Genomic DNA, 143864 nt, shown 5'->3' on the forward strand with positions numbered 1-143864 from the left:
CAGCCATTCTATTCTTTTTTGGTCTAATAAAAAGCCATTCTGTTCTTCTCATCCTGGGGATGGAACCCAGGAAGCCACTATGCTGCTTATTCTGTGCCTCTGTAATAAATCTCAGATTAGTCAGTATCTTTGTCTATAAAAATCAACCGCTTTTGCTTAACTCAACAGAACACATTCATAAAATGAGATGTCTCCCAAGCTTAGAATTGCACATGAAAGTCAGTTTTTATTTTTTTTTTTATTATTTTTTTTTTTTTTTTTGGTTTTTCGAGACAGGGTTTCTCTGTGTAGCTTTGCGCCTTTCCTGGAACTCACTTGGTAGTCCAGTCTGGCCTCGAACTCACAGAGATCCGCCTGGCTCTGCCTCCCGAGTGCTGGGATTAAAGGCGTGCGCCACCACCGCCCGGCGAAAGTCAGTTTTTAAATCTGCTGCTACTTTGTCTTTGATACTGTCTTCACTTTGTAGATGAGAAGGTCAACTATAGAGAAATGAAGCTATTTCTCTGTGTCCCGTGGCTCAATGTGGGGATCCAGGACTCAGGTACTCTTAAATGTTATGCTCTTCCCTTTGGCCATGAAGAGACTATCAGGTTTAGCACTCAGGTACTCTTAAATGTTATGTTCTTCCCTTTGGCCATGAAGAGATTATCAGGTTTTTGACAAACTGTTGTAGAGGCTCTTTCCCTGGGGGGACACAAAGAAACAGCTACCTCCTTTGGAGAACCAATGACAAATTTCCAGAAGAGTCCATGGAAGTTCACTTTGGGCAACCATTGAGGGTACTTACAGTGCAGGGTGAGGAGATTACCTACAGCAGCCACATCACCAAGACTTGTCACCCCAGCATAGATGACTTCATAGCGGTGTAGGTGGAGTGGCCATTTCAGTTAACCTTCCACACATACACATTTTAGTGCCTTCCAAGACTATAGAATTGCTACAGAGATTGGGAGGTGCAGTAGGAGGGACTGGAGCTCAGGTGAGGGGCCTGGACTCTCTGCATGTACTAGATCCTTCTAGGAAGGAGCATTGTCAGTCAAGAAATCTGATGTCAACAATTTTTTACAAGTAGTCACAGCTACTGTGATGAAAATAATGAAATGACTGTTATGCTGGAGGACAGCTTCTATAACACACTAGGAAAAGAAGGCCCACTTCCAATAAGTAAGTTGGCTTCAGAAGGTCAACTTTGGCAGGTGCACAGAATGGCCTTAGAATATTAAGAAAGCATTAACAACAAAACATTCCTCTCCCAACTAACTACAAGAGAGTTACAGAGACAACCAACAGACAAACATCTAACAAACGCCTGGGGTAACAGTCCATCTGCATTCTAAGTTACATCAAGGCTAACAGGCGAAAGACACAACTTTCATATAGTTTAGCATTAGTGTCAACAGCTGGGAATGGTTCCCAGGTAGGCGTCAAGGAGGCTCCCACAGTGCAGTGTTTTCAGACCTGTATTTTTGCATCTACGAAATGAGAGAATTCTTCTTTTTTTTTTTTTTTTTTTTTTGGTTTTTCGAGACAGGGTTTCTCTGTGTAGCTTTGCGCCTTTCCTGGGACTCACTTGGTAGCCCAGGCTGGCCTCGAACTCACAGAGATCCGCCTGGTTCTGCCTCCCGAGTGCTGGGATTAAAGGCGTGAGCCACCACCGCCCGGCGAGAATTCTTCTTGAAACACCGGCATGGATATAATTTTTTTGGTTCATTGAATTAATTTAATGTTTAATTTTTGAGAATTTCATGCATGAGTGCTGCGCGCATGCGCGCACACACACACACACACACACACACACACACACACACACACACACGTTTTTTAAGCTAGGTTTCCCGTTGGCCTTTAAATTTCCTTAGTGTTATTTATCTCTTCTGCCTTTCCATCTTTATTACCTCCCCTCTCTTCTCCCAATTAACCCACCCCCTGCCCCATCTCCCACTCCATATCACCTGTCCTTTTATCCCCCCCTCCCAGTTCCTTCTTCCCACAACAGTCCCTTTCGATTTTCCTCGCTCCTAAGGTTACCCCAAGTTGTATACTCAAACCTAAAGTCTGGTGGCTAGGAGCCACAAATGGGAGCAAGTGAACATGTGGCACTTTCTGAGTCTGGGCTACCTCACTCAGTATAACAATCTCCAGTTTGGGATATAACCTCAACAATTTTAAAATTATTTTTATTTTATTACTATTTGTGTTTGTATAACACAAACACAATGGTGTACACATTCTGCATGGGGCATGTGGAGGTCAGAGGACAATTTTGGAGAGTCAGTTCTCTCTTTTCACTGTGGGCTCTGGGGTATGAACTCAGGTAATTAAGCCTCCATGGCAAACACTCTACCTGCTAGGCCATCTTGCCAGCCCAATAGGACTTTTACAAATTTCATGACATATGGTCAAATGATGACTTCCTAGAAAATTAGTAACATATGATCCCATTAAAAAATTAAAAATAAAAAGTAAAAAAAAGGGGCTAGTAGAGTGTTTGTCCAACATGCATCAGACCCTAGACTCAATTTCCATAAACAAAACAAAATAAACAAAAATAAATAAATGAATAGATAAAAGCTATGTTTTTTTAATCTTATTGATCATAAGTGATAATGTGCTCAGATCTCTAGAAATGAGATGATCAGGTAAATTACAGTTCACGTTCTCATGTATCATTGTACTCAACAATTATAATGTGACTATTCTCACAGATATATCTGTGTTAGTTAGGGTATCTTTTGCTGTTATAAAGCCATGATTAAAGCAACTTGAGGAGGAAAGGTTTATTTCAGTTTACAGTTCTCTATCACAGTCCACCACAAGGACAAGAACTCGGCAGGGCAGGATCCTGGAGGCGGGAACTCAGCAGGGCAGGATCCTGGAGGCGGGAACTCAGCAGGACAGGAACCTGGAGGCGGGAACTCGGCAGGGCAGGAACCTGGAGGCGGGAACTCAGCAGGGCAGGATCCTGGAGGCGGGAACTCAGCAGGGCAGGATCCTGGAGGCGGGAACTCAGCAGGGCAGGATCCTGGAGGCGGGAACTCAAGTAGGATAGGATCCTGGAGGTGGGAACTCAGCAGGACAGGATCCTGGAGGCGGGAACTCGGCAGGGCAGGAACCTGGAGGCGGGAACTCAGCAGGGCAGGATCCTGGAGGTGGGAACTCAGCAGGACAGGATCCTGGAGGCGGGAACTCAGCAGGGCAGGATCCTGGAGGCGGGAACTCAGCAGGGCAGGATCCTGGAGGCGGGAACTCAGCAGGACAGGAACCTGGAGGCGGGAACTCAGCAGGGCAGGATCCTGGAGGCAGGAGCTGACACAGAGGCCATGGAGGGGTGCTGCTTACTGGCTTGCTCCTAGTGACTTGCTCAGCCTGCTTTCTCATAGAATCCAGGACCACTTGCCCAAGGGTCCTGGGCCTGCCTTCATCAATAGTCAATCAAGAAAATGCCCCACAGGTTTTCCCACAGGTCAATCTGGTGCGGACATTTTCTCAACTGAGGTTCCTGCTCCCAGATGAATGTAGCTTGTATGACGTTGACACAGAACTAGCAGCACAGTATCTCAGCACTGAAGGCTGAGGTAGGAGGATCACTGGTTCAAGGTTAGTCTGATTCTGTCTCAAAAAACCAAGAGTTGGGCATATAGCTAAGTCCCAGAAGGCTCACATAACACCCTAACATGCACCACATCTTATACAGTCTGATTTACCATACCATTTTGTATTTTAATTAAATCCTAAACAATACAATTTATAGAATGTTATTAAATTGCCTGTTTGCATACAAATTTTTGACAATATGTATAGAGAATTGTCATCTAGAATATTTAAATGAGTCAGCATGAATGACGGGAGGTCAAATATCAAACACCAGCTTGAACTGAAACACTACTGTTCGACATGGGAGGAGAAAGCCGAATGAGGCAGAGAATGGAACTTTATTTATTTCCCACGGTGTAATGAAAATGTACTACTATTTAATCTTTGTTTTTCCTAACCTTGGGCAAAAATACTGCTATTTGTGGATCAAAACCATGAACAACAAGTGATCTGAGTTAAAGACTAAGAAAATGCCATTACAGCTTGTTTCTCTTCATATTTTTGCATAAACTATACAAACTGGGATATACCAAATAAATCAACTTGATGACATATAAACCATGAAGGAAAATAAAAAGGCAAGGGCGGCTAGTCAATGAGATGCTAATTTATGAAAAGGTTAGTTTCATTGTGTAATTACAGCTGTTTCTGTCTCTAGGAGACTGCAGGTGGGAGAGAGCTGACTGTGGAGGTAACTGTCGTGGGGTAGTGTCTTTGGGGTATTTTATATCTGGATGCAGAGAGAGAAATAAACACACTTTCACTTCGAACCTCCCGCAGAGTTAAAAGGAGTCATTCTCACCACTGACAAAAGGGACATATGGCTCCTCTCTTAGCCTCTGCCTGTGGTGCTATTCGCATATCAAGGTCTACTCTAGCCTCTAGGCTCCCCCAATCCCTACTCACAGGTGCCTGTCACAGAGTCGTTCTGATTCTCCACCCCCACCCTAAACCTCTTCAGCCCCTGAGCTTCCCTTCCCTTCCCCCAGCTTCTCTGGTTCCTATATAACCTGGCCATTTTGGCTACACACTTGTGGCCTGTTGGTTCTCCTCTTGACTCTGCTCCTGGGCCTCTCTTCACTGTCTGTTTGTCCTCTCTCCTCTTCCTTTTCTCTCTCTTCCTGTCTCATTTCCCCCTCCTTTCTCCTCTCATGACCTGGTTCAGCCTAGACCCTTCCAGATGCCTGTGGCTGGGCTCTCCCTCATATCTACCATAAACCTTCTCCTCAACCACACCTGGGAGCAGTCACGTCCTCATTCTCATTCACTAGCTGGTGTTTAAACATGCTTAGGGTACTAGCATCCATGCTAATTAGCTCCATGCACATTTACTATGCCTCTGGTTTAAGGTTATGGATTACCCAGCAGTTGTGGTTATCTCCCTTTAGGGGGCATCTCTGTTCTGCCCTCTGGTGTTCTTTAGCCTTCATTGAGAATTATGTATCTGAGCTTCACGGGATCTCAGCTGTTTGTGGCATGGGCAGCTTCACTTATATACTACATACAGTGCATCTCCTCTTGGGCAAACTCTTTGAGAACTATGTTCTCTCTCTGGCAGGTCTGATGAAAACTCCTCACTGTATTTGTCCTCACGCCCTATCATGCCTTAGCTCCAGGTGTGCTGACAAGGTAAGGGAAGGTGCCCACAGGCCACACCTTTCCCTTCACCATCAGCTGCTTCACTGCAATTTATAGCATAAATTATTAAGGGAGTATATTCAACTTGTTTGTGTATGTGAGCATGTGTGTATGCTCATCGGTGCACTGGTGCATGCATGTGTGCAAGCACACAAACATATGTGCACTGGTGTGAAGGCCCAGAGGTCAATCAACCTTAGATGCTGTTCCTCAGGACAGGTGTCCATCTTGGTTTTGAGATGGGGTCTCTTCTCTGGGACTCACCCATTAGGCGAGGCCAGCCCCAGGATTCTTCCTGTCCTGGCCTCTCCAGCACTGGGATTCAAGCATGTACCACCATGCCCAATTTTTTATGTCGACTCTGGGAACTGACCTCTGCTCCTCATGCTAATGTGGCAAGCACTTGGAAGACTGAGCTGTCTCCTCAATCCTTAACTGTATTACTATTAATTATTTATTTTTCTAAGACAGGGCCTCTCTGTGTAGTCCTGGCTGCCCTGGATCTAGCTCTGTAGCCCAGGCTGGCATCAAACTCACAGAGATCTGCCTGCCTCTCTGCCTCCTGAGTGCTAGGTTTAGAGGAATGTGCCACCACTGCCTGGCTGTATTTCTTAATAATGAGGCAACGAATAACTTGAGGCAATGAATAACTTGTGGGTAGCACTTTGGAGTATAGCTGAAGTGCCATTCCTCAGGATCTTTTAAAATATAGTACATTGTCACTGACCCAATAATCTGTGTTTTAAAGATGGAATCAGAGAAACAGTGATCACATAAGCATACATATTCACCATTTTGAAGACTAATTTAGCCACAGAATGATTTCAGAAAACTATGATCTATCAGGCCCTAAGTATGGAAATACTTCCCAAGGACATGCATTGAGAAAAGTAAATTAAATTCCTGGCTGATATTCTATAGCCATGAGGCCAGAAGTGAACTAGTTATATAAAGATCAAGTGTGACATGAATTTAAATATGGACATCTTATGTAAGACTTTCACTCCACCAGCTGTCCAAACTGTACCTTTTTATTATTTTGTAGTACTGGTACTGGGGTCAAACTACAGACTTGAGCGTGCCAGGGAAGCACTCTAGCACTAAGTGGGAGTCCTTGTCCAGTGTTTCCGCTCTGCACCAGCACTCACTGCCTCTCTGTAATTGATCCAGTTTCTGTGACTGCTGACCCCAGGAAAAGCTCTGCATGAGGAGGAGGAGGAGGTTCCAACCTTCTCCATGGTCTCCACTTGTTATCTTGGGCTTCCCCTCAAGATGACTACGGATATTCATTATAACTTACTCCAAAGGAGAGCATTTCCACTCAGGGAGGCATAAAGGAAAGGCAAGGGGCTCAATGGCCTCACCTTGTTGCCTGGGGCATTAGTCAACGTTCTTAACACAATTCCTCTTTCCTGCTCTGGACCTTACCTTTCACGGCACTGAAATCACCCGACACTCAGGAGCCCTTTTCCTTTTTTTTTTTTTTTTTTTTTTTTTTTTTGGTTTTTCGAGACAGGGTTTCTCTGTGTAGCTTTGCGCCTTTCCTGGAACTCGCTTTGGAGACCAGGCTGGCCTCGAACTCACAGAGATCCGCCTGGCTCTGCCTCCCGAGTGCTGGGATAAAGATCACCTTTGTTATTTGTAGCCTTCCAGGCCCCTAAAGACTTATCTGCTTGATTTCCTGAGGGCTTTAGAGAATTGCCAACCCTCTGTCTTTGCCCTTTTTATCTCCACATTAAATAAGGTGACTTACTGGTGTTAACTCTCTGCCTTTTACTGATGACCTGTAATAACCTTTCCAAGTTCATTGCTCTTTGATACATGTGGGGAAGGTGAAGCTCTGTCTCTGAGCTCTCTCTGTTACACGACCATGAAAACATTGTACAATATTATGCATTAGAGGCCCATCTATGCAGGGGAGTATGAATAAGGCAAAAAATTATAGTGGACCTCCTTTTTATCTGATTGTATCATTTATGCTTCTATTCATGACCTTGAGCTTTCCCAGCTATTGTACTGCTTGCTCTCCAGTTTCAGCTTGGAGCCCCCACCTCCACCCACCCACCCTCGCTCAGCACCCCACGTCCTCTAGCTCACCCGCTTGAATGAGCTTACTAGAGTCTCTGCTTGACTGGCTTTCTCTAATAAAGAGTCACTTCCATGTCCCATCCCCAGACTCCTTCCCTGCTCTCCCAAGCGGACCCAGGCTGGTCCTCCTAAGTGTTTGTGAGGCCCCCTGCCATTCTCTCCTATGATCTGCTGTGGCAAGCTGAACACTCCCCAGACCAACTCACCCCCTCAATCACTACGGAGGGAGGAGACCCCAGGCTCCTGGAGGAACTGCTGCCATTCTTCAAACTCCCTGTACTGCCTTTCCCACCCTCCACCCTCTGATGACATCATGGCCTCTGACAAAGATAGAACTGATCACAAGAAGTCTCCTCATCCCAGCACCAAACCCACCTGATCCCGGGAGCTGTCTCTTCCATTGCTGCCACTGAGAGGCTATATGGCTTTGTGTACACACACACACACACACACACACACACAGAGAGACAGAGAGAAAGAGAGAGAGAGACAGAGAGAGAGAGAGAGAGAGACAGAGAGAGAGAGAGAGAGAGAGAGAGACAGAGAGAGAGAGAGAGAGAGAGAGAGAGAGAGAGAGAGAGAGAGAGAGAAGAGAGCAGGCACCTTTCATTCGTTGTTTCAGCCTTCTGCAAATGTTCCCTCTTCTTGGTGGAGTTGGTTTTTTTTTTTTTGAGACAGGGTTTCTCTGTGTAGTTTTGGTGCCTGTCCTGGATCTTGCTCTTTAGAACAGGCTGGCCTTGAACTCAGAGAGATCCACCTGGCTCTGCCTCCTGAGTGCTGGGATTAAAGGCGTGCGCCACCACCTCCCGGCTGGAGTTGGTTTTTAAACAGCAAGTGATTTTTTTTTGTCCTGGAAAGAATCTTCCTTCAGAGCCCAAAGGCTTGGCTGTCAGAGAGGAAACACTTTACTCTCTAGTGTCCAATATTTGGGGGCCTGTGAATTGAACTGATAAAAGATTACTGGGAGAATTTTTTTTTATCAGAAGCATGTGATCAGAGAGGCAGGATTAAGGGCACATGGGCATTGTAAGGGGAGGGGAGGAACTATTTGCTTTTCTACTGCTGTAACAAGACATTAACCAAAAAGCACCTTGGGGGAGGAAAGACTTATCATCTTACAGAATTTGGAAGAACATTTGTAGTTTCCTTAGGCATTAAATGTTTTTAATAACATGTTGGTCATTGTCACTTGAGTTCCCCTGGTTGAGGACTGGTAGTCTACTAGGGCTGTGTAATAGACCTACAGCTGATTTCCAAATAGCAAATATTTCTGTACCATAAAATTCAGAGTTCTGCTCCACAGCGACAGGGCCTTCTGCTCTTGACTGTCCACTGGAAGATACCATACAATCTCTTATCTCCCACAGATAACTCCTGGGCCAAGAACACATCCTTCAGCACAGGCTGGCTTGACCTAGAACACTGTGTTCCTCTGGGTTTTACTCAAAAGTGGACGTGTAAAAATGGCCAAAGTTGCCGGGCGGTGGTGGCGCACGCCTTTAATCCCAGCACTCGGGAGGCAGAGCCAGGCGGATCTCTGTGAGTTCGAGGCCAGCCTGGTCTCCAAAGCGAGTTCCAGGAAAGGCGCAAAGCTACACAGAGAAACCCTGTCTCGAAAAACCAAAAAAAAAAAAAAAAAAAAAAAAAAAAAAAATGGCCAAACTCATTTACCCAATGTTTATCTATATTCATGATATTGAAATCCAAAGAGGCCTCAATGTCACCTATTCTCAGTAGAACATGATAGAAAGAGCAACATTGTGCATCTACCTTCAAGGGATGCCTCAGATAGTTGGCCCTCTATACATTTCATAGAAGCAACAGGTGTTCAGATTCCAATGGAGTTTAATCTCCATTTTCTGGTACTTGTATGTCTCATTAGTGCATCCGGATTACAAGCTGTTTGCTGACCACAGAGTCCATGAAAATTGATGTTATAAACATGAGCCAGAATAGTACTCTGCAGAATGTCATTTTACGTAAGGCCCTTATGAGCTCTATTTGTGGAAGACAGCTGAAAGGTTTACAAAGACCTAGAATGTGTCTGCCCTTTGTGAAAGGAAACTACTTCCCACTTCTTTTTTTTTTTTTTTTTTGTTTTTCGAGACAGGGTTTCTCTGTGTAGCTTTGCGCCTCTCCTGGAACTCACTTGGTAGCCCAGGCTGGCCTCGAACTCACAGAGATCCGCCTGGCTCTGCCTCCCGAGTGCTGGGATTAAAGGCGTGCGCCACCACCGCCCGGCTACTTCCCACTTCTTAAAATGACCAGTAGTGGAAAGAAAACATGCACCAGGTCATTAGTGCCATTAGGACACAGATGGAGTAAGATTGGTACCACAGTGGAAGAGCTCTTAAGACTGGAGCTTCTGTATGATTAACTGTCTGAGAGTCTACCAGCATTCACCACATGCATCTGATTTGGAAAATGGGACTGAGGAGTGTGAGATTCTGATGGAGATGATCACCCCTATACTATAGAATCTCCTGATAGTGGTGCTGATCTTTGCTCTACCGAATGAGATTACCTCTGACTCACTTGGCCTTTCTTTTCCCAATGCCCCTTCCATAGATCAGGTATGGAAGTATTCCTATGCCAATTTCTATTGGTGATCAAGGGAATAACTATAGGGTGGGCTCAGAGAGCCAAAAGATCTGCTGTGCCTTGAATGTAGGTCAAGATTCCATTTATCACTTAGTGTTGGTGAGTGTCTAGCAGAGAGGCCATGAGAGCATTCCAGCTTCCTTGATGGAAATATTACAAAGTCAGCGCAAATATTACAAAGTCTGGACGTTACCTTTTGCCTAGTCTACAATTGCTCTGTTGAACAGTCATAAACCTATTTGGAAAAGTAATGGAGGAATATGTTATCTGTATTTTTGTGGTGTCAGTATAGCACTACCCTTTGGTTAGTGACTCTTGATCAAAGGACAGGTTCATGTTGACAAACTGGGTGAGAGGTCATGATTATCTACTAGGGCTTGTCCACCCAGCTTTATGTGGGAACTGGGGACCTGAACTCCTGTCCTCAGCTTGTGCAGTAAGCCACCTGCCCATCCTCCCTTTCTGGACTCCTTTCCTTGTTTTTGTGCTGGCCCCCACTTACTGCTCTTCACCCCCCCCCCCCCATGGAAACACCCGGGTCCTCTAGATCTTTTTTCTCTGCTAGCTGAAACAAGCTAAGCCTCATTAAGGGAGAACACAGCTAAGTTACACGAGGAAAAAATGAATTCCTGATCCTGACTTCTTTCCCTCGGGTTCCCAAAGCCCATGCACCTCTACTGCACCTGTTTCCTGCAGGGCACAGCAGCCGGTCACCAGAAACTAGAACATTCACTGTCAACCCTAGGGGAGAACTACCCACTGAACAGACTTTTCTGGCAGCCTACATGGTCTACTCTCCACAAGACTCAGGGGGTAACCTCCAGACGTTTCTGTAGGTGGACAAAGATGGATAACTTATCTGTTTTTCAGTAAACCACAGTCACACCCTCTTCAACAAGACCTCCATCTTTTCCTTGGGCATTCTGTCCCTGCTGTATTGGATCTTGCACATTCCTGCTGTACATCCTTTCTTAGAGACCCCCATCTCTCAGTAGCCAATCCTGTATCATACTGGTCCCCTCTTAGAATTAGTTCATTTTGTTGGATTTGACCTGTCCTGGAAGTTCTAGGTTCTTTCTTTTACCCTAAACACCCTCATCTCAGCCCTTGTGATCTTGCTCTTTTTCTACTAGGACCCAAGTTTTGGCCTCAGACACCTAGCAAAACTGCGTTCATCTTTAAATTTCTACTACCTTTATAACTAAATCTGAGGCCTGCACTTTAGTTCAAAGTACTACATGGTTCAGTGATATAAGGTGTTCTTTAAATGGTGATATAAGACTCCTGAGTTTGATATCCTATAATGGATAGATGACTGATTGGTTTGTTCTTCTGACTTTTCTTTTTCAAGACATCTAAAACCATTTCTAAACCAGCCAACTTTATTCCTTAGCCTAATGATTTCTCCTATCATTGGAGAATCAATGCCTCCCACATGAGGCAATGCTTGCCTTATGTCTCCACGAATGAAGTCTTGGTATGCGTTTTACTGTTGCATTCTGTCAGTTATCTCTCAATTTAACCATTTGCCATGAAGTCCTCATACTGAATCAGAATCCTACCCTCAACGTCTCACTGCCAGACTACTTCTCTTATCAACTGTCACAGCTTAGATGCCAGAAAAGCAGAGCCCAAGACACACACGGAGAGCTTTTTAAGTGATTCTAGGGAAATGAATTCGAAACCTGTGAAACAGTGGGAAAACAAAAAACTAATGAATACAAGGGTATGTTACTGATGTGTGATGCTTTAGGAGTTTGAGACTTGTGATTCTGATGAGTCATATGGTACTCAGAATTTTCCATCCAAAGGATGAGAGAGAACTCATCTATAGGTTCTTGCTCTCCACTGTTCAATGGGTTGTCTGTGGAATGTCAATTTGTACTTCCCAGGAGGGCAGGTGGCCTTCAGTACAGCCATATGGGATCCTTATGGGTTTATCTCGCAAACTTGGCATCAGAAAAGCCCCATGGCAGATAGAGATGTTGTACAGGTGTTTACACATGAGCAAAACTGATAGTGGCAGTAATAAGTGGTTAAAAAATGTGGTGAGTAGATGGCTGACACAGTGATCAAGGAGGAGACTGTTGTCAAGTTCCAAAGCTAAGCAGAAGCTATGGTAATTTGAATTTAATTTTAAAAAATTATTGTGTGTGTGTGTGTGTGTGTGTGTGTGTGTATACACCATGGTGCATATGTGGAAGACAACTTTGTGGAGCTGATTCTCTCCTTCCACCTTTATTTACACAGGTTCTGGAGACTGAACTCAGGTTATCAGGCTTGTGCGCCAAGCACTTTACTCACCAAGCCACCTCATGGGCCACTCACTATTTGAACTCACAGTGCACCGGAAAATCACTGACCAGGGGACTGGAAAGATGGCTTAGCTGGCTCTCAGAACCCTTATGGTGGCTTACAAAAACTCATGTTCCAGGGGATTTGCTGTCCTCTTCTGGCTTCCATGGGCACTGCATGCATATGGTGCACTCACATACACGCAGGCAAAACACCTACCATATACATGAAACATTTAAAGTGGAGAGACAGAACCACTGAAAAGGTTCTAAATAATACAGTCATGTGCTCTGACTTCAGAGTTTAAAAAGACCCACTCTGTGGTCAGTGTGGGAAATTGGCTTCTAAAAAGACCCACTCTGTGGTCAGTGTGGGAAATTGGCTTCTAAAAAGACCCACTCTGTGGTCAGTGTGGGAAATTGGCTTCTGGAAGAGAAGGTATAAAAGACAAACGGAAGTGATCATAGAGTACAGATGGTGGGTTTAAACAGGGTGCCTGAGGTAGGTAGAGTGGAAACAAACCAGAGTAAGGACTGCTAAGGGCCTACATGTGGAATAGGAGCACTCAAGGATAATTCTCGGGGATGGCCTATGGCTCCATTTAACTGTATATACTCAAAATAAATGAAGTGATTCCAGTTTTTTGAGACACGCCTTTTTGTACAGACTGGCTTTCCTCAGGATCATGATCCTCTTGCTTCAGACTCCTGAGTGCTGTAATAATAGGCGCATATCGCACGTTTGGCTTCACAAGGTAGTTTTCTATGTGATGTGGAAACTCCTCTAGTTTTATAAATACTAATGTATTGATGGGAGTTTACTTATAGGACACAATAGAGGGAACAAAATTATTAAAAACATCAAATTCATGCATATTTGTTTTCAACTAGCTGCTTAAATACACTTATTTCTTTCATGTAATAAATGTTGATAAAAACATTGAAAAATACTTTCAACTCAAAAGTACTTTTTCTGAACTCTCTCTCGTAACACATAGCAACACATTTGTGAAAACTGTCCTTGAATGAGTTTGTCTTGCTTGACAACTTATCTGAGAATCAAGACTTATTTTTTCTCAAATGGCAGTGAGTTTGTCAGGCCTTTTGAACATCCTTCATCATGTCACATCTTAGAACGCTGAGTAACTGAGTAAATGCTTGTCTCTTGGCACAGTAGACTGTTTCCTTTTTGTTTTCTGCCTCGCTTGAGCAACATATAGTACAGGTTTATTAAAATCTACTCAATTATGACCCCTGGAGACAACGTTGTGTGGCCTGCTGCAGTGCAAGTTAAAAAGACTCTTAGGGAAGGGGCATTCCACAGCCACACTGTATTGCCAATGTATTGATCAAAACAACCCTGTAGCTGCCCTAGTAATTTTATTTACATGTGTAGGAGTGGTTTTGCCTGTTTGTATGTGTGTACTATGTGCCTGCTTGGTGTCCTAAGAGACCTTTGGATCCCTTGGGACTGGAGTTACAGATAGCTGTTTACTACCATGGGAGGTGCCTGGGAATTGAACCCAGGTCCTCTGGAAGAGGAGCCAGTTCTCTTAACCCCTGAGGCATCTCCCCAAGCCTGCCCTAGTGGATTCCTTAAGGAACAGAGGGAAAGAGGGAACTTGATTTTCTGAGTATGTAACATGCTGCATCTTCTGCAGTAGAGGTATTTTAAGGCTTGCTTATTCTCTATGTCCAGTGACTCTTACTCTTCCTTAAGATCTCATATCAAGTGTTGCTTCTTAGGGGGACTTTCCCAGCCCTGACCAGGTCTCCCATCATCCCTCTGCAGAACAACCTGACCCTCCAGTCAGAACACAAATGCAGCTTGACATTTATTTGTGTGATTATTTTCTTTTTAAACCACTACCTCCTCAGCTAACCCACAGATTTGTAAGGGCAGCCTGATAACTAATGGTGGTTGTTTCATTCACTTCACATCCACAGTATCTGCCACTGTGCTTAAATAATTCAGGCATTTAATAGTGAACACATACATGTTTGGTTAGGAAGTGGAGCTCATAGTCATTCAGTTCTAAATTTAAATCATGATAAAGTAAGCTGAAACATTATCCCCAAAGGTACCTATAAATAGTAACTAATGGAAATAAGGCTTTTACAGATGTCATTAAGGGTGTGGAGATGCAGTTCTTATCCTGGGTTGTCTGGACTGGCACTAAATTATATCAAAGAGTGAGGCCAAAACAGAAAAGGTGGAAGGCAATATGACTACAGCAGCAGAGACTGGAGTGATGTGACCACAAGCCATGGGATGCTAGGAGTCACAAGGACCTAGAAGGCAGAGAAGGCGAAGAACAGACTCTTGTAGAGCCCTCCGATAGTGTGGTCCTGCTGCCATTTTGACTTTGGAACTGTGAAACTAGTTTCCGACTTTTAGAACCATGAGATTAAAAAATTTCTAGTTCAAACTATTGATCTGTTGCGGCAATGAAAGAACATGGACACAATGGGCTGCACAAACTATTAGATATGTCGTATGAACCTGGACAAGTTACCTAATTTGCAACCTGGTGCTGAGTCTGTACCCCACCCCAGGGAAAACCACAGCAGATGCCCTAGAGGACATGGTAACATGTATAACATAGGACAATTTGTAGAGATTATGCTGAAAACATAGTTATTATGATGTTTCTTAGGCATTTTATAAACTGTTTTGCTTAGTTCTCATGGCTCCATGTTGACTATCACATCTCCTCATTTCACAGTTGAGGAAACAGAGAAGTTAAACAGTCTGCTCAAATTGCATGATCAAAATGAAAAATACCATGGGAATAATTTTTTGAAATATTTTAGATGTGTTTTTAAAATATTCTCATATCTTATTGCCAGATGCACTCCATCCACTGAAATAATAGTTCCAGTGTTTCAGAGGGAAGAAAAGATATGGTCAGAACAAAGGCGTGACTGTCAGGGGGACTTTCAGTCTCTAGCACAGGATTAATCTTGAAAGCCAAGCTTTGTTGAGTGAGAGTTTTAAAAATTCTTTCATTGCCCCTTAACTCATCAAAAAGCAGAACCTGTGGGGGTGAAGCTAAAGACATAGGAGGCATGAAGAAAACCCTTACGTTTGGGAATGGGGAGGGAAGCTATGCTTGACCCAGTAGATTGTGAGAACGAAAGGAGAAATGAGAGTAAGTGATACATCAAGAAACCAGCCACCCACTTTTCACTCTGCTAGAGTTTGGGTTTCTGAATGTCTCCAGGAGGCCCATGTGTTCAAGCCTGGTTTCCAGACTTTAGCACTACTGGGAGATGATGGTGGAACCTCTGGGAGGTGGGGCCTATCAGGAAGAAGCTGGGCCACTGGTGACCAACTCAAGGGGTATTGGAACCCCGGCCCCAGTTCCTTCTTCTCTCACATTCTGCCCACAAAGTGAACAGCTTGATTGTGCTCTGTGCACAATGTGCTGCCTGGGCATAAGTCCGAGAGCAACAGGGCCAACCAGCCCTGGGAAACCATGAGCCAAACAAAACCTCAGAAGTTCATGTATCTTACGGAGATAATGGAAAGCTGATGACTGTGTACTCACGCCACCATAACTCATGATCTCACCATGGTAACTCATAATAAACTTCTGTTTATCCACTTTCAACTTGGGTAACTTCTTCTTCCTTCTCTTCTTTGACTGAATCTCACTATGTAGCCCTCACTGGCCTGGACTTTGCTGTGTAATCCCAGCTGTCCTTGAACTCAGGTCTGCCTGCCTCTGCCTCTGCTGGGATTAAAAGCAGCACTGCTAATTCCAGCCATGTCTCTATTCTGGGAAGACTAAATCCGTGAGTTTGAATGGCTTTTTATAGCGTGAGATCTAGAAAAAACACAGCAAAGGTTTCACTGTCATGTCAGATTAAAAAAACAAACCCAACCATGACTTAGCCAATTAGAAATTTGTCTTCCAGCCGGGCAGTGGTGGGGCACACCTTTAATCCCACCACTCAGAAGGCAGAGGCAGGAGGATCTCTGTGAGTTCCAGGACAGCAAGAGCTCAACAGTGAAACCTTGTCTCAAAAAACCAAAAAAAAGAAAAGGAAAGGAAAGAAACTTGTTTTCCTCCATTCCGAAGCAGCTTGTCCAGGCTTGATGCAAATATTCAGGACCCACTGGAGCTTCAGCTTCCTTCTTGTGCTCTACTTGGCACAGCTTCCGACAGGGCAGTCTCCATTTTCAGGAGAGTTGCCCTCCTTCCCGGCAGGGACAAAATGTGGAGGTGGAATGGACATGTGGAGCAAGTCAGACCCGTTCACCAGGGAGACGGCATGTTCTCACAAGACCCACACAGCAAACTTACACCTTACTCTCACTGACCACAGAGGACCACGTGGCTCCTCAGCTGCAGGAGTGCAGAGAAGGTTCCATGTTAGCAGGTGTTTTCCACAGGAACCACGAGGGAAGAAGGCCAAGCCTCACTGCTCACAGTGCTTCAGTGTGCTGGCCTTCTGTTGTTAGTTTCCAGTCTTGTTAGACGGACTGTTCTTCTCTTGTGCCGTGGCTAGCAGTTTCCTACCGTCCATCTCTGCTCAACTGGGACCGGCTCAGGAAAGCCTACTGCAATGCAAAGTGACTCCTTTCTCAAGCAGCGACTCTCCCACAGGAGACTGTTTACTCCCCCACCCCACCCCTTTTCTCCTCCTCCTGCCCTTCCTACCTTTTCCCTTCTCCTCTCTTGAGGCAGCATAGCCTCTGAACCTTGCTATGTGCCAAGGATGACCTTGAAGTTCTGATTCTCCTGCCTCCTGAGTGCCAGGATTACAAGATCAGCACCACAAGTCCTCAGTGCTTTGGGCACGGTAAGTGCACACTCTAATAACTTAGCTACATCCCCAGTCACTGAGCACTCCCTTATCAGATGTCACTAGCTTCTTATTACTCATTTCCCTCTACAAGAAAGCAGCCCTTTGGGAGACAGGGTCTCTCTCTATAGCCCAGGCTATCCTAGAACTCTCTATGTAGACCAGGCTAGTCTCAAATTGCAGAGATACATCTGCCTCTGCTTCTTGAGTGCTGGAATTAAAGGTGTGCACCACCATGCCCTATTTGATATTTATTTTTTAAATACTCATTCTTTTTTGAGACGAGATTTTACTATAAAGCCCAGGCTGGCTCTGAACTTCTGATCCTTGTGCCCCAGCTTCCCGAGAGCTGGAATTTACACTTACAAGCTATTAAGATCTGCTTTCAAATGTACATTGAACTGAAGTTCCTAGAAAAAAAAAAGCCACAACTACATCAATATTCTACAAGGTTGGCTAACTGATGAGGGGTCAATGATTGAAGAGTTGGAATGTTGCAGGTCCAGAGCCAAATTATTTTGGGCTATCTATCTAAATAGCTATTTATTGTCCTCACTGTGACTATTACATAAATCCTGTTTTAATACATAAACAGACCCCATCCCAAAGAAGATCACATAACATCTGAGGCCCATATTAGAGATTTCACTGATGTGCTGTAACTGGGGCCTACTTGATGTTTCTACTAATGTATCTAAAGTGTCTTGATTTGGGATTTTCTTTGTTCTATTGCTATAGGAACTTAATGAAATTGTTACCACCTTGGAACATGATATTTGGGGTAATCTAAATCTCTGTTCCTGAGGCCATAGGCATTCACATTTTGCTCCAGAAGAAACTCTGAGACCCTTTGAATTGAGAGCTATGCTTTTTCTATCAACAATATTTTAAGAAAAATGCTACTTGAAAGGAGCTGTCAAAGATAAATAATGCCTGAGCTATAGCGATGGCTCAGAGATTAAGAGCACTGGCTGCTCTTCCTGAGGACTTGGGTTCAATTCCTACCACCTACACAGTGGCTTACAACTTTAATTCCAGTCTTGAGGGATCCAAAGCCCTTTTCTGGCCTATGTCGGCACTACACACTTGGGATGCCCAGACCTTCAGGCAAAACTCCTATACACACAAAAGTAAATAAATCTTAAAAAGATAAGCCTATATGAGGACATTAGTTAAAGACACAAGGAAAGATTTTACTGATGACAGCTGCCATGAGAAAGACTGCACTATGAACTGGATTCTATTTTCATGAAACAAAAGGGTGGAGATTTTTAGAGGCTGGGGAATGTTGCTGAAAGATCTAGAGTGCTGGTGAGTGTTGATGGCTGTGACCGGGCCACTTGTCCAGTAGAGAAATAAACTTCTCTGATGACAGGAGGCAATGGAACAAGTTGAAGTAAGACAACCATCTCTCAGAGGAAGTGGAGCCCAAGGTGAATTATCTTCCTTGAATGCTGGCACCTCCGACAGATGGCTATCAGCTCCAGGAAAAATTAGGTTGCACTCCAAAGTGCAGAGAAGGAATATATAGTTATAATCTTTACTTCAGGACCTACCTATATGGAACCGGATTTGGGCTGGGAGAATAAAAAAAGGAAATTTCCCATACCTCGAGGGATTTTAAGGGGTGTAGTATAATCACAAAGACAACACCCTAAACTGCTGTAATCTGTGTTACAGCAGAGTCAGGTTCCTTACTGCTGTTCCATCCCGACAGTCCTGCAGTTTCCAGGATATAGCTAAAATCTGATTGATCTGGCTTTAAAAACTGCCAACACCTTATGGTATGTTTCAAAAGTGCAGAGGCCAAAGCTGACTATATGCTTAAAACTTACCAACTTGTCTCATTAACAAATAAAAATAGGAATGCCAGGACGCAAGCTGCTCTCCACACCTGGCTGTACCACTTTAAACCTAACTTTTGCCCTCCGTTAATTAGTTTATTATCCCGACTGTGTGCTTGTTTAGGAGGGGTTTGGGATCAAGTGGGACAGAGGCTGGCTGTCCTTTTGGACGGAGAGGCTTATGGGAAATACTGACACCATGGAAGGCGGCACACAGGGAGCTCTAGGAGGCTCAGACCGGGGGCTCCAGGCTTCGGATCCCTTCCTATAGGTCAAAAAACAGCGGGGAGCAGGTCACCTGACTGAGCGGATCACGTGACTGGCGGTTACCGCTCACAGGCGGTCGCTGAGTCAGCTCCGAGGGCACGGTCCGAAAAGCGAGTTGGTTTACTTCTGGAAACCAGCCCGCTGTCGTTTCGGGAACCGTCCCTGAGTCATTATTCCACGCCTCCTCCTAACCTCGAATCGCTCATGTGACTCTGCACGGCCTTCCTCTCCCGGTCCCTTCCCTTCCGCTTTGGCCTCCGGGTTCCTCCCTCCGCGCCCCGCCGCTCACCTCCGTGCGCCTGCGCAGACGGGGGGTCAGGCGGGCAGGCCGCGGGGTTGGTTTGCGGCATCGTCGTAAAGCGCCGTCGTGCGGCCGGTGCGTCGTGGGGCTGCGGGCGCCGCGGGCTGCGGACAGCCGGCTTGGGTGGGGGGGACGTCGGCGTCCCGCTAGGGGCGAGCGCGGCCGGGTCCTAGTGCCCGCTGGCTGCCCGGCGCGGGGCTCCTCGCTGCGGGGCTCCTCGCTGCGGGGCTCGAGCGAGGCCCGGCGGCTTGCAGACCCCTCGCCGGTCGCGCGCCGGGCGCCCATGGCCGGCCGCTCCCTGGGGCAGGCGGTAGCCACCGTGTCGCTCTCAGTGGCCCTCGCGTCCCTGACTGTGCGGTCCTCAGGCTGCCGCGGCGTCCCCGCGTCCAGGTACCCCGTTTCTGGGACGGGCTGCGGCTCCCTCCGCCGACCTCGGGTGGACTGCGACCCCCACTTGCCCTTCCTGAAGGTTCTGTGTAGGCTTTGCCCGAGTGCTGGATTTTGGGGAAAAAAAACCTATCAGCAAGGACCTCTCTCGATCTCTGATGTCTAAATTTGCCATCATAGATGAGCCGCCAGTGTTAATTCATAGACCACCGGAGAGTTTAAAGAGCGCTTTTTGGGTTGCTCTGCGTGAGGGGTAATGCTGGATACCTGTAATGGAAACATATATACTGTTACTGTGAGTTGCAGATATTGCTTGCTGTGCGCAGGAAGGCGATTGACTATTGGCTTTTGGTTCCATCGATAGACTGGAAATCGAAGTGTAAACTCGCTCTTTCTCTTTGTGCTGGACAAGGTGGCCGCGACTTTACTAGTGACTTGGAAAGTTTCTGTTAAGTTCTCGGACACCATTGTCTGTAGCAGTGGTCCTAACCCTCACCTCCTTAAAACACATACACCCACACCTCAAACTTGACTGTATCCAGGAGGTAGACTATCACCAAGCTTCAGTTTCACAGAGGAAAAGAGGTTAGTTCTGTGGCCGGCTTATAAGACCAAATTTGAAATTTCTGAGGGCTCCGCTTACAGAAGTGACACCTTCCTTCACCTTTTGGAAAACAGAAACCACTTCTACTGTGATTTGTAGGTCCCATGGTTTCATCTGTTTTCTGTCTTCCTGACAGGTTAAAACCCCTCAGTCAGAGTGTCCTCTGTTTGCTGGTGTGAATGAACTTCCTTTTATACATCTGGTCTTCTTCAGTGGGGTTTGCAGAGGGAAAAACTCAGCTCCCTGGAAGTCACTAATGCCACTTTTGTTGATTGTTACCAGAACAGTGTCAAGCTGCTTGGTGTTTATTCTTTGTTTTAGTAAAATGGGGAAGGGAACTCTGAAAGTGGTGTATCCAGAACTGAAACTGCATGTTCAGAAGTGAAGTCCAAAGCTGAGTCAGCAAGAATGTGTTGCATGCCTGCTAATCTAATACTGTAAACCCTGTGGGGACAGGCAAGAGCAGTGTGCCATCAAGAGTTTGTGACTGTAGTTTTCTTTAGGGGTGTGGCCCAGCTTAGAGCCTGGATCTGGATTCTGACTCAGCTGAGAATATATGACCTCAGCTAACCTATTAAGGTTCCTGAGTCTTTATTAGACTTATTTCCAAAATAAGGATTTTTGAGAGTCACATGAGTGGGCAGAATTCCGTTGCTTAGAGCAGGGCCTTGCAAGTGCATGGGTATCTCTCATAAATTATAACATCGAGATTTTCTTCAGTTCAAAGCAACATGCCGCTATTGAATTTCTTTTATTGCCAGTCTTAGGAACTGGTCTCTTCTTTGTAAGATGCATTTTGTTAGTTTCCTAATTCCTATTTGTTAGGGCAAAAATTTCTTGCACAGATCTGTTATTCAATAAAGAAAGACTTAGGCTCTGTATATGTATGTAGTAAGTGTTCTTGTATGTATGTAGTAAGTGTTCTTGTTCTAGTGGTCGTCCCTGCCTTACATCGGAGAGCAGATGTAAATGGGGATCACACTTCTCTGCAGGGAAGATGCATAGTCTGATTTCATTTTGCTATTTGTTTTAAAAATATTTATGGGTGTTCTCTCTCTCTCTCTCTGTTATGTGTGTGCTCGTTTGTGTGTGTGTGTGTGTGTGTGTGTGCATGTGTCTGTGCAGTTATGAGTGCCTGTGTACCTGTGTGGAGCCCAGCAGATGATATTGGGTGTCTCAGCACTCACTGTTTGCCTGTTCATTTGAGGAAGATTCTCTCCCTGAACACATAAAAAAAATTGTGTGTTTTTTTCGGCTGGGCTGGATCCTGAATCCCCCCCCCCCCCCCCTTAAGTCACAGGTGTGTGTGGACTACCTGGCTTTTTAGATGAGTCCTGGGACCTGAAGGCCTGAACTCTCGCACTCAGTGATTGGGTAGTTGCTGTTCTTGGTGGAAGTGCTGTCTCTCCAGCTCCATTCTTTTTCTGACGGAATTCAGTTGACTTAGGAAAGTAAGCAGTCAGGCGTGTAAGTCTGAGACCAGAGAGCATGTTGACACAGTTCTGCTTGCTTAGTCTAAATTGGGGAACAGAGAACCTCAGATTACTTAAATATTTTTGGTACGTGTGGTTGGGATAGAATAATGAATTTTTTTTCTTTTTTTTTCCTATTCCCATCCATGTAACTTATCTCTCATTTCAAAAGAGAGAGCAGGACTCTGTTAACTTTTTAAAAACATAGACCTGGAGTCTGGTTAGATAAATACACATGTCTTACACTTATGTATTTTTGAGTATGAGCTTTGAATGGTCTTTATTTTTCAGAGAATTCATATCTTGGATTTCCAGATTTTTAGTGGCTGAAGGTAGCATGTCATCAGATAGGAAAATAATGAAAACCCACCAGTTTTATTGGTTTGTGAGGCAGTCTGCTGAGCAGCCTGGCTGGCTCTGATCAGGTGACCTTCCTAGCTGTCCCCACTCCTTGGGAATCATACTTGTACATTGCACAAAGTGAGTCAGGTTATATATTCTCCTGCTTTTCACTGGAGCCCAGCTCTGTAGCTAGAGTTTTCCTGCCTGGCCCACAGTCAGTACAAATCTTTGTTACCCACCAGTCCCACAGCAGCTCAGACCCGACCAAGTAAACACAGAGACTTACATTGCTTACAAACTGTATGGCCGTGGCAAGCTTCTTGCTAACTGTTCTTATAGCTTAAATTAATCCATTTCTATAAATCTATACCTTGCCACGTGGCTTGTGGCTTACCAGCGTCTTCACATGCTGCTTGTCATGGTGGCAGCTGGCAGTGACTCCTTCTGCCTTCCTGATCTTTCTTTTCTCCTCTCTGTTAGTCCCGCCTATACTTCCTGCCTAGCCACTGGCCAATCAGTGTTTTATTTATTGACCAATCAGAGCAATTTGACATACAGACCATCCCACAGCCCAGCTCCCTGGGGTGGGAACCGCCTCGTTAGTTGGGCATGCCCTGCAGGTTGGGAGTTTGACAGTACCTCATGGAGGCAGAGTGCATGCAAAATGAAGTGGTAGTGTTTTGAAAGTCTCTAAATGGGTGACAGAAAACAGCTTGCATTACACTCACAGCTATAGACACAGACAGCAGGGTGGAATTGGAGCTACTAAAGTCAGGCAGAACAGACAGTCTGTAACTTTTTTACAAAACAGTCATTCTGTGTTGGTGTGACTGCTGAGGTAACTCATGCCCACATAAAAACTTGCACATACCTTTTTATTAATAAACTCCTGTTTGTAATTTTGCCCATGGCTGATTTCTCATAACACTCCCGCCCCTTTCCTAAGAGGAAGCAAAACGAAATTTCCGCCTTCTGTTTCCTCAGCTAAAATAATTGCAGTCAATAGGCAACAGTTATGAGATGAACTAGTTTGTGTGTGCATGCTGGTGCATGTCAGTGTGTGTGTGTGTGTGTGTGTGTGTGTGTGTCCATGTGTCCATATGGAGGCCAGAGGTTGATCCTGGATGTCTTCCTTGGCCCCTGAGACGGGGTCTCTCTCACTGACCCTGGAGCTCACCGGTAGGCTGGCTGGCTGTTGAGCTTTCCCGGTGAGCATCCTTCACCTCCGATGTTGTGGTGACAGTACTGAGGTACTCACTTTTTGTGTCGGTGCTAGGGCTCTGACCTGAGGTCCTTGTGCAAGCATTCTGCTAACTGAGTTATCTCTCCAGTCCAGATTTAGCTAATTTTCAAAAGCTCGATATTTGGAAAAACCCCTTGTGGATGCTACGTGTTCTTAACTTGAATTTTTTTGATTTAAAAGTGTTTATTTTGCGTGTGCATGTGTATGCACAGATGAGTGCAGGTGCCCTCAGAGGTCAGAGGCCTTGGATACTCTGGAGCTGGAGTTGTAGGTGGTTGTGCGTTGTCTGACTTAGGTGTTAGGAATCAAGCTTGGGTCCTCTGGAAGAGCAATATATGCTTTTAACTGCCCAGTCATCAATCTCTTCAGCCCCAATTTTCTAATTTTTAAGTATTTGAAATTGAAAAATGTTTTGGGAAACTTTGAACTAGGTTATTTAATTCATATTTTAGAATGTTCATAAGATGCTTTTCTTTTTTCTCCTTAGGAACTCATTTCCATACTGTGGATTTCACCTTAACGCCAACATCATGTCTGGTTCTAATGATGCCAAAGACAATTCCCACAACAAGGCTCGGACATCTCCTTACCCAGGTTCGAAAGTTGAACGGAGTCAGGTTCCTAATGAGAAGGTGGGCTGGCTTGTTGAGTGGCAAGACTATAACCCAGTGGAGTACACTGCAGTCTCTGTCTTGGCTGGCCCCAGGTGGGCGGATCCTCAGATCAGGTGAGAGGTGGGTGTTAGCTGGGTGTAAGATATCTACAGGTCATGTGTTTTCAGTTATCGTTTGTCCCTAGAGAAATCATTTTTATCCATTCTGGGCATTGTTACAAGTCAGTTTCTTCCCAAACCAAATAATCCATGTTTGTTTACTCTTTGCTAAGTTTTGCGAGGATCTCTCCTAATAGGCATATCTATTTTGCTTTGAAATACCTGCTGTTTGTGTTGAAATGATAACAGTGGATGGTGTCTGTGGACAGAAGTTTTCCTGTGTTCCACCCGGCCCGCAGCAGCTTATAAAATAATCAGAGGCTTAATATTAATTACAAACTCTTTGGTCTATGGCTCAGGCTTCTTGCTAGCTCTTTCATCTTAAATTAACCCATTTCTATTAATCTATACTTTGCCTCGTGGTCGTGGTATTACCAGTCTGCTGGCATCCTGTTCCTCCTTGGGCAGCTGGATCCTGTCTCCCTGACCCCGCCCTCTTCTCCCTGTGTCTCTCTTGGATTTCCCACCTGGCCCTTACCCTGCCTTACCATAGGCCAAAGCAGCTTCTTTGTTAACCAATGGTAAGCACCACATGTTCACAGGATACAGGAAGACCATCCCACAGCAGGTGTCTGTTTTTGCGCGTCCCAGTTGGGTTAACAGTTGTACACCTCTGTTGTTTCCAGCAGAGCTGGGCTGGTATTTGAGGTTGTGAAAATGTTTGTCAGACATTTTTCCAGATTGTCAAAAACAGATGATGCGCATGATAAAATAGGAAAGGGAGAGAGCAGAGTGGGGAAGGAGGAGAGGGGAGGCAGAGTGCTTTGTGTTCCTGGAAGTGCTGGGTTGGTTCATATTTCATGATCATGTTCTCTTTCCAGCTTTGCCATGCTACACAAAAATTATGTGTATTTAAGATGTGCAGCTCAGTGGTTGGTTTCACACGTACATTGTGAAGCGGTTACCATAGTAACACCAGTTAACACCCTCACTGCTGTCCCGTATACTTCTTTTTGTGGTGTGGTGAGAACACTGGAGATCTGTCTCCAGCACAGTGTGGGCTGTGCTCACTGAGCTGGACAGAAGAGCCCCAGAATTGATCCTCATACGAAACCAAAACCTCCAGTCCTTGCCGCATTATCTTCCCCGTGTGCCTGCTGTTTATGTTTCCTTTAATGGTGAATCTAATACAGTAGTAGGACTGTTTGCTTTGTAAAAAGCTTTCAGGAGCTGGACAGAGGGCTCAGTAGTTAAGAGCACTTGTTGCTCTTATGGAGGACCCGGGTTTGGTTTCCAGCACTTACATGGTAGTGCACAGCCTTCATAACTCCAGTTTCAGGGGCTTTCTTATCTCCAGGGGCAGCCTGGAGATATATGTAATAAATACAGGCAAAACACTCATACATGTGAAATAAAGTCAATCTAAAAATTATTTTTAAAAGTTACTCATTCATTGGATTTATTTTAATTATTTTATTTTACTTCTTTGTTGCTGGTCATTGCTAAGTATCCAAGTGGTCTACCACTAAGGAACATTCTCAGCCTAAGCTTGTATTTTAACTCGTGTATAAAAACATAAGGCTGCACTGATGTTTGGATACATGTATATATTTGAATCAGGTTAAACATAGCTATCTCCTCAAACCTCCTTCTTTAAGTTGAAAACATTCCAAATCATTTCTTCTAGCCCTTTGAAATGGTCTGTAATCACTCTGAAGTCACCATAGTGTACAATAGCACCAGAACCCGTAATCCTATGTAAGTATTCCTCAGTGCCCGTTGAGTAGGTTGTTCTCCAACCCCTTTGCAGCAGTGCTTTCCTGTCGGGGCCGCCAGCTCAAAATCACTACACAGAGACTTAGTATCAATTATGAAAGCTTGGTCATTAGCTTAGGCTTGTCTCAGCCAGCTCTGATAACTTAAATTAACCCATTTATATGAATCTACGTTTTGCCACTTGGTGTTACCTTTTCCATCTTGTATCTCCTGATTCTCTCCGTGTCTGAGTGGCGACTCTGCCTTTCTTCTTCCCAGAATTCTCTCTCTGCTTGGAATTTCCACCTATATCTCCTGCCTAGCTATTGGCCATTCAGCTTTTTATTATAACAGTCACAGCAAATGCATCTATCTTCACACAGTGTACAAATACCCCACAACATTTCCCTCTTTTGTTGAAATAAAAGGGAAAAGTTTTAACTCTGATACAGTAAAAATATATACAATAGGAACAATTATCAAGTAAGAATTACATTTGCAATGTCCAGTCCATTTGTATTTGGCAAATTTGGAGAATTTGTGACCGTATGTTGGTCTGACATTTACGTCTGAGCTGAGCAAAATGACTTTAGCTGAAGAGATTGGTAAGTGGTTAAAGTGCTTGCTGTAAGAGCGTTTGGACCTGAGTTTGGTCCCTAGAACCAATGTAAAGAGGCAGGAGTAGGGGGGAGGTGGGAGTGTGTGGGGGCAGGTGTAGCATGCGCTTGTAACCCCAGTGCTGGAGAGGCTGGGATCATGGGATCCCTGGAGCCTGCTGGCCAGCAGCCCAGGATATTTGGCCAGTTTCAGACCAGTAAGAGGTTCTGTCTAAGAAACAATGAGTGGATGGCTGCTGAGAATTGATCCCCGAGGTTGACCTCCGGTCTCCACACACACAAACATGCACACGTGCATCCCCACCCTGCACTTCTAACAACAAAAATTAAACAAGTTGATTGAGGTAGATATTAGGAGAGGGTAACTACAGGGAAGGAAGTGTAAGCGGGTGATTGGGTAGTCAGCAGCTGCCCACACACAGTTCCTTAGGGAGTGAGTGCTGCCATCTAATGGCTCAGCGGGGGTTACCATTCACAATACTATATTTTATATCATATAATTTGTATATATAAGAACTAGAAAAGAGGATTTCAAAGTTCCCCATGTAAGGAAGTGGTAAATGTGTAAGATGATGTAAACGCTAATGACTTAAATTAGGTCATCACGTTTTTATAAATGTACCAGATGGTCACTGTACCCCATAATATGTACAGCGATTATGCATCAATTAAAAAGACAAAAAAAGCCAGGTGGCAGTGGTGCACGCCTTTAATCCCAGCACTCGGGAGGCAGAGGCAGGCCTGGTCTACAGAGTGAGTTCCAGGACAGGTACCAAAACTACACCGAGAAACCCTGTCTCAAAATCAAAAAAAAAGAAAGGAAAGCACCAATCTTTGCTCTGCTGGTGGCTGTGGTTTATAACGTGTACTTTAACTCAGTTGCCTCCTGAGTTTATTCTCTTACACTCTGCTAAACTGCCATCACAGAGCCTCAGAAGGAAAAGAGCCCCAGGCCTCCCTCATCCAGAATCTAGCAAGTAATATATGCACATATGTAAACAGTGGACACGTGGGTGCAGCGTCATATGAAGAGGACAAGAAAGGCTGCATATAAGGGGCGAGGAAGGGCTGAGTGCAGGTGCTGGACATGAGTTACGAAAGAGGACATACAGCTAATTGCCATTCTAGTTCTAACTGATGCATTCTTTGGTTTTGGTAGTGGATAAGTGCAAGGGAATATGTTTGATACAGAAAGTGTAACATGTAATGCAGAACTTCTCGGCCTCTGTTCTGAATGCCCACGTTAACTGTATAGAAGGCCATTGAGTTGTATGGGTTCTAGGTCTGGTTCATCTTGGTCTTGTTTTAATTTATTTGCAAGATTTTACATACTGTTTATTATAAAATCTTTCTGTTGAGGCATGACATAAATGCAGTATATGTGCATTTCCAAAGTGTGCAGTTTAGTAAATGTGCAATTCAGGTCAACATCTCCAGCATTTCCAGAGGACTATGGCTATTTTTGATATGTGTCATATTTACTGTATAGTTGAGGAGATGAATTCACCCTTTGCGAATTTTGATGATATGTGGATATTTGACAGCATTAACCAATATGCATTAGATTAAGGTAAAGTCACTTGGAGGCAGTAGGGATGTCACGCTGTTCAGAAGGAACCTTTGGTTGGGAACCCCGTGGGAGCTGGCTTTTGCCGCAGCGTTCCCACAGATGGTTCTGGGTTGCTGGTATGATGTGGACATTTTGCTCATGTAGGAGGGGCTCCCTTCCTTCTTTCAAAAGGGTTTATAGGCCTAATAATATGACATCTTTTTCTGCTTTGGCTAAGAGGGTTTTTGCCCACCCCTAGAGCCTGTTTTGATCGAATAAGATGATTTATAAATCAGAACTTACTCTTAAAATTTTTCAAAGATACTGTTTATTATGAATAGCAGTGAGTTAGGTTGTTAAGCTGTAGGTGGTGTTTAATCATCGTTTTATTTTGCATTGTCATTCTCATTGCAGTGAAAGCAACTTTTCTCCCAAATTCAATGAAAAGGATGGGCACGTGGAGAGAAAGAGCCAGAACGGCCTGTACGAGATTGAGAATGGAAGACCCAGGTGGGTGCTGGCGTGGAGTGACTTAGCCTAAGATCTCAAGGGAGAGGAGGTGTTAGCAGTCTACAGTGTAACTGTAAGAGCCAGGCACGATCATTTTCACAGAACTCCTCGTGCATTCACAGGTGGTGTGAGTGCAGATGCGGTGATGATTCATAGCAGTTTGCACACAGCTAGTAAGTGCTGGAGACAGGATTTGAGTGTATTGTTTCATTATTTTATCTTGAAGGTTGAAATAATTGAATAAGTATAAAAAGGACTAAAATTTATATTTTCAATGGATATTTATTAAATGAGCTAATGGCTTATAGTAAGAATTTATTCAAATATGTAAGACATGAAAGATAGTAAAACTCTTTGCTGGGTAAAATTGCTCAGTGTATAAAGTCTCTACTACAAGGCTGACCATCTGCCCCAGGGGACCCATGTTGGAAGGAGAGATTGAGTCCTGTAGCTTGTTCTCTGACACACACACACACACACACACACACACACACACACACACACCCCACACACTAAATAGAATGCAATTTAAAAGACAAGTAAAACCCAGTAATTTAAACATCAAGGCTCTTTTTGCCCATCTCCTGTTCCTGTCCTTCTGTGAATTTGAAAAAAAAATTATTGTCAGTTGTCCAGGTGACTTAAAAAAAGTGAGTTTAGTGCAAAACAATATAAAAATACACTCAGTTTCAACAGCAGTGATGCAGATGGGCCTGAGTGCGGATGCGGTGATGTCATGGGGTGTGAGTGCGGATGTGGTGATGATCATGGGGCCTGAGTGCGGATGTGGTGATGTCATGGGGCCTAAGTGCAGATGTGGTGATGTCATGGGGCCTGAGTGCGGATGTGGTGATGTCATGGGGCCTGAGTGCAGATGTGGTGATGTCATGGGGCCTGAGTGCAGATGTGGTGATGTCATGGGGCCTGAGTGCAGATGTGGTGATGTCATGGGGCCTGAGTGCAGATGTGGTGATGTCATGGGGCCTGAGTGCAGATGTGGTGATGTCATGGGGCCTGAGTGCGGATGTGGTGATGATCATGGGGCCTGAGTGCGGATGTGGTGATGATCATGGGGCCTGAGTGCAGATGTGGTGATGATCATGGGGCCTGAGTGCGGATGTGGTGATGTCATGGGGTGTGAGTGCAGATGTGGTGATGTCATGGGGCCTGAGTGCAGATGTGGTGATGTGGTGATGATCATGGGGCCTGAGTGCGGATGTGGTGATGTCATGGGGTGTGAGTGCAGATGTGGTGATGTCATGGGGCCTGAGTGCAGATGTGGTGATGTCATGGGGTATGAGTGCGGATGTGGTGATGTCATGGGGCCTGAGTGCGGATGCGGTGATGTCATGGGGCCTGAGTGCGGATGTGGTGATGTCATGGGGCCTGAGTGCGGATGTGGTGATGTCATGGGGTGTGAGTGTGGATGTGGTGATGATCATGGGGCCTGAGTGCAGATGTGGTGATGTCATGGGGCCTAAGTGCAGATGTGGTGATGTCATGGGGTATGAGTGCGGATGTGGTGATGTCATAGGGCCTGAGTGCAGATGTGGTGATGTCATGGGGCCTGAGTGCAGATGTGGTGATATCATGGGGCGTGAGTGCGGATGTGGTGATGTCATGGGGCCTGAGTGCAGATGTGGTGATGTCATGGGGTGTGAGTGCAGATGTGGTGATGATCATGGGGCGTGAGTGCAGATGTGGTGATGTCATGGGGTGTGAGTGCAGATGTGGTGATGTCATGGGGCGTGAGTGCGGATGTGGTGATGTCATGGGGCCTGAGTGCAGATGTGGTGATTGTCATGGGGTGTGAGTGCGGATGTGGTGATGTCATGGGGTGTGAGTGCAGATGTGGTGATGTCATGGGGCGTGAGTGCAGATGTGGTGATGATCATGGGGCCTGAGTGCGGATGTGGTGATGTCATGGGGCGTGAGTGCGGATGTGGTGATGTCATGGGGCCTGAGTGCGGATGTGGTGATGTCATGGGGCCTGAGTGCAGATGTGGTGATGTCATGGGGTGTGAGTGCGGATGTGGTGATGTCATGGGGCCTGAGTGCAGATGCGGTGATGATCATGGGGCCTGAGTGCAGATGTGGTGATGTCATGGGGCCTGAGTGCGGATGTGGTGATGTCATGGGGTGTGAGTGCAGATGTGGTGATGTCATGGGGTGTGAGTGCGGATGTGGTGATGTCATGGGGCCTGAGTGCAGATGTGGTGATGTCATGGGGTGTGATTGCAGATGTGGTGATGTCATGGGGCCTGAGTGCAGATGTGGTGATGTCATGGGGCCTGAGTGCAGATGCGGTGATGATCATGGGGCCTGAGTGCAGATGTGGTGATGTCATGGGGCCTGAGTGCGGATGTGGTGATGTCATGGGGCCTGAGTGCGGATGCGGTGATGTCATGGGGTGTGAGTGCGGATGTGGTGATGTCATGGGGTGTGAGTGCAGATGTGGTGATGTCATGGGGTGTGAGTGCAGATGTGGTGATGTCATGGGGTGTGAGTGTGGGTGCGTGTAACTGACATTTTATTCTGGGCTATGGATTAGATTAAAACGTTAGTTGGGGGTGGTGGTAGCACACACCTTTAATCCCAGCACTCGGGAGGCAGAGGCAGGCAGATCTCTGTGAGTTCAAGGCCAGCCTGGGCTACAGAGTGAGTTCCAGGATAGCCATGGCTACACAGAGAAACTCTGTCTCAGAAAAACAAACAAAAAGTTGGTTGAGGGCTGGGAAGATGGCTTTGGATGAAGCTCTTGTTGTATAGCCATACAGACAGGAGTTTGACTCTCCAGAGCCCACACAAAAGCCAAGCAGACAGGGAGGCTGCCTGTAATCTCAGGACTCAAGGAAGGGACTGAGCAGGATATCGCAGGGGTAACTGGCCAGCTAGGCTATCTCAGACTAGCTGATTGGCCCTTCCTTGATAAACTGGAGCACTGTTGATGAAGACACCTCAGGTCGGCTGTCTACTTCATGCCTCCACACATGTACATGCATACCACCTGCACACATTCAAACGTGTGTACACACATGCATGCTGTATCAAGCCAGACTTTAAATAATGAGTGCATTTAATTGATTGTGTGTTGTTTGTGATCTTTTGTTCTTTTCCCCATAGAAATCCTGCAGGAAGGACAGGACTGGTCGGCCGGGGTCTTTTGGGGAGATGGGGCCCAAATCACGCTGCAGATCCCATTATAACCAGGTAAGGACTGAGTAAGGTGTTTGAGTAGCAGAGAGCTAAGTGATCAGAAAAACACAAATGTCAGCTCTGTGTCTGTGTTTTATGTGTAGGTATAGAACTGTGTTTGTACGTACACAGGACCTTAGGTGACATTGTGGTGTGCGGTGGAAGAACAAAGCTGTGGTTTTAGCGAGGTGTTGTCGCTTATGCTTATAATCCCTGTACTTGGGAGATTGAAGCAGGAGGATTGCCATGGACTTGAGGCCCGTCTCAAAGCCTCAAAATCAGTCAGTCAGTTGATTAAGCTGCGGTTTTATGTGGTAGGTGTACATCAAGCATTATCTACGAGGCATGTCCAACTTACTGCCCGAGAGCTGTGTTCTGTGCCCAGTGATGGCTGTGAATGTAGCCCAGCACATGAGATGATTTTTTTTCGCTCGAGAGCCTGTTTTCTCCAGCATGAGCTTTGTAAATGACAAAGTCATGTTTTACATTGTCAAAAGTTTGCATATACCTGGCAGATATTTATTGAACATCTGTTGTTTTTTTTTTTTTTTCAGCATTGAGTATGAACTTTGGAGCATATAAAAAAGTATAAGAATTAAGGTTTTGGTCATTGAAAAGCTGTAGCTTCATTTGCGAGGTGGGAAATTTAAAATAAAAAGCATGAAATATGACCAAGTGCAGTTATGGATTGCTCAGCATTGGAGACACATCCTATGAAACATGTTATTAGGCAATTTCCTCATTGTGTGCCTGTCACACAGTGTACTTGTTTGTCCATAAAAACACTGAGGAAGACGTGATCGTTAAAGAACTTGATGCCATTAAAAAGAATCCAGGAGCTTTCAGTGGAATGGTATAGGAAAGACCTTGAGGGTATCTCAGGAATGGACAAGTCACTCCTACCCCTTGGCTTCCAACGTCTAAAAGGGTAAACTTACTTATAGTCTTACCTTAGAAGGGAGCCGTGGAGCACCCTGCCTGCACAAGGATGCTGCCCTTTCCAGAGGATGATATCTATGAAAGCCACACTTTCAGTTTCAAATGAATGAGTTTATTAAGTGTAGCAGGTAAAAGTAAAAGAAAGAAATAGCAAGTAGCAGAAGGTAACAGATTTTATCTGGTCTTTGAGTCATTTTGTTTCCCTTGAGTGATCTTCGTGCCTCTGTGGAGGTAAGTGAGCTCTCTAAAATGCTAACAGACTGTGGCATTACCCTGTTGAGCAATATTCTCTGGCTCTCTTAAGAACACAGACTTGAGAATTCTGCTGTATAAACATTCGCTGGCTTCTTGAGCTTCACACTCTACCCTCCCTCTCACTTGCTTAGATGTTCATTTTCCTGGACCAATATTTTGTTGCTTTGTTTCTTTCTTATGTTGTGTTTGGGTCTGCACTAACAATTCTTTTACTTCTGTTTACTGTACTCCTCAGTCTGAAACCTTTTCTTGTGATGTGTCACTTTGGGGTTTAGCCCTGCTCCAGACCTTTCATGAGGACTTGTGGGTCAGATGAAACTTGGAGACCCATCCAACACTAGTGTGCTCTCACACTTCCTCTGGGGTGAGAATCGCATCATAGGCTTTCCTACCCACTTGTTATTGGAAGTACAAAGTTCGTACCTTTGTCTAGAAGACCAGTTTTAGAAAAAGCCTTGCAATTGAAGCAGTGGATCAGGAAAGGGAGGGGAGGCTTGTCTTTGAGAAAGAGGATGTGGTTAGAAAAACGTTTTCTGAACTATTCTCTAACCACATAATTTAATTCAAGACATAAAATTAAAGTATAGGATGGAGGTTTTTTCCCCTCGTAGTCTACAGATGGTATAAAGATTACACTCAGCTGAAACTACTTGGTAGCCTGCTTTTCTGATATCCCAGGGTGAGGTGCTCAGTCCAAGAAATATTGCCAGGCCTGTTTATCACTTCAATTTCTAAAAGGGGTCCTTGGTGGAAAAATACCTTGCAACACTTTGAGAACCTTCCTTCAAATTATGTTCCGCTTTTAAATGTTTTTTGTTAAGGAGTAAAAATTGTATGTGATCTAAATTTTCCTTACTAAGAATACAGCATCCTTGTGTGATGTAAACTTCCTTCTGGTTTATAACAGGGCTAAACAGATCGTTTTTCTAATGAAAACAGTCTTAAACCGGCTGATTTTGGGTAAAGAAGTACTTTGGTGTAGAGAAAGCACCTTTTAGTCACAGATGTAAGCTGGAATCTTGTCTTCTGTCCTCGCTTGCAGGTGGAAAAGGGATGACAGTGGTAATAAAATCACACATCCTGTCTCCGGGAAATGCATCTTACAGTTCGTTGCAATAAAAAGGAAAGATTGTGGAGAGTGGGCAATCCCGGGGGTAAGTATGGCCCCGCCCTCCGCTGATGCTGTCACTGTCCATTGCTTGGCTCACTGTGAAGCTCCTGTGTGAGGAGGCTGCTCCTCACTCCCCATCAGTCTCTATTACCGTCATGGAGGAGGCTGCTCCTCACTCCCCATCACAGTCTCTATCACCGCCATGGAGGAGGCTGCTCCTCACTCCCCATCAGTCTCTATCACCACCATGGAGGAGGCTGCTCCTCACTCCCCATCAGTCTCTATCACCACCATGGAGGAGGCTGCTCCTCACTCCCCATCACAGTCTCTATCACCGCCATGGAGGAGGCTGCTCCTCACTCCCCATCAGTCTCTATCACCACCATGGAGGAGGCTGCTCCTCACTCCGCATCAGTCTCTATCACCACCATGGAGGAGGCTGCTCGTTCACTTCCCATCAGTCTCTATCACCGCCATGGAGGAGGCTGCTCCTCACTCCCCATCAGTCTCTATCACCGTCATGGAGGAGGCTGCTCCTCACTCCCCATCACAGTCTCTATCACCGCCATGGAGGAGGCTGCTCCTCACTCCCCATCAGTCTCTATCACCGCCATGGAGGAGGCTGCTCCTCACTCCCCATCACAGTCTCTATCACCACCATGGAGGAGGCTGCTCCTCACTCCCCATCAGTCTCTATCACCGTCATGGAGGAGGCTGCTCCTCATTCCCCATCACAGTCTCTATCACCGCCATGGAGGAGGCTGCTCCTCACTCCCCATCAGTCTCTATCACCACCATGGAGGAGGCTGCTCGTTCACTTCCCATCAGTCTCTATCACCACCATGGAGGAGGCTGCTCCTCACTCCCCCCCATCACAGTCTCTATCACCGCCATGGAGGAGGCTGCTCCTCACTCCCCATCAGTCTCTATCACCACCATGGAGGAGGCTGCTCCTCACTCCCCATCACAGTCTCTATCACCACCATGGAGGAGGCTGCTCCTCACTCCCCATCACAGTCTCTATCACCGCCATGGAGGAGGCTGCTCCTCACTCCCCATCACAGTCTCTATCACCACCATGGAGGAGGCTGCTCGTTCACTTCCCATCAGTCTCTATCACCACCATGGAGGAGGCTGCTCCTCACTCCCCATCACAGTCTCTATCACCACCATGGAGGAGGCTGCTCCTCACTCCCCATCAGTCTCTATCACCACCATGGAGGAGGCTGCTCGTTCACTTCCCATCAGTCTCTATCACCACCATGGAGGAGGCTGCTCCTCACTCCCCATCAGTCTCTATCACCGTCATGGAGGAAGCTGCTCCTCACTCCCCATCAGTCTCTATCACCGTCATGGAGGAAGCTGCTCCTCACTTCCCATCACAGTCTTTATCACCACCATGGAGGAGGCTGCTCCTCACTCCCCATCACAGTCTCTATCACCACCATGGAGGAGGCTGCTCCTCACTCCCCATCAGTCTCTATCACCGTCATGGAGGAAGCTGCTCCTCACTTCCCATCACAGTCTTTATCACCACCATGGAGGAGGCTGCTCCTCACTCCCCATCACAGTCTCTATCACCGCCATGGAGGAGGCTGCTCCTCATTCCCCATCAGTGTTCACCACCGTGGAGGAGGCTGCTCCTCATTCCCCATCACAGTCTCTATCACCACCATGGTTTAGAATGATGTAAGCTTTTAGGATCATGTACAGTTGTAGCATCTTTGGAAGAACATGAACTTCCGGCTAGACCGAGGCTCATGCTCTGCCCTGTGCACTTGCTGTGGGTGATGGAGTCCAGGCCCTCGTTGTTAAATGAAGGTAGCCCTATTGACCTCAGAGAATTGCCAATGAATGTTTGACATATGGTTGGGACTCCTTATGTAAGGTCCATCTCAGTCCCCTACTCTAAACTCAGTTATATATTTTTAGCATTATTGATTGAATTCTTATTTTTAATCATAATACCACTGGTTACAAACTTTTCCTGAAGTTCCATATCACCATCAGGAAGGGTGTACTTGTAGCCCATATTGACTTTGTGCCATTGATGTATTTGAATACATTAAAATTGTATCCTATGTGTGGGAGAGGCCTTGTAGTTTATGTCTTACTGTGAGATGGCGGTAGCTTGAGTGAAGATGGGTTTTTATGAATATACTGCTGTCGGTAAGAATATGTTTTTCTTTGTAGTGTAAGAATGGAGTGGAATTACAGCCTGTAGCTGACTGATCCAAGCTCAGGCTGATGCCGTGAACCAGTTCACTCATGCTAAGTGCAGTAACACAAGAGTGGTTTTATCGTAGGGCGTTACATTTTTATCGTTATTTGGAATTCTGATCGGGAAGCAGCTGTTGTCACTGATACATTTCTGAATACATTGATACAGTTTTCATCTCCTTAATTGACGACTCCCTGCCTTTTCAGTTAATATTGTAGACACTGAGACAGAACAGAGCTAAATGAACAGATATCCCTGTCTTCTGTTACATTTCAGTGGGAAAGGTAGCTCATGTAATAAGATGGATCAGTTAAATCTAAGTTTTATGTCAGAACAAGAAAATCTAGACCAGGACTGGAAGTAAAAAGTGATTGAGAAATTGAAATTGTAGTTACAGCTGGAGAAGGCCTGTGGGGAAGGTGACATTTAAATGACATTACGGAGGAAGCGAATGGGTAGTGTCTGTGGAGAGACATTTGGGGTTCTGTGGAGAGAACTAGCAGGCTCATCCGCTCTCGGATGGAGTGCTGCTGGTGCAGTCTGCAGATGCTGAGGAAGCCATTGTGGCTGGAATGGACTAGTCAGTGTGGGAAGAGTCACTGTGCTGTTTTCTTGCCTCTGGGCCTTGTAGTTTGAGTTTGGAAAGTATGAAGAAATGAGTTTGCCTGGAACAGTTTGCCATAGCCTAACCTTGGACCAGTTACTGTGGCTCAGTGTATGCGTTGCCTTTCTTGGCTGCTGCTTCTGGAAACGAATGGTTTAAGAAGCTCTTCTCACAGAGGGGTGGGGATAACTATGGTGGGGAAACACAGAAATACGCGTTTATTGTACCAGTCAGTAAACGAGTCGAATAAGCCAAAGCTTAACTTCTTAAACAATGTGACTGCAGGGGATGGTAGACCCTGGGGAGAAGATCAGTGCCACACTGAAGCGGGAGTTTGGAGAGGAAGCCCTGAACTCCTTACAGAAGTCCAGTGCTGAGAAGAGAGAGATCGAGGAGAAGCTGCACGCGCTCTTCAGCCAGGAGCATCTCGTGGTGAGGGCTCCCGGGAGGCTCCGGCCCCAGTGCCGCAGCCTGTCAGCGGGGCCGTGGGATCTGCTCACAGAGCAGACTGTGCTTAACCTTTATATCCAGGCTTTAGCCCATCTGATCATTCATTACTTTCTTCCCTCTGACTTTTCTTCAGCTGAGGACTGAACTCGTGTGACAAATGAGCTATTTTCTTACACATTGAGCAGATCTCTCTCTCTCTCTCTCTCTCTCTCTCTCTCTCTCTCTATCAGTTTTTAGATTTCTGTTTCCTAGGTTTGTCAAGAATAATATACCCTCCAATCTATGAAATTGTAATCACAGAAATTATTAAAACAGAAAAATACTTACACTTATACATATATGGCCCAAATTGACTCCCATGGTGCTGTTGAACTTGGGGGTCCAGCATACTAATCATATTCCATCACTGAGTTACACCTCCAGCCCTTCTCAGATTCTGTGGTGCTGAGGATTTTGTGAATTTTAAGTCTGCCTCAAAAGAGAGTATTGTACCCTGAGAAACATAAGATAAGTCTATGAAGCTATGCTAAAGGTTGTATGCTGTTTACATTTCTTTGTAAGCATTTTTTTAGGGGGGAAGTAAAGCCATGTAATATAACATACAACTATAACTATTTTAAAATGTCCAGTTCAGTAGTGTTCAGTGTGCATCAGGATATTTCCATATATTAACTGAGTCTCTCCTGCTCACTCCCGTCTCACCCTAGACACTGTTTTTCTGTCCCCCTTGACAACAGATATATAAGGGGTATGTTGACGATCCTCGGAACACTGATAATGCGTGGATGGAGACCGAGGCTGTGAACTACCACGATGAGACAGGTGACTTTAGTCTTAAACATGTTCCGTTGGCTAGAGCTGAGGACCAGCTAAAGCCAGGATGTCTACTAGGACATCAATCAGTACACCTAGAGTGTCTTAGCTCTTAAACCAATTAACTATTGAGTTTAGGGCTGTGCTTATCTGCAAGTGAAGTTGTTAGTATTAAAAGAATACTTAGAACAAAATCTGCAAAATTCTATCAGTGACTAAAATGCCCTTAATCTGTTGATGGCACATGAAGTTGGATTTATAGGCTAAAATAATGCGGTTGAGAGCCATCAATTATTTAGTACAGTTATTAAACTGTAATTAAATTTGTGTAAACAAAAGCAAAAGCAAGTGGGAATTCGGGTGGGGCAGTTTGTTGGTGAGGGAAGAGATGACATTTATATTAACCTTGTTGTGTGATGTGTTGCCATCCCGGTGCTGCGGCCTTGGGATTGCCGGGTCTGTAGTAAGTGTGTGGTACTGAGCGAGGGCATTTCCTCACCTGGGGGTCTTAGGACTCTGGGAGAGACCGTCTGTTGTTACAGAAGAGAAGGGAACCTGCTGTCTTCAGAATGACCTAGGATCTCTATGCATCAGCTTGCTCCTCAGAACACCCTTTCTTGCTAAGCTGAGTGGTGTTTTAAGCGTTTGGCATTCATTTGAGGAGTGATGAAATGACCATGTTCAGAGAACTCCCTGTTCTTCTGGCTCTTTGCTGAGCCACCTGATCTTATGCTAATCACTTGTCCTTGGACGGCAGCTTAGATGTGGGAGGTCTCCTTTCACTCTGCCTTTGCTTGGCCTCGGGGAAACTCCAGTACCAATTAATTCCCTTCACAATTCATTACTTATTTGTCATGTGCAAATGGAGTTTAGAACGGGTTTCTTGTTTAACTGCACACAATGCATTACTTATTTGTGAGGCTAAAAACAAATGGCCTTTTTTCCAAAGATTGAAGGTAGATTATATACCTGATGGGTGGTTAATCTCAATTTCTCTGTAAAAAAAAAACAAACCCAAAACCTCTTTGCTTAAATTCCAAGTCTTTGGCCTGTATAGATTGGCATGGCTTACCTAACAAAAGGAATTAAGGCAGACAGGCCTGTAGCACTAGGCTCTGTCCTGGTCTTACTGATTTGTCTTCCTCACACCTTTGGGCATCTCTAAGAGACTCCTTGGTAAGGTCTGAGGTGTGCCCTTCTCTCAGCTGATCCCTTGTTGGTAAAACAATTGTACCCGAGGGCAGTAAACGGTGTGTTCAGGCTGGTTGCTGTGCCCCTCTCTCTGCTGTGACGGGATTTTCTACCCGAGCATGTGGCAGTGTGGATCTGAGAACTGTTTTTGTTCAGCTTTCTTCTAGTGAGAGAGGGAGAGGGAGCTGCTGAGCCCTGTATGTGTTTAAATATCAGTGATCAGAGCAGTAAAAGAAAGTCTAGATATTATTAGTTCAGATAAAACACAGCATGCTAGAGGACTGTACTGAGGTAACAGGACACTTTAAATCAGTGGTTCTCAACTTTCCCAGGGCTGTGGCCCTTTAATACACTTCCTTATGTTGTGGTGATCCCCAACCATAAGATTATTTTCGTTGCTACTTCAAAACTGTAATTTTGCTACTGTTATGAATTATAGTGTAAATATCTGTGTTTTCTGATGGTCTTAGGTGACCCCTCTGAAAGGGGTCATGACCCACAGGTTGAGAACCACTGCTTTAGCTTCGCACCAGCTGTGCGTCTCTCAGTCAGTGAAGGTGTTGGTCGCTGGAGTATGGACAGATGTGAGATGGGATGCCAGCACTAGCGCTTTGAGCCTGTGGCCAACCATTGTCCTCTTCAAGAAGGACTTCTGCTGGCTTACTGTAATGGTGATTTTGACGTAGGTGAAATACTTGGAACTTAGAGAATAGTTGATGTAAAGAGGAAAATATAAACCACCACCCTCAATTGCCAGCTTGCCTTAGCTTCTTCCAAACTTTGGGTAGCTTCACAAATAAATAGGGAAAAGGTGCTCGGGCTGTGTGTTCTGTTTCGTTGCCTGACGTTTCACTTAAAAGCATATTATGGCCACTTGATGGCCACAGATGTGGGCAGGCCTCAGTTACGGTTCTTTGTTTTTAGTTTTTTTGAGATAGGGTCTTGCCACATAGCCCAGGCTGCCCTGAGCTCACTCTATAGCCCAGGCTGTCCTGAGCTTACTGTATAGCCCAGGCTGTCCTGAGCTCACTCTATAGCCCAGGCTGTCCTGAGCTCACTCTATAGCCCAGGCTGTCCTGAGCTTACTGTATAGCCCAGGCTGTCCTGAGCTCACTCTATAGCCCAGGCTGTCCTGAGCTCACTCTATAGCCTAGACTGTCCTAAGGTCACTCTATAGCCCAGGCTGTCCTGAGCTCACTCTATAGCCCAGGCTGTCCTGAGGTCACTCTATAGCCCAGGCTGTCCTGAGCTTACTGTATGGCTTAGTCTGGTCATGAACTTGTGGGCAGTCTTCCTGCCTTTGACTCCCAGATACTGGGATTGCAGTATGGACTACCATTTCAGGCCCCATCACCTGCCTGTTTAATGACGCGACACTCCACTGTGTATCTCTATCATGTCTAATGACGCTCCACTGTGTATCTCTATCATGTCTAATGACGCTCCACTGTGTGTCTCTATCATGTTTAATGACGCTCCACTGTGTGTCTCTATCATGTTTAATGACGCTCCACTGTGTGTCTCTATCGTGTCTAATGACGCAACGCTCCACTGTGTGTCTCTATCGTGTTTAATGACATGACGCTCCACTGTGTGTCTCTATCATGTTTAATGACGCTCCACTGTGTATCTCTATTGTGTTTAATGACATGACGCTCCACTGTGTGTCTCTATCGTGTTTAATGATGCGACGCTCCACTATGTGTCTCTATCATGTTTAATGACTCTACACTGTGTATCTCTATCGTGTTTAATGACATGACGCTCCACTGTGTGTCTCTATCGTGTTTAATGATGCGACGCTCCACTGTGTATCTCTATCGTGTTTAATGACGTGACGCTCCACTGTGTCTCTCTATCATGTTTAATGACGTGACGCTCCACTGTGTGTCTCTATCATGTTTAATGACGTGACGCTCCACTGTGTGTCTCTATCATGTTTAATGACATGACGCTCCACTGTGTGTCTCTATCGTGTTTAATGACGTGACGCTCCACTGTGTGTCTCTATCATGTTTAATGACGCTCCACTGTGTGTCTCTATCGTGTTTAATGACACTCCACTGTGTGTCTCTATCGTGTTTAACCTGTGTCACAAGGCGATAAGTCTGATTCTGCCCATTTTTAAGACTGAGAGCTGATGCAAGGGCTCAGCGGTGGAGAGCACGCCCGCTCTTCCAGCCAGCCTAGGTTCAACTCCCAGCACCTCCCGTGACCCAGGAGAGCCCGTAACTGCAGTCCAGGGATCCAGTGCCTCTTCTGGCCTCTTCCAGCACCCAACACACACGTGGGGCACAGACATTCATGCTGGTAAAACACCCATGCACATTAGAGATAAATAAGGAATGTAGTATATGATACTAAATGCTTATATATGCACATAAAACACACACATATGTTGCACATAGTTTACTCTATTTCCTTTGAATAATTTTTTTTTTTTTTTTTTGGTTTTTTGAGACAGGGTTTCTCTGTGTAGCTTTGCGCCTTTCCTGGAACTCACTTGGTAGTCCAGGGAATAATTTTTTTTTGAGACAGAATCTCTCATTATGTAGCCCAGGCTGGCTCTTAACTGATGGCAATGCCCCTGCCTCAGTTCTCGTGGGTGCTGGAATTGGAGCAGTAAGCCATCACACCTAGTTTAATGTAACTTTTGTTTTCAGCGTTTGGGATTTTACCGGGAGATTCGTGTACACTAGGCAGGCACTGACCACTGTGCTGAATTCCAGCTCTCTAAACTCCTTGTACTTCCACCTGGAGCAGAGTCTGATACAGGCATTCCGAAAGTTATTGATGACATGCTCATCAGGGAGAATTCATTTCTTTTTTTTTTTTTGGTTTTTTTCGAGACAGGGTTTCTCTGTGTAGCTTTGCGCCTCTCCTAGAACTCACTTGGTAGCCCAGGCTGGCCTCGAACTCACAGAGATCCGCCTGGCTCTGCCTCCCAAGTGCTGGGATTAAAGGCGTGCGCCACCACCGCCCGGCTCGAGAATTCATTTCTTAGAGTCCTGGGTAAACACTGACAGTTTGTCCTATAGGAAGAGCCATTTGCATTTATACATGTATAAATGTAATTATGAATATATTATATTATGGTTTCTGGTTTGGCATTCAATTATATAGCTTAAACTACATGAGTTATAAATTTGTTTTTTAGGTTTTTTTTTATATTTAACTCAGTAATCCTTCTGGAATTTATTTTTGTAAAGGGTTTCATATAGCGTGGTATCTCTCTCTCAAGGAGAATAGTCTTTAAAGAGAAAAGTTTTCATCTAATATTTAATCAGTTAGAATTCAGGCATTTTGGAATATTATGGTTTTTAATTCTTTGGCCACCTAATAACAATGATTTAATCTTATTTTTAGTAAGACGGTTTGAAAATACAGGATTACAGTGATAAAAACCGGAATAAACGAATTCCCCTTTCTTTGGTGCGTTTCTTTGGCTCTAGGGGAAACCATGGACAGCCTCACCCTGGAGGCCGGGGACGACGCTGGAAAGGTGAGGTGGGTTGACATCAGTGATCAGCTCAAGCTTTATGCCAGCCACTCCCAGTTCATCAAACTCGTGGCCGAGAAGAGGGATGCGCACTGGAGTGAGGACCCTGCCGCGGACAGCCGTGGGCTGTAGCTCGTCCCCGTAAGCCAGGGCCACCTGGGAGTGCTGCAGCCAGCAGGGACGCAGAACTGACTCCACAGAGGACACTCGGGAAGGTCTGCAACCAGGTAAAACGAGCGAGTCCGATGAAGAACACTGAACTTTCAGCTTTCTTCTCAAAGGATTAGATTGCCAGATTTTGTATGTACTTAAGCATGGCTGAACAAAATTTAAATAACAAGTGGTCTTTAGAGAATTGTAGTTACAATAAAAATTAAAAAACCCAACTGGTGGTGATTCGTGTTTCTAGTTCTTACTGTTAACTCCTCACTGCCCTTGGAGCTGAGTGGTGTCCTGCTGAGCTAAACTTCCTCTGGAGGTGCCACCTCACATGTGCAGTAATGCCTGACCCGATTGCCTTTCAACTGGTTGCTTTCTGTTGTTTCCTGTGCACGCAGTGCCCGAGGAGGGCAGAAGAGGGCGTTGGATCCCCCGGAACTAGGTTTACAGGTGATTGTGAGCCTCTGTGTGTGTGCTAGGAATTAAACCCCTGTCCTGGAAGAGCAAGCAATGATCTTAACTGCTCAGCCATCTCTCCAACCCGAGTTACCAATTTTACAATGGAGTTTCAGTTGGTGCATTTATTTATTTATTCATTTTGAGGCAGAGTCTCACTGTATCTCAGTTTTTCTTGTGGTCAAAGATCAAAGTCAATGAATAGAAGTTCTCATTTTTAGAATATTTAAATTTTAAAAATATGCCCGGGTAAATTAGTAGTTTATAGAGATGTCACTTTACTGTGACTACTGCATGACAAAGAATAGATATAGAAAGGAATTAATTAGTCAGGATCAGCAGGGAGCTTTTGTGAGTTCAAGTGGCTTTTGATGGGAGGATAATATTAAGGATTGAAGTAGTTTTTCTGAGAGATGTGGGGTTAATATTATAAATCCCAGATGGAGAGAATGTGTTGGTGGGGTGTCCCCGAAAGAAGAAAGGGAAGTAATGCTGTCTCACCCCAGTGAACCCAGGTGACATGCTGGCCAGGGCTGGCTGTCCTTTGGCAAGTTGAGGATCACTTGAGCTAGAGGGTAAGACAAAGGGGGTGGGGTATATGTTGTCAGGACCCTGTTGGGGTAGATGGGAGTTGAGCTGAGCTGGTTGGAGCCTAGGTAGTATGACAGAGTCTGCTGGGAAACTCTGAGATGTTTGATGTCAAGGTGAACTCTCTTGACATGTTATTTTTAAAAGCCCAGATGTGCCTGGCCCTCGGGTATGTCATGGGCACTTGGACTTGATGAGGATAACTGCTCAGGAGGCGCTGTGTGAGCCTGGAGAGAATGCCACTTCCCAGCACTGAGACCAAACTGTTTTCAAAGGCTTTCAAGAAACTTTGAACAGTCACTAGAACACTTGAACTGAAACCCATACATGTTTTAGTGAGAAGTTTATTTAGAGCAGATGGTCTGTAGATAGTAGCCTTCCCTGTATTGTCTGAAGTTTCACAGAACTTTTTACAGAGAATACAAGATGGTAACCCAGTTCCGAGCTGCAGATAATAGAGCAGGTAACCAGCACCACCTGCAGTAGAGAAAACAGTTAAACCTTTAGCTTCTGGTCTTCCTGTCAGGAGTGTCTGCTCCAGGTCACTGGTGGTCCCCCTGTTCCTGCTCATGTCTGCCCATGGTCACTGGTGGTTCCCCTGTTCTTGTCATGTCTGCTCATGGGCACTGGTGGTCCCCCCATACTTGCTCGTGTTTGGTATGAGGAGTGCTTTCTTCTCTTAGAGACCTTAGAATCAGTAGATGTACAAACCTTAGATGTAGAATCAGTAGGAATACTAGATAATTCACTGCATATCCTCCATCCTCAGGTATTTTACAAATGAAGCAGTTGGCGTTTGGAAAGATTGCTCAAGAGCTTCTCCCCCCAAGGGACGGAGCTAGGATTTGATCCCAGTCTCCCTAGTCCCAGAGTGTGCTCTCTGTCTGCTGTCTTCTCTACCAAGGTTCTGACTCGGACTTGCTCCTGAAGGAGGCAGTTATGTAGACTATGTGTAGTGATGTAAATTCTGTTACAGCCGGACTTACGTGAGCCATGGCAGTGCGTGGGACTTAGGCTCTGTCTGATTGGCTAGTGCTGTTGACACTGTGCGTAATTTTGGGCCAAACATAGTCTATTTCATAATTTCTTAGTCTGAGGATAATGGCCATAGTCAGTATTTGTCTGATGCAAGCACTCTTGAGTTTTTGAAAACATTTCAGACATAAATATTTATCCTAATTTTACTTAATGTCATAGTTATCTTAAAAGTTAAAAGTATAGTAGATAAGGAGAGAACTTGAAAATTCCAGCTATTTTGCAAGACTATCCAGGTTTAAAATGATAAGTTTGAGTGTATTCAGAACTTTGTGATACATTTTCTAAGATATTTCTGGAGTTTTACTAAGTACATTTATATTTGATTACATTGTGGTGCTGTGGGTGGGATACAGGGCCTTACACATGCTGGGCAATCACTCTGCCCCTGAGCCACACTCCAGCCCAGGGCCTTACACATGCTGGGCAATCACTCTGCCCCTGAGCCACACTCCAGCCCAGGGCCTTACACATGCTGGGCAATCACTCTGCCCCTGAGCCATAATCTAGCCCACTGAAGAAGCAGTTAGGATCTATCCATTGAGAATCATACCCTCTGTAGTTAAATTGGCCTTCTGTATTCTTGCTTTTATCATGGCATTAATGTACTAACACAGACACTGTGGTGATAAAACTCTTAAAAAAATACATACTAGTTCATGGGAGAGTTCTGGGGATTTTACTCACCGTGTGTGACTTCTGATGTAACAGTGAAAATTATTTCTGTTGAAATAGCCAATACAGTTACAGTTAGTATGTGAGGTATCTTCAGAGTTCCTCCGCCACCTCCACCAGCCTCTCCCATTTCATGGTTATTTTGTTGTTGATGTGTTAATATTGGTGTGATTGGGGGAATGGCATAGAGAATCCCGTGCTTTGGTTATATGTAAATGCTGAAAAACTGAATCCTTCATTATCTTGTCTATAACATAGAAGCTTATTTCTTCCACATGGTATGTGGTGGCCTGGTGGAGGGAAGTTGTTGCAGCGATTAAAAAAAAAATTCTGGCCGGGCGGTGGTGGCGCACGCCTTTAATCCCAGCACTCGGGAGGCAGAGCCAGGCGGATCTCTGTGAGTTCGAGGCCAGCCTGGGCTACCAAGTGAGTTCCAGGACAGGCGCAAAGCTACACAGAGAAACCCTGTCTCGAAAAACCAAAAAAAAAAAAAAAAAAAAAAAAAAAAAAAAAAAAAAAAAATTCTGTCATGACAGTTAGGGTGTTTGGCCATCCGATCCCCAGAGCAGGTCAGCTCAGGCACTCTCTTCACCATTGCCAGTAGTCTATAGTGGAGGTATCTTTGTGGATTTCTGGGGGGGGGGGGACTGGGGGGTAGGAGGAAGGAGGACAGGGGAATCCGTGGCTGATATGTAAAATTAAATTAATTATAAAATTAAAAAAAGTGCTAGTAATATTCCAGGGCAGGGAAACTTATTACAAGGAAGGCTAGTAGGTGAAAACCCAATTTTTTTTTTCTTTCTCAAAATTGGGGTTGAAAATTGCCTTGAGGTCAGGACATAGCTACATTTGGTAATTTTACAAAAGGCTTTTCTCATTCTGTTACCATGACTTGTCCATTAGACAGAAGCAAGTCCAAGGTAAAGTACAATTACTTGAAAGTTTGTGACCTAATGTGTCGGTTTCTATAACCTTAAATTTTGTAAAACCCCCTTGGGAAAGGATACTCACTGTTAGAGATGCAGAAACTTTGATCTAAAGGTCTGGGAACTGAACTCATGAAGCCATGGCTTGTAATTGGCCTAATCCGTTGGGTTGATTCTGTCTTATGCTTCTATAGTTTAGAAGAGTTACTCTTACCTCCCCTGACATTGGATGTCACTTTTATCAGTACAATCAGAAATAAAATCTTACCCCAAGGAAGCCCTAAAAATAAGGAAAGAAAAAAGTTAAATACTAACTCCCTTTACTAGTGAGTTTGTAGTTTATGAGAAAAAGATTTACCTGCAGTTGGTTCAGAATGGAAGTGATTAGCTGTGAAAGAAGAAAGGGTAAGTACTATGAGTGGGTCAGACTTATTTACCATAGTACATGTGTCCGGTAAAACGTTTTGTACATAAATGCTTCATTGAAAATTATATTTTGTTTATATAAGATTTTAAAATGAAGATATTTAACTGTCTTTAATTTACAAACCAATACTTTCTCTGCCTTCTAACTGCATTTCCTGTATGTGAAAGTTAGAAAGTTGAGGAAACTCTGGGCCACTCGAAGCAAGTGGCGTTTCGGTCATGGATGTGAACGTCCTGTTGAATGGTTTCTTTCAGCACAGCTGTGAATGCGTGCTTTGTCCTGAGGATCTGGCTGCACAGGTGTGTCACTGGAAGTGTGTTGCTCTGTAGCTTCCTTAAAAACTTAGCAGCTCATTCAAGAAATTGACTTGGTCTAAGCGGTGAACCCATCTGTGTGTAAAGTCCTAGAACGCGCAGGCATGCTGAAGCTGACTGAACCCTGGCCAGCCTCAGCAGTTCTGGTGGATAAGCAGGCTCTGGGTGGTGAGTGTTGGAGGGGGCAAGAAAGGGGGAGAAGAGAGACAGGGGGGTCAGGGAGAGGGAGAGAGGAGAAGCGTCTGGTGCTCTCTGGCTATGTAGGACAGTTCTGTAAGTATTGTTTGGATTTTTTAAGGAGGCCTCCGGTAACTTGAATGAGTCAGATTCTCTGAAGAGAGAATATTCTCGGGGTCTGGCAGGGTCTGTATTTTCCATGCTGGGGGACTCGGCAAAGGCACAAAGCCTGTTCAACTCTGCAGGTGAGACCAGGACCCAGCTTCCTTCCACTGGCTTCTCCGTGCGCCTGCAGCCAGGCTGGGATGGAATGGTGTCTGGCTGATTTTGTAATCACTGGCACTCAGTCCGAAGGGGTCCCTGAGGCACGTTTAGTAAAAGTGTGCTTGGAATATTATAGATTTGATCTTTGGGAATGCACTCTAAGGTTTAAACAGGGTGCGCTGTAGGAAGAGCACCAGTCGCTTGAACTGAAATTGACTGTAGGCTTCCTGGTACATTTGAACAGTCTTCAGGATGTCTTGAACCAGTTTTTATTTTAAAATCCTCGGAAAATTTTTCTCACACACATAAACTATTATGGCCCAACTTTCTGACCTTTAAAAGAATACTGCATGCCCATGTTTCTAAGACACTGTTAGCTATAAAAATGTTTTATCAATAGCTTTTAAAAGGATAACATGCATTTTGTTCATTGTGAAATATGTTCCTATTTCAGAAATGTTTGTGTTTTAGACAGAGAAATGGAACTTTTTAGTTTTATCTTTTGTAATTATATTCAAAGTGTTCCTCCAATATTTTCTCAAACTGATATTCTAAGGTACTTACTAATCAATAAACAGTTAATTAAACAGTTGAATTATGTGCAGTTGATTTAAAAACATCTTTTGGGCCAGACATGACCTTTGATCCCAGCACTGCGGAGGCAGAGGCAGAGGTAGGTGGTTTGCTATGAATTTGAGGCCAGCCTGGTCTACATAGTGAGTTCCAGGCCACCAAGGACTATAAAGAGAGACCCTGTCTCAAAAACAAACAAGCAGGCCTCTTCGGGGTTTCGGTGTGGTAATGTTTCACGTGTCTGTTTGTGGCAACTCATTAGTAATAGAATCTGTCTTAGCTCCCTAAAGCGCTTTATCTGTTCCTCTGTTCTGACTCCTCACTCACGCCACTCACCTGCATCAGTGGTCGAAGACATTGTCTTGATACTTTATAGCTCAATGAATGGAGTCAAAGGAAAGAACTCTTCTCATATGCTGGGTTGGTTTTGCCTTTGGGTTTAACAGGTGCCTTTACTCTGTCAGGGTGAACTGAGTGAGTGCAGCGGTTTTCAGAATGAGCTGAGTGAGTGCAGCACTTTTCAGAATGAACTGAGTGAGTGCAGTGGTTTTCAGAATGAGCTGAGTGAGTGCAGTGGTTTTCAGAATGAACTGAGTGAGTACAGTGGTTTTCAGAATGAGCTGAGTGCAGTGGTTTTCAGAATGAGCTGAGTGAGTGCAGTGGTTTTCAGAATGAGCTGAGTGAGTGCAGCACTTTTCAGAATGAGCTGAGTGAGTGCAGCGGTTTTCAGAATGAACTGAGTGAGTGCAGCGGTTTTCAGAATGAACTGAGTGAGTGCAGTGGTTTTCAGAATGAGCTGAGTGAGTGCAGTGGTTTTCAGAATGAGCTGAGTGAGTGCAGTGGTTTTCAGAATGAGCTGAGTGAGTGCAGTGGTTTTCAGAATGAGCTGAGTGAGTGCAGTGGTTTTCAGAATGAACTGAGTGAGTGCAGTGGTTTTCAGAATGAGCTGAGTGAGTGCAGTGGTTTTCAGAATGAGCTGAGTGAGTGCAGTGGTTTTCAGAATGAACTGAGTGCAGTGGTTTTCAGAATGAACTGAGTGAGTGCAGCGGTTTTCAGAATGAGCTGACTCTTTTTTCATGGTATTACGTGTTCTATTCTTAGAGTCCTATAGATCAACAGAACAAAATATATTTACCGCTAAAAGTTGAGTAGGTGTCAGAACCTTGAATAAAAGAAACAAAATAATCCAAGAGTTATAATTTAGCATTTTAACTTGGAGTTACAATTCTGACTTAGCCTGGTAAATGGAAACATACGTTTAAGGCCCTTAGCATTCCTAAAATTTCATCATTAAACCCGTACCACTGATAGTTTACAAACCCTCCTGCACGCCTTTTCAAACCACGTCTGGAAATGTGCTCTCCACAGTTTGCTTTGTGGGCTCGGCACAGGAGGGACGTCTTGTGAAGATCACTCACACAGGCTCACCACATTGTACTTAGGAGAAGCTCATCATGAAGAAGAGCCAATGGTTATTTCTCACAATTTCAGTAGTATTTAAAAATTGAACTACTGTGGTATAATAAACACACAGCTTTGTTTTTGGGTTCTTAACTTAATGAATGTATCATCTTGCAAATCATTATCACCTACTTCAAGAAAACCTTGTTAAAAACTACGAGGTAAATACACCTTTTGTGCTCTGACCATAACCTTAAGTAGAGCTTCTAAGACAAATTACATCTCAATGAAGTCATATCCCTGTAAATGTAAGCGCAACAGCCTACAGGTAAGATGAACGTTAGGAGCCCCCACCACAGGCTTAAAGAGCAGGCTGCATCTGCCTCCTCAGGCGGTTCTCCAGTTAGTGCTGGGCCCTTGCTCCCTCCATGCCATCACAGATTGGCTTAGGCGCTTCAGCTTTTAGAGATAGGTGGGATTGTACATTACATCTTTAAATCAAACAAAACAAGTTTTAATTTTTAGTCAAATATCTTCTTAAAGGAAGTTTTAAATATATTTACCTGATTTGGATCAAAAGGGAAGGGAAAAGGAATTGGAATCTACAAAAAAGAAAAAAAAAAGATGAATTGTGAGTGAAGCAAGCCATGCCTGTTTTCCTTTGTGGTTTTCTTTATTCACTGACCATTTTAGCCTTTCAGTGCATGCCTCTGGGATGGGGTGGCAATAAACAAGGCTACTGCCCTTACGCAGCTCTGGATTTGATACACTATTTTCCTTTAGGAGTTTTAATTATTTTGATTAATTAGTTAAACATAATGTCCAAGGTTCTGTTGGCCGTTCTTGCAAACCCACCGATTTCTCTACTGCAGATACTGGCGCCCTCTCCTGGTGGAGAGCTTCCACGCCCACACTAAGGATTTCTTTCTGTTGCTCAGGACCTGTCTTCTTTGGGGAGTGTTTGACTCACAGCCTCGCTGGCTCCTCTGGGAGCATGTCTCAACAAGACCCTGTCATCCACTTAATATTTGTCCAGCCCTCCCCGAGACTATTATAAAACTCCAACTATTAGGAGACACTGAGGTTGTCAGCAAGAAGGGCAACTAACTTTGCTTTGACTTTTGAGGAAAAGTTGTAGAAACCCGAGGAAACCTTTCTTTTAAAGAAAAGAAAGCATCAGAGTGATTTAGTAACAGCAAAAGAAGGCTATCACAGGCTACTGTTCGCTTCACGGAGCTAAGGTTCCTCATGGTCAACGTCAGCAGCACCAGCACCCGTGGACTAGGTGTGGCAGAACGTGGGAAGAGGCCACAGTGCCGGAGGCACGTTTCCCAGGCCGTGGCCACTCCACCACAAGCTGTGCTGGGAGAGGACTGTCAACAGCCAACAGCTTTCTTTTTAACATGTCGTCGTATTTCTGGGTCAAAATTTGGAAAGTGTGATAGCCATCACCCAACTGATGATACACTTGCGACTTCCCACCCCCTGCTTACCAGAGGCGCCTGGGGGAAGGGAAACTGAGGAAAGAAGGGCAGGATTTGTGGTGGGTAAAAGCTGAATCTCTGTAAAAGGAAGCACAGTGTGAGTCGTTCTGATTATAAAAGACAGCTTTGAAGTGAAGAATGTGCTATTTGAATGTACACGTGTACCTGTTCACTGGAACTTCCTCCAGATTGTCCAAGCTTAAAAAAAAAAGAAGAAGAAAAGCACCAAGGTGAAGCATCTGGCGACAGCACCTTATCCAGCAAGACGTTTCACTTCATATGAGAACAGCTAAAAAGCCTTGAGCATTATGCCTGTCAGTCATGTAGCTTCACCTCTGAGATAAATTACATGTTTAACAGGGAAGTGATGCGTTGATTTTGTCCAGTGACTTAGAAGGCCAAGCACTTTTTGGCTTTTACGTTATATCTAAACCATGTACTTATTTACTCTCTTAAGATTATACTCTGCATTTCTTGTATTGGTATATTTAGCACCAGGGCTGCTCTAGATTAGTTTTCAGTAGGTAGATGTTCAAAGGGAGCATGAGTATCAACTTAAATTTTGTAATCTCCCCACAATCTCTGAATGGTCTCTCATTCCCTTGAAAGCCCCCCTGTGGCCAAATGTGCATGGAGAGGGTGTCATGCTTCCCTGGTGCTAGGCACTGTCCACAGTAAACATAACTTGTTCCTACAGGTCTCACTTGCTACAAATGTGGGGAGCGTGGTTAGTCAGTGCACAGCAAAAGGTTAAGCTGCTGCTGGTGGTGGGGTGTCGCTGTGCTTTACGTATTCTGAGGTGGTGCCATAAAATGCATCATTATTTCGCAGATCACCTGCAGAGCAAATGCTCCCGTCAAATGGACACAGTGCATTACCACCCCACGGCTGAAACACATGAGTGTTTCAGAGACGCTAACTAAAATTTGGGAGATGTGTGTGCTGCAGCAGCTTCTTCAGCACGGTGTTCCTATAGAGATGGGCGGTGCATCTCGTTTGGAACTTTAGACAGTCGTGTGTGTCTGGGCTGGGCATGTAACTGGATGGAAGAGCATTTGCCTTGCATGTGCAACTCCTTGGGTTTGAGCCCAGCACTACCAAGAACACATCATAGCAACAGTTCTTGTTAATGTCGCAAGAAGAGACTATGACCCAATACAACAGACTGGCTTATTATTCAGGCATGCTGCACATGGGCAGAGGTTACTATTCAAACCTTGTTTTCCAAAATAAAGACATCCATGTATAATACTTCAATGATCTGTCACACTCCCGAACTGCATATTTCAGACATAAGTTTTTAATATTAGCTTAGAACTAGAGTGGGTAGTCTTAAATCTTCCTCCCTGTAAAACCAAGTTTATCAGGCATCAGTCTTGGTGTCAGAGCATCTTTGAGAGGAGCCTTTTAAGAAAACTCCAGGTGATGTAGGGCACTGTTATAAACGAAGCTCAAGTCAACTGCTCACTTTTGACCTGGGTCCTTGTAGAGGGCTTGGTTTATATTGCTGCTAAGTTTGCTAAGAGCTCTCTGTTGCAAGTAGGACGGTAAGTGTTTTAGAACCATTTCTAGTCATTTTTACACTCCGCACTTGATCTTACTCAGTTGACAGGGAGAGCATGAGTTAGTTCTTTGCCCAAGGTCACCCTCTGGCTAAGATCTTCAGAAGCAGCTTTGTGACACACAGAGCCTGAGACCCAGGAAGATTCCTGATCCCATTGCACTCCTGGACTCCACTTTCCTCATCTGTGAAGATGTGAGATGCTTTCTAGCCCCGAAACATGAAGACTCCCAGTGGTGACTGACAGAGCAGCTGAGGAAGTACTCACAGGGATGGGCAGAGCGGTGGTGGTGCTCAGCAGGGCGGCCAGGAGGAAAACCGTCATTCTGCAGAGAGAGTCTGGAGTGAAGGATGATGTGATCGATCTCCACATCCTGTTTCCATGGTGAACAGACGGTTGAAGCAGACATGCTGACAGGGGCTAGGCTAAATCTTGCCTCTAGATTCACATTTTCTTTTTAAAGCTTGGAAAACCTTTAAAAAGCGTTAAATGCCCCTAGACCAGTCATTCTCTGACTTGGTACGTTGCCTGCCACCCCCACTCTTCCTTAGTGACTTGAGATTGTGATCTCTGTGCATAGATCTCTTGTCTGCATTGTTACAATGGGGGAGTGACTATCGCCAGCTAATGTAGAGAAAAGCTTTTACAGAATGTACAGATAAAGCTTGTGCCGCATGAGGCTGACCAGTCCATATGCCCTGGATGCAGCTGTTGAGAATTACAGTTCCTTAGAAAGGAAATTACATGAGAAAAAATTTCAAGGCATCATGGGTTGATAAGAATAAGCACAATGTGAATAAATTCAGGAAAGCAACTCAGCAAGGTCTGCTCTGCTCTGTTGGTTCTGAAGTAAGTAAACCTTCATTTGTAAAATCACATTCACTTAGAACTGACTTACCCTCTGCATTTTAAACTACACCATTGTACTATGGAGTCTGGCTGTGAGAGAACAGCCTCACCATATTTTCAGGAACACTTGTGCCCAACATTTGAGGCAGATTCTGTCTATCTATGAATCATCTGCCAGCTACTTTATACTTAAACTCCACACTGCTTGAGTTTGTATCACATTGCTTGAACAGAGACTTCTTTTCATAGTTTTCCTTTCTATATTTTCTGGATTCAAACTCTAAAAATTCTTTCTTATTTTGATAAGTGGACCTAGTAGGAATCATTGAACTACCCAACCCAAGAATGTTCCACATCCTTTGAGAAGTATAAATTATATCGTGTTAATTACCTGTGCTTCAAATGGTCCTCGGAGCAACAGCTTCAGGAAGCAGTGTGGACGGACATCCCTACACCTGGCTAGTATTTAAGCTGTGTTACTAATGTCTACATGGTCATAGGCAATATGACTCACAAATTCATGGCTATACTGAGCAATTGGCTTGAGACCAGGAACTCCCATTTTTAGGAGATCACAATTATCAAGACTGGCTTAAAGACTGATTCTGAAAAGACAACTTCATTGCCTTGACTGGGATTAGAGTGATCTTTATCACAACCAACTGGTCATTAAGCACTAACCATCAAGAACATGAAAGTGCTTCTGTGATCTCTTTCCCAGGGGCCTTAGACCTGCAGTAAGATTTGAATACCTCCATTCTTAGTATTTTTATTTCAAAATGAAAATGATTTTCAAATAAAAATTCTTAGTAAATGTTTAGATGGCATCCTTAATATTAAAATCAGTTTTCCTTATTATAAAGCATTTTTATGAAGTTCCCTGAGAGTAAAATAAAATTTTAGGCCTAATTGACACCTGCTAGTATAATTATAAAACATGGTTTCTAAAACCTAACTTCTAAAAATTGGCTTCTAATTAAGACAGTTGTGGTGTACATAAACATATTCTGAAGTTTAGAATAATTTCTAAAATTAATTTCCTATTTGATAAAAATAAATAATTATATTTTGTTTGGTCAAATTTAACCTAATTATCTAGAGAGGATATGATTTACTGTGGTTTTAATTAAAGAAAAAGGGACTTACTTACCTCACAAAAGATAAAAACAATTGAAGGTAATTGTGTCAATAGTGCTACTTCAATAGAAAACTACATAACCTCCCATTTTTTCAAATACTATAAAATTGGAATAAAATGGATGCCAGAAACTTTTGGTGCCTCACTTCAGACATTGGAAAACTGTGTGCTGTCCTTTATACTTTTATGCCCCAGTTTTTAGCATTGCAGAAAAGCCCAACTGGAAACACAAATTTTCTGGGACACAATCAGGCCACAGGAGTAGGGCTGATCTCTCACAGCATTGGTCATCATGACACTCCATGGCTCATCATCTGCCCCTTTCACTTTATGTTGAGAAATGAAACACACAGAGATCTTTCAGACCTCTTTCTCTCCGATACACAAGGGCTGCTGTACAGAAGTTTGGATAAAGCAATGTAGAATCACCCACATTTTAAACTTCACTTGGCTAAAAAGCAATTGAATTCAACCTCCCCTCTTCCATTGAAACTTACATAATGATGAAGGATGCTGGAGATTAGCTTGTTACAATTTTTTTACTGTAGAACAGATCTCAATCTTTTCTTTAAGTGCACTTTTTATTTTGAGCAGTAAGCAAGCACAATTCCATTTTGATCTCTAATGTAAGCCCTGGGTTGGTTTTTTACATTTAATTTTTAAAATAAATAACTGGAAATAAACTTGAGCAGGTATTTGATACTTTATTGGCTCTTTATTAGACATTAAGATAATGAAAATGAGGCACATTAACCTCAAAATGCAATATCTCACTTCCTTAACATGCATAAGGTGTTAGTCACAATACAAAGACATTTTTCATGTTTTATAATTATCAATTATAAAATTAGATGCAGAGTAACATTATTATGAGTTAAAGTGTTCCCAGACAGTACAGTCTTTTGTAGACATTGAGTCTACTTAATTTTAAAGTTTTATTTCCTAAGGGAATGTTAAAGCCTAGCACGTATGTATATCACCATCAGGCAGTTACTATCATTGTCTTCTCTTACATGCAAACAAACATTTTGCTAAATATGAATCTACAGTGTCATGGCTGCATGTATTCAGAAGTGGTTAACGCAGAAGGAGCCGATGGGAAGTTTCGATTCTTTCACATCTTAATTCAAAACAGGAGGTTTTCATCTATGTCTTCTGCAAAAATAAATGAATGAATGAATAAATAAATACATAAATAGATACACTCTTAGAAAGTCACCTGGAAAGCCACACAACCAAGGAAGGTTAGAGCTGTGGATGTGCAAAACCATCTAAAAAGGCAGCATGGAAGTGACTCTCGACATAGTTTGAACTTTTGAAAATGTCTTCAGGCTTCACCTCTGGAATCAGAATCCCTGGTGGTGGACAGCTATCACGTGGACACCTAGGCAGTTCTTTTGGAATTCTTTGTACAGTTTGAGAAACACCAAAGGAGGACCAGGGCAAGAAGTGCCAAGTATGAAGGAAGGCTGAAGTGTCATAGGAAGGGCAAACGTCTAGGCACAGCTCATTTAGCTTTGGACTGAGTCATCTGCAGACATGCCTGTTGCTGCTGGGATGGCAGACAACATGGCCTCCTCTGATGGACATAGACCACTTTGGACCAGGGTAGCCTTGCCAGGACTGCCTGGACATCCCTATTTCCACATCAATGGACCTGTGAACCTTTTCTGCCTTCGATTGTCCTTGCAGTCAGCATAGTCCCTTCCCCTTGGGACACCTTCTTCGACACGGAACTTGCCTTCATCCTTTCCCTATTTAGGGGCACTGCTTATTCCCTCTCTACACCCTTATCCAGTATATGTTGTCTACATGTGTGATTCCATGGTGTTCAATCCTAGACCTTTGCCCTATAACTTGATAAAGTTTCTTTGGCATAATAATTCCCTTCCTTAGTGTTGATTATTCCCCATAAGCCCAATCTCTCTCTTTCTCTTGCTGTGGATAAACTCAGGTCCATGCATATTTGAGGTAATAATTCTACCACTGAATTATATCCGTAACTCTCCAAATGTATATTTCAATGTCCAAACTCTATTGAACTTATGACTCCTATATTGAGCCATGGATCATATTTGTCTTGTAAGTAATTAAAAATTCAGCTTGTCCCAATGAATTTGTCATTGCCCCCAATCTGCTCCTGTCATTGTGTTTCCTACCTCAGAGGAAAAGTGCCTCTAACTATTGCCTGGCCCAAGGCAGGAATGGGGACATGACATGCTTTCTCTAGATTCTCTCAGTTGTCTGCTCCCTGCCTAGTATTTCCTCCCAGCCATTGCCTCCTTATACCCCAAACCTGCACCGTGTGGGTATGCTTCTATTTTAAGATGTCTTGACTGCATCACTTATTTCCCACAATCACTTCTGAGTCAGGTTCTTATCAACTCTTGGACTTACCACAGCATCCTCAACCATTCGTAACTCACTCCACAGTGTAACCACAGGACTCTTGTTGGATGACACACCGACACTCCTAAAGTCTTGAAAGGGCTCAGGAGACCCTGTGTGGTCTGACTTATCCCAGTAGTTTCACTTGGAAAGTTTTTTTCTAAGAGTCATGTGAATAGATGCAAGAGGTGGTGTATTGGTTGGGTTTTCATCAGCCCAACACAGGCTGGAGTTACATGAGAAGAAGGAACCTCAGTTGAGAAAATAGTCCCATCAGATTAGCCTGAAGACAAACCTGTGGGGCATTTTCTGGATTGATAATTGATGTAAAAGGACCACGCCCACTGTGAGTGATGGTCCCCACCCCTGGGCAGGTGGTCCTGGGTTCTATAAGAAAGCCGGCTGAGGAAACCATGGGGAGCAAACAGGGAGCAGCATTCCCCCACGGTTTCAGCTTCCGTTTCTGCCTCCAGGTTCCTGTCCTGACTTCCCTCAGTGATGACTGTGACCTGATAGTTGTAAGGTAAAATAAACCCTTTTCTCTCCATGTTGCTTTTGGTCGTGATGTTGATCATATTAATAGAAACCCTGACTGAGACAGACTGTGTGTCATCATCACGAAGACCCTCCCTCCGCTTGTCTGAGCTTTGTAGCTACAACTAAAGATGAGATTGAGATGAGTGGCATGCCCAGAGCTGGCTAATGGCGGGGCTCTGCCATTTGAACATAGCTAGTTTAGATCACGGCAGTTGAAATTCAGGAAAATGCTGGCTAAAGTTTATTTTCTCCTGTGCTCTTATTAGTGTTCTCAGGGAAGAAAGTGCATTTATAAAGAGGTGTCATTCTTTCTTTGCCTTGCCCTGCTGTTTCCCAAAGTGATAACTTGTTTACTTATTCTAACTGAACATTTAATGACTGCCTTATTGGCTTAGTATGCGATAAATCTTTCCCAACCTCAAAATAGCGCAAGGCCAGCCAGACCACAGTGACAAACAAGACCATTAGTAGCTTTGCAAATCACCGGGCTTGGACCTTTCTGGCTCTTCCAGTCAGAGCCTGGACAGGCTGACTGTGGAAGAACTGCCAGACGTTTTGTAAAGGAAACAGAAGAAAAACTCCTTTTCCTTAAGTAAATGGCCTTTATTCAAATTTGCCTTTTTATCAGGTCTTTAACATCCCAACCAAGTCCTGTGAGAGGACGTAAATGAAAATGTTCTGGCCCAGCTGAGCTCCTCATATTGATCATAGTGGGCTTCAGCTGCACTTGGGGATGCGCTCTCTTTTCAGCAGGGAGTTGGAAAGACAGGTTTAACCGTTTGTGGGGATATATGTGAACTTGAATAAATACTCTGCTTGGAGAATAGGTGTTAGGAAGGAAATTGATCCTTTTGTATCAGTCTGGGTCTACTAGCTTGTTCATTTCTTTTGAGTAGAATGAAGTCCGTTTCCGGTGATCCCCCCTTGGCCCATGCTCCCCGCAGGGTTGTCCTGTGTGACCACCAGAACATGCAGAGTGATGTGGACTTCAACTTTGGTTGCAGTTGCTAAGGGTAGGTGGCTACCACACGGTGGGGTCCTGAAGCCACCTGCACACAACCAGGTGACTAGAAGCAGATCCTGCAGGTAACCTCTGCACTAGCTAATAGATTGGTCATGTGACACTAAGCCAGACCCGCCCGGGAAAGTGACTCCCAGACTCCTGACCCTGACAAACAGTCTGGGGGTGATTTGTTATGAAGTATAGCGACTAATGCAGAAGAGGAGGTGTTCACAGAACAGGCTCTCACTGGAACAGGCTCTCACTGGTGTTTATTCGCAGAGTACCATTGAGAGCAGCAGGGTCATTCTTCTGCTGAACGTTAAATGACTCAGTGCCAACACTCTCAGGTCTTGCTAATTCCAAGCCATTGTACACTGGCATGAAGAATTTTAAGGTGAGGGTCACACATATAACCTCTGAGGGAAATTCTGACTTTTGATGGCCTGTCTTTTCTTTCTGCTTGACTGTATGTTCATGTGTATATATTTTTAGATATATCCATAAAGCATCTGGTGTGTGTGTGTGTGTGTGTGTGTGTGTGTGTGTGTGTGTGTGTGTACACCTGCATAGTGTGCCTGGAGGCAAGAAGACAACTCAGCATTGTTACTCAGGCTTCTCCTACATTGTTATTATTATTGTTGTTGTTGTTGTCATTGTTTTGAGACAAGGTTTTTCTATGTAGCCCTGGCTGTCCTGGAATTCATTATGTACATCAGGCTGGCCTGAAACACATAGAGATCTACCTGTCTATGCCTCCTGAGATTAAAGGACTGTGCATGCATGGGTACACACACACACACACACACACACACACACACACACACACACACACACACACACCCCTAATAGCAATCTTGCTATTAGGCCATAGGACGCAGCATTTCTCTGAAGAAGTAGACATTGTTCTTTGATAACGAATTTACCTTCTTTAATCCCAAAGCAGTGGCCCCATTCCTTCAAGGTGATGTGCTTGTCCTTGTTGGGGTCACACTCCTCAAAGAAGCGCGTTATGCAGTGCTCCATGGGCACCAGGGAAGCTCGCAGAGGAGCAAGTTCGGAATGTGTCAAGATTCTGCAAGAGAACAATGACCACCTGTTAACGGCATGGCTTGTGCATGAGGACTTAAGTCTCGATCACCAAGGGCATTTCCTTCCACAAGGTCACTGTGCATGCCAAGTGAATTGTACACAGTGAAAAGCTGCAGGCACGAATGGGTCGTGGTGCCCAAAGCTTGCCTCTTGCTGAGAATTGTGCACCCACCAATCCCAGCCTCTAGATGTGCGCCCCACGTTGGGTTGTGTGAGCTGGCGCTCACTCCCTGGCCAGGCTGGGATTGTCCCAGAGGTGACCCGAGTTGAGCCAATTAGATCACCTTGTGGATTTAGTTCAAGAATGAGAATAGAAGGCATCTTTGTGGGAAACACAGAGATTTAATAAGTAAACTCAGTACGGTAATTCAGAAGCTGTGCTGTTGATATCTTCCATTATTTCCTCACTGATTTTTAATTAGATTCCTAACCACGATGGTTTGTACTCAGTGTTTGAAAATGAAGCTGGAAGTATTCCCAGTGGTGTCTGGAGTTCTGTTTCACATAGATATCATTACCAGGGAGTGTCCCGGGGTGGGAGGTAGTCTCTACCTGTCGGCAGGATGTTGGTCCAGTTCGTTAAACTGCCAGTGCACAGGATACACATACATGTGGTAGTTTTTCTTGAAGTCCCTCAGGAGAAGTTCAATGGAGTGGTCTCCAGCCAGGAGTCTCTTCTCATCCAGGTAGATTTTCTTGACCTGAGATTAAGAAGATAGAAGAGTGTCAGGGGACCAGGAACACGTCTCAGAATTGTTAAACCTTGATGGAAGGGTAACAGTGTGACAGATGAAAACCTGCCCGGGATGTGAGCCTGACCCAGGTGGGATGGATTCTAATCAATGCAGCCAGCCTCTGCTTTCCTTTCCTTTCCTTTCCTTTCCTTTCCTTTCCTTTCCTTTCCTTTCCTTTCCTTTCCTTTCCTTTCCCTTCCCCTCCCTCCCTCCCTCCCTCCCTCCCTCCCTCCCTCCCTCCCTCCCTCCCTCCTGCCTCCCTTTCTCGTTCTTTTTGTTTTAAAACAACTCAGCAAAATAACATTTCAGTTTATTGCCAGGAATTTCACACACATGAATTTACTTCTGTATAGTAATCTGTCTTCTTGCCTTGAATGTAAACTTTTTAAGGTGGAAGTTTTATGTGTCCGCTGCTGTATCTCTAGAATGTAGGTCAATTATGGCACGTGGAATACATTCAATAACTACCTGATGAAAGAATCTTCTCTTAAAACTTCTGGGATCAGTGTTCTGCACATCTTAATGTGTGCTGGCATAATGAGCAAGTTCCCTTATAGCAGAACCTGTGCCTGGCCTGTGAGGCCAAAAATGTTAGATTTAGGTGCGTTGGGTCTGCTTTATCACAGATACAGCGTCCTCTAAAGGCCTGTGAGTTGGAGGCTTGGTCCCTAGCCCACAGCACTGATGGGAGACCGTGCAACTGTTCAGAGGTAGGGCTTAGTTGGAAGTTTCCTGTCATACAGGGCATGTCCTTGAGCATGCCCTTGAAGGGAATTTGAGGAGCCCCACACCTCCTCTTTTGTCTTTGTTCCTTGGTCCACTGTGAAGTGAATATTCCCTGCCACAATGTGCTACCTCAGCATAGGCCCAAAGCAACACAGTCAACATTGGTCACCGACTAGAACCTTCAAAACTGTGAGCCGAACCTTTCTTCTCTAAGTCGTGTTATCTGAGGTATTTCTTACAGTCAGGGAAAGCTGACCAGAAAGCTGAGTTTGTTAACTTTGCTTGGTCATAGACACTTAAGGAACACTTTACAGGCTACAGCCCCGTGAACAGAAGGCGGGCAGTTTGGCTGTGTTACGGAAGTTGCGGCATGGATGGGGACCGTGATAGAATGTTAATGCACGCAGGCTAAGCAGATGCAGAAAAGGGGGCAGACTCTGCTGCTGTGTAAGGCAGTAAGCTCTCACCACACACACACCCCTCGGGTCCTGCAGACATCAAGGCAGTGAGCGCTCACCTCCCCTGCCCCCTGCCCCCCATCCCCTCCCCGCCCCCTCCCCCTTCCTGGGGTCCCGCAGATAGACACTCAGGTATCAGAGCATGGAGCTTACTTTGCTTCTCTGCTTTTCATTTAAATAACCATCGTGTTTGGGATTCGGTTCGTAAAGCTGCATCAGGATATTTTTGAGCCAATCTCTCATCCGCAGGGGAAACTGAGCCACTTCAAAGTCGGTACAAGCAGGAATAGCTGGGGGAAGCAGAAAACAGGAGATGACCATGCTCCAAACAACAAGTCCTCATCACCGGAAGCTCCACACCTGCTTCCTCCTGACTGGTGGCGCAACAGAACCTCCTGGGATGTCTTAAAAACATCCTAATCAAATGCCCAAGTTGTTGGATATTTTTTTGTGATCCTCCTGCCTCAGTCTCCCAGGTGCCAAATGATAGACTCACATTACTATGCCTAGTAGGTGACAGTTACTATGGAAAGAAGATCTTGATGATTTTATGATGGGACCTGGGCATCATGATGCCTTAGGAGACCCCCCCCCCAAATAATTCTGACATGCAGTAAAGACTGAGAACTAGTGCTGTAGAACCAGGGACCAGGTATCTGGAAGTGGAGGGCATTCGGGCTGTTGGTTAGCAGCAGAGGAAAAAGCCGACAGGAGCTCTCTCTGCAGCAGCAAATCATGCATCTCCGCACTTAGAGAAGCCCACACTTGTTTCCAGGCGGCCCCACATTGGACACGAGCTGCCAAGAGGGCTCAGTTCATCACCGTCTCCCTGGATCTCAAGGCTGTGGCTACTGCCTCAGTGCAAAGCTTCAGAGTGTGGGGACAGGCTGAGAGAACACAGTAACGTCCCAGCCTTCCTTGGGGACAAGATAAGAAAACAGAGTAACGTCCCGGCCTTCGTCGGGGACAAGCCGAGGGATCACAGTAACGTCCCAGCCTTCTGCCCAGAGTGCACATGGATGATTTTGTCCACCTCAGTGGACAGAGCAAGTCAAACCATAACACTTCATACCTTGTGTGTGTAGAAACTGAGAAGCAGAAACATACCTGGGCTGTACTAGTGTGGGACTACTGATGTGCCAAACACAACTGAGGACACCCTGGGGCAGGAAGACGGTGCTAAACAACCTCTGGAAGAATCTACTGCAAAAAAATTCCTGACAAAGACTTAAGTGAAATTGGAGGGGAGGTACGAAATTCAGAAAATCCCAGTCTTTCAAGTCTTTAAGTGCATCTCACAATGGTGCCTCTGAACTCAGTGGGGGAGAATTGGAATTGTCTAGGTTTCTTGAAAACCAAGCAGTAAAACAAAATTCTGGTTCCGACACAACCCCATGGATTCAGAATCTCCCATGATGAAGGCCTGGGAATTCCTGAGTTGGTGTTAGTTTCAGACTGATTTCATAACTATATCAACTCTTTTGTTTGTATAGACAGAATTTAGAGAGGCACAAAAATCACCCGGAAATGATGTTTGGCAGTAGTGGTCTGTGTCTTACATTTGCAAGCTCCAAAATAATCCAGCTGCAGTTGGTGTCCCTTTTTGGTCCCTTCCAGCCTGCACTTGGTGGCAAAGAGGTGACAGGAGCTGGTATAGGTCTGGTTGTCAGTGCCACAAACCTAGGAAAGGGAAACAAGAAGTGATGGAACCCATTACCCCCGGAGAACACTTCCCTGATGTCTGGCAAACATGTCTGGCCAAAGATGTGCTTTGGTAGAGTCTATTAAAATAACAATTTTCTGATCTGGCACCAAGAAAGAAAAATCTACTAAGTTAAACCCATGATGATAATTTAGCTCCAGATAGATCTCCATAGAACTGAAATTGTGAATGTCCCCAGGAGAGAATGAATTAAAAGTTTGCTATCTTTTAAATTTTAAATGTAAATATTTTATGTGCTATGGGTGTAGTGTACACACTACAGTCCGTGTTTTGTGTGTGTGCACCCATATGCATGTACATGTATGTGTGTGTGTATGGGGGGGCACTGACGCCAGGTCATCTCTGACCTCGCCCCTCCTTATTGTTGAGGTGGTATCTCCCAGTTGAACCCAGAGCTCATCTACACCACTGGTCTTGCTAGTCAGCTTGTTCCAGCAGTCCCCACCTCTGCCTTCTGAGTGTCCTGGGTTACAAGGATACCGCCACTCTCACCTACCATTTATGTGGGTGCTGGATCCGAATTCCCGTCCTTAGACCTGCACAGACCTGCTGAGCCATCTCCTCAGCCCCATAACTAATTTGTTATGCCCTAACTGAAACACTTGAATTTCTCTGGTATCTGCTCCCACTCGATCATACTTCAAATATTAGATCATATAAGATGTACCCACTTAAAAAATAGATTAAATTGCAAACTATTTCCACTCAGGAAACCAGAGTTTTGGTGTATGTTGAGGACTATTGTGCAGAATACTTACTTGGTCAAGGATTTTTGCAGGGGGACAAGTCTCTGGATCTTGGCAAACGCAGTGGGGTTTCCCCTGCTGATCTGCTTCGCAAGTGTGCCCCCTCTTACACGGGAAGTTCGTGCACGAGCCTAACAGGAGAGAGTGAAAAGGGAACACAGACACAGAGAAGTCGTGCATTAGCATGACGCCATCCAGATGGTTCGCTTCTCTTTCACGCATCAGACAGGAAAACCAGATTCTGAAACCGTGAAAGCAGGGAGATGCCGGAAAGCACCTTAACGATGTGCTCGTCTGCAGATGGACTCTGGCCTCAGACGTGTGCCTAGGACTTCAGCTGTCTCCTTACAGCAGACTGCAGGGTGCTGGAGGAGGACAGCAGTCCTCTCTGACCTGCCTGAGACAGAATCTGAAGTGCACACAATGATGTGCACAGAAGCTGGAAGCTAAGCCAGGGGAATTTAATTTTGTTGAAATTAAAGATGTTTGTGGTTGGGGTAGGATGGATTTGAGAGTAAGCAACAGAGTCAGCCCTTCTCAGAACTGAAAGCAGTGTTGGGGCTCTGGGGAGGATAAAGATAGCTTTGTGTAACATCTCAACAGGGCTTTCAGTGTGTTAAGCACATTGACCCACAGCCTATCAAACACACACAAGAAATACCAACACTTTATGGAATATTTCCTCAGGGAGGCCGGGGACGTGGCTTTCTGGATCAGAATGGAAGGGGGTGCTAGCCCAAATGTCAGAGTCCATCCCTCCCTGGACCTGTTGCGGCTTGCATGGCATCCACTCACCAGCACTGCGCCCCCTCAAATTGCCTTCCTCTGAAGGTTCAACATTCAGTGAGCTCTCGGCTTTCTTGGCCTTTGAAAACAAGAGCAGAATTTCAGTGAGATAAAGAGATCAGTGATTTGCTTTCTGTCTTGCTGTGCATACTGCCACTGAGCTGTGCATACTGCCACTGAGCTGTGCATGCTAAGATCTCAACAGGGAAACCCCTGCAACTGCGGAGGGAGACAGTAACTCTTTTTTTTTTTTTTTTTTTTTTTTTTTTTTTTTTTGGTTTTTCGAGACAGGGTTTCTCTGTGTAGCTTTGCGCCTTTCCTGGAACTCGCTTTGGAGACTAGGCTGGCCTCGAACTCACAGAGATCCGCCTGGCTCTGCCTCCCGAGTACTGGGATTAAAGGCGTGCGCCACCACCGCCCGGCCTGACAGTAACTCTTGGAGAGTAAGAATCGTTCCGTGTGAGGAGGATCACCCCTTTGGAGTTGGGTCCAAAGCACTGTCCCCATACATTGTCTTGGGATTCTGTCATGAGGATGAAAGTCCATCAGTGACCTCTGTGGAGGTGTTGGTAAAACTTTCTTAGCAGGGTTTGAGGTGTAAGAAACTTCCTATCTCAGAATGGCAGGAGAAGTCCTGGGACTTGAGATTACCTGCCACCCCAAACGGGGTCAGTTCCTCTTGTTTGGGGGGGCAGATGGGGTCAATTCCTCCTGGGGGGGGGCAGGCAGTGTGCTGGGAATTTGCCTGAAAGTCCCAGGTGATTAAGCAGCCAGATCAAAACAGAATTCCTTCTTTCTCCCAACTGCAATTTCCATATGGGCATGTGTTTGTATTTTAAAGGAGTACTTTAATTTTTATGGTTAATTCAACGAACATGCTGGCTCTGATCATGTTGGAGGCATTCTGACAGACACCATGGTTCGGCTGGACCAACGTAACGCCAGCTTTGAAGACAGCAAAATTGCAGCTGCCGCTGTCTCCCATTCTTCAGGTCTGTCAGAATTTTCCAGCCAGCTGCAGGGAAATTCAGCTCCCCTCTCTGCATTTCTAAGCCCCTGAGCCATAGAAATCTACTTGGCTTATTCAAAGGACAGACTGGATGTATTGGGGGAATTGTTACCTCTCTAGCAAGTCCCAGGCAAAATAAATGTCCCAGGTCCCTTACTCCCAAATGGAATAATCCTTGGGAGTTTTTTTTTCCCTAATAAATTTAATTTTAATGAATTTAATTTTTTTAGCTTCTTTTTCTTCCCTATGTATTTTTTTATTTTTTTTATTGTTTCTTGTACTCCTATAATAACTGTCACTCAAATTGAAGGTCTGCTTCTAATAGGAGCCCAAATAAAACATGCTCTCAGTCTAATGATGGAGACAGGCAGACAAATACATAATTGAACAAGGTGAGCATCCATAATCTGAACACTTGAAATATGAAATTCTCCAAAATCCAAATACTGTTTAAGCACTGACCCAGCCCCAAAAGTAGAGATTTAACACACGAACTCACGTGACAGGTCACAGTTAAAATACAGACACATTAAAAATATTGTATATAAAATTATGCTTAAGCTGTAAACACACACAGAGAGTGCTTGTGAAATTAATGAATTTTGTGCTTAAACATGGATTGTATTTTCAAGATATCTCATTATGTATGAGCACAGAGTCTGAAACAAAATTGCAATGCTTTTGGTCTGTCATTTCAAATGAGGGAAATTCAGCATGCCCTGTATTTTAGGGACGTACTGCCAGAAGCACACACAACAGAGTGTGACTGTTTCTTGGCTGATTGATTGGACAGGTATCATTGTAAATGCTCTCACCCCTTGGTCATCTCCAGCCTCACTCTTGTCTATGTTCTCATCCTCATCTGTTGCTTTCTCAACATGTTTAACATGATGGTCAAGGGAAGCCGTGTCTCCAGCCTCTAGGAACTCCCGGCTCGGGATGAAATAGTCGTCACTTGTACCGTGCTTGGAGTCATCACTGCCCCCATTGTCACTGGCTCCATGATCCCTGGTCATGATGACACCGTCATCCGTGGGTTCTGTGGAAACCGTCTTTTCATCCATGTCCTTTTGGTTACCAATAGCTTCAAGGCCAGCCTTTCCTTCCCGGCCCTGCCACTCTGTGTGCTGAATATGCTTCCTGCTGCCTGCTGCCCTGTCAGCCTCCCCTTCTGCGTTGGAGTCGCCCTCCTGCCCTGGGTTGTCTTGCTCAGACCCATTCTTCTGCATCTCGCTTATCGGAGTTGGTTCACTGGACTCTTCTAAGGTGCCGTCAGTCTGGTCACTGTTCTCCTCCTGCTTGCTGGCAGGCTGCTCCTCGGGAAGTTTTTTTTCCCTTTCCTGGTTCTCGCTGGGAGCACCAGTGTCTCCTGGCTCTTCTTCCTCTTCTTCATCGGGAGCTTCTTGTTCCTGGCTTTCGTCTTCCGTCAAGTCTCCGTTATGCTCGCTGCTCCTGTTCAGCGGTTGGCTCGTGTCCCCTACAGGCTGCTCTTGGCTTTCCTCCCCCTTTGTGACGTCTTCACGTTGGTTGGAATCCACAGAGGAAGTCGAGGCAATAGCAGGGGAATCGGTGTTCTCTAGGAGCTTTTTCTGGCCAGGCTCACTTGTCCCTTCTTGTACATCCATCGTTCCTTCCGTGGGTGAATATTCCAGATTCACACTTAAATCGCCATCACCATCCTCCTCATCCTTCAGGTCCATCTCATGGCTGTGGGTTTCATCCTGTTCTGTTGACTGCTCGTGGGTTTCCTCTTCTGACTTCAGTGCTGAAGGTTTTTCAGCCTTAAAAGAACAAAAGTTTATTCTTGAAATAAATGACATGGTATTCCTATTTACCACTACAAAGCTAGCATTGAACAGTCTTCCTTTTTTTCCCTCCATACATTATCTTGTAAATATATTCATGTTATTCTTCACATTCTAACGCACAGGTTTATCCTGAATTTGAATTTTGTAAAATGAAATGTTTTATATAGCGATTCACAACAGGGAGTACATTTGTTAGTCAGATATTGTCTAGTATTTAGGTTCACGTGATTATCGTACTTACAAAATTAAACTGAGAAATGAATATATTAAGCTTTAAGCATGCCTTGATACTGAATTCTCTGGAGAAAGAAAAAGATGACCCTCATATAATGATTACTTTTACCTCATCTTCGGCATGGTTTTCTGTATCTGCTGCAGCTTCCACCCCGACACTGGGGGCTGCAGTGTCGTCGGGCGTCACCAGGGTTGCAGCAGTTGGGTTGGAATGATCAGAGAGAAACCTTGCATTTGTCTGAAAAAAATGAAGACTTTGTGTTACTAATATACAGATGCCAGCTTAAAAATACAAATTATTTGTCATTATCACCACTACTGCGATCTTTAGTGATAGCATTAATGAACGATAGTCTCTAGAATTTTCTAGACTACAAGTAAATGCCTGTGATATACTGTTACCGGAAAGAATTATAGTCACATTCATGTATATATACAAAGCCTGGCCGAAAATGAAACAGAAGACATTTCAATAAAGATTATCCTTGACTTTTGGAATTCTCAAACCTTGACAGAAGCATTCATAATTTATAATCTTGAAAAGTGTCATTTAACACAAAGTTGAAGAAAAACAAAATTAGTCCTGGGATGTAGCAATGTACAGCACCTTGGCTGCTTTGAAGTTCTCACTGACAATTGGTAGAAAAGATTATAAGATCTTTGCTAAATACTGATTTTCTTGGTCTCATTGCCTTCAGCATACATCAGGACATCTTTGTCTAAATAAGCAATTTAATTTAGAACTCCTTCAAAGATTGTGTGAGACAAGGCATGGAGGCTGGCTGGGAGCAGCAGCTGATGAGTCTGATTCCAGCCAGAGCAACGGCTTCATACAAGGCTGGAGACATTAGTGGAGAGCTGGGCAGTGACGCACAAAGGGAAGCTGAGTAGCTAGACTTGGAGGGAAATTTCCCTTGAAGCCTCGAGGGATCTTTGATCTCTACTGGGCCTTGACAAGCTGCTGTCTTCTATCCTTCCACCTCCTCTGGCAAAGTGAGCAGAAGCACAGAGAAACCCTGAGTGATGGACAAACTTTTTGTAAATTTCAGTGAGTTCCCAAGTTAAAACTCCTCTTTCTGACAGTCGTGTTCTATGCTGATAACCCATGAACTGTCAGCATCTGAAGCAGGGGTTTGCCATGATCACAGATGGAGATCCTGTGGGTATGCAGTGGCTGTAAGAGTAGAGCCAGGCTCTGACTGGACAGTGTCTTCTCATCCAGGTCCCGTAGTGCTGACAGTGTCCGTAAAGTAAGCCAGGTGGCTATGGGATCTGTTATGTTCTATTTGCTCTTGTGCATCTCTCCCCCTTCTCACTAAGAGGATTAACACTGAAAATAATTTGAAAAAAGCTGAAGGGAAGAGGAAAAGGAGAAATGGAGCCTGCTTTGGTAAGTCCCTTCTTCCACAGGGCATCATGGAGAGGCGCTGGAGGGGGCGGTTGGGCTTGTTGCTGAATGCCTGCTCTCCTTCCCTGTCTCTCTCCTCTGCCTTCTTGCTTTTCCTCCCTCCAAGGAGTGCACACTGGTATGGCAGCCCACTTTCCTTCAGAAGTATCCTTCAGAAGCAATTGAAATCTATCTCGTCATCATGCCCATGTCTATCTATGTTTATTTCTCGTGCTGTCTTGAGAGTCTGCTTGGAATCTCTCGGCCACATAGAAACTATTAGCTGCTAAAGAAGTCAACCAGGATTGGGAAATGCTGCAGGATTTTACAGTGGCCAGTCCTTTGAGAAGATACTTAGTTTTTCAGCATCTGGCTGGGTCTGCTTGTAATAACTTGCCTCAGAAAGGAAACATCTGGCTTATGTCTATATGTGGGAGTGTCACCAGACATTTGGTTCAAAGACTCTGGATGATGTCTGTTTACAAAGCTGAAACCATGACCATTCCAAAGGGAAAATGTATTTTCAGGAAAAAGCAGTGATTTTGTGGGAACTCGGTTCTGTGCTAATTTGTCCCACTTTTCTAATTTCAGAGCACAATGTGTAACGTCAACTGCACTACTCCACATGAGTTAATTTACAGCATGATTCTTAGTGTTTGTCATAAATTCTTTCTTTCCATGAACTGGATCAGGGTGGCATGGAGTTTGTTTTTGCCGATAAAGCTGTCTGGAACTAGCCCCCCTTCACCTAAAACGAATCACAGAATCCTGGGCTAGAGTAGAGGGGGCAATGTGGTCTATTTAAAGGAGGTTGGTTCTTCCATTGGGTGAAGAAAAGCAGTTGGCACAATGGTTTAATGGAAGATGACACAGGTCATTTGTGGAACATCGGAAGTGATCACAAGGCCGTGGATCTATTTTAAAAGGAAATCTTCTGATGGTGCTGAGGCTGCTGACATGGCCTTCAGGAATATGCTCACAGTGGTGGGGTGAGCGTGCCTGACTATGAAGTAGAGGAAGCCCTCATCAAGCCAACTTGGAGCATACTTTCTTGGACAGCCTAGAGATGAGGTAGCAGCCATTGATTACCATAGCCATTTATGGTCCTACTACACTGATTCCTGTTTTCATTATTGTAGAGTAATTGGGGAGAGTCTCAATCTGAGAAATTAGATAGTATATGTTTGGTCTTGAAGAAAATAATGGAGGAGAATGGTTATGCAGTACATGTTAAATTCTTTATTTTTTCACAGATCTATAAGCTAATTTATTTCTCCATGGCCATTTCTTTGGGTACACTCTGTCTAATAAGATGATAGTCAACATTTTCTGCTACATACTTATTTTACCTTATTGTTTGGAAAAAATGTATTTAAAGCATATTATATTGGTTTTCTTCCTTTTACTTATTCATTTATTTCTTGGACAATAAGGAATGTAATTGGAATTAAAAAAGATCCAAAGCCATTCTAGAATAATTATTTTTGGTGGGAGTGTCTTTGTTTGGGTTTTTTTTTTTTAAGGCTCAGCTGGAACTTGACATGGATCTTCCTGCTTCAACACCTCAGGTCAAGAACATTTCCTTCTAAATACAGAGTCAAGAGGGAGAGACGTAACACAGAAGAGACATAATACAGAATTTACCGGGATTGCAGCTGCAGTCCCCAAGAGGTACAGGAAGAAAAGGACAGCTACCATTTTGTCTGGACCTGTGAATCAAGGAGACAGTGTCAGTGATCATGGGGGCTTCCTTCAGGAAGATCACTACGTAATTTCACAAATGCTAGTTGGCTATTACCCACTCTAGACGTATCATTTTACCAGTCTCTCACATCTGAATGGACAGACTTATTTCAGTCCTTACCTTGTCTTATTCCTATAAAAACAGATCCTCCATTTGTTTCCATTTACAATGAGAAAAGACACAAGCTGCCGGGGACCTCCAGCTCCACTCCAACTGTATTTTATCATGAAACCAAAAGTAACCCTATACATTTCACAACCCCCAGAGGCTCTTCTCTCCAAAATACATTTTGACTCAAATATCAAAAATAAATATTTTACTAGGGGAAGGGGAAACAGAGGAGGAAGAGGAAGAGGTGGACATGATGTAAATATAGTACTCATATGTGAAATTCCCAAAGGATAAAAATTTAAATAAAAATGTTTCATATCTGGAATTAAGAGCAAAAATAACACAAATTTCAAGTAAATAAACAGTAAATTTAGAGGGAATTCAGAAGATATATCTATGATTGATGATAGTCCAAAAATATTTTATTCTCCCAGTGAGTGCTAATTGTAAAGAATCATTGAAAAATGCATTTTCCTTTTTCTTTATTTCAAAATTTTATGTTTAATACGATGTAAAAACTGCCTGAGATGACATACTGCTAGTAAGCCATTGGTAAATACTTGCTTGTCCCATATTAAAGGGCAGGAGATGGTTCTAGTGTGTTCTCTGTCCTTTAGATAGGTCACTGGGCATGCTGCCGCATCATGGTCACTGTATTTGTCCCATTGATGGGAACAACTTCATGGTCTGTAGGTTCTTATTTGAATGTGCTGATTTGTATGAAGTGGAGGGCTGTACTAGGAAGTGAGAGATGCTGTGAAAATGAGTGCCATACTGAAGACTCAGGAGGCTTCATTTGCTGATGCTTGCAGTGAATGTACTTTGAAAATGAAAACCATGATGCCCTTGCTCAGTATGATGAATACCATTTATTCTGGGATAAGCGAAACATCATTTATTTTGAGACAGTCAGACTTGGTGTGCTGTTTCTACAAACGCAGACTTTGTTTTCAGAAAGACCAGTTGAAACTAGATGAAAGATGCTGAGAGAGACAAAATTTCACATATGTGGAATTATACTTGATGACTCAGTTTTGCGCACTCATGGGAGATGATAAAAGTTCTTTTTCAAATCTACAAGCTTGCTCAAAGCAGCACGGTTTGAAAGAACTGTTGGTAGGGAACTGGAATCTGAGCTCCAGACCGGAACTGCCTTCCGACAGCCCAGAGACCTTGGTCAAGTTGTTTCTTGATTTACAAAACAGGGAAGGGATAGTTTTCCCATGAGACTCAAATGGGAGCACCTAGCTATCGGGGACTCCCAACACCTGTGACAACGGAGAAACTATCAGTTTTGTGAAGCACTCCAAGGCAGAAAATGGATTAATAATTCTGGTCGTTAGTAATGCACAGATTTGGAATTACCTTGTCACTTAGTGCTCTCCAGCTCAAGAGGCTGAGATGAGGGGTGGGAAAGGAGGAAAAGAAACCTTTTCCTTCTGTTAGGAACAGGATGGCTCTTACCAGATGGAGGACTTCAGCTGAAACTTTCAATGATGCGGGCTAGACTCATGCTATGCATAAGGCCTTTCTGAGGAAACCAGCATTTAGAACCCAAAATGTCTAGAATTCTCCTATTGGCCAGACAGTCTGAGCCATTAAGACAAACATTCCAGATGAAACATTTGGCAGCAGAAAGAAATATCCTACCAAGAACCAAAGCTCCACAGACACCAGCTGTATTCCAAGTGATGCTGCTGAGCTGCTGGAGACCACGTCTTACACTTCTCTCCACAGGCTGTGAGGTCTTTGCTGCTCTTCTCACTGAATGTAGCCTTATTTCTTTCCTCGAATTTGGGCTGTCCTCAGTGACTTGCTTCAGCGTGTGAGTAAGGGAGAAGTGACGTTCCAGACTTCTGGATCCAGGTCACAGAATTTTAATGCTTTTCTCTCGGAACATTAGTTTCAGGAGCCTTGAGCCACTTGTCCTAGGCTGTTATGCCATCTAAGACACCGTTTACCAGTCCTAATGATCTCAGCTTTCCACGTGTCCTTGACAAAGCACACTCATGTGTGGGTGACACTCCTTCATCAGGTCAGTACTCCTGATGAGACTAGATCCCTGACCCACAAAATCTTTCCACATTTCATATGGGCTTCTGTTTTGGGTCAATATATTGGTATTCAGCAATAGATGACTGAAATGGAAGTTGAGTCTCTTAGTGTTCATTGTGTTGCCCAAAGTATAATTTTGTTGAAAATGTACCTCCTTTTCACCGACTTTAACGCCAGGTAATGTGGTAAGCACTTTCCCTGTGTGCCACTCAGGTCCTCCACCTGTGACCTCACCTCCATTCCTCAGCACTGCCCACCAGGGAGAACTTCCCCAGCACCCCAATTTGCAAATGGGCAGTTTCGCCGCTGTTGCCGTTCCAGTCATCCCAACGGGTGCTTCCGGGGACACTCTCAACGCTCCCTCTCTCTCCCTCAGATGAGGACAGTCCCTCTCTTCTAGGGCCTGTTATTGAAGGATTACTTTAATTGTGTTTAGAGGATCCCGCAGGCTTTTCAGGTTAAGACGACAATGAGTACCTTTGCACATTGGCTTCATCATCCCTCTCAGGGCCCCTCATCTTATACCACAGACTAATCTCCACGTGTCTCATTCCCATCCTCCACGAGGCACAGTCACAAAGCAGTTCTCAGTGGTTTTTCCCTCAAGAATTTGGCTTTAGAATGCTCCATCTTGCCCTACCTCATAGTGTAATTAGGGAAGTAATTTTGGTCATATTTACCCTTTTTCAATTCCGGTTATGGCATCTGTCCTATTTCTCCTTTCTCTGTGAATGCGGGGTTTCTTCATTTTTACATTATTTACTGCTCAGCAATAGCTTTGCATATTCTTCAAGCTATAAGTATCTGAAATTATCTATCTCTCATCTCTCTCTCTCTCTCTCTCTCTATCATCTATCTATCTATCTATCTATCTATCTATCTATCTATCTATCTATCTATCTATCTATCATTACCTATGTATCTATCATCTATCCATCCATCCATCAATCTATCTATCTATCATCTCTGTATTTCTGTATCTATGTATCCATCATCTGTCTATCTATCTATCTATCTATCTATCTATCTATCTATCTATCTATTTAGATCTAGCTAGCTAGATAGCTGAGGGACAGATTACAAAACTAAGAAGCTCAAATTTCAGAGCCCTCATTTGCACAGGAGCCACGTGAGGTTCAGAGCCTGACCGTGGTGACTCCTTTATGTTAACAAAGAAGGTTCCATACATTGCACAAACTCCTGGCTTCATGAATCTCACATCTGCTTCTCAGCATGCCTCCTCTGAAGGCCCCTCACACTTGTGATACTATGGGGGCTTAATAATACAGGCAAAACGCTCCATATCACTAAAAACATGGGAGTTTCTGCCTGAGGGCTGGCTCCGGCCATGATCAGATACCTATCCTGTTTTTCCCTTTACTTCTTCCCTACACCACTGCCGCCGCCACCAAGCTTTTCTCCCTTGAATGCCTGGTTCTGGCGTTCTCATCTGACTGCGTTTCTTTGACTTTCTCTTATTGGCTAAAATCTGTGAGTACACAGTAAAGCTGCTGGCTTCGGTGGAAATTGTCCCTTTTGTTACGAAGTCAGTTGTTCAGTTCTAGCTGAGAAGGATTTCAAGTGTTTTCTTCAACTGTGTGAATGGACCAAGAATTATTCACTGAGAGAGTTCTCTTTCAGGATTAAGAAAAACAGCAAATAATACCTAAATGCCGTTCCAAGTAGCCTGATTCTCATGGTACTGGGCCCCTCCGGGAATAGTGGTGTGCTTTGAGGAGGTTTTGGCTCTTGTGTAAGCTACGGATGAAAACACTCATTCCAAGGAGTCCCCCCAGGACTTAGCACATGGGGGAAGCCTCTCATGTAGTCTTGTCAGGCCCAACAGTTTTTCTGAGGACTGCATTGCTTGCCCAGTGATGTAACAGAGCTCATCACTCAGAGCTGCAGATGCAGCGGATCCTAAGGAGCTTCACGGTTGGAGCTGGTGAGAGGAGTCCCTGGAAAAGGGGCCGGCTGAGGTTTCCTTTGGCCTTTTGAGAGAGCCCTGGGAGGGGTCCCTCCAGAGAAGCGAAAGCACAGCTGGCTCACAGCTGGTTCACAGCTGGACTGTGGCTGTTCACTGCTTCCTTCCCACTCTGGGAAGAGACGTTCCCCACGAATCTGACACAGTCTTTGTCCGTTTGTGTCCCCACACCCATTCCCTCCTTTCCCATTTTCAGCCATGTGGAGCCCCCAGGGGTGGGATCAACAGGCTTTCTTACCCAGTTTCTGTTGGGTTCAGCCAACAGGCAGCCCTGAAAGGAGGAGTCAGAGGTGGACAAGGCAAGGGCCTGTGGTTTTCAGCTCCCTTCAGGTGGCTGCGCTCCTTCTTGAGTGTCATAGCCCTTCATGATGACCGTTTCACACAACATTTTAAATTCGGGTTCAGAGAACTTTTTTTTTTTTTTTTTTTTTTTAACAAATTTAGTTTTTACGACCTGTTCCTAAACACCCTGTAGGGTCTTCACAGGCTGCACACACGTTGGTAAATAACTTCTAATGATAGTCTCCCCAAGTTCTCAGATTTGAGTTTCTTGCTGGGAACTATCATTTCCTTTCTGTGTTTTTGATTGTTAGCAACTTTGAGTAAAAATGCAGGAGTCATGGGTTTCCGTATCTTCCGATCTCGTCGTATAGCAAGGGTCGCCACGTCTTAGGCCTTCTTGATGCTACTTAGCTCATTCAATTTCAGTTTGTTTTGTCCTTTTTTCTTTCACTCCAGCCCGCTTTCACGCTAGGCTTAGTCCTAGGACCGGTACAATTTTCTCTAATCAGGAGCAGTCCAATTAGCTGAATGCAAATATAATTTGCATTTTGGATGAATAATAGTGGACATGGGAATCTTTTTTTTTTTTTTTTGGATAACACTTATTTCCAGCTTCATAACACAAAAAATGCACCCCTCACCTTCAAGGACTAGACTTTGAATTCCTGGACCCCTGAGCCTTGTTCTCAAGATGCTGGAAGCAGTGGGGTAAATTAGACATCTCCAACATGACCCACTCTCAGACCTTACTACAGTCACTCTTGAAATGCATAGGGTTTGAGAAAAAAACCAATGACAAAGAACCAAATACAGTGTAAGCATATGCTGGTTCTCTGAGTCCCTTGTGGAGACAAAAACCGACAACATCTGGATTTCAGGCTCTGGATATACATTCTTGCCCAGAAAAAACTCAAATGGTAACAATACACTTAGAGAAAAATCAATCACTCCACGTTTCTTCAGATCACGGTAGGCATCGGTGAACCCTCCCACGACTGAGCTACTGAGTAAAGATGGCTGGTGGCATTGAGGTCTAAACTGAAGTTTGCTTTGCTTTAAACAAGTTCCTAGTGTTTTGTTCTCCCCAGGTTTTAGGAAATTGTTGGCAAGTTTTTACAGAGAGATTAAGCTGCACTCCAGTGTAAGGTCTTCAAACACATCGATGTATGCTAGAGATGGGGGGCAGGAGGAAAAGAACGGAAGACACTTGGGGTTTTGTTCCTTCTGAATGCAACAGAATGTTGCATTGATTCAAGAGAGTTGACTCAACGTTGTTTGGTGGCCAATAAAAGGTTGGTGGCATGCACTGAACCATGGCTTGCTCCAGAATTACCATTAGCTCCAGTGTGAGAGCATAGCATGACTATTTGGCCAGTGTGGTGGTATGAAACCAATTACGGGCCTTCCACTGCCATAAATAAAGTAAATTCTTGTGATTTTTTTTCTGCTCCTGAATCTTGGGTCACCTCCCAGTGAATTGCTGTCATATCACATCAGTAGGTTGGCAGCTGAAGCTGGATCAAGACAGAAATACAGCTTTGATTTTAGAGCTATGGTGTGTGTGTGTGTGTGTGTGTGTGTGTGTGTGTGTGTGTGTGTGTAGAGCAGATTCTGTCAGCATTCAGGGTAAAGTTTATGTTATTATGAAAAGCAACCACTTCTCATCCTGCATTCTATTTGTCTTTGCTTAAAACCCAGTAGTGGGCTGGAGGCTTGTTCCAAAAATTTGCCTACTCTTTTCGTTGTAAGTTACAAATCTGGATACTAGATCCATTCCAATGATTAGGTTGTGGTGACAGAGATTTGAATGGATTGTACAATGTCATTACTTTAGCCATCTTATAAATATTTATGTCTAGTACTTATAAAATATACATTTCTAGCATATGTGCCACCAATGTGAGTATAAAATACACATTTCTATAAATAAGCTTGTCTCCACTTATTTCAGCTGGGCTTCAGGAAGTCAGGGAGACCCTTCTCCAGATAACACTGCTCTTTCACACTGTCTGCTAGTGAGCAGATGGGCTGGAACTGTGGCTCATAGTGTTAAGAATGTCAGAAACAGATATTGGCCTAAATAGCTTATTCTATTTATTCCAAGTTCAACAGGGAAAGTTATCTTTTAAAAATAGTCCAATTTATTTATTTTTATTTAGGTGTATTTCTGTTTGTCTGTAAGTGCCAGTTGAGGCCAGAAGAGAGTGTTGGATCCCCTGGAGGTGGCATTACAGTTGGTTGTGAGTGTTAGGAGCTGAACTCAGGGTTGCTGGAAAAGCAGCCATTGCCCTTAGCTGCTGAGCATCTCTTCAGCTCTGGAAAGTTGTCTTGCTGATTGAAAAAAAAAAATGTGTGAAGGGACTAGATGCTGGCTCAAAATTTGCTTTGTCATAGCTAATAGGTCTTTAGAAAATTCCCTCAAGTTCCTGGTATCACATATAAAATTATTTTCCTTTTCAGGGGCAAAGGGATATGGATAGGTTATGATGATTATCCTGCAAGGTCCGTGCAGCCTGACTGCACAGTCTCCTCCCAGAGAAGAGCACAGACATTCTCTCTGTTTGGCTTCTTTTTGTGTTAAAAGGATTGGCTTTCACCATGGGAGAGGTTGTAATTGGATTTCACCATGAAAGGAAGGACTAATTAGATTTCTCAGCAGCTCCTCAAGCCCCATGCTTGGAAAAGCAAGCCATAGAGCTGGAATGTCCTATTCTTCAGCTGTAAAAAGAGTCCAGATGAGCCTGGAGACACGGGGCTGCAGGACACAGTGGAGTGTCTATGCATGTGTCAGCCACTCTTGGTCTCTGAGGGAGCAATTCTAGCTTTGGCCTATGAGAACATGAGGAGGGTCCTCCTGACTAAAGATAGAATGCTGGGCCTCCAACAGCTACATAGCCCTTGTTCATTGCATTTGGTAGGAAAATGGGACATTTCTGTTAATGAAACCCATTTGATTCATCTCTATCTCTTTGTTCAGAAGTGTCTGTCTTAGAGAATGAGGTGTCTAAAATTTGGCACACACTAGAACATCACTCTCTATTTAAATTAAATAATGAATTCATTGTGTGTTCTTTTTTCGTTACAATTGCTTCCATTTCAGTAACGTTTAAGTCACTGTAACGTTTTGTAGAGATTTATAGTAAGGGTAGGGCAGGGTAGACTTTTATATTGATTTCTTTCTAGTTCGGATAGTTTTTAGAACATTAATTAAATCATCGCATTAATTTAGAACATATATAAATTTAAATCAAGTTAAATTTTATTTCTTAAGTTTTAGACTGCCTCACCACTTAAACCTGCTTCGCATATCCCTTGTGTCCCCTGCCAGCACCCTTACCTTATTGTCCTCCACTCTCTTCTAAACTTTAAAAGCCAGGGCACCATACAGTCACCCACACCTCTGAAAGATTCCTCTTTTCTACTGATCACATAAGTGCTGGTAGTTTTACCTCCTTCCTGAACTGACTTCCTTTTGCCTTGAGACATCAAGCAGCTCAGCCCTATTCCTTCCTGACCGAGGGGACTGGCTTCAGGGGCTGGTCTTGAAGGCTGACAACCGTTTGATCTGTTCATCTTTGTTTCAAGTTAAGGTACCTAAGAAGGATTTCCCAGAGACCCTAAACGAGGGGGACTCCTGCCTTGACGAGTCCCTCGGTGTTCTCCTTTTCTCCCTCTTGCTAACGTTTTCTCCCCTGGAACATGGACATCTACACTTCCAAATAAGGCCAGGTATCCTCTATGGAGGTTCTTTGTATTAGAGGAAGCCTGTCGGCCACTATTTTTAGTAGTTGTTGTAGCTATGGAAAATTTCCTCTCTGAGAAGGTAGCATGCAGAATAACTGTTGCAGGCACTTCATAGTCAGACTCAGATAGTGCCCTCCTAGTCTTTCGTGAGCCTCACAGGCTTGGCTATCTGAGAGCAAGTCCTTTAGTCATATTTCACCTGCCAAATGCATGCTGCTACCTGATCTTGAGTTAACACTGATGCTTTGGGGCTTTTAAAGTATTAATGAGTCTCCAGGGAGAGGCCTACAGCTTGGCATTAAAGTCATCTGAAGGATGCAAACAGAGCTCTTCTATTTTGAGTTTTCTGCTGAGTCACTATGTGACATCAAGGTGCGCCTGTCCTGGGAGTGTGATAGTCTCAGACTTTCCTAGACCGCAGACACCCATAGCTTTCCTAACCGAACTACTATCATGTGGATCTTCCTTTGGGGTAGACGAGGCTCGTGTCCACTGGGGCTTTGAATCTAACCAGAAATCCTCCGAGCTATTGACAGGCAACCTGAATCAAGCAGAGTCTCCAGATTTAGTGCTGACATGCTTCATGGGGAATTAGAGATTCAAATCTCCTTCTTGCTTCTTTCTCAGATGAGTTCACTGCTTGCCCATCAAATTGTCACATAGGCTATGATCCTTCCTGCTCGCATTTATCATCCCCTCCCCACAACCCTGCCACACATAACCTCTATTTTTAGCCTGTAGATGGGGGAGGAGGAGAGGATGGGAGCAGGGAGAAGCCGCTTTTGACCTTGAGTAGAGGTCAAGCTCTTAGAACAAACATGCTTTAACCATGCAACATACATCTCAGCATACAATTGCGTACACCATGTGTTCAGAAACAGGGTGAATTCTTTTCACCCTCAACAATCGTGGTGTATAAAAAGGCGGATTCGTTGTAAATTCGGTGCCTCTGCAGTCTCTCTCGTTAGAGTGCGTGGTCTGAATGACTTCACTTTGAGCAAAACAGTACTGCTGAGGGAATCCATCTGAAGTGGCCTCCAGCAGTGCCTGTTTTCACTCCGAGGAAGCCGATCTTGACAAAATGGGAGAGAAAAGAAGCAAAGCAGATTGAATCACTGTTCTTAAGGCATGACTTCACTATGGCAAGTGTTGAAGTCACACAGTCCTAGAGCCTCACTTACACATCTGAGTGGTTTTACATAAACCTTTAAAGAGCACTGGAAGAGGCAAAGAGTAAGTAATTAGAATGTGGACCGCATGGCCACAGCGGGAGAGAGAGCTTGTGCCGGGGGCTGCAGTCCCAGAGTCAGCAGGTTTTGAAAGGTGAATCACGGTCTGCAGAAGGCTGAGCATGCGTACTGTCAGTCAGTGATAGCGTGGAGCCAGTCCACACAGACACGGATGTGAAAGACACATATGAAGACTCTCCACAGAAGTCAGGAGATGTGAGATAACAAAAGACATAAAATGATGAAAATGAAATGATACTTAAAATTTGTACGTGAAATAATAGGTTAGGAACCTTAAGTATACATTGTCCTGCCTTGCCCATTGCACATTTGGACTGGCTAAAACCATTAGAAAAATGAAGATGGCTGTGCCCTCAAGGTCACCTTATGCTTGCATACGCAATGTCCGTTCCTGTGATAGGTTGATAATGACCCTGTCACTACACACAGACCCTGAGGAGCAAAGCCCTGCTCCAGTTCTGCTCTGTGCTCCCCCCCCCCCCCCGCCCCCGGCATTTCATAGGATAAGGAACACTGCATGCTTCAGGCGTTTGGGGGCATCAGTTAAAAATAGCATTATTTAAGTAATTGTCTAAATAACCTGAGATGTTATGAAAGCTGTGGCTTATTGGCTTATCCCATTTGTTTTAGTACTAAGTCAAGAAAAGACATATTCTTTAAAATGTAATAAATAAATAATAAATATCAAATATCCACCAACCCTTAAACTGATAACTATTTCCTTTCTTTTTCCTAAACCGATAATTATTCACTTTCTTTTTTCTTTACAAATTCCCTGGTCCACAATTTAGCAATGATTTTTCTGAGGCTATTATTACAGTTTACTCTCTGGGAGACTCCAAGTTCAAAAGGGGCTGCCTCAGCCATCGTTAGACCTCATCTTGAAAAAGATGACAAAACTAATCCTTGCTCAGCCTTCACCCATGACCTCGGTTAATCTTACAGTGATCGGTTTCTCCCTTTAAAAACAGGGGAAGCTAAGGCTTTTGAACCCAGCAACCAGCTTTAGCACGGGTTAGATGCTGAGTAACAACTGCAGTGTGTGTGTGCACACGTCGTGAAGGAGGGTGACTTCTATTTCTCCTTCCCTTCCCGTTTTTTTTTCCTTGCACCCCACAGGAGATGGCTTCTGCTTCAGCTGCTTGCTTAATACCTCCTATTCACCGAATCTTTAAAGGAAACATTTAGCTACGGCTGCACATAAGTTGGTTGTATAATAGGCAAGAAATGAGCCAGGACTGGGCACTTATCTCCACAGAGGATTTTCAGACCAACAAGAGCTGTTTCACAGAGCTGGCCATGACTCGGGACTCTCTCTATCCCCTTTCATCACTATGACAACAGGCAGCTCCTACTTTACATAGCCAGAAAGAGCAGCTGACATCTCAGTGCTGGGAACATGGGGAAGTTTACAAAAAAAAAAAAAAAAAAAAAACCCACAACAACCAGCCCCCCCGCCCCCCAAAAGCCCTTTTGTCTGAATGTCAACAGAGAGAGGAAAAAACACTCCCAGAGCAAGTCAAAACCTCTATTCTTATCTTCAAGAAAGGTCTGAAAGGGGAAGTGTTGGGGCTTTCCCCCCTTGTCCGAGGAGACCCCTCAAACAGAGCTGGCTGCACAGCGGCATGGCTCCACTCTGCCTCCAGAAGGGCTGGCACTGGAAAACACCCCCTCCCAGATGACTCGGGCAGTTTCAGAGCCAAACTCCCAAAGCATGGAGACTCAGTAACAAGCACCTGGGCTGGCGTCCTGAAAATGGTTTCTTTTACATGTCTTTGAATAAAGAAAAGATAACTCAAAGATATTTCCTCATTCATTTCTAATTTTGCTACTAGACACCTCATTCCAACTTCCTAATAGATAGCTTAGGACACGAGATTTCCTATGGTAACTCTACTGGTGAGTCTCATGTTCTAGCTGCTGCCACATGCACTTGTGTTTAAGAAATATCTCGTTTGACCCTTACAATAACCCCACCTCCAGGAATCATTTGCCTAAGAGATGGTTAGCTGGGACCTGGAGGTGCGAAGTGATGGGCCAGGCTCACACAGCTTGTGAGGGGGAGTTGGGGTTGCAGCTCAGGTGCATCAGTCTCTGCAGCCCACGCTTGCCCACCCTTTGGAGACTTTAGCTTGATTCTGAGGAACTGTTAGAGCAGAGAGCATAAGGACAAGGGAAAGCCTAGAGTCCATCGCTTTCCCGAGTTTACACAGTGGAAAAGAGCTAGACCAATACTTTCATGTTTGCTACGATTATTTAATATATACTAGGCGTAGACACTTTTCCACTTAATTCTCACATCACCTATCAGCAGTAGCTATCATTTTTACGATTCTGATGGCCTCACAAAGGGTTCTATGACATAAAAAGGTAAGGTCATTTGTCCAGGGTCCCTGAGCTATTTGGTGTGACCGTATGCATATAAACCACACCTATGTGGTCTTATGTAAGTCAGAGTTATGTGATCAGCATGTATGAACCAGAGCCCGGTGTCTTTCCCATGCTAATTTTATTGTCTTTGAATCAGCCAGTCTCTTCCAGGGTTCTGCAGGTCCTTTGATGTCCACAACAAAGAAACAGGCTGTGGCTAGGTGGTAACACAAATACAAGTGCAGCCATGGCAGAAGGCATCCTGGGAAACCTGGAAGAGGGGCTCCTGAATTTACGGGGGTCCCTTTTCACCCACTGATGACAGTTCCAGGATAATAAGGAAGTCCAACATGCCTCAAGCCTTGTGACAAGTTGCTTCTATCATCTTTGATAGGAAGAAAACATGTTTCTGGACGCCATGCTAAACTTAACAAAGCAGACATGTCCACGCACAGCTTCAAGTCAGCTCAGAAAGAGAAAGAGTCAGGGGGATGGAGACAAACGGCATTGGGAGTCGTCCAGATGCTTCACGGCACACCTCTTTCTGCCGTTGCTGGTTCTCGGTTTCCTGTGGCCATGACAGCCTACAGGAGATGAAGCTGAGGGAAGGGAAGCAGCCCCAACATTCTAACTGCTCAACTGCTGTCCAAAAACTCTTTGAGTAAAGGGGAGGGGGCACGATCTTCCAACAACACACAACATCTTTCCCCAGATGTGGGAAGGAGCATCAGTCGATTGAATGACGATCAGATAAAATAGACTACCCTACCTTGTTAGACTTCACTAGATAATCCAAAATTTAAATATTTTCTTAGAAGGGGGTCTTGAAGAAAAACAAAACCATTCAGAACCATGAAGATTTAGCTGAGCAAGCTATGGACTCAAAAACAAAAGCCTGGTATCCAAGAGAAAGGAGAGAATAACTTTATTTTTTTGACTGTGGGCACATTTCTATTCAGTGTGGTCAGGGCCTGCCCCAGAGGAGTGGCAGATACAATGTCAAGGTGACATAGCTAACCTCTTTGCAGACAAAAGGCAGTGCAAATGAGACTGTAGCAGGACTTCTTGGGGTACCTTTTCAACGGTATAGCTCTGCAGCTGAAAGCAGGGTACAGCTTTCTCCTGCAGGGTGATCTGTGCCTGGAGGAATGAGCAAGCAGGGCTTACAGGAAAATGCTGCATTTGAGAAGAGCCAGACACGAGAACCTTCTGAGAGATAGCACGGTTGCTCTTGGCTTCTAATTCTCTTTCTGCATTTTGTTTTTCTAAAGAAGACATTATCAGGAATTGGACAAATCCCTTGTCCCCTTGTGTCTTAACAAATGTTGACAGGAGGCAAGAAAAACCCACTAAACCGTTAGAGAAAGGAACCAGGGAAGGGCTAAGTTGAAAATAACAGAAGCAGAATATACTATTAGAGAGAGTTCCTAACTCTTAGAAAAACAGAACATTCCAACCCTACGTTGCTGTTAGGTACACGGCGATGATGGATAACTTTAGATAGTTTAAACATGGAAAACATGCAGATTGTTTGATTTTGAAATCTATCCTTCTGGTTTGGTCATTATTAAAACTATGGTTTATTAGTGCTTGATATTTAATTTTGTAGGAGGGAAAGAAATATGACTACAAAAAGTAAAATTCTCTTTCTTCCCCTATAAACTACTCAAAATGGATTTTTAAAATAAATAAATGACTTTGAATTTTTAATCAAAATCATTAACCAGGCCTTTCAGATAATAGAAGTCAGTTTAACACATGCAACTGGCCAATGTAGCGAATTCATTAACATTTACCTGCCGAGAGGTGGCTGGATCCAGGGCCTTGGTAGCTTGCAGCTGATGTTGAATCTCCTCTTTGCACACAACAGGAAGTAAAAGTCTGACAGACGCCCAAGAGGAACTCTTTCAACCCTCTTCCTCCTTAGCTTGGCTTCTTTGCCTAGAAGCACATTCAAGTTTATTGGAGTTGAAATTCTGCTGCCCTGTCAGCCAGGCAGGGTCTGAAGTGACAGATGAGAATTTGGAGGTTGGCACCAGAGGGTCTTTCAGATTGTCATCGTTTCTGTTGCAGATTCCTGGATCTCTTCCCTCGGTGCTGCTGAGCTTTGCAGGCAGCGCAGACCCAGAGGGAGCAAGCTCATTCTGCTGCGCGTATGGAGCGAACAGCCCTCCCCTAAGCTCTTGTTCTCATAGGCCCCTAACTTGGCCAGAATGTAAGCTCTTGGCTCTCCGTGCGTTTTTTTTTTTCTTTCTTTTTTTTCAAACAGTTCTGAGATCTTATGATTGGGATCCCTTGGGGTGGGGGGTGGATGTGATTTTAAGACGCTGAAAAGAGACTCCACACTGCTGTTTATTCCTGAGGCAATTGGAAAGTCGGGGTTAAAGGAGAGGAGGACCCTTGCCGCCCATGCATTTTTATATGCTCGATTGGAAACTGTCCTCATAAATGCAGCCTGAATGTTAATGGCCAACCGTTCCAGCTACTTAACACTCCTCTGCGTAAGCAGCTCTGGAAATTGAGGTTGCTGCTTACAGAGCACAAGTGTGCTGATTTAGGGAGGCTGCAGTTCACAGCCTGCTCTTTCCCAGCCATCCCCTTCTGTAAGCCCAGGACGGTGAAGCTTGGTGTACGAGAAGAGGTCTTCCTGGGAAGTAGACTGTAGCTGTGTTTGTCTCTGACTTTGCATTGTGGCACTTTTTATTGAGACAGGGTCCCACCATGTGGCCCCGGTTAATCTGGAACCCACAGAGATCCATCTGCCTCTGCCTCCTGGGGTTAAAGGAAGACACCAGTATGTCTGGCCCTGCATCCTGGTGCTTTATGCATATGTGTCTAATCATTTCAGCGGTTATGTCTGTATTTATTGCACATTTGTTGTGTGTTAGACCCTGGCTAACAGCTTTCTGTGCGTTGTGTCAGTTGATTCTGACAAGTCTTTGGAGGTTTTACTATGTTCCCATCTGAAAGGTAGTTCAGTGCAATTAATAGTTAAATCTACAGGCTCTCAGACCAGGGAGCTTGGGTTTGCCGCTCGGCTTCCTCACATCGTAACTGTAGACCCAGGAACCGGGTCATGATGTCTCTAAGCTTCGGCTTTCTTATCTATAAGATGGAGGCTACAGATGTGGAAATGATCATAGGATCCATCTCAGGTAATTGTTCCGAGTTTAAATGATTTAATGCAAATAAACTCACTACCATATAGTAGACACTCAAAAAATGTTAACTGTTCTGGTGTCCGTCAGACGACAGCAAAGCTTGGGAAGGCCGGGTGCTTTCTCCAGGGCCTCCAACTGTAACCAGTCAAGTGGGATTCTCCCAGCTTCACACCTGTATTAGTCAACTGGGTAAGCAACTGTGAAGTTCCCTGCAGGTGGGAATGATGCCCCTCTGCTCTCCAGGTGTTCAGCACTGATGCTTTGGATACTATGCCTTCTTCTTCATGAACATTAGACGAGAAGCTGTAATTTAATTTAATTTAGGTTTTCAGAATGTATGACAAAGTCATCAGGAAAGCAGACTTATAAAAACCAAAGCAAAGCAAACAAACAGGGCTCTCAGCTACAACGTAAGAAGGCGCGCCTCAGCCAGTTCCCTCCAAGGACCCCAGAAACATTTGCCTTATTTATTTTCAGAACACCGAAGGAGAAAGGTAACAACACTTATCTCTGTTTTGCAGTGGGAAGTCTGGGAGCAGAGGAAGCCGGGCACTTTGCCCGAGAGCGAGCCCTCACAGCTGGGAAGGGGCACACGTGTCCAGGATCAGGATTATGGCTCCTAATGGAAGGACTGAGGATATGACGTCCTGGGGCCTCAGACAATGGGATGTTTTTCCTCAGCTCAGGCCTGGAGTGTGAGCAGCTCCTCAGAGGAAGGAGAAGGGGCCTCTGGACAAATCGCTCTGGTCTTAGCAGAGTAGAGGACCTTGGCACCATTTCTGCAATAGTGTCCCCTGGGGACCTGGGAGAGGTGAGATCATCCAGGTTGTATAGAAAAGCATTCCTGAGGATTTGACTCTGTTGGTTAGAGAAATTTCTCAAAGACCTCAAATATTAACTTATTTTAATTAGCATTCTCTGTTTGTTTAAGGTGGCTTTATGAGGTTGATTACAGGCAACGAGATTAATCCAATGAGAATAAAGAGAAAATTTCAGCTGGAGAGCATTAAAAAATCTCTTTACCAACTAAAATTTTTTTCTAATACTAAATTTGACATATTTTGGTGAAATGACAAAAAAATGAAGTTCCTTATAGACAGATTGTTTAAGGCAAACTGGAATCATGATTTAACTGTAATTTTATGTACAAAAAGAGCGAATTTAGCTTACAAAGCTTGAGGAATTTGTCTCAGTTTTGTGACTAGAAAGAAATTCAGAACACTGTAACATATGCAAACTCTTACAAATGAGGTAGAAGAAAAAAATGACTAAAAACAAGTAAAAAGGGCTTTGAGTCCATGATGTCTTTAGAGTATGGCTTTATTTTGGGAATGTTCGCTGGCAGATATCCAAGCTCTCATTGTTTATGTCACTGTCATTTCTGAAACAGTTTACAGCTTTCCCAGCTGAGGACAATGAACCTACAACAATACCCCCCTAACAGATGGAGCTGGGAAGTTTGCACGCTCTCTATATGAAGTAGCAGGACCGCGACAAAGGGTAGACTTTATGACTGCTTAGGAGATGCCACCAGGATGTCAACGCTGATCAGGGGATCTGACACACGCCACCATTTAGTGTTCTGTTCAACCATCAGTGTGAAGCTGTCTGTGGTTCACCTCTAACTTCTTGACCCACTCTGGACTTCCAGGAAGGTTAAGAACCCTATTTTAGGGGAAAGATTAGAGAACACTTTTAAGTCAAGGTTTTCATTCCATAACCATGGTTACTGGATCTGTACATTCCACCAACTACAAATAAAAAAAATATTCACAAACTTTGTCATTATTAAACATGCATAGATATTTGTCTCATTGTTTCTTCCCAGTTCAGTATAAGGACATTTACTTGACATTGACATTGAATTGGATATTATAAATAACCTAAAGTTGATTTAAAGTGTGTGAGAAGATGTGCATGGGTTACATACAGACACTCCCCCATTGTATAAAGGACCTGTGCACCCACCACTTGGTATCTGTGGGTGCTGCAAAGGGTGCCTGTGGATGCAGAGGGATGGCTGCAATCACTCTTTAAGCTCACAGTGGGCCTCTTTGTTCTTTAGTTTAAGTATCTGAGTGATCCAAAAGGATATCAAGACCTTGCCTATTAGGAGCCTGTGAGGTAAGGGGCACAGTCATTGTTAGAGTGTGGCACTGTTTCCTTAAAGGAGTAACATGTATTTGTCAGGAAGTGAGTAGGGGTGAAGGAAGGAGGCAGCGAAACAATGCCTACAACAATCTTGACTAGGTCTTGCCCTCTAGGACATTCTTATGTGCTAACACAACATACTACTTTGCTAGGACTTGTGTAATAAAATACCACAACCTGTGTGGTTTAAACTACAAACCTGGAGGCTGGAAGTTGAGATTCAAGGTGTTGTCATTTCTCCTGAGGACTCCTTCCTTGGCTTTCAGGACCATAACTTTATAATCTCATTGCTTATCACCGCTTCAGCTCCTGTCTCTAAACACAGTAACTTTAGAGATTAAAACGTCAACATGGAAACTTGGAGTGAGAAATGATTTTTCCCCCCGTAATTCTGCACTGTGATGTTGACACTTCCCTTGGTATGTATTCTCTGTGGGTCTTCCTTCTGAGACTGCACTTAGGTCTTGATTCCAGCTCGGCTACTGACCTGTGCCGACTTCCTCCACTGTAAGATCCTGCACTGAAGCATTTTGTTTCTCTCTGCTCAATCTTGGTCGTCAGTCTCCTGGGTATTGTGTGATATTTTGATCATGTTCTAATAATAAAGCTTGCTTGGAGTCAGAGGGCTGAGCCAGTCACTAACTGACCAAAATTAACCAAGAGAAGACACTCTTGAATAACCACTCAGAGTCTTAATATTAATTATAAATACTTGGCTCAAGCTTATTACTAACTAGCTCTTAGAACTTAAATTAACCCATTTCTATTAATCTACATTCTGCCGTGTGGCTTTTACCTCTACCCCATTTTGTGTGTCTGACTGTTTCTGCCTCTGGCTGGCGACTCCTGTGACTCTGCCCTTCTTCATCCCAGCGTCCTTAGTTTTGTTGGCCTGCTTGTCAGTTCTTTATTAACCAATGAGAGTAATACATTTTCACACTGTACAGAAGGATTATTCCACAGTGTTGCTGGGTCCTAATGGCTCCCTTGGTGGAGGGTGTGAGAAGGCACAGAGTCAATGATACAGACACCAGGAGTCAGGTGAAAGGCAAACAGCAGATGCATTTATTCAACAATGAGGAAGGCCTCCTCTCGGCTCCCCAGGCGGCGTTTTAATCTGGTGACATTGTATGGCCGTTCCTCATTGGCTGGGCACGATCAGGAACTCTGACAGCACCTGTTGCTAGGCCCTCAGACAGACTCCAGGTTGGCTCATAAGGAAGTACATTATGTGCATTCCATGGCAACTGGTTTGAGCTAATTTCCTTGACGTCTTGGGCCTGTTCTACTACACCACAGCACCTGAGTTAGTCTCTGACTTTGTGCTCTGTGGGAGTTTATTAAGGCCATCCTCTCTTGGCCAGCCTCTTCCATGGGGTCATACTCTCTTTCAGGTCTTATACAAAGCCTTGACACAGAGGAGGCAATTAACAAGTAAAGGAATGGCAGGATTTATGCAGTACTCTGCTGAGTATGATTGGCTCTTGCAATTAACTGCTGTTTTTCTAAAACTCATCTTCAAAAGCAACATATAAATAGTAAGTAAAAATAAAAGAGAAAGGTGGTTAGCACTAGAAACTTTTTAGATATCAGACTGAACAGTATGGTCTTTGTTAATCAGGTCAAGAGAACTCTAGAAGGTTTGGAAGTGAAGGAGGTACTTAGAGTGAGAAACGGCTTTCCAACGTGAGGTACTTACAGTGACGTGGGCTTTTAGTGCTGCTTTGTGTAGCATGAATCTTAACATGTCTTATTAATAAAAGCAAACCTGGAGCCAGGTATTGGGGTGAGCGCTGAAAGATCAGAGAAACAGAACAAGCCACATCCAACCTCACCTCACCAGTTCCTCAGCTGATCTTGTTTCCTCAGACTGAAAGTCTCTGAATCCTAATCCGAATGGATTTCAGCTGAACTGCTGCTAAAAGCTAAAAGCTTAAAAAGGCTCTAGTTCCTGGTCCTCATGCCTTAAATACCTTTCTGCTTTCTGCCATCATTTCCTGGGATTAAAGGCGTGTGTCACCATATGTGGCTGTTTCCAGTGTGGCTTTGAACTCACAGAGATCCCGATGGATCTCTGCCTCCCAAGTGGTAGGATTAAAGGTGTGAGTGCCACCATTTTCTGGCCTCTATATCTGTCTAGTGGCTGTTCTGTTCTCTGACCCCCTGATAAGTTTATTGGGGTGCACAATATATATCAACCACAGTTTTGTTTTATTTATACTTTCTGGAATAGTTTCTCATCCTCACACTGGCATCCAGGCTGGTGGGGTGGGTCCCTTTAGGGAAGAAAACACATGGCAAACTGTATGTTGTTCTTAGAGCATTTGCCTGGGTATGATGCACATCCCTTCCACCTGCAATAAATTGACTGAGTCATAGGATCACAGGCACCTGACTTCAGTGGGATGGTTGTGGGTTATTTCCTTACACTGAAGAGGAACCCTAGGGAAGAAAGCCAGGAAACAGACTGTCACCAGGAGTGAAAGCTCCTTTATCTTAGTCTGAAATGGTTCCCATGGGTCCGGGTTTTGAATACCTGATGCTTGGCTTGTGCAATTTTTGGAGGCCGTGGAAACTTCAGGAGGTAGGATCTGGATGGAAGAAGGAGGTCACGTGGGACAGGCCTTCGGGTGTCATATCCTGCATCCAGCTGCTCTACTTCCTGTCCACTGCTGTGTGAATAGCATCTGCCTCTTGCTTCCACTGCCATAGACATCACGGCCCCACCAAACCTTCCCCACTGTGATTCACTGAATCCATGAGCCAAATCAATCTTTATTCCATTCAGTTGTTTATGCTAGTGATTTAGGTCATATGGAAATGCTTCACACACACGCACACCCTTGAGTTGAGGAGACAGGTTTATCGCACCAGAAGCCCCGATCAAGGTAAGCAACTGAACAAGGAAGCAGGTTGAGCTAGACCTGGCAGGAGGGTTCCCTAGTCTCAGGCTGCCATCACCAGGGAAGAGGAAGCTAGCACCCTCTACACAGTCAGCATCTGCGCACAGCCTGGAGGGAGGCTTTGCCAATTCCGAGAGCCTGGACTGGGGAAGGCATGGCAATCCCACAGGTCTGAGGCATCTGAATATGTAACATGGTTATCCTCATGTCACCAATACACATCTTCCCAGGGCTTCATCTTCTTAACATTCACTCAGGGCTTCCCTTGCTCCCCACATACTAGCTTTCACTTGATATGAGAAAGTATCAAATGAAATCAACTTCAAAGGAGGACGTTTCAGAGGTTTCGATCAATGGTGATCAATGGTGATCAATGGTGTTCAATGGTTCTGTCATTTGGGGCCCATGAGTAGGCAAAGCACAATATAGGAAGTGCATGAAGGAGGGAAGCCATTCACAGCATAGCATCGGGGTGGGGAGGGAGAGAGGGGAAAGGGAGGGAGGGAGGAGGGAAGGAGGGAGGGAGAGAGAGAATCTCTTATTTGCTACAGCATCAACAAGCCTGGAGGGAGTCATGTTCTGTGAACTAAGCTCAGCACAAAAGGACAACGCAGCACAGTCTCACTCATATGTTGAATCCATAGAAAGGTTGACCTCATAGAAGTGGACGAGTAGATATGGGCCAAAGACTCCAGCGGAACAAGAATAAATTTCAGGAGATCTACCATACAGCAAGGTTGTGATGTCTGTCAACAGTGAAACACTGTATTCTTAAAAATAGTAGATATTTTGAGTTCTCATTGCAAAATGATAACAAGGTGAGTTAACACATTTGGTAATTTGCTAGATTTAAGCATGGTACAATATCATGCATCATATGTAATACTTCAGTCGGTGATGGAGCATACCGTGGTGGCCCCATTAAGGCATATTAACTCGTAATGTCATAGTGACCTTAGTTTGCATAAATTCCTTTGTGTTTGCACAGTGATATCACCAACTAATGATGAGTTCCTTAGAATGTGCTCCTATCATTAAGCAACATAGGACTGTACTTTAAAACATCATGTTATATACACTTAAAAAAAGTGATATTATTTGTCAATTAAAAATTTAAAAAATAGGGTCATGGATATGGCTCAGTGGGTAAAGGCACTTGCCACTTGAGCCTGGCAGCATGAGTTTAATGCCAGAACCAACATAAAGGTTCAAGGAGAGAACCAACTCCACCACAGTTTTGATGTCCTCACATGGTCTTGGTTCTGTGTCCGTGTTCTAACCTTCCTCTAAGAACAGCAGCCACATTGGGTCAGGGATTTTATCTTACTTACATTAAGACCCTAACTCCAAATAGAGTTGAATTCTGAGGTGTCAGAACACACAGATTTTGAGAGGGGACAAACTAATCTCAGCAGGAGCTACTCTCCTTTGACAAAAGGAATCTTGGGAACTGCACAGCCCTCCTTTGGTTCTGTGTTTGCCTTTCACTCCAGGCCAGCGTTTCAGCTGATGTCACAGTCTTAAGATCGTGCTGCTTTCTCATGTGATTCATGGGGCCCAAGCCCCTGACAAGCTGTGTCGTTTCTGGTTTCTAGTAGAGAGGTTGCCCAGGTCCCCTGGCCAGTGTCAACACTCAGTCTCCATTGGGACATGCTGTTAAACTGCATCTGTGGTGTTCTCTCAACCTCATCTTTTGCTGAGAATTTCCAAAATCACCAAGTTGCTTAACGGTTTCTTGCTCTGTTTATATCTTTCCTCTCACTTCTCACTATAAACAGCAAATGGAAATCAGGCCACACTTCCCACGCCTTGTTTGGAAATATCTTCAGTTAAATAGTGAAATTCATCACTTACAAGTCCTGCTTTCTACCCAGCAGTTGAACATGATTCGGGTTTCTGATGCCTTCTAGCAAGCCTGGCTTTTCCTCCAGGGTTCAGTAATACTCTGCATTTCTTTCTTAGCCCTCCCCAGAAGCACACTGATATTTCTGTGAACATTTGGGTCATAATAAAATGTAACTGAGATGACCAAGAGGACAGAAGATTTATCTTCAGCTCTAATTTTTTCTGCTTTGGGACTTTGGTAGACTCTCTTTAGTGTCCATTGTTAGGTCTCAAAGGAACTCAGGACAAATGACTGAGGTGCCTACGTAATATATCAAAGCAGATCCTGGCCACTGGGCTCTCAGCATCACGCCCTGTTAAAGTCCTGGCTTCTCTCAGCACTTCTCACCCCACCCCTACCCTAAACCTCTCCCGCCCCCAGGCTTCGCTTCCCCCAGCTTCTCTGCCTGTATAACTTCAACCATTTTGGCTATAGCTCCTTTGGTTCCCTTGATGCTCTTGGCTCCTGGTCCCCTCTCTTGCCCTCTCTCTTTTCCTCTCTCTTTTCCTCTCCCTCTTCTCTACCTTTCTTGTTCTCCCCTCACTTCTCTGCTCTCATGGCCCGGTCTAGTCTGCTGGCTATGTTCAGTCTGGACTCTTGCAGATGCCTCTGGCTGTTCTCCGTGTCTTATCTACAATAAAAGTCTTCTCAATCCTACCTAGGAGGGATCATGTCCTCATCTTCAATTGCCCATATTTCTTTCAATAATCCTTCAAGGTCTTCTAAACTTCCCTTATGTTTCAAAATTCTTCCAACCACCACAATTACCCAAAGCCACTTTAAAATCTGTTTGGGTTTTATTTTGGTAGCTCCTGTGGTGGTTTGAATGGTCACGTGTTTGAATACTTGGACCCTGGTATTGGATGAAACTGTTTGGGAAGGATTAAGAGGTATGGCCTTGGTGGAGGAGGTGTGTCTCTGGGGGCTGGCTTTGAGGTTTCAAAATACTCTGCCGTTCCTAAGATGCTCTCTGCTTTCTGTCTGTGGAAGGGCATGTGAACTCTCAGCCACCACTCCAGCTCTGTGCCTGCTGCCTAATGCTGTGCTTCCCATCATGACGGTGCTGGACTCTAACCCTCTGGAACTGGGAGCCCCAAATGATCTGTTCCTTTTATAACTTGCCTTGGCCATGGTATTTTATCACAGAAGCAGAGAAGTAACTGAGACAGCACACCATTCTCAATACCAAAGTTGATGTAGTTTGGAAGGATGTATAACTTATTTCCATACGTTTGCCTGGCTTCCAAATGTAAGAATTTACTTTTATTTTGTTATAAATCCTGTTGGCTCAAAAGCTGCACTCAAAGCTGCACTGCTCCCGAAGGTTGTGTGACTCTTCCTCTATCATCTCTTCCCCCGAAGGTTGTGTGACTCTTCCTCTATCATCTCTTCCCCGGAAGGTTGTGTGACTCTTCCTCTATCACCTCTTCCCCGGAAGGTTGTGTGACTCTTCCTCTATCATCTCTTCCCCCGAAGGTTGTGTGACTCTTCCTCTATCATCTCTTCCCCCGAAGGTTGTGTGACTCTTCCTCTATCATCTCTTCCCCCGAAGGTTGTGTGACTCTTCCTCTATCATCTCTTCCCCCGAGGGTTGTGTGACTCTTCCTCTATCATCTCTTCCCCCGAAGGTTGTGTGACTCTTCCTCTATCATCTCTTCCCCCGAAGGTTGTGTGACTCTTCCTCTATCATCTCTTCCCCCGAGGGTTGTGTGACTCTTCCTCTATCATCTCTTCCCCCGAGGGTTGTGTGACTCTTCCTCTATCATCTCTTCCCCCGAGGGTTGTGTGACTCTTCCTCTATCATCTCTTCCCCCGAAGGTTGTGTGACTCTTCCTCTATCATCTCTTCCCCGGAAGGTTGTGTGACTCTTCCTCTATCATCTCTTCCCCCGAAGGTTGTGTGACTCTTCCTCTATCATCTCTTCCCCCGAAGGTTGTGTGACTCTTCCTCTATCATCTCTTCCCCCGAAGGTTGTGTGACTCTTCCTCTATCATCTCTTCCCCCGAGGGTTGTGTGACTCTTCCTCTATCATCTCTTCCCCCGAGGGTTGTGTGACTCTTCCTCTATCATCTCTTCCCCCGAGGGTTGTGTGACTCTTCCTCTATCATCTCTTCCCCGGAAGGTTGTGTGACTCTTCCTCTATCATCTCTTCCCCCAAAGGTTGTGTGACTCTTCCTCTATCATCTCTTCCCCCAAAGGTTGTGTGACTCTTCCTCTATCATCTCTTCCCCCGAAGGTTGTGTGACTCTTCCTCTATCACCTCTTCCCCGGAAGGTTGTGTGACTCTTCCTCTATCATCTCTTCCCCCGAAGGTTGTGTGACTCTTCCTCTATCTCTGCCCCCAAAGGTTGTGTGACTTTTCCTCTATCCCTTCCCACCTGGAGGCTCCCGGTGGTCTTCTGCACCTGTGACAATTCTGTCTTCACATGGCCTCTCCCTTTGGGTCTCCTCTAAATCTCTGTGTCTTTTTGATTAAAACATATTTATTTTTATTTATGTCTATGAGCATATGTCTATGTGAGCGTATGCCACATTTGCCCAGTGTCCATGGAAACCAGAAGAGGGTGTTCGGTCCCCTGAAGCTGAAGTTACAGGTCACTGTCAGCTGCCTGAGGTGGGGGCTGGGACCCAAGCCTTGAACTTGGAAGAGCAGGAAATACTTTGAACTCTTGAGCCATCTCTCTAGCCCCTGTCCTCCTCACTTTTTTTTTCATTATGGATGCCAGCCACTGAATTTAGGGCTTACCCTAAATCTAGTCCGATCTTAGCTTGACAATATCTACCAAGTTCTATTTCCATATCAGGTCACATCCACAAGCCCCAGGAACTGAGGCCTGAACATGTATTTTGAGGACACAACTTAACCTACTACACCATGGGCTGCAGGTCTAACTCTAAACTTGGTTACTCAGAAGAACGAAGCGAACAATTCATAATGTCCTTGCATTAGTCACCAAGTTCCTGACAAGAGGCTAGAGAAGGGAGGAAGAGTTGGTGTTGGCTCATGTTCGAAGGGTACAGTTTATTCTGGTGGGGAAGCCACGTGACAGGAACATGAGGTGAATGGTCACACGTGTCTATGGAAGTGGGGGAGGGGCCGGCTCTTAGCTCTTAGCCCCTGAGATGGTGCTGCACACATTCACGCTGGATCTTCCTTTCTCATTAGACTTTTCTGGAAACACTCCCATAGCCCTACTCAGAAGCATGTTTCCATGGTGATTCTAAATCTAGCCAAACTGACGAGGAAGGTCACCCATCATATATAAAGACATAAGCTACCGTGGAAAGCAGCAGGTCCTTTGTCTATGAAGTTGGTTTCGTTGTTTCCTACAATAGTCCCAGGAGGGTGGGTAACAAGGCTAAAGTCCAAAGCTGTGAAAAACTATCAGTTTGGTTTGCTCTTTTTTTTTTTTTTAAGTTTAGCATTGAGCAAAATTCCAAATATTATTTGTATTTGCAATTAGGGTTGGATCTTCACTTTTGGGCCAGTTTGAGCCTTGTTTTGCACATTACTGCATAAATTTGGACTGGTCTGAAAGTTGACTGGGATGGCCAGTTAGGAGGAGGCGAGGACTCCTTGGAAAGGCTCATTCTAAGTGAGCAGGAAGCTAAGCAGACACGATTAGCTCCATAAGGTCATTGCTAGAGTAATCAGCTTGTTTAATTCTCCTAGATGCGACCCCGCCCTAACTCTCAGAGGACTGGATCACTTCATCCTTAAAAGAAGGATACGTCACTTAAACAGGGCAAGCCATTTTAGTTGAATCTCTTGAGAACTTTCGGACATGTGGGACCCAGTGTCAGTATACACATGACTGAGTGTAACAGAAATATAGCAAGCTTCTGCATATGGGTGATTCCAAGGCACTGCGAGCCATTTTGGCACTGAAGCTCTGTTCTGAGCTTTGGCGAGGTCCATCTGTGGGTAAGAGGACATGATGTCGATGCTGGCTGTGGAAGTCCTGACTGGAAGTGGCAGAATGTGGTGGAGGCAGAGTTCCTGAGGAGGCTGCCAATGGGCAGCCAGGAAAATGGTATCCATTGGAACTGATGGTGTCTGGAAAACAAGAGGAGCTAGGTGGGGGCGATGGCTGGTGGTAGGTGGCCTGAGTGGTACCAAACTCATGTAGGCAGATGATCCCCAGAGGGGATGCGACAAGAAATCACAAGACAGGAGATGTCATGTGGGGGCACACAAGACACCCCTGAGGGTGTTCAACAAACGATGGTTGAGTGTAATTTGAGGCAGAGGGCGAGTAGCTGAGGAGAACACACAATTTAACACAGATTTCCCCTCGTGGAATGACTCAAGGTCATTCTCAGTTGCATCAAACTCCACAAGCTGCTTTCTTGATGATACCTTGCACTTGTGTGTGAATGGATTTTTACTGAGTGTTCTGTTTCCTTTTGTTTTCCCGGGACTCTTCTATTACAACAGTAAGAAAACTTTTCTGTCTGAAAGTTTTGATGACATTTGGCCCAAAACATTCTCTGTCAAATCCAGTGCCAGCGTGCATCAGTCCCGCCCGGGGACGTACACAAAGGCATGTTTCCTAGCGCCCTGGTTTGGAACCCGGTTAATTCTGCATTTAAGGATATTTGGAGTTGAAGTGCCATGTCCGCGTTTGCTTGTCCTTTAGTCTTGATGGCTGCCCTCATCGGAGAGGCAATTGACGATGACCAGGAAGAAGGTGTGCCAGCTCCCTAGCTGCATTACACACTCAGCTTCCCCAAGGGCATGTCATAGCCACTGTTTTATCTGGAAGATGTTTAGCAGAAAATGATGAATCACAACTGACTTCACATCCTACTTCTGATGCTCCTGAGCTCTGTGACCTTAGACTACTTACTCAGCTCCTCTGTGCCTAGATGCCTCCATCTGGCAAATGTGGATGATGATGATTTCCATCTCCTAGGGCAATTGAGAGGGGGAAGGATGGTATTCCCACAGTGCTTTGCCTGATATGTTAGAATAATAAGTAATGGGAATGACGGTGGCCACCAGTTAGGAGGCCAAACATTGCTGGACACTGCCACAGCGGTAATATGATATAGAACGCCTCCTCTTTTCACATGAATGACCCGGTGCGTTCTGCAAGGAACACTTCTTTCGGGCAGAAGGGATGAAATGCATCCTTTCAGCCAGGCTCCGCAGTTGCAGCTGCTCACAGAATCCCTGGAGCCCCATGCAGTCTCTCCTGACACAGAACCTCATCGAGTTTGGAGGGGGCTTGGTATTGGCTGTGTGCTGGCAACATGAGCTACATAGCTCCCCTCTGACTTTATGGGACAGACTTACTATCCAGGCCCGTTTATCAGCTCACCCAGTGTTTTAACCTTTCATTCTAAGGAGATGCAGCTGGATTTCGCTGTGTCTCTGTGAATTTGATCAGCAGGCTGGGTCAGACACATGGAGACCGCAGTTTACAGTCGAGCCTTCTCATGGGTGAGGTCATTTTGCTGTTATTAGCCAAATGCTTCCCTCCTCCGAGTCCGTCTGGTGTTTCCCACAGCACACTGGTTTAGACCGTGGAAGGCTGCTTGAAGCAGAAACTGGCTCAGGTGAGCTTGGGCTTTTAGTTATGAGAGAGTGAGGTGTGCAGAGAGATTTTGCTGCTCCAGTGCTCCCAGCTGCCGTAGCTGAGCTGGGTCTCCTGCAAATGTTAGGGAAGCCAGCTAAGGACTTGGTGGCATCTATGCTGGCATTAGACGGCTGCTAGAAAGGAGACCACATGAATGGTTTATGTAACACCCGTACTGGGTGTCCAGTGTTTTCCAGAACACTAGCCTAGTGTTAATTTTCATTTTCATTCCCTAAGGGGCTTTTTGAACATTTTCCCCAAGTGTCCTCCAACTCCTGCCCAATGACATTTGAGGACCTCATCCGTCTCATTTCTGTTTTAAATGCCTGCTCTCCACCCACTTCTGCTCTTTGGCTAAGGAGCCTCAGCAGTGAAATGAAATACGTCTCACGCTTTAAAAACACACAGTTTAGGTCGGTACCATGGTCCAGCTGCTGAAGGCATGTCCTTCACAAGCCAAGCAGCCTGAGAACTCCCTGGAACTCAGCTCAGGCTGAGGTGGATGGAGAGGACAGCTGCCACAAAACTGTCCTTCAAGATCTCCCCTCACACCATTGCACACACACACACACATACACACACACACAACCTTGTAACCACACACACAGTAATAATAAAGTAAAAATTCAATGGTGAAAAAGTCTTTGAAAACACAGTTTGCTGTTGTATCATCAATTGACAAGTGCAACTTACAGTGGGAGAAACTGAGTCACGTGTGTTCCTGTGGAACTCTGTTATTTTAGTGTCATTCACAGCTCTACAAACTCCATGAAGGAACAATACAGAGAAAGTTGTTTTTTTTTAACTTTTATTATTATTTTTTAAACCATTTACAATTGGTTTCTCTGAGGAAATAAAATCACCTTTCTGTAACTACAATCTTTTCCCGTCTCGGCTGAGACTTGGAGATGTTGTGAGGTAGCCACCAGAGAAGACTGCCGGGACATGAGTTTAAGCCAATAGAAAGTCTTGAATACCTGGCCAGCGACTACACTGTGTGTTCGGGATCTGAGGACAGTCCCGAGCCTTTCTCAGGTTGACGTGCTTCAGTTAATAAGAACAGCTAGGCAGAAGAGGAACGGCAGAAGCCAAAAAGCAATGTTAGTGCATCCGGGGACTTTCCCAGAACCGTGGACTTGGATGGATTAGGTCTTTGTTCTCATTTTGGGAGTTGTGGCTGCCTACGTGCAGGGTTCTAAGGCCTGGATGGTACCTCCATTATGGTGTCAGTTGTGCTAAGGTCTGGGTTGTGTTACAGAGATGATGAAGGACAAATGTGTCTGGCACATGCTCTGTCACTGCTACCGAGTCCCTGATGAGAGCTGTCAGCATCTCCCATCCCACTCTGCTCTGGGTTCACACTCACAATGCAGTTGCTCTACAGGGACCGGGAGGTCCTGTGAACTCAGGAAGAGGGTCAGAAGTAAGAACACAAACACACACACACATATACACACGTACACACACCACACACACACACATACACACTCATACACATATCACACACACACACACACACACACACACACACACACACACACACGGAGGCTAGCGTGACTGGCAGCTGGCACTGGTGTTTGTGTCAGGAGGACATGAAGGAGCTCACAGGACTTGGGATCTAGGGAGATGTCTATCCGAAGTTAACAGCTGCCATCAACTCTTGTGGTCATATCGTCATGGAGAAATCACAGTCCGAGACTGTCAGGTAATTTTACTGTTTTAAAGAGAAGTCAGAATCTGAAAATTCAGTGTGTCGGTTTGAAAGAAAATGGTCCCCAAAGGGAGTGACACTATTAGGAGGTGTGGCCTTGTTGGAGGAAGTGTGTCACTGTGGGGGCGGGCTTTGAGGTTTCCTATGCTCAGGACACCACGAAGTCAGACAGTCAACTTCCTGTTGCCTGTAAGATGTAGCACTCTCAGCTCCAGCACCATGTCTGCCTGCATGCTGCCATGCTCCATCATCATGATAATGGTCTGAACCTCTGAAACTGTAAGTGAGGCCCAGTTAAATGTTTTCTTTATAAGAGTTGCCGTGGTCATGGTGTCTCTTCATAGCAACGAAAACCTAACTAAGATGTTCAGCTGTTCAGTTATTGACAGGTCCACTTCCAGCCAGAGAAGACAGGTTAAGGGCTGAGGAGGGCCACTGAATACTCATTTTGACCACAGTTCCAGGTGTTCTTCCCCACTCCAGATCTAACCCATCTGTATAATCTACGGTTCTCATTTGTGTGACAACTTGAAGAAGAAAGGAAAGGAAGGTTTATTTTGGCTAATGATTGGATGCAGACTGTCATGGTGGGGAGGTCATGCCAGAAGGAGTGTGAGGCAGGGTTAGGAATCGAACCCTGTGCCTCACATATGCTAAGCCACAGCTCTTTAAACTGAATGGGAGGGTGTGGTAATCTATTGTGTACCCTAATAAACTTGCCTGAGGATCAGAGGACAGAGCCAGCCACTAGATTAGACATAGAGGTCAGGCAGTGGTGGCACACACCCTTAATCCTGTCACTCTGGAGGCAGAGATCCATTTGGATCTCTGTGAGTTCAAGGCCACACTAGAAACAGAGCCAGTACTGGGAAGTATATATAACTTTAATCCCAGGAAGTGATCTTTGGACAAAGAAAGGTTTATAAAACGTGAGGAAACAGGAACTCACTCTCTTTACGCTGAGGACTTCTTAGAGGTAAGAATTAGTGGCTGGCTGCTCTGCTTCTCTGATCTTTCAGGTTTCACCCTGATATGTGGCTCTGGGTTTTTTATTAAAAGACCATCAAAGGTTTGAACAACAGGAGGGTATTTAAAATTTTTGCAGCAATAAAAAGTTTTTGAATGTGCAAGGACTAAAACATTAGTTTAGAATGAAACATGTAATGAACCTGAGGAGTTCCAGTATGCAGCTAACTCCATCATAGCCCTGGTTCTGGAAGACACAGGCAGTGAATTCACTCCACATGCCCTCACACCATGCAGCATCAGTGAACAAAGCACTTCAGCTCAGACCCAAGGCTGAGGAGTGTTACTGGCAGCGCTTCTGCTTTGCATGCAAGGCTTCCTGCACGGGCTTAGTTACAGAAAACAAAGTATTTCCTACCTGTGTTCTTTAACATGTAAGTGCTGTGTCTTAGGGTATCATTACTGTTGGAGTTGTTGACTTGAGTTTCATAAAAAAAAATCCTTAAGTGAATTTTGGGTTGGAATTAAGGCAGAACTTCCAAAATTTTCCCGTTTTAAAAAAATTAATTTTTATTTTTTAAAAAGTAAAACATAATCACATCATCTTCTCTTTCTCTTTTTCCTCAAACCCTTCCCAGGTCTCCCTACCCCGTCCCTGCCTTCCCTCTCAGGCTCACGGTCTTTTTTCTTTGTTACTGTTACATATATAAATGCATAAATATACAAATCAACCTGCTGGTTTTGGAATAAATAATTAGAGGGCTCATTCTTGGGGAAGACTAATTTTTCCTCTCTCAGCCGTCCTTAGTTGCCTGTATTCCAACAATTTCTAAAATGGTCCTAAACATACTTTTGCCATTTTGTAGTATGTATTCATGTGAAGTAGTATTCTTAGTATAGGTGATTGTGAAATCAAAATGAGAATAATCTCTGAAAAACTTTGAAGGTACTCTGTGTCCTGCAGTATCAAATATTCAGCTGAGATTTAATTCTTAATATGTAAAATAAACAACACACCCATTTCATTACTGTACCAATTCTCTCATCTTTAATACATGGTAAAATATGTATATAGATGGGCGGTGGTGGCGCACGCCTTTAATCCCGGCACTCGGGAGGCAGAGGCAGGCGGATCTTTGTGAGTTCGAGGCCAGCCTGGTCTATAGAGCGAGATCCAGGAAAGGCGCAAAGCTACACAGAGAAACCCTGTCTCGAAAAACCAAAAAAAAAAAAAAAAAAATATGTATATCAAAATTATTTTAAATTTCTTTATGATTTAATTATTTTAATTTAATTATCATTAAATGTTTGACTACTATAGCTATTTCATTTTTTGCTTATTTAGTTTGTGTGTGTGTGTGTGTATGTGTGTGTGTGTGTGTGTGTGTGTGTGTGTGTGTGTGTTTGTAAGTGTATGAGTGTGCAGCTGTGTGCAGAGTCCCAGTGGTCAACCTCAGGAGTCAGCTACCTTGTGTTTTGAGACAAGGCCTCTCACAGAATCCTAGGCTCACCAATGAGGCTAGGTTGACTGGCCACCAAGGCCCTGGGATCTTCCTGTCTCTGCAATCACACACTGCCATGGCTGGCTTTTTGTGGGGGGATTAAATTCAGGTCTTAATGCTTAATTGGCTAGTACTTCCTGACTGATCCACCTCCCACTTCTGCACGCCTGTTCTATACACCCATATACTGGGTCATATGAAATTCCCTCAGGTTGAAAGTAGCCCTGAGGGAGTTCAAGTCCCTGTCTTAGGTAAGGACTCTACAGCTCGTCAGTCCTGCCAAGACACTATTTCTGATAAAGTGCGTGGGATACCCAGTGCAGGGTAGGGCACAAATGACATCCATGTTTGTCCTGCACTTGATAGATTGGCTCAGAAGAAGCTGTTCATCTTCACTCTCCACCCAGGCCATGTCAGGTGTCACAGCAGGATGTCATTGCTCTTTCCCCTTGGAGTCCCCACTTTCTGTCCTGTGACACGGTCGTCTGTACAGGCAGCCTCTCTTCCATACTAAGTGTTTTCAAGCAGGGGTTATCTCTTACAGGATTTGACTCCTCTCCAGTGTCCAGCCATGTCACCTGCAGTGGACCAGGATTGGGGTGGTGGTGGTAACAGAATCAAGTGCTATGCTCAGATCAACCAGGCTCCTTGTGTAGTGTTTGTGTTTCAACACTTCCACCTATTTTGGCCCAATTATAAGCTTTTAAAATAAGTTAAAACGTCGGCCAATGAAGATTTAATACAAGTCATAGCCCTTGCTTTCATGTGTTAAACACCAGCAGATTTTTAAAAGCGTCTGAAATCATAAAAGGACCAAGGCTGGGTAATTCCCCTGCCTCCTGACTTCTGTAAACATACTTGCTTTCTCATGTCCTCCCATGTACAGGCCAGTATGTTTCCAAGTGGCCACAAGAGGGGAGTATGAACCTCTGTCTTGCCTAAGAAACAACTGGACTACTGAGTCATTCCTTCACCTGAGTGGAGAAGAAAGGTCATTCATTGTACTAAGCACACTCTCTCCAGCTAAGGATGAGCAGGGCCTGATCTCTGTGCTCACGGAGAATATGACCTCACTTCTTCACTGTACAGGCAAGCCTAATCCTGACTGGAAAATTTATTTACAAAGAGTTTGAAGGACGTGTAGTTCCTGCCACAGTTTCTCTGTTATTTTCCATTTACATTAAGTCAGAATCCCGAAGAAAATCTCCTGTCTTTGGAACCTTTAGAATTCTTCATTCTGAACTATAACTTGCCATTGGCATTCTTTAATCCAGAAACTTTTTTTTTTTCGTGGAACAAGGCAGGGTATAAATAAAGCTTTTTTTTTTCTTTTATTCCAAGTTGCATCACATGCAGACTGCATCTGGAATTAAATGAAATCACATTTCACACACCACCACCAGCAAGGCTCCCTCAGGCCCATGGGTCACTCATGGCTGCAGGTGTATTGTTCTGCCCTGGTGAGCCCATGGACCCCTGAGGTGGCCTGGCTTTGCTCTGATGGAGGCCCCCAGTCATCCTTCCCTCAGAGCATCAGCATACGGAGAACTTCTGAACACACAGGTTCACTGGTGTTCAGAAAAACAGCTCTGCTTTCTGCTCCGGAGAATGGTTCAAGGCATCAGCCTCTTTAAAAAATACATCGGGAACGAGCAGGATGCGGCCAACGAGACAGTACTTTGTATCTGCTCACTGGGTCATGAAGGTTTTGGCTGTGAGTTGCCTGTGTTGGTAAAGGGTTGTGGGAAGGTGTGTCTGGGGTCCGGTGGTCTCGTCCTCATCTGCCATCTCTGTTCTTGGTCCTGAGTTGAACCCAGGCCACAATGGAAACAGATCACAATGAACTGATGCTTCTTGTCTTCCCTAGGGCAGGAAAGAGCCTGTCTCGGACTCCTTCCTCAGCAGGGCAACACAGTTTCTTTTGACTAAAAAAGGGAAAACGGGAAGAAAGTCGGAGATGAATTGGAGACACCAGGTGGGAACGGTGGTGGGTAGTGTTGTTGCTCATTCATTCCGGCTTAGCCAGAGTCTCCCCTAATGTGGAAAACGCACCAGACATGTCTCTGCAGCAGGACTTTCCCCTTGAACTCTGACTCTGTATGAACACAGACCTGATTTTTTTCTGGTTTTGGGGAGAATATTCTGTTTTTACAATGAGACCCCAATAACCTCATTTAAATCTGTGATTTCCTTGAGACCAGGATCTTTTTTTTTTAAACCTTATCTCAGGGTTTAGCAAATTATGACCTAGAGCCACCTGCATCTGCAATTAAAGGTTTCCTGGAACAAAGACACACGTCTATTTTTAGAGCTTGGCTGTGACTGTAGAGTTGAAAGACAATTTGGTCCACAAAGTCTAAAATATTTTCCTATTCTCCGTTTATAGTAAATTCTCAGTGTCTTCCTGTTGGGTTTTTTGTTTGTTTGTTTGCTTGTTTTTTCACTTATGAGACTGTACACTATAGACATTTGTATAATTGTAATAATATCCATCCCCTTGTCTGTTCACTTATGACACTGTACACTAAAGACATTTGAATAATTGTAGTAATATCCATCCCCTTATCTGTTCACTTATGACACTGTACACTGCATATATTTGTATAATTGTAGTAATATCCATCCCTTTATCTATTCACTTATGACACTGTACACTATAGATATTTGTATAATTGTAATAATATCCATTCCCTTATCTATTCACTTATGATACTGTACATTATAGATATTTGTATAATTATAATAATATCCATTCCCTTATCTATTTACTTATGACACAGTACACTATAGATATTTGTATAATTGTAATACTATCCATCCTCTTATCTATATATTTTATTTATTTTTTTGGGACAGGGTTTTATGTAGTCCAGTCTGGCCTCAAGCTTACTACGTAGCCGAGGCTGGCCTTGAACTCCAGATTCTCCTGCCTCCATGCCCTAATTGTTAGGATGACAGGAGCATACTGCAACGTCTGATTAAATTCACTTTTACTAAAAGTTTCTGCAGGGCCAGGGATTTTTGTTTATTCATTGGGATATCACAGAGAGCAGCAGTGCCGGCCCATATCTGATGGGCGGATAAACCCAGTGAGAATCAAGAGCTCCATGAACTGTGGTCACTGTCATTTCAGCACAGTCCCCGCTTTCAAAGGAGAAGGATGTGCACGACAGCAGCATGTGTGCCCGTCCTCACGTGTGACTGCCGTCACCCCGCTCTCGGCAGGAAGCACACTCACACAGCTTGGTCTCTGAGCCTTATATACCTGCTTACCCCTGCCGGACACCTACATAGTCCCAAAATTATCCCCAGAGGAAAGGACTTTTTCACGAAAGTAAACATCTTCCCAGTCCTGAAACTTTTGGCTTTTGTTGGGGAAGGGCTATTTTCATGCTCAGACAGAGGAATACCTATTTTTACACTACATCCAGACAGGACTTAATTATTGAGCCAAGGAGGCAGGTGTGTTTCCACACTGAGTCTCTATTTCACGCAAGACAGGAAGGAATAAGCTAACCTTTCGTCTAAGGGCGGCGGAGGCTGCCAGGTCCTTTCTCACATTGATTAAATCGTGTCATAGGGATCAGAACTCTTAACCGCACTAACAAGCCCTGACTAAGTGGTTCCTCATCTCTGTAAATCATCCACAGAGTCATGCAAACGCATTGAAGATGGAGCGTGCCTAATCAGAGCTCTGGAACCTAGTTTTTATCTCTCTCCGTTATATTTTATTTCCACTCCGGTTGTAGTTTCAAAGGCTCAGGTTTATCACCCTCCACAGAGTTAGTATTTAAAAATTAACGATCGTTTATTTAATTTCATGTCTCTGAATGTATAACTGTGGTGTGTGTGTGTAGTGTATGCACCCACACCCCCCCCCCACACACACACGGGTAGGTGCACAGGGATGTACATGAATGGGGAGGCCAGAGGAAGGTGTCCAGTGTCCTCCCCCATCACCCTCTGCTGATGACTTTGAGGCAGAGTCTTGCTGAACATGGAGCTTGCTGTTTTTGGCTAGACTGGCAGGCAGAAGGCCCCATCCATCTTTCTGTTTTTGTCTCCCATCAGTGCTGAAGTTCCAGGCATGCAGGGCCAGAGCCAGCTTGCTTTGTGGGCACTGCCATCTCCACACAGGTCCTCAATCTTGGGCAGTGAGGGCTCTTAACCATCGAGGCAGCTTTCCAGCCCAGAAGATAGATTTTGAGGTTGAGAATGAACTATGTAAAGAAAGACACACCAGGGTCATTCCGTGCCTGCTGGGTCTCAGAGAGGGTGCTTTGGCAGTGATCAAAGTCTGGAGATGTTTTTGGTGGTTTTGATTGGGAAGATTCTCCTAGCATCTCTGTGGATAGAGACCTTCACCCAGGCTGAGTTCCCCTCGGACAGCTTCCACACCGTTCCCAAAGCTATGCTGAGAAACTTTGTGGCATGATAGGGCCAGCACTTTCCCTTCAAGCCACTAGCTCTCTTGTTACCATGGTGACAGTATCATGGGAGGTGACAGTGACCACAGAGCCCTGTGGGCCCCTGAAGTACTCGTCAGAGTGGGAGAGTCTCTCCACTGTTTGTTACTCAGAAACTGTGTCTACAGGCTGCACAGCTGGATTTCAAGGCTGCACTTGCAAATGGCTTAGGAGGCAGACAGAGCACCTGTGTATCAGCTGTCCTTCAGCAAGCTTGGAGAGGGTCACAGAACACACGGCTGCAGGTCTGCTGTGGCGTGCTCACCGCTCACGCTCTCCTCTTGGCCATTTTATCAGAGTGTGCCAGTGTTTCTCTATGTCTTGCTCCCCGGTGATCACCCGGCATTCTTTTCTTCTTCTTAAGGAACCCCTGTTTTACCCTGAAATTAATTGCATTTGATGTCCTATCAGCTACCTTTTAATTAATTAAAAATTTAACAATATACTTAACTTGTGTAGGAGTATGATATATGCATGTGCTCATGTTTGTGTGTACATGGGCACACGTGTACATATGGCTTCTACATAAATGGAAGATACAGTTGGTGAACCTAAAGGGTTGGACACTCATTAGCTTGTGTGGCAGACAGCATCTCACTCTGGCTATATCTTTTGGTGGAGTTATACACACTTCTACACAGATGTCTAGTAGGTAAGGGGAGGTGAGGAGTTAGGATAGACTCTTCAGCTATAGGGAGACCATTTTAGGGGAGACTCTTGCACTCTGTGTGGTGAAAGCATTTAAGATGAAGAAGATTAAGTTGTAAACATTGTCCCTCACTATAAAGTTATTGATTAAACTGTATATGCTTTTCGCGCGCACATGCACACACACACACACACACACACACACACACACACACACACACACACACAACCTTCTACTGGCTACAAAACACTGTGATCTATGATCTTGCTGATTCTGTCTTCTACTATTTCCCCTCTTCTCCACCACTCACTCTTTCTCAATCCATTCTTCTCTTTCCTTTCGGATCTTCCAACCCTTCACACCCCCTCACCTAAGGCCTTTCTCCCTCTGTTTCAAATGCTCTTCCCTCTTATCCACATGGCTTGTGCTCTCCTTAGCCTCAAGTCTTTCTCCAACATTTTCTCAATGACACTCCCTCTGATCATCATCCTATTAATGCTGCAAGGCACACCTGTCCCTTCTCCTCCTTCATTCTATATTCAGGACCCAACTCCACCCCATCTCTCTACACAGTACTAATGAGCTTCTAACAAATTAAACAACGTGATCATTTATACTGTATTGTGTTTACTTCCTGCCAGATCCCACTAGAATGCAAACTTCTCAAGATGAGGGATTTTGTCTGTTTTGTTACTCATGTCTCAAGAACCTAATACTGCATGAGCCTAAGCAGGGACAGAGACACAAGGCTGGGACTGTGAAGAGGAAAGCTTGAAGATGCCACCACGCTGGTTCCGAAGGGACACAGTGGTGGTGTTGACAGGACAGAATGCACTTTATAATTTTTCCTAAGATTTGCCTTGCTGACAAGTGTCCAGAGTGTGGACGCATGCCTGGACACAGGGAGCTCTTTCCAAGTGGGATGGAGGGTGCGCATGTCACAGGCACAGCAGGAAGACTGGAAGGCATCACAATCGCAATCGTTTGGCTGGGAAACTTCCTGCCGCTCATTTTACGCCTCGTTCCTCCCACCTGCATGCGTTCACCCCGCGTGCGGGACCTGCAGCCCGCCATGTGGCTTTATTTTTATAGTCAGACAAAGATGGCAAACTCAAGGTATCTCTAGATATAACCTTAAATACCACTGAGGGCCTCGGGGAGACAAAACAACGTTTTTACCAGACAGAGGACGAAGATGACTCATCTTACAAAACAAATCCACTTCCATCCCCCGGCTCCTGGTGGTTGAGCTGTTTTAATTTTATATTGTGAGGCGCTCTTGCTGAATTAGAAGGCAGAATAGGGAGAGCGTTAGAAGATGAAACAGAATCGTGCTGGCCTGCACTCTGTCCCTGTACACAGTGCTTTGTGTGTGTGTGTGTGTGTGTGTGTGTGTGTGTGTGTGTGTGTGTGTAGGTCTGGGCCTTGGCTCTGTTTCGGGCTGGGGAAAAGGCCCAAGACTGCCTGGGATAAAAGGTGCCCTCTATCATCTACTGGCCATGTGACTTCAGAAAAGTTAGTGAATGTTAAAAATCCAATTTCCCACCTGTAAGTGTACCAGGAGATTGTTATGAGACTAAAGTAAACTCGCACACATGGAAAGGGAAGGAGTTGTAAGGATGCTTTCTCCTCAGCAGGCACAGGGAGACTGCGTATACTCAAAGTCTGACCCTATGACTTACTTGCTGAGCAGCTTGGGGCAGGAAACTTCATTTTGCTTCACTTTCCTTAAATTTTTGAGGTAAGCTTTCATATCTCAACTTCTTTAGTTTGGAAAGAGGCAAGTGCCTTGTCTCATAGGATTATCAGGAGTCTCCAGTGGAAGAGTTTAGACTTACAGCTTAGGAGAGACTGGGTGCCAGCCGAGAGTAATAGAAGGCAACCTCATTCTTCTTTTCATGCTGGTAAAGTATCCACAGCACAAAATGTACCACCTGAGCAATTTTAAGTGTGCAGTCAGTGGTACTGAACAGATTCAAGTGTATAACCCTCAACAGCCGTCTTCAGGACTCTTGAAGCAGAAGTTCTCCACACAGTCAGCGGTGACGCCAACCCCTGTGGTGTTGACTACTCACTACACCTGGTGTTGAGAGTGTCAGATTGCATCTGTGTGTGTTGGCTTATCTCACAGCACAGTGCCCCCAAGGTTTATCCATGTCATAGCCTCCCCTTCTCAGAATTCCCTCCCCTTTTAAGGCTGAGTAATAATTCCATTGTATGTGTACACCACATTTTAATTGTCTGCTCACCTGTTGACGACACTTGGATTGTTACCAAATTTTAACTATGGGGAATAATGCCACTATGGACAAGTTTTAAGAACTGACTCCCATTATTTTGGCTATTTGTCCAGAAATGGAATAGATACACTATACAGTGATTCCATTTTAACCTTTTGAGTGGCTACCATTGTGTTTCCTACAGTGGCTGTACCTTTCCATACTCACGCTGACTATGCCCAAGAATTCAAATTCTCTTTAAAACTTGGCATTTTCTGCTTTAAAACCCTAATAGCCATATCAATGAATATAGCATGGTAAGTTCTGTTACACTCACCTCCAGTTGCAGTTGTTACTATACAGCAGCCATGGCTACTTGCCGGTACATCTACTAGGCAGTGTGAGGAGAGCAAAACCACCCCAATCATGACCAGTGGTGCCTGTTTCTTCTTCCTTCAACCATCAACCCACTGGCTCGTGGCTGGGCTCTGCTTTCCTGCTGGGGATTATTTTTCAGGTTTACTTGCAGCAAGCTGCACTTGTATAATCAGCAGAAGCCTTAGGAGCTGTGTCCACACCACATCCTTAAAAGAAGTGGGAAATGCACGCTTCTTTCCCTTACTTCACACTGCCTGAGATACAGAGGTGGTGGGGTGTGCTGGGGCCACCATTTAAGCCCCAGACAAGAAAGGGGCATGATATGGAGGGCAGGGATGCACTGTCAACCTTGCATTATCGTTCCCAGGATGTCCTGTTCAGGAGAAAAATAAAATTATACTTTGTATTAGTCACTGAAGTTTGAGATCACTTAACCTATAACATACATGAGCAAAAGTAATTCAATAAAAAAAATGTCAATTTAGCCAGCCACAAAAATAAAGGAAAAAAAAAAAAACCTTCAAAGGTTCTGAGTGTAGTACAAGCATTTTCAGGGAGGAACGTCGCCTTCCAAGGCAGATCTCTTGCATCAGGAAGCCACTTCAAGCCGAGACTTCCGAGTCCTTCCAGGGACTTCTGTGCCACAGTGAAGGGTGGCTCCAGTGGTCAGAAGTGACTCGCAGCTGTAACGTAATGACGTTAGGTACCAGAACACCTTTGAGTTTGTGCTTAGATCCCATTTTGCATGATTAGAAACACTAGTAAGTATCACTGTGATTATCTACATAGCTAATACTTAGAATTTAAACATATTCAGTTCATGGAGAGATGGTATAGACATCAAAGCATTAGGGACTCTAAAAAATCTGGAGTGAAAGATATCTGTGTTAAATGCTAGTAATATAATTATACCAAGAAGCTTCACGCACGAAACTCATGTATTGTTTTTTTTTTTTTTTTTTTTTTTTTTTTTTACAGGAATTTTCTCCCTGACTCTGTCTCTCTGTCTTTGTCTCCCCCACCCCACACCTCCCGCTGGCTATGGGGCTATGGTAGTAGTTAGTTGTTTAGAAGTTATCAGATCATATCCAGTTCCATAAGAGTGGGCCCAAAGCACCCTTTATTGGTTTAAAACGCAGTTAATGGATACTAGCACATTTGGGGGTTAGCATGGTAATAGAAGTAATGGATGAAGGGTTGTGTTGCAATTCTATGTCTCAAAGGAAGGGAATTAAAGGTGAGTCTTTCTTCCCAGCACCGTCATAGCCCAAGAATGATTTAATTTTCTGGACAAAGACTTTGACTCACTAAGGGCTATCTAAAGAAAAGGGATGTTCTCATCCGGCCAGGCTTGCTTCATAAAGATTCCAGTGAGAAAACCACACACCCTGCACTTTTCTTCAGTAAACATTCACCCTGCTGTTTGGGTTTCTGAGAAGACCCAGGAAGCCAGAAGTGGGTTCCCCTTCTGTGGGCAGCTTTGTCCCGTATTGTTAGACTCGATGTTCTAGCTTAAAGAGCAGTCTCTTGGGAGCTTGGCATGGCTAATGCCCATGCATCCTTTGGTTTCTAGAGCAATATATAAAATAGTTTCTGAATTGCTAAAACTGAGATCAGATCATTGACCATGGCATAAGCCATGGGGGAGATTCAGTCTGAAATATACTATCCCTGAATTCTCATAAATTCTCTGCGAAAGAATGATATGTTTTATAAGTACTGGTTTATAATGCCTTTATGTGCTCAAGTATATGTTCAGGAGCACATGTGTGTACAAGTCTGCCAGTGTGTGTATGTGCATGAGCATAAGGACAACTTTGGATGACACCTTCAGGAACTTTGAGATAGGATCTTCGGTTGACCTGGAGCTGATGATTGAGGCTTAGCGGGCTGGCCAGTGAGCCCCGGGAATTCTCCTGTCTCTGTGCCTCCCCACCCAGCACTTGGATTGCAAGCACAGGGCACCACACCTGGTTTTTTATGCAGCTTCTGGGGAGTGGGGTTAGGTCTTCAAACTTGCAAGACAAGTGTTTCACTGACTGAGCCAGCCCCTCAGCCCAATTAGCACGACTTTTTAAAGGAACACAACATATAATTGTAATCCAAGTTTATTTTCAAATTGATAATAATTCAACTTAAAAAAATAAGTTATTGTAATTTCCTAACATTCAACTCAATTAATATATTGTACTAAATTCTAAAGTTCTAAGGGACCATAATTTATAGGAGACCATAAATATAGAGTATTTATGAAAAATCTGCTGTGTGTGTGTGTGTCTGTGTGTTTGTATTTATGTGTGTATGTGTATGTGTTTGTGTGTGTGTGTGTTTATGTGTGTATGTGTGTGTGTGTTTATGTGTGTATGTGTGTGTGAAAGAGAAAGAGAGAGGGGGGAAGGTACACATATCTGTATATGCAGAACTCAAGACAGTATCCACTCAAAAACAGAGGTCTTCCAACACCAGACCTAGAGACCAGAGTATGAGACTTAGACTTATAAATGCCATTTAAAGCATGGGATTTTGGAAGAGACGTTTTGTTTCCAATTTTGACGTTTTCTCAGGATTGAAGGCAACATGTAACTGTCATAGAGGAAACAGCGTACTTTTCCTGCCTTGGTTGTTTGCCTACACCTGGAAGGTCAGTGTCCCGAGATAGGGATTTCCTTACTAAGAAGGCATAGGTTCTCCTGAAGGAAGACTGGTCACTGTTAGTTGTACCTATCCTGTTGGTCACCACGTGTTGGTCACCTGAGTTTCCCTGCCTAATGAGTCACAGCATCAAGATGCTTCATTGATGGTCCATCATAAACCCAGTGTTCTCCATCATCACAGAGTAACCTTGTGTCCCCCTGGACTTCCTTCTTCCTTTCTGGGGCTTCAGCTCTCTTAAAATCTTGCCTCAGTTGCTGCTTCACTGTCTCTGTCTTTAAAAATTACATCCTACCAAGGGCAGCAGGTCCCATACTTCTTCTGATCTCCCAATGTGCAACTTTCTTCTTGAATATGAGCAACTTCTTGGTGTCTATGAAGACTCTTCCCCCCAGTTGCATATTTTTCATACATACAACACTCCATTCTGTCTCCCTTTAGCTGAGCAAAAATACTTCATGGAGAAAAAAGCCCCATCCGGAATTTTGTGCATCTTGAACCCATAGAAGGATTTATTGTGGAAGACAATGTTTGCCCTGTAGCCTGTATTGAACAATTAATGTATTCTCCTCCTAATTCCACCCAGGGCACTGTGAGGATGGACTTTCCATAGCCATTGGGGAATGTAAGAATGCGATATTTGTCACTGTGACATAACCCTATCCTATGTTATGTACCCTGCTGACATCCTAAGGAATTTTGATTTAGTCCACATATGAGTCATGGATTGTATCTTGTTAAGACACCCGGCAAACAGGACTGTCGGTGGGAAACCCTTTCAACCACAATGCTAGTATTTGTGGGAACACAGGGACCTGAGCCTTCTGAGGCTTGCTGTGTTCTTTGTATCATCTTGTGATGTCCAGTGATACTGAAGGGTATCACCCCAAATGGGGCTCATGGTCCTTTGGCCACTGAGCCTTTTCTTCCTGCAGGGCAGACTGAGAGGTACCATTTTACAAATGAAACCATTTGGTTCCCAGGATGCTTCTGTTCACCAATGCTCAGAAACAAGTCCAGATGTGCAAAAAAGTCTGCATACCTTTCTACCAGAGTCCTTGAAGAATACATGTTGGAAGAACTACCTTAGTGGGATTAATTCAGTGTCTAACCCATGACAAGAATTGCCTGATGATGGGCTTGTCTTCCTCCACCAATCCTGCCTCTCCATCAGACTCTGCTGTCACGTGACCCACTTGCTTCATTGGCCACAGATAATTCAATGATTCTGTGATATGTGAGTGACTTAGATTACTTCCTAGGCTGCTGTCTGTCAAGACTAGGTAGATCCAGAAGAATTTATTTTGCAGTTTGGGGTTGAGACATGTGGATAGAATTCATCAGCATCATAGAAGCCTCCCTTGCTAGAGTAGGAGGATTCTTGGCCTGTATCTGGAGACACACAGACATGGCTAAGAGAATGAGAATTCTACTGGGGGTGAATGTCACTGTCTGAACTGTTTGATGTTGGAGTCCAGTGATGTCCCAAGGTAGTTAATGTGGGGTGGAGAAGGCAGTTCCTGCTCTGCCGAGTGTATTTTAGAGGTAGGATAGTCTGGGAAAATTGCGCTGATCACAGGTTCCAAGGGACCAAGCTGAAAAATTGCATCTGTAGGATTAATAGAACTTGCAGTTCCATTTGCATGTTTTCTGCTTAACTGTTGTCTTCAGCAATCTTCAGCTGTGCAATGCAGTACTTAATTGATTCTACTTAATTAAGATGCCATTTGTTGGAGAGGTTCAATTTTCTTCTTCTTATCATCTTCATAGTTTTGAAGCTTGTCATCAAAAAGCTTTCATTGTTCTAACAATATTTGTTGGTAAATATCATTCTCCATAAGGTTATTATCAAGTAGTGCACTGGAACAAATCCTGAGTTCAAACCACAGAAGGCAGGATAGGGGGGCAAGGAGAGTGTGGCATCCGTCACCCTGGGGACCTGAAGGTGGGGCCAGGCATGCTCCCAAGCCCTCAGCCTCCACCCAAGCTCCTGCACTCTGTGTCTCCTGGGGAAGGAGAAGGGGCAGCACCAAAGCACCCCTCCCCACCTCAACTAGGAGTAGACCTAGTCAGCACTTTTAAAATATTTAAACAGTTCTCAGTCTTACACAGGACACACAAATAAAGGAAGATAGTTATCCTACTCATGATTACAGGAAAATACTGAGAATTACAAATGCTGGAAAAGTGTGTTCTGTGTTTCTGGATATGGTAGTATCTTCTAAGGAAGTCAATGGTGTAATGCCAGATAGTACAGCAAGAAAACTTTTGACCATTAATCCTGGAGAAAGGAAAACTTGTTCACAGAGAAACTGTTCAGAAATATTCTGGTAGTTTTATCTGTAACAATGCAATTCTCTCAAAAGGTGAATAAAGAAACTGGTAAATTTACACAATGTAATGTTAGTGACTTATTTATTTTGATGAAGAGTTATAACATCCAAGGAAAGTAATTATAGATAGTTACTTATTTAATTTAAAATTACATCTGTCTCTCCCAAACTGTTCAAGTAAATCAACTGTCTTACTTATCCGGAGGGCCTGATCCAGTTGGGGGCTCCTTAGCTACTGGTTCATAGTTCATGTGTTTCCACTAGTTTGGCTATTTGTCCCTGTCCTTAGTGCATGAGCTGGCTGTTTGGAACCTGGGGCCTATGCAGGGACACTTTGCTCAGCCTGGGCGAAGGGAGGAGGGGACTGTACCTGCCTTGATTGAATGTACCAGGCTGAGCTGAATCCCCAGGGGAGTCCTTGCCCTGGAGGAGATGAGAATGGGGGGTGGGCTGGGGGGAGGGCGGGGAGAGGGGGGTTGGAGGAGGGAGGACAGGGGAATCAGTGGTTGATATGTAAAATTAAATTAAATTATAAAATAAATTTAAAAAAATTACATCTGTCTGTCTGTCTTTCAATTTATCATCTATCTATCTATCTATCTATCTATCTATCTATCTATCATCTATCTATTGAATTTAGAGGCAGAATCTTAGTATGTAGCCCAGGCTGGCCTTAAATTCATGATCCTCTTGCCTCACTTGCTGAGTGCTGGGGTTACAGTGGTCTGTCACCATGACTGGCTTAGTCACATAGTACATATGTGATTTAAGAATTGGTTTCTTTGTTATGAAATTGCTATGTTATGGAATGGTAACATATGGCTTGTTCCACAGACGTGGAAGGGAATTTTTGGGTTTGTTTTAGTCATTTAGAAGGAGCAGTTTGCTCAGGCATCAGGGAATCTTTTATCTGCTGAGGACCTTGTACATGCTGGGCCATGCAGGACACAGAGCTACATGTCTGTCTAGGTATTTATTATTATTATTTTACCCAGGACTCTGATAAACAAAATAGGTCAACTATAAAACTTAGTTTATCCCAGCTCCAGATCAGTGGGCAAATGCACCTTTTCCAAACGCTCATGCCTCTTCCTTGCTTCCTCAAGAACTCCACCTTCTTCTGATATTCTGAACTGCTGAACATTTTTTGGTGGTCATCAGTCACCCTGTGTAGACAGTTTGCCTTTGCAAACACCTTTCTGATGGGATCTGTTTTCATAGATAAGCAGTATGAACCCCTTACTGTTCACATCCAGCCTCTTCAACAGAGCACAGCACATTTCCTCTTCCGGTGATTGAGGCTTGAGGCACTGTGGTGTCCAGGCAGGGCCTCTCAGTAATTACAGTGTGGGCCTGTGGTCTTTTTCAGGAAGTGCCAAGTACCACTTGCCCTAGTGTGTTCCAGCTGACTGTTCGAGGGACAACAGGAAACAGATGCCAAATAAGGACATCCGGAAGCAGCTGCTGCTGTTCTGGGGTGAGAGCAAGGTAGACAGGTTCCCTCTTAGCGCTTCTACTGGCCCCCACAAGTCCTCCGGAAGCTCAAGGCTAGGAGAGACCTGTGCATGCACTGGGATGAGGCCTGACTGGATTGAGCCTGTTCATGCGGGTGTCGAACTCCTGCTATTGACTGTCCTCCGACCCTGGGAGTGTTTCTTCAGCTCTTCCGAACTACTTCTTCTTCAGAGAGAGTCGCTGCTTTTATAATTTATTGGAGAGAATGGTAGCCTTATTAGCTTCTAGCCAGGAATGGATTTCTAAAATTATCACTCAATATCTAGAGTTAAACTTAATGGCTTGCAGAAATTCAACTCTTCCCCGAGTGTTAAATTCTGATGTGTAACATGGAAGCAGAGCAGGAGGAGAGGAGACAGGAAGGGACAGGCGGGACCGGGTCCTCTCCCGTGTCCTTGCGTCCCGTCTTCCCATGACAAGTGGAACTTTGTGAAAGGGACTATAGCGATGGAACATTGTCACCATTAAGAACATCGAATTAGAGCTCCTCCAGATGATTTTCAGTGGTTTTTGATTAATGCCGAGTGAGGAAAAGAAAAGGACACTGTGATACGTACAGAGCATTCAACGTCTATTCCTTTCACCGGCAGGTGGCCTTTGGCAGGGTCACGTTACCATCAAGTCAGCCTTGGTGAGTGGGAGCTCATGTTGCGTACATCCCCTCTACCTGCCCCAGTGACCACTCTATCACCTTGGCCACATGCCAGCAGTGAGTCACTGATGGCAGAGGCTGGCTGGTGTCCACTTGTCAGGTCACTTTGTCTAGCTGGTTGCTTGGCACCCTGGGGTTTGACCTATATGACGGAGAGCTTCCTGCCTCTGCTCATTCTCCACTAACTTATTTCCAATATGCTGTTTTTCCCCCCCAATAGTTGCTTTCTCACCTCAGGTACTGTGTCCCAGAACCTTAGAATGTGGTCATATTTAGAGACGGTACCTTTGCAGATGCAATTGTCCGATATCTAGAGATCCATTTAGGAAGGGACTGAAACTCAATGACTGGTGCCCTTGGGGGAAGAGGAGAGGACCCAGAAGTACATTGAGAAGTGACATGATGACAGAGAAAGAGATGAGCCCACAAGACAGGAGTCCCAAGAGGTGCTGGCGGGTCCTGGGATGTATCCGCCTCAGGCTACAGTGAGAACCAGCTCCACCGCCCCCTTTGTTTCAGACTTCTAGGCTCTTGGACATAAGACTGGTAAAATCCAGGCCACACACCTAGTAGCCGTCTATGTGGCATCTCTTGGAAGTGAGTGTGGTTTCTACCCAGCTGGTCAAGGGTTTGCTACTGTCCATACCTCTGCTCATATTCCAGTCATGGTCCTTCTTTTGTCACACGAAGTGGCTATCAGACATCCACCCTGAGGAACTGCCCTCAGTAATTACACTTTAAGTTTCCTCTGAACGTGTGTGACAGCAGGCGACTCTATATTTATGACTAAAACTCACTCCCATCCAAGTGCTAATCAGGCCCAGCCTGACTTAGTTTCTGAAGGGAGGTGAGACTGAGCAAGTTCAGCTGTAGACTAATAAGGAAAGGTCATAAAGACAAATTAAGACACAGACAAAAGTCACGGATAGCTGTTTCACAGAAGAGCTATGGTCAGCAAACTTGGAGAGACATTTAATGTCACTAGGGACAGGGAAATGAACCCTATTTCAAACCCAGCTACAAGTAGCAAATGTCCAGTGGCTGGAGAGACAGCTCAGCACTTAAGAGCACCTGTCACTGCTGCAGCAGGTCTGGGGTTCGGTTCTCAACACCCACGTGGCAGCTCACATACATCCATAACTCCAGTTCTAAGGGATCCAACGCCCTCTTCTGACCTCCATTGACTCCATGCACATATATGGTTCACAGACAGACGTGTAGGGTTAGGGTTCAACCATTTTGAAAACAATTTGGCATTGCCTCCTAAGTTGGAAGTTGAATGATTCACTCTATGATAAGTAATTCTATGTTTAGGTATATTCTATGATAGAGAGAGAGAGAGGGAAGGGGAGGGAGAAGAGGAAGGAGAGAGAGAGAGAGAGAGAGAGAGAGAGAGAGAGAGAGAGAGAGAGAGAGAGAGAGAGAGAGACCTGGTGCCAGCCTTGAGCCTTCACATGCACCTGCACAAAAATGCACCCAAATGACCACGACATTCACATGCATGGTGTACACCACACACACATACACACATAAAAAGGTACACCCTCAAAATTACATTACACTACAATACTTCTTGAAGAAAGCTATAGGTACTCAAACTTCCCTATATACTTTCTTAAATTGTTATACTATGCTAAAACAATATTTTTTGAAAAGCAAAGAGAAGAAGAAAACAAATTGGGAGGAAGTGGTTCTTTCTGTGGCCAGAAGCTGGGCGTAGACAGCGGAGACATTGTAGGCAAACACTGGAAACTGCCAGCCTTCCGTGGTATGTGCGTGGGTACTTGCTATTGAAAGAATGACATAAAATTATTAGATAAAAGATAAAAGGAAAGCATAGCCGAACCAAAAACGAGTTTGTGCCGTAGAGCAAGCATTGTGATGAATCAAAATTTAGGCTCCGAGCAGGAGAAGGGCAGCTGCTGGGGTTCCAGTTGTACAAAGAAGTTTCTGGTTGAATCGGCATTGGGAGGAAGGAAGGGTCTGCCGGGTGTGGGACAGAGAAAGACAGATGTTGGCCTGAGAGAAAGAGAAAGGAACGCCAAGGGCTTACAGAAGTGGTCTGTGGAGAAAAGCTTGTGAAAAATTCCCTGTGTGGGGTACAGGAGTCCAGGAACACACAGCTCCCTAAGGAGCCGAGCTGTTTCCTGGGCTGAGCTCTGGTGCAGACAACTTCCCTTGTCCAAAATCCCACGCTAAAACTTAAGTAGGTAGTAGATAGCGTAACTGTAAACAACAGCGGTCTGTCCGGTCAGTCATACGGCGTCACACCCAGTTACTGTGCTTCTGCATTGTGACCCAGCGCTATCACAGGCAGGTTGGCGGGGAAGACCAACAAAGACTGTCTGTGTGGAAATAAACCCTGAAGACCAGACTGAACGCCTTGGCCAAAAGCGAAGCCAAGAGGAGGAGACAGGGACCGCCAAGCGGAGTGACTTACCGGAGTGGTGCTATCTAGCCTTGGTTTGACTGTGATGGGGAGATGCGGTGTGTGTTCAGGACAACTCTGTTGCCAGTGCTCCACCCTTTTCTGTGACAGGGACACATGGAGCAGCACACCTTAGCAATCTGGAACAGTGGTAGTGAACCACCCCAGTCAGCCATGTGAGGATGAGGACAGATGGTTGATTCTCTACTCCAAACTATGTAGCCAGCATTTGGAAAATAGTTTATTTTAAAAAATTGTTTAATTAGGGGCTGGAGAGATGGCTCAGAGGTTAAGAGCACTGATTGCTCTTCCAGAGGTCCTGAGTTCAATTCCCAGCAACCACATGGTGGCTCACAACCATCTGTAATGAGATCTGGTGCCCTCTTCTGGCCTGCAGGGATACATCTGTATACATAATAAATAAACAAATCTTTAAAAAAATTGTTTAATTAAAACTTTTTTTATAATTTATTTTTATTTTATGTTCGTTGGTGTTTTGTCTGCATGTATGTCTGTGTGAGGGTATCAGAAGCCCTGGAACTGGAGTTATAGTCAAGGGTGAGTTGCTGTGCTGAGAATTGAACCCAGGTCCTCTGGGAGAGCAGCTAGTGTTCCTAACCACTGAGCCATCCCTCCAGCCCTGTAGCCAGCAGTTTTGGAACCTAGTACATTATATGGGGTGGGATATTCAACATTTTCTCATGAAATAGTCTTTGCATTAGCAGATTCTGTATAACAGTAAGCTGAAATACATTCTTTTAAAATTATTTAAAAATTTTTATTTTTAATTACATATATTCATATGTGTGTGTGAGGAGGTAGGTGTGTGGGAGTGCAGGTGCCCATGGATGCCAGAGGAATTGGGTCCCCCTGGATCTGAAATTGTAGCTAGTTATGAGCCACCCAGTATGGGTGCTGGGGACCCAATTCAGGTTCTGCAACAGCAGTGAACAGTCTTGTCTGCTGAGCCGTCTCTCCAGCCCTGAAGTACGTTCTGAGCTATTTATTATACTATTACAAGAAAGAATGCTTCTATGGCCATTCTTGTATATATCTCATGATGTGTTACCCATTTATAGTGCCTTCCATTTGTGATATGGTTTCTTCATTAATATTGCCACATATAAATAGGAGAACTGAGGCACAGGTTCACGCAGCTGGTAAGTACAAGGCTGGATTGTCATTCAGGCAGCCCAACAAACTCCTAAAACTATGGCTTAAATCTACTTGTAAAACCGTCTCCAGTAAATGAGCAACAGAACAATGTCCTAAACTCACTCAGCAGTAATAATAAAACCAGAACCATCTCCCGGGAGAATATGGACGTTCTCCTTGGTGCATTACTGTAACGCTTCTGGTTAAAGTGCTTTGAAAGTTCGTTGCTTTGGATTGTCAAGGCCATCCACATTCACGATAATCAGGTCACAGACACTAGAAGAAAAGAATTCGCTATGGGCTTAAATGAAGATGCAGCAGGTTCTGAAACAAAACAGCCCAGGGTTAGCTGATGGCTGAATTTAAATGCCACGTGGATCCTGTCCTGGTGTTTTCAGATGGTCCAGGGAGCAAAGATCTCCAGGTAAGGGCACATGCACTTCCAGTGGAGTTGCAGATGGCGGAACTCTAGCATTTGTTCCGGGACGGAAGACTCCCCTCCCCCAACACTGTTGTCTTTGCCATGACGTTTCCTTCCAAAAGCTTCAATGAAAGAAACTCTTATGAACTCCTTTTTCCACTATTTCCATGGCGAAACAACATATTTTTGAATCTTAATTTGGCCTTCCTCTCTCTACAACTATTTTAGTATTTCCAGGATTTGACCTGTCCCCCACATCTTCTCTTTGGAAAGAGAGAGAACATGAGCTCATGAAACATTTAACTTCTCTATGGGGACATTTTCTCTCCAAGTCTCGTAATAACCCTAAGGGCAGCAGCAAGGAGCCCTCCACAGGAAACTCCATGTACTCTCCACTTCAAATGGTTTCAGGGAGTCTGGTGTCCTCAGTATTGGTGCTTAGAAGCTGCTCATGACTACAGGGATGACTCATGGGGTGCCCAGGGATGCACACTAATCTATCCGTCCAATTAAAACAAGGTCACCCCGGGCCACTTAATCAATTTGATTCTCTGTGAATAATGATCTAGCCTTGGAATGCATGTGACCCCAGATCAGCATCTCTGACCTCATAGGTGATGGCTCTCAGCACAAATTTCGGAACTTTGCAATCAGGCAAGTAACCTGCTCTCACATAGACACTTGAAATCAGAATACCTGGATGTTACAGGAATGCTGTTGTTCTGCTAAAGTAACATAGCAATAAAATAATTCCTAACAATGTTCTGCTATACCCATAGATCAGTGTCTCATGTAGCATGAATCTTAAAAGTTCTTATTGATAAAAGCAAATCCAGGGGCCAGTTATTGGGGTGAATGCTGGAAGGTCAGAGAACCAGAACAAGCCACAGCCAACCTCACCTTGCTGGTTCCTCAGCTGATTCTGTTTCCTCAGACTGGAGGTCTCTGAGTCCTTATCCAAATGGATCTCAGCTGAACTGCTACTCGAAAGCCTGAAAGCATAACCAGCCAAATGCTTCTAGTTTCTGGTCTTCACGCCTTATATATCTTTCTCTTTCTGCCGTCACTCCCTGGGATTAAAGGCTCGCTTTCTGGGATTAAAGGTGTGTGTCACCATGCCTGGCTGTATCCTTGAACACATGGATTTCTGCCTCTGGAATGCTAGGATTAAAGGTGTGTGCTACCACTGCCTATCCTAAGTATCTAGTAGCTTTTCTGTTCTCTGACCCCAAATAAGTTTATTAGGGTACACAATATTTTGGGGACACAATACCACCACAGTCTCACTCAGCCATCATCTGAGAAAACTCCTGCAGCAGATGGAAACTAACACAGAGACTCACAACTGGATGATGTGTAGAGAGTGAGAGACTGGAGCACTCAGTCCTAAATGGGATGTCTTCATCAAACCCCTCCCCTCAAGGAATCTGTGCAGAAGAGGAGGCAGGAAGATTGTAAGAGTCCAAGGGGATGGAGGACATCAAGGAAACAGAGTCTTCCAGACACAACAGGACTGGCACATGTGAGCTCAGATGTGACACACGTATGCACTGTGGCAGCATGCGGGAGACAAGCACAGGTTCAAGTCAGATGGTCCCACTGCTGAGAGGGGGATGTGGACACAACCTCCTGTCCCGAACCAAGACGCTGTCTCCAGTTGATATCCAATTGCAAAAGAAAATTAGTTTTCTCCAATAGAGTCTCATTGGGTATATCAACCACACTTAAATGCAGGACCCATGACCAGCAGTAGATGGCCAACACAAAACAATGAATGATACTTTTGTAGATGTTTTGTCTCCTATTGCCTTATTTGGGAATTTTTTTGTCTTACTGATCTTTTTCCTGTATATTATAATTTTTGATCTTGTGTTTTATGGGTTTTATGCATGTATGTGTATATTATTATTATTATTATTATTATTATTATTATTATTATTATTATTATTATATTTTCCCCCCTTTGGCCTGTTTGCTTTCTGAAGAGAAAGAGAAAGAAAAGGTATGGAGTTGTGTGGATGGAGAATGGGGAAGATCTGGTAGGAGTTAGGGGAGGGGAAACTATGATTAGAATGTATTGTATGAAATTTTTTTCTCAATAAAAAAAGAAAATGGTGACTCAGAAGATAGATAGTCCAGAGACCTAGGGTAGAACCAAGCATGACTGGCAGGAAACGAAAATGTCAATGGTATAGCAGGCTTTCTCAGTCCATCAGTCCCCAAATCATGACACGGGAGACATTATTAGTTATGAATGATTGACCTTATCTTATGCTTGTCCTACTAGCTCTTATAACTTAAATTAACCTGTTTCTCTTCATCTATGTTTTGCCTTGGGGATTTTAACCTTTCTTTCATTCTGTATGTCCTACTCTGTGTCTGTCTGGCTGGTGACTGCCTGGCCCTGGGCATTTTCCTCTCTTTCTCCTGAGTCTAGATTCCTCCTCCTACTTATTCTTTCTGCCCACAAGCCCTACGTATCCCTCTACTGCCTAGCTATTGGCTGTTCAGCTTTCTATGAGATCAATTAGATGCTTTAGGCAGGCAAGGTAAAAGAGCAACACATCTTTACATAATTAAATGCAGCATAAACAAATGCAACACACCTTTACATAGTTAAAGTAATATTCTGCAACACAAACAAATATAACACATCTGTACACTGCTGTGGGATGTTCTGTATGGCAAATGTGTTGCTGATTAGTCAATAAATAAAACACTGATTGGCCATTGGCTAGGCAGGAAGTGTAGGCGGGACAAGGAGGAGAATAAAGCTGGGAAGTGGAAGGCTGAGTCAGAGAGACACTGCCAGCCACCACGATGACAAACAGCATGTGAAGATGCCGGTAAGCCACGAGCCATATGTCAAGGTATAGATGAATGGAAATGGATCAATTTAAGCTGTAAGAACAGTTAGCAAGAAGCCTGCCACGGCCATACAGTTTGTAACCAATATAAGTCTCTGTGTTTACTTGGTCGGGTTTGAGCAGCTGTGGGACTGGTGGGTGACAGAGATTTGTCCTGACTGTGGGCCAGGCAGGAAAGCTCTAGCTACAGTACACAGTTAAAGTAATAGTCCCAACACAATGAAATGATCCCTAATGATAGTCTGCTATATTCATAGATTTGTGCCTACCCAATTGTCATCGGAGAGGCTTCACCCAGCAACTGATAGAAATGGATGCAGAGACCCACAGCCAAACATTAGGTGGAGCTTGGGGAATCCTGTGGAAGAGGGGGAGGAAGGATTGTAGGAGCCAGAGGGGTCAGGAACACCACAAGAAAACCCACAGAATCAACTAACCTGGCTCATAGGGGCTCACAGAGACTGAACTGACAACCAGGGAGCCTGCATGGGACTGACCTAGTCTCTCTGCATACATGTGACAGTTGTGTAGCTTGGTCCTCTTGTGGGTCTCCTAACAGTGGGTGTAGAGGCTGTCTCTGACTCTGTTGCCTGCTTTTGGGACCCTTTCCTCCTACCTGGTTGCCTCATCCAGCCTTAATAGGGGAGGAGGTGCCTAGTCTCACTGAAACTTGATACATCATGGCTGGCTGATATCCATGGGAGGCCTGTCCTTTTCTGAAGAGAAACGGAGGAGGAGTGGAGGGGAGAAGTGGGGGAGGGACTGGGGGGGAGAGGAGAGAGGGGAAACTGCATCAGGATATAAAAATATGTATATACATATACATCTATGAAAGAAGTTAAAAAAATAATAGAAAAATAGAAAATAAAAATAAAAATCTCTCAAACATAAAAGCATAAGATAATATTTTCTAAGAAATTTCCATGTGCAATGAGCTTTAGTTTACATTTATTAAATCAATACTCTTTGATTTACAGCTAGAATAGAACAGCTATTTGGTCTTTGGTTCAGCACTGTGGACTGACATTTGCTTTCTGCTGTGGAGAGTGGAGATGCTTCTTCCAGTCTCATGACTTGTTACTAGAAATGTCACGTAAAATTTTTGGACTATTGTTGAATTATGCCTGCCATGGCTGTCATAGAGGAATACCACAGACTGGGCGACTTAAACAGAAACTCGAGTCTCGAAGTCCACGGTCACGGTGTGGACGCGCTTCGGTGTCTTCTCGGCTCCCAGGTGGCTCCTCTGGTGGTTGTCATATGGTCTTCCCTCTGTGCTGCTCTGTGTCCTTCCTCTTCTGGAAAGGACAGCAGTCACACTGGATCACACCCTCCTCTCATTATCCCATTCTAACTTAGTTATCTGTTCTTCTTCCAAATGCGGGTTCTGGGGACTAGTGGGGTGAGGACTTCCACATGGGAAGTCCAGAGGGACAGTTTATTCAGTCATGACATCGGATCTGGAAGAGCGCTTCCTGGATGTTTGATGCCCACAAGCTGAACCTTTCCCCTGTGCAGTGGTCGACCTGAGATACTTTATATCATAATTACCCTGTTAGGTGTTGCTGTCCTCTTTGTATTGACTTCTTGCTATAGTTTTGTTGATGCCAAATCAGTAAAGAGAAAAACCATGAACATTTTCTAATGATTCTTCCTCATTGTTTAGGGTTTCAGACAACCTGTGTGCATGTTAGCTGCTGCCATGGAAAGACTTGTCCCTGCCTCTCAAAGCATTGTTCCCCTTCATATGATCTGAAAAGGACTTCAGAATTACCCTCTCAACAATAACAGTTCCACTTTATCTCAGTCTCATACGTATGGCTTTCATTTTATATTCAATTAATTTTTATTTTAACTTCTCAGATATCTAATAAAGATATTTGAATGACAAAGAAACCATGTTTTAAGGCTAAGCCAGATATTTGTAATATTTTTAATATTTTAAAAGTATTGCTGAACTTCTTGTGAAACCTTGCTGTTGAATTTTATTGCACAATTTTCATAAAGAAAACAAAAAATATGCCCGATATTCAAATAAAGTGCTGTATTATTGAGTATATGATTGACAGGAGAGAGCCTGAGTTTTGACAGGGTGTGGAGGAGAACCCAATGCAGCCCGGCATTTTGGATGTCTGATGTTGGAAGTATTTTTGCAGGTTGGGTCTGCCTCCATACCTTTGCACCTTGTTTTTATTAGTTACTGCGGAGTTGGCAGCTCAAGCGCCACACAGAGTGCTCATGGCTTGAACTGACTGTCCTTGTGGCTTCACCGTGGCCAGTGTCTTGATGGAGATGGTAAAGGCATTTTTAGAAGCTGATTCTCCACTGGCGCAGCAAACATAAAATGAGTGTAAACCATGTAAACTCATTCTACTCAAACTGAATGTTTTCCCATTTCACTGTTCACACTCACTGTACCCCAAAAGTGGCCACGCCAGCATCGGAGGAGATGAAGTCTGACTGCAAACAGATAACAGTCTTAGCTGATTTGGGTTAATACATTTCGCAAATACATATGACCATTTTAGTATGTTGCTCGGGATCACCGGGGGTTTTGAAAGGGGTTGGGGAAGAAAGGGACTGTGTGTATATCATATGCTTCATTATGTTTATGGAAACCTAACTCTGGTCAAATATTCACAAACTCCATCCTCACAGGACAAGAGACCATTTACAAAGTCTACCTAAATCATGTCCCTTTATGCATGTCTCCAAATCAGTTTCAGTTTATGATGAGACTTTCAATAATGTAATAAGATCAAGTGAAATGAAAACTATAAGGGCAGAATAATAATGTACACAGGTCACACACAGTTATCAACTGCTCTTCTCTAAGAGGGAACGCCACTTTTAAATGGCATCCCTATTGACTAGGCGTTAACCTATCTTTCTTATTTGAAGTGCTGGTAACAACAGCAGATAAAAAGAGCGTTTGCTTGTTCTGGTCCCACCACCTGCAGATGCCGGAAGGCGTCTTCTTCTGTCGTGGCCTGCCTTCAGCACGTTTGTCTGTGTGGGCTGCTCCGCAGGGGCACAGAGGTTGGGGGGCTCATAAATAGAAGTGTATTCCCTCAGTTGAGGAGGCTGGAAGCCCAAAACTGGGAATGATTATTTTGGACCCAAAAGAGGATGGGAGAGCCCTCTGGAGTCCTCGTTAAGAAGACACCAATCTCATTCTTGATTCCCTGTCATGACTTAACAGTTTCCAAACCCCAACATGTGAATTTTGAATTTTAAATGGACATAAACCTTTAGTCCACGGAGAGACAGAGAGATAAGGATTAAAGATTGTATTTATGTATATATGTGTGTGTGAGAGAAACAGATGGGGGAATGGAAAGGAGGAGAAGGAAGAGAGTGAGAGAGAGAGAGAGAGAGAGAGAGAGAGAGAGAGAGAGAGAGAGAGAGAGAGAAAATATGGGAGATTGTTTGAGAAAATTCCTGCCAAGAACTTGGAATGCATTCGTCTTCTCATCCATATACCTTTGACCAGAAGTCAGAGCCATAGTTCTACCCTAAATGTGCAAGCAGCCAGAAAGTGTGTGTCCTAGATGAGAAGGAACTGGTGAAGCACAGCATTCCTTAGTGAGGAAACGAAGGCCCACTGAGTCAGAGTTGGACACTTACACACTGCCTTAAACAAAGTACAGTGAGCTGTGAGGCTTCAAGGAAGCGAGGGGTTTGGGGTGCAGGGACGACAGTTAGATGAGCAGGGGGTCCCTCTCCTTACCTAATCAACATGGCAGAAAGGCAATTTAGGGGTAGTATAATTTTATTTCCTTCAAAACATATTAGCAATAACAACTTGAATGAAAGGATGAATGAGTAAATTAATAAGTTAATATAATTTTGAAAAACTGTTATCCAACTACTACTGTATCGTTGCCAACAAATGAAATAGAAAAAGACTGATCATCTGAAGAGCCCAGGGTACGTAAACAAATGTTCCTGTTGGAGAGAACAGCCCCAGAGTGTGTATTTTAACGGTGGTTTCACTTGTTATGTCTGCATTTCAGAACGGTTTTGTGTGGAGATGTCTTATGTGTGTTCCATGCCACTGGTTTATATGTTTTCAGATGGTGTCTGTAAACGGCTTCCTATGAAAACAGTGGTCACATAGAAACAGTGTTCCCAAAGACAGTAATTAACATTTTTGCATTGTTTTTCAGAACCAGACACACTATTTTGACTCAAAGTTAGAGGTTTATGTTCATAGGTAAACACAGACAACGGACTCTAACCCTGGTTACTTCCTGCGGCTGGACGTCTGTGTCTATGCACTGTTGAGCACATCAGCAGCAAAGGACTTGTTCAGCTACTGCCAATGGCAATCCAGTCCCTAGGAGTTTTTGTTTGTGTGTTCTCATCAAACTGTTTTCAGTTTCTCAATTAAGATTTTTCCACTTTCAGTTGACTTGTGTTGAGATGATTTCAGCAAACAGAATGTGTGTATGAAAACAGCTGAGCCCTCTGCATTCCCCTCATCCTCCATCCCATCCCATGCTTTCTCTCCTTGTCTCCTGCATTACTTATCTATTTCCAGGCCTCTCAAGAATCAGTTAAAGAAATGGCATTCCAGCATACCTACAAATGCCCAGTGTGTAGCTAAATATGACGATACCCTCGGTTAAAAACAACCTACAACTGTCCAAATAAATGTGTCTGATGGTACAGCACAGCCACCCATTTTCCTACAGTGTCTTTCCCTCTTTTGAGTCAGTATTCTAACAGGAAAACATGCTGCACAGAGCTGGCTTATATGCTAAGACTCCTTCCATATGCACAATCCCTACCCTTTATCTGCCTTTTGTGAGCTTGATCATTTTTTGAGAGTACAAACCAAAACTCAAGAGACTGATGATCTCAAGCTCTGGACCTTCCAGGTATTCTCACAATCAGACACAAGGCCCATGCAGTCAATGCAGATACCACCAGAATGACGTTCAGCTGTTTCCCACGCATCTTATGAGAAGGCAGGAGGGACTTATCAACTGTTGGGGGCTGAACATGGGGTATTGCCCCAAAGACTCCCATGCCAAAAGCTTGGTGGTGTTGTGAAGAAGTGATTCAGTCATGAGCTCACCCACTCCATAAATGGATGAATTCATTGATGAGTTTTGTACGGAATGGGCTTTGAGGAAGCAAGGCCTAGTTGGATGAGGAAGGCCACTGTTGGGTGTGACTTTGAAGGGTATATCATGTCCTGGGCCCCTTTCTCTCGGATGCTTACTGCTCCTGGATACCATGAGTGACCGGCTTTGCTCCCCAACGCGCTCCTTGCTGTGGTATTTAGCTTTGTGTCAGGCCCAGGGATGCTAGTCGACCTTGGATTGCAAATGCTGAAACCAGGGCCAAAGCGGAACAAATCCTCCTGTCTGTAAGTCTGTCTCAGGCGTTTTGTCAAAGGGGTGGATGAAAAGCTAACCCACCCACCTCCTGCTCAACTTGTCAGACCCAATCACTTGCTCTCTGCCGGGTTTCACCACAGCAAAGTCACCGTTTTCTCTTTGTACCTGTCATTACTTTGGGGTGCATGTAGCAAAGAAGTGTTGTGTGGATACTTTGTACCTCACCCAGTCTGTGCTCACTGGCTTGGGCATCAGTGGCTGGCTTCTGTCTTCATTGGTCTCCTTTGTAACAGCTTCTACAAAGGTGGTTTTCTTTTTCCTAGTTTTTTACATTAACTAGTTAATTATCAGTATGAAAACTTGTCCCTCTTCTCCATTTGTTTATTTTTTTCCTCATCTTTTTAGATTATTCTTTCATTATGTTTTGTGATTGGTTACTACCTTGTTGTCAGTTTAGCCAATGGGAGACCTCCATGCTGATTCCTGTGGCTCCTTCACCTGTTCCCATAATTCTGCTTGCATTCTTTCTAACATAGAAAGTCATTGTAGGCTCACTTAGAGCTTCATTTTTTTTATATACATGGGATCAGCTTACTCTAGAGACATTTGCTTCTTACCGGAACACTGGGATCCAGGTGTTTGGTGTACACATCCCTCAGGGGATGCCATCACATTTAGGCTTTCTTAGTTGCCAGAGCATACATTAATATGCACATATATGCACACTCAACTATTTCTATTTATGTATATAATATATATGCACATATTCTCACATTTGCCTCTAATTTCAGTCCAGTATCTCAATATTCTTCTCAGCTTTTTCTTATCCACATCTTGAATTTCTTTCTGGCAGCAAGATCCTATTTCACCCAATATATGATTCCTCATTTGTTCGATGTGAACAAGTTCCTTGATACACCAATCACTTCCTTGTCCCAAAGGCTACCTACTCCATATTGAGCTGTGTCCTTGGCAAATGCATGGTTTGGATCTTCAAAAAATTTTTCATTTATTGTTTTATTGTTATTATTGTTGTGTGTGTTTGTGTGTGTGTATGGTGGGGGGTCGGAAGACAAGTCTGGCGGGTCTATTCTCTCCTCCCACTTTTTTGTGGGTTCTGGGGATTGAACTCAGATTGTAAGGTTTGCAGGACAAGCACCTTTACCCACTGAACCGTCACTGCTTCAGTTGTTTTGATCTTGAATCCCCTCAAGAGAGACACCGAGGTTCGCAAAGGTCAAATGACTCACTGCCACGTGCTCAGCGGAGAAGGGTCCTTATCATACTAATCATCAGCACAGCTAATTTTTATCTGGAACTTAACTGTGTACTGAGATCCCTACCAAGTACTTTATATGAACAGTCCTTTTAAGTCGTCAGGTTGCAAGGACGAAAGACAAAATCAGCTAAAGTTTTGTGTCATTGCCATGACAACAAACTTCCTTTCCTTCCCCATCCGTGAGAGTCTATTTGATGTCAGCGGTTCTAATTGAAAAAATGACTCCCCCTAAGAGTGTGACTCTGCATTCCTTATCTCACTGCTGTGGCAACCTGACAGAAGCAGCTGAGAGGGAGGAAAGGTTTATCTAGGCTCACAGCATCACCGGAAGGTCTGGGTCCAGCTGGGAGTCAGCGATAGGAGAGGTCCTTCCAAGTGGGAGCAGGCAGCAGAGTGCCTCTCTCTTGTGACAGTGACTCCGAGGCAGAGAGAACCAGATGAACTGAAGGTGGGAACAGCTTTCAGGGCCCCTTCTGCTGATCTACATCTGTCAGCTAGTTCCACAGCTCAATGATCTCACAGCCTCCTGAGACAGTGACACCAGCTAGGGACTAGGGACCAAACATCTCAGCTTATGGGGAAAGAGGACTTCTATTCAAACCAAACCAAAATCCCGTAACCACTGCCTTAGAAGCCTTATTAGGCAGTCTTTGGCAGGGCCGAAGACATAGCTCAGCTGGGAAAGTGCTTGGCATGCAAGCATGGATACCCGACTTTGGACGCTCAGCACTCCCATAAAGATCCCGGCTCGGCAGGGCAAGTTTCTCTCTCCAGTGCCAGGAAGCGTTTGTAGGAGAGTCCTTGGGGCTTGCGAGCCAGTCGAGTTTAGTCAGAGCGCTTGTCTCAAAAACAAGGTGGAGAGTGATAGATGAACACTCCTGATGTGGACTTCTAGACGCCACAGCACCTACACGCATGTGCACTTACAAAGATGCGTGCATACACAGTGTAAAATCTTCGGGGGATGCGCTGCCTTTGAGCTCCCATTGTGCCTGCTCGCTGGCACTGAGGGTTAGCTCCACAGTGGCACATGCGCTCAAGCTTAACTAGGGCGGCCTGGCTATCGTGGGTGGTCCTTTTAAAAGAGCCTGACTTTGTGGGGTGAGCGGCAGGCAGTTTTCAGCCCAGACAACAAAGCCTTGAAGAGGCTGAGGCCTGGGGAACCATGGACTCAGTTGTGCGGCGAGTGCCCCATGTGCACAGTTTGTTATCCTTGCTCAGGATGCCCTCATCCTTTGTTGTGTGGTCCCTGAGGTGCACAGGCTGAAAGGCGAAGTGGAATGGCGGGGAGGGAGGACTTGGGGTTAGGTCTGTAGCAGCTGGCGTTGACAGGGACTGATTGCGGCTGGAGGTAAAAGAACATAACTTCAGGAGTACAGGAGCAGTGGCGTCCTGTTTACTAAAACCTTGAGGGCAGCCAGTTAGTCCCGCAGTTAATATAGGGAAGGACACCTCTAGGGATGTAGCGCAGTAGCATGCTTGCCATGTCTGGTGTGCTGGCTGGTTTTATTTCAACTCGACACAAGCTTAGACTCACCGGAGAGGAAGGAACCTCAATTAAGAAAATGCCTCCAAAAGATCGCTCTGTAGGCAATCCTGTAAGGCATCTTTCTAATTAGTGATAGATACGGGAGGCTCCAGCCCATTGTGAGAGGGACTATCCCAGGCAGGTGAACTTGGGTTCTTTAAGAAAGCAGGCTGAGCAAGCCATGTGGAGCAAGCCAGTAAGTAGCACCCTTCCATGGCCTCTGCATCAGTTCCTGCCTCCAGGTTCCTGCCCTGGACCAACAGTGATATGGAAGCAAAATAAACCCTTTCCTCCCCAAGCTGCTTTGGTCATGATGTTTTACTTCCACAATAGTAACCCTAACCAAGAAATCTGGGGTTGGATCCCAGTACTGAAAAAAATAGAAAAAAAAAAAAAGAAAAGAAAAAAACTCAACCTATAAGGCTTTAATTATACCAGAAAAATTCATCAAGCAACATACTTAAATTAATGCTAATAAAATGACGCCAAATTATATGTTTCAAAATACTACAGACAATTTTGAATGCCCCGGACCCTAGCAAAATTAAAGAAAAAAATCTTTTGGAGTGAAAAAAAACCCCACTTCATTTATATGTTTTTAGATTAATATTTTATTGTTTTCAGTTATTTGCATGTGAGCGTGTGAGTGTGGGTAAGTGTACATGAGGGCAGGTGTCAACAGAGGTTGGGCCCCCTCCCCCCTTGGAACTGGAGTTCCAGGCAGGTGAACTGGCAGACCTGGGTGCTGGGAACTGAGCTCTGGTCCTCTGCAAGAGCAGTATACACCTAACTGCTCAGCAGTTTTTCAGCCCTTCATTTCCGTTTGTGATTCTGCCCAAATTCTTTCATTTGGGTTTCAGTTAAACTGAAGAGTTGGTAGAAAACAACAAAGGATTTTAAGGATTTGCTCATTAGTTTAAAATGATAATTTAGGCACTTAGCATGAAAATAGTTGAATTTTTCTAAGACTCCCAAAATATGAACATCTGTCCTCCCTGGTGGGCATGGGGTATCTGCCTCCTATGCTCATCCAGTTGCTCAGCACAGAGGTAACTTCGTGGCCTTTGGATATTGGTAGGTGAAGTATTTATAATACTTACCTCTTGGTATCCACAGAGGATCAGGCCCAGAATTCCACAGGAACATGGATTGTTGTGATGCTTGAGTTCCCTATATAAAAATGGCACAGTATTTACATACAATCTACATTTTTGAGATTACTTAGAATAGATAAATATTTGTACTGAATTGCTTAAGAAAATAATGACAAGAAGAAAAGTCTGTACATGTTCAGTACAAATAACAAATTTAAAAACCATTTGAAACCTGTGATTGGTGGAATCTCTTTGCGGGACATACAGATACGGAATGTGAGGAACTGGCTGTTGTATTAAGATAATTAGTGTACATTCGGCTAGGCAATGGCCTCTTAATTTAAACCTGAGATTATTAGTTTCCTTCCCTCGGAATGAGCTCACTACACCACCATGTCACCACCTCCTAATCACGGCCAGTGGCACACTGCTAATTAAAATAGTCACTTCCTCTAAAGCAGAACTCACCCGACGTCGGCAAACTTACAACCTAGTTAGCTACTGCTTGTGCTGGTGCCTACAAGGAAAGCCGAGTATAGCTGGGCAAGACCATGGCTGGTGACAGGGGCAGCATAAACGTTATCATTGGGGGAAGCTGAGTAAAGGGTGCACAGGTCTTTCTGAATTGGTTCTTACAACTGCTTACGACTCTGTAATTGTCTCAAAGCACAAAGGATCATTACAAAAGAAACCTGTCACTGGGGACTTTTGGGCAGTTGAGTTAGGATCTCCCTTATGTGCTCTTAGAGGGTCATTAATTAAACCAGAGAATATTAGAGTAGGTAAAATATTGGGTTATATGGTCCAAATCTCTTATTTTAAGATGGGGATACAAGATCAAGGGGGAATCATATATATATATATATATATATATATATATATATATATATATATATATATATGTATGTATACATATATATGGCTATCACACACACACGGCTACATACACCATATATAATTCATCTTAAATAACCAGAGAAGGAAGCCTTCACATGTAGGTTGACTACTTTGTGACAGTCACTGCTGAAGGGGTTTGCGGCCACGGCCTGTTTCACTTCTTCAGAATTCTTGTGAGTATTATTGTTAATTTACAGTCGGAGAAATTCAAGCTCATGTAAATCACAAAATTAACTAGCGATGGAATCTGAATCAGAGTCCTCTGTGCTAGGCCAACTTTCAAGCTGTGCCCACTTCTATCCTTCATTCAGAATTAGTATTCTACTGCAACCCCCAAACAAATCCAAATTTAAACAAACCTTTTAAAATATCCTTATCACATGTGATGTTCTGCTATTTTCTTTAGTCTTATTCTATTCTATTCTTTTATTTCAAATAGATTTTTCATGCAATATATTCTGATTGTAATTTCCCTTTCCACATCTCTTCCCAGTTCTTTCCCACCTCTCCTCCCTTCCTGATCTACACCCTTTCTGTCTCTCATTAGAAAACAAAGAGGCCTATAAGGAAAAATAATAAAACAAAATAATATAGAATAAGATACAACAAAAAACAAACTCAATAAGACTAAACAAACAGAAGAAAAAGAAAAGCACAAGAAACACTCAGATGCAGAGACACACGTGTTTGCACGTATAAGAATCCTGTAAAACCATAAAACCAGAGCCATAACGCATGCTCAAAGGACCGGTAAGGTAAAAGAATAAGTTCCCTGAGACAACGTTATGAGATAAGGAATCTCCCAAAGTGCCATTGCATTTGTTTTGTGTTGGCCTTTTACTGCTGGGCATGGAGCCTACCCTTGAGAGTAGCTTGTTTCCCCAGTGAGACTCCCTTGGAGAAAACTAACTTTTCACTGGCAGTCGTTACCAGTTGGAGATAGCTTCTGGGTTAGGGATGGAAGCATATGTCCACTTCTCCTTTCAACTCCAGGGCCCCGTCTGGTGCAGACCTGTACAGGCCCTGTGCATGCTGCCTCAATCTCTGTGAGTTCGCATGTGTGCCAGTTTTGTTGGGTTTAGAATGCCTTGATTCCTCGGTGTCCTCCATTCCCTCTGGTTCTTACACTCTTTCCATTTCCTCTTCCAAGTGTTCTCTGACTCCTGAGGGCAGACATTTGATGGAGACATCCCATTTAGGGTTGAGTGTTCCGAGGTCTCTCACTCTCTGTGATTGTTTGGTGTTGGGTCTCTGAATTTGTTCCCATCTAGTTCAGGAGGAAGGTTCTCTGCTGATAGCTGAGCAGTGCATGGATCTATGAGTAGAGCAGAATGTCATTAGGAGTCATTTGATTGGTATGTTCCTTTAGCAGAATAGAAGTATTTGGTTTTCCTCTAGGTCCATGGGCTATCTAGTCTCAGGTTCTTGCTCATCCAAACAGTGTTGTGTATGGGTTCCATTTTTCGGAGCTGGCCTTAAGTCAGATCAGATATTGGTTGGTTACTCCCACAGGCTTTGTGCCACTATGGCATTAGCATATCCTGCAGGCAGGACGCTGTTGTAGATAGAAGCATTTGTGGCTGGTTGGTGTTTTTACCTTTCTCCTTTGTATTATGCAGAGTACCTTCAGTACCACGAACACTAGTTTTTAGGGGTGAAGGTTTTACTTAGGCATCACCCCAACTAACTTCTCCGTGTTCGATGAGTTGTGAAGGTGTTGTGTTCAGAAATAGGATCTTGCCAACAGTTTGAGAAGAGCAGCCAATAGCCTTGGTAATAGCTAGGGTTGTTTGGGGTTTCCCATGGGACCCCTTTGGCCAACAACTCGATTTGATTTAATCCATTTCCAGTACTGGAAGCTTCATTGGGTGGTGATACATGTCCAGTTGGGGCTCTGCTTCCCCCATTATTTGGCAATTTCATTTAGATCTACTTCATATATGTCTATATTTAGGAAGTTTCTACTTTATTAGATTTCCAAATGACCCCTCAAAATGGCCATTGGTTTTGGCTATCCCTCCCTGTATTCTCTCTCTTATCCCCTCCTCCTTCTCCCTTCCTGTTTTATCCTCCTGTTCCAGTCCCTCCCCCTAATGGATCCATAACTATCTATTCTATTTCCCCTTCTTAGGGAGATCCATCCCTCCTTTCCATTCAATTCTTAAAAATCCACTAGGAATTGATTTTATAGTTTATCCCTGGCTTGTGACTCAGTTTGAAAAACTCAGGATGTTATTTCCCCTTCGCTTTGTTCCTTCTGGTAACACTTTGGAGGAGACATTCTTTTCAGTGCTGTCCAAAAGTCCTCCTCGTTGTTCTGCCAAGACCTTGCATGCGGAATTAAAGGAAATGTTGTCCTGGTTAGCTTTGCTTATTTAAATTTATAATGGCACAAACAGAAGACTGTAACCTGATTTCTCCCATGACCTTAAGTCATTCAAGGTCCCCTACCTCCTCTTTTTTCCCTCTTTCTTCCTGACCACATTCACAGCAGGGGGCAGATAGATCCTTCAAATTGAACCCTGTCATTTTCTGAGCTGATAGGTAGTTTGCTGTTTGAGGGGACTCTAAGGCCATGTCTATAAGAGGCAAATGTAGACAAGTGATCCACTGATTTGCATTTGGCTTAAAATCCCCTGAGTGGGTGTGTTGCGTGGGAGAAATGGTGGAGTTGGGCTCTGTATCATTTATCCTGGCAGTGCCCCACCAGACAGAGTAAGCTTGGGTGGCCTGCCATTCCTAACTCATTTCCTGGTGGATGCCATGACGTTCCCATAGAGACCATCTGGGTCACCCATCCGCAGTCTTCCTTGGGTAGTAGTATATAAGTACTTCAAGTTCCTGGACCACGGTGGCATTACTTCTGCAGCTCAGACATTCCCTGGGTCTGTTAGTGATAGCATCTGGTCCTTGGCAGCCCTGACTCACCTTTTTAGGTTAACAGTGTCACATAGATTATCTTATTGAATCCTCACAGCAGCCCTGATGATGCCATTGATATCATATCATTTTACATTCCACTAAAGCCTTGGCTGGTTGGCAGGTGGCCTTTGTTTGGTAGGTTCTTAGAAGGGTATGGGAATTAGAGAATACGAGAAGAAAGGAGGTGGTCAAGATGAAATTCTCTCTCTCTCTCTCTCTCTCTCTCTCTCTCTCTCTCTCACTCACAGGATTGGTCATCTTGGTTCTCTCATCCTCTGTTGTAGCCCAAATTATGACAATTTTAAATTGTAGAATTTTGTCTTTGCTTTTCTCCTTCCAATAGATGACTGAGTTTGTGTCTCAGATCTGAGCTTATTCTGTAATCACAGGATCACTCAGCTTCCCAGTAGAAAGTATTTCCTTTCTTGTTGGGTAGTTGTTCTTAAAGTTAGTGCATACACAAATCACTTAGGAATTGTTTCAAAATGAAATTTCCTGGGTGTCAAGATAAATTTAGTTAATATGTCAAGAGGCTGATCTTGAACTTGTGACCTTCCTACTTCAGCCTTCTGAGTGCTGCTATTATAGGTGTTTGATACCATACCTTGCCCTGAAGTTATTTATATATATATATAATCACATTTAGATCCAGTGGTTTGAAGTAAGTCATATTATAAACTGAAGGTATTATAAGGTATATGGAAAAGTAGCCTGTGTTTTGTCCCACAGACGTAATGTCGATACCCAGGAAGCTGAAGCAAGAGAAGCATGAGATAACTGGGCCAGCCTGGGCTATGTACTGATTTCTAGACCAGCCTGGGGTACATAGTGGAAACTCTGTCTTGAGAAAGAAAGATAACATAATAACCTTAGGTGAAGAACCAATGAGAGAATGATGTTCTCTTGTACTGAGGGCTCCTTCATGTTTCTTAACATCCTGTGGAGTTGGGTTGACCCGTAACCAGGTTCAGATAAATGGAATGTGGCAAAAGTGCTTCTGGACTGATTGCTAAAATCTCTGTTACAGTCTTTAATGAGCTGTGTCGTCCTCTCTCCATCTTCTAGATAGATGAGGCCAGGTGGCCGAGAAGCTGGAAGATGGTGGGACAAGATGGAAACAGCTGCGTGCTTGAGTCACTGCCTAAAGGAGAGCTACTTGGCTCCCACTGAATTGTGACATGAGCAGCAATAAGCCTGTTTGTGCTAAGCCACTGAAAATTGGGGGATTATTTATTTTGACTACATAGTCTATCCTATGTCCATAAATATAATGTTATGTTATTATTGTGATGGGAAGTTTTCATTTACTATAGTAGGAGAGATGAATTGTTACTTAATTCCAGCTGTAGCCAACAACCTAACAGGATGAAATATGGGCAATCAGGCCATTGACTCTTTAAACCAATAGCCAATGAGAACACCTTAAATCTAATGTTTGCTGAAAAGCTTTAAAAAAAATCTGTCTAAAGTCCTGTTTTCAGAGTAACAGTATTTTGCAGAAATATTTAGATTTTTGTATTAATAGAGCCTTCCAAGGGAATGCCATGAATTATTTTATTAATATTTTGTTTGTTGTAAAATAGTGCTACACCTTTGTCAGAATCTTCTTCATATGATTTCAAATGAACAAAAGATAAAATAATTTATTTTAAAACAAGATATAATTACAAATAAAAGTCATAATATTGAGTATGACAAATTTCAAACTCCACATCAATGTAACAGATTTTAGCAAGAATATAATGGATTTTAACTCTATTTCTAATTTCAATTCTAAGGAAATTTGAAGACTTTCCATGGACAAAATTGATGCTAAATAAATATTGATGTATTGTTGAAGATTATTCCAAAAGAATGTTTAGCTCATTGATGTAGCTGATACTGTCATATTAAAATGATCTAGAATTCCCAAGAAGTCAAATCTCCAGTCATAACTATGAGGGATTACTTAGAACAGGCTATTCACAGGAGCATTGATCTAGATTAACTTAACTAAGGTGGGAATGCAACTGATACATATCCGTGGGTCCTCTCCAAGTATATTTGCACAGGCTGATCAACTGAACTGAATAGAAATGAGAAAGTGGGGTAAGCATGGTTATTCATCCTATGTCTCTCCTATCCTCTCTGTGTATCACTGTGATCAGCTGCCTCCAGACTTCACTTCCATGCCTTTACTGACAAACACAATAGATGTTACTCTCAGAGAAGAAGCTTGAGCATATCCTCCCATACTGCCTTTCCCATGGTTCTTGCCAGGTGTTCTGTTACAGTAATGGGACAAGTAATTAATATAACCTTCAAATTATTTCCACTAATGTAGACAATACTTGGATGTAAATATTGTATACATTATTTTCTATTTCAAATAAAAAATTTTCCCATGTAAAAAAAAATCTGTCTAATTTAACATGCAAGAAACAACTACCTTTCTTTTTTTAAATCTAAAAAAGGTTTCTGGCTTTATTGACTCAAACTTAACCACAACTCAACATTTTTAATTTCTAGGTTATGAACTCTCTCAAATGTCAGATGAGAAATGACATCCATGAATTAAATGATTCATGCATGCACAACCACTGCGCACTCAGTAGGAAAACAGACTGCAACTGAAAGGGTGAAAGATAATGAAAGCCCAGGAATCTCTGGCTACCATTCTTAAAATTTCTGAAGATGGAAACCATTGAACTGTCCTCTATTCTTCCTTCCCAGGAGCATCTAGTTCTGACTCTGTCTGCCACTGTGAGAAAGCCTGATTTTTGTTCTGTGTATTATGGGGTAGATTATTTCAGTGTTTCCCAACTGCCTGCCATGACCTATTCATGGGCCACAAGACCAGTATCAGGAGGTGAAACATCATGACCAGAACTGAATAGATGGAGTAGACATTGTCAACGTGAACACAGCAAGGCAATCTCATTCACAAATATCATTTCCGATGCACAAATACCCATAGTTTGTCCCTGTTACTGAAATAACCATGTTCTATGGAGTTCATTGGACACTGAATCATTGCACTCAGAGAAAATAGTTAGGTTCATGCTAGTCTCTGCTTGTGACATTTTTCATCAACCAATCCAAAATGTTCACTCATTTACGTGTATTTCTGTTTACTATGTATGATTGATCCATTAACACTCAACTCACACCAGCAACTCTGTAACTCTTTCATGTCTGAATGGATTTTTACCTAACACACACACAAATCTTTGTAAGGCTTCTCATGTTTTAAGTCAGTGGAGAATACTCCAGCTCTGTGTGTGGGCCCTTTTAGACAGTCAGCTCACCAAATAAATCACACATCCACACCTACCTACCCACACACTTAAAAATTGGTACTGAAAGGACACAGCAAAGGGACAGTGGTCCCCAACCACAAAGCTGAAGTGCTATTTAGTATTTTAATGAGTCCTATGGAGAAGTAGCTGTATTAGGTAAGCTAAGTATTTGTGCAGGAGATCTGAGACAAGGCTGAGGTTTTCCTCTTCAGCTTGTGTTGGCATCATCAATTTTGGGTCAGTAAATGTCTGGCTGCTCTGTTCATAAGCTTGTTCTTGATCAATGGTAAAATCATGACCTATACTCAGAGGTTTCACTAAAAATATGTGTCCAAGACATAGTACTAGTATTAGATTGTGGTATAAAACTCATTTTGTATTGTGGCTATGATTTCAGTGCATGCTGGGAAAGTACCATACTAATTGAGCTAATCCCCAGCCTGCCCCAGACTTATGATTCTTTAAAAATTTGTTCGCTCGTATATTACACCCTGGCAGCAGTTTCCTCCCCTCCCATCCTCCAAGTCCCTCTCCTATCTCCTCTCCCCCAAATCCATTCCTCTTCTGTTTCCCTTCAGAAAAGAGCAGGTCCCCCAGGGATATCAAAGAAACATGGCATTATCAAGTTTCAATAATACTAGGTACCTCCTCTCATAATTAAGGCTAGATGAGGGAACCCTGTAGAAGGAATAGGGTCCCAAAAGCAGACAAAAGAGTCAGGTAGTCCCTTCTCCCACTGTTAGTAGTTTCATATGAAGGCCGAGCTATACAATTGTCACATATATACAGATACACTATGTCAGTCCCATGCAGGCTCCTTGGTTGTCGGTTCAGTCTGTGAGCCCCTATGAATCCAGGTTAGTTGGGTCTGTGGGTTTTCTTGTGGTGTCCTTGACCCCACTGACTCCTACAATCCTTCCTCCTCCTCTTCTTTAGGATTCCCCAAGCTCCACCTAATGTTTGGCTGTGAGTCTGCATCTGTTTCTATCAGTTGCTGGATGAAGCCTCTCTGATGACAGTTGGGCTAGGCATCAACCTATGAGTACAGCAGAATATCATTAGAAATCATTTCGTTGACTTTTTTTCTAGTTCTGTTTGGTTCTATCCTAGGTCTCTGGGCTATCTAGCCTCTGAGTCCTGGCCCTCCAGGCAGTGTCAGGGGTGGGCTCCCTCTTGTGGCATGGGTCTCAAGTTGTACCAGTCATTGGTTGGCCACTCACACAAGGTCTGTTCCACCTTTACCCCAGCACATCTTGCAGGAAGGACAAATTGTAGATTGAAGGTTTTATGTCTGGGTTGGTGTCCCAATCCCTCCAATGAAAGTCCTTCCTGGTTACAGGAGATGCTGGTTTAGCTTCTATATTCCCCTATTGCTAAGAGTCTTAGCTAGGGCCACCCTCATAGATTCCTGGAGTTTCCATTGCACTAGGTTTTTACCTTGCCCCTGAAATGCCCCCTAATTCCAGTCATCTCTGCCAGCACTCCCCCCTGCCCCCGCCTGATCTCTCCTTCCCCCATCTCCACCTGCCCCCAGTCCACCCTGGATATCTGTTTTATTTCCCCTTCCCAGAAGAATCATGCATCCCCTCTTGATCCCAACCCTGCATACCAGGTGAACTACATCTCAGCCTACCCTGGGCTTATGCTTTTTTAAAAAGGAAGTTGGAAAGACACTGCTGTAGTGTTTCTATATTTATCTTAGTTTTATAAGCCATTTTCTCTGTTTAAAATCCATTATGTATTAGTGTTTTTCTTTGTGTGTGTGAGGCTGATAATAAATATCTCTTTTCCTGGTTTTGGAAAAGGGATTAAAATAAGTTTTCCAATTGTTGCATCGGACCTGATATCATGTTTGTGTTTAGATCTCATGCCAGTTGAAAGTCAGTAAGACTATGAGGTTATTTTCTTTTAGAGTCTTTCCTATCAAACATGTTGGAGACCGAAATGTTGTCATTGTTAAAAGCAGAAAGATTTGTGGCTTTTAGCAAATATACACAGTGACACTTAATGAAAAAAATAATGTAAACTACGTAAAATCTGCCAAATAATAGGTAATTAGTATAAATGACAGGGAGGGGTTGGGGAGTGGCTCCATGGTAGAGTGCGTATATGGGTGTCCGGGTTCAGTTTCTAAAACTGTAAAGACTCTATGTGTGTGATGAAGAGATGGCAGCGATGAGTCCCAAATGCACTTCCTTTAAGGGTAAAGACAGGTGGATTTAACCTTAACCTTTGTTCTTCATGGAGCCTAGCATGAATTTTGGCCATGTATTTGCTGACTAAATGACGGTTTGCCAAGTGTGGTATAACCAGTCTCCAGAGAGTTCCACTACAATCTAGAACAGCTGCTCAGCTGAGGCCAAGTGATGCTCATACCTGAGTGCAGGACCCCTGACCCTCTTTAGAGGTATCACTGTCGTTTCTGCAAAGAAAGTCATTCAGTGACCACCTGAAAGCAGCCTTGTGTCTGGTGACAAAACCCAGTCCTCAACCACCAAGTCTAGCAAATAAAAACACAGAATGCCCAGGTAAATGTGGGCAGCTTCTAATTGTCTATGCTTATGAACACTGAAGTAGAAGAAAAATATTTCCTGAGACCTGAGATGCATTTAAATGTAAACATTTGTTGCATGAAATAAACTACAAATACTGAGTTATGTGACTATCCCTTTAGCTCCATTTTCCTAATGATTTGGGTCCCTTGCAGTTACTTGTTTTGCAGAATTCACTTAGAAAATTCCTTGTGGTGATGTACTGTGTATCACAATAAAACTTACCTGGGGATCAGAGGACAGAGCCAGCCACTAAATTAGACGTA

At 44.2% G+C, this 143864-nt stretch overlaps 2 protein-coding genes, 2 long non-coding RNA genes and 1 other non-coding gene across 10 annotated transcripts; 3 read left to right on the forward strand and 2 right to left on the reverse strand.

Moving 5' to 3' along the window:
- Positions 1–2762: 2762 nt before the first annotated feature.
- On the reverse strand, positions 2763–19540 carry LOC128108686 (uncharacterized). Its single transcript, XR_008217584.1, has 2 exons — positions 19428–19540; positions 2763–3609 (listed from the first exon to the last, which is right to left on the reverse strand). It is a non-coding gene; the product is annotated as an uncharacterized LOC128108686 (long non-coding RNA).
- Nudt9 (nudix hydrolase 9) lies at positions 19406–43294 on the forward strand. Of its 3 annotated transcripts, none has more exons than XM_052735572.1 (8): positions 19406–19514; positions 23975–24214; positions 28535–28630; positions 31754–31840; positions 34062–34173; positions 37241–37387; positions 38143–38227; positions 42862–43294. In XM_052735572.1, exons 2-8 carry the CDS (start codon positions 24018–24020, stop codon positions 43038–43040), a joined length of 903 nt encoding a protein of 300 aa, XP_052591532.1. In that variant the 5' UTR covers positions 19406–19514; positions 23975–24017; the 3' UTR covers positions 43041–43294. The 3 variants fall into 3 exon arrangements, with proteins under 3 accessions (XP_052591532.1, XP_052591531.1, XP_052591533.1); XM_052735571.1 differs by lacking the exon at positions 19406–19514 and adding an exon at positions 19611–19829; XM_052735573.1 differs by lacking the exon at positions 19406–19514 and adding an exon at positions 20190–20411.
- Positions 43295–55620: 12326 nt separating this feature from the next.
- Positions 55621–85203, reverse strand: Sparcl1 (SPARC like 1). The gene is made up of 11 exons (XM_052735570.1): positions 84901–85203; positions 71209–71273; positions 68287–68415; positions 66951–67916; positions 65136–65205; positions 64353–64471; positions 63431–63551; positions 62025–62161; positions 60506–60654; positions 59788–59936; positions 55621–56091 (listed from the first exon to the last, which is right to left on the reverse strand). Exons 2-11 carry the CDS (start codon positions 71260–71262, stop codon positions 56063–56065), a joined length of 1923 nt encoding a protein of 640 aa, XP_052591530.1. The 5' UTR covers positions 71263–71273; positions 84901–85203; the 3' UTR covers positions 55621–56062.
- Positions 85204–85400: 197 nt separating this feature from the next.
- On the forward strand, positions 85401–88946 carry LOC128108684 (uncharacterized). Of its 4 annotated transcripts, XR_008217582.1 has the most exons (4): positions 85401–86259; positions 86353–86454; positions 86787–87076; positions 87656–88943. It is a non-coding gene; the product is annotated as an uncharacterized LOC128108684 (long non-coding RNA). The 4 variants fall into 4 exon arrangements; XR_008217583.1 differs by having other exon boundaries at positions 85401–86759; positions 86947–87076; positions 87656–88946; XR_008217580.1 differs by having other exon boundaries at positions 85401–86454.
- Positions 88947–132293: 43347 nt separating this feature from the next.
- Positions 132294–132422, forward strand: LOC128109195 (small nucleolar RNA SNORA76). The gene has a single exon (XR_008217735.1). It is a non-coding gene; the product is annotated as a small nucleolar RNA SNORA76 (small nucleolar RNA).
- Positions 132423–143864: the final 11442 nt, after the last annotated feature.

Source organism: Peromyscus californicus, unplaced genomic scaffold, assembly GCF_007827085.1.
Source record: "Peromyscus californicus insignis strain IS unplaced genomic scaffold, ASM782708v3 Scaffold_13__1_contigs__length_99412109, whole genome shotgun sequence".
Taxonomy (NCBI): domain Eukaryota; kingdom Metazoa; phylum Chordata; class Mammalia; order Rodentia; family Cricetidae; genus Peromyscus; species Peromyscus californicus.

What these genes read in the sequence shown, in the direction of transcription:
- Nudt9 (XM_052735571.1), top strand. Translation starts at nt 19,723, where the DNA reads ATGGCCGGCCGCTCCCTGGGGCAGGCGGTAGCCACCGTGTCGCTCTCA. An exon ending in GCAGATCCCATTATAACCAG is followed by an intron (nt 31,841 to 34,061) that starts GTAAGGACTGAG and finishes CCTCGCTTGCAG; the next exon opens with GTGGAAAAGGGATGACAGTG. An exon ending in TCAGCCAGGAGCATCTCGTG is followed by an intron (nt 37,388 to 38,142) that starts GTGAGGGCTCCC and finishes CCTTGACAACAG; the next exon opens with ATATATAAGGGGTATGTTGA.
- Sparcl1 (XM_052735570.1), bottom strand. Translation starts at nt 71,262, where the DNA reads ATGGTAGCTGTCCTTTTCTTCCTGTACCTCTTGGGGACTGCAGCTGCA. An exon ending in CTGCAAAAATCCTTGACCAA is followed by an intron (nt 63,552 to 64,352) that starts GTAAGTATTCTG and finishes TCCCTTTCCTAG; the next exon opens with GTTTGTGGCACTGACAACCA. An exon ending in ATGAAAAGCAGAGAAGCAAA is followed by an intron (nt 60,655 to 62,024) that starts GTAAGCTCCATG and finishes TCTTAATCTCAG; the next exon opens with GTCAAGAAAATCTACCTGGA.